Source organism: Leopardus geoffroyi, chromosome E1 (genome assembly GCF_018350155.1).
Source record: "Leopardus geoffroyi isolate Oge1 chromosome E1, O.geoffroyi_Oge1_pat1.0, whole genome shotgun sequence".
Taxonomy (NCBI): Eukaryota; Metazoa; Chordata; class Mammalia; order Carnivora; family Felidae; genus Leopardus; species Leopardus geoffroyi.
This window is the reverse complement of record NC_059330.1, coordinates 55,486,143-55,609,487: the sequence shown is the minus strand read 5'-3', so window position 1 is coordinate 55,609,487 and position 123,345 is coordinate 55,486,143. Positions and strand designations below refer to the sequence as shown.

Below are 123,345 nucleotides of genomic sequence, written 5' to 3'. Positions count from 1 at the left end.
TTTTTTTTTTTTTTTTTTTTTTTTTGCATTGCATCGTACATGGTTACAATATTTTTGCTGGCGAATCTGACCGCGAAATGATCAACTCTCTGTCTTGATTATCTCTTTCCATGGTAATGCAACTTTAGGAAACAGTTCCAAAGCTGTGGGTGGGTGGGTACACCTTAAACTTACACAATGTTATATGCCACTTAGATCTCAATTCTTTTAAGGGGGAAAAAGCAAGAATAGCCTAAGCAATTGGATGGGTTATCCAAACAGGGTCATGGTAGAGCGTGGGGCAGACTGGAACATGTGGGGTCACAGATGATTGCCAGATGGCATGCTCTTTGAAAGGGAATTTTCATGAGGAAAAAAGGGAATGGTCTGGAATTAGGCACAAAAGCAGGGAAAACGGGGCTGCTGTTTCCCAGCCCCGACGTACTTGGCTTTGGCAGAAGTGTTTCTTCTGATCAGGGACCGTGGGAAAAATGACCCTTTATTTTTTTTAATTTTTTGTTAACGTTTATTCATTTTTGAGAGACAGAGCATGAGTGGAGAAGAGAGAGGGAGATACAGAATCTGAAGCAGGCTCCAGGCTCCGAACCGTCAGCACAGAACCTGACACGGGGCTCGAACCCACGAACCGCGAGATCATGACCTGAGCCGAAGTCAGACGCTCAACCGACTGAGCCACCCAGGCGCCCCGAAAAATAACCCTTTAATTTAATGGGAAGGTCACTCCTTAGAGCAAGGAAGCAGATAGCAAGAGGGTCCTTTGAAGATCTCAAGGCTGGTGGAGATTTTCCTCACAAAAACACAAGGGCTTCCGACAGCACAGCAGGAAGGGATGGAAGGAGATAGCAGGGGAGGAAAAAGCCATGAGGAAATGGCTCAGAGGCTGAGAAAGGGGGCAGATGCCAGGGCCAGGCCTCTGGGGTGGTGACTGCGAACTGGAAATGGCCTGAATGTTGATTATACTTCTTCTTTTTTTAATGTTTATTTTGAGAGAGAGAGAGAGAAACAGAGTGTGAGCAGGGAAGGGACAGGGAGAGAGGGAGACAGAATGCGAAGCAGGCTCTGGGCCCCGAGCTGTCAGCACAGAAGCAGACGCAGGGATTGAACTTGTGAACCATGAGATCATGACCTGAGCCGAAGTCAGAGGCTTAACAGACTGAGACACTCAGGCACCTCTCTCTCTTTTATTTATTTATTTTTTTTTTTAATTTTTTTTTTTTCAACGTTTATTTATTTTTGGGACAGAGAGAGACAGAGCATGAACGGGGGAGGGGCAGAGAGAGAGGGAGACACAGAATCGGAAACAGGCTCCAGGCTCTGAGCCATCAGCCCAGAGCCCGACGCGGGGCTCGAACTCACGGACCGCGAGATCGTGACCTGGCTGAAGTCGGACGCTTAACCGACTGCGCCACCCAGGCGCCCCTCTTTTATTTTTTTTTAAGATTAAAAAAAATTATTATTTAAGTGGGCTGTATGCCCAGCATGGGGCTTGAACTCACAATCGTGAGATTAAGAGTCACGTGCTCTACTGACTGAGAGAGCCAGATGCCTCCAAAGACTTTTTGAAAATATTTATTTATTTTGGGGAGAGCACAAGCAGGGGAGGGGCAGAGAGAGGGGAACAGAGGATCTGAAGCAGGCTCTGCGCTGATAGGCTGACAGCAGTGAGCCCTATGTGGGGCTCAAACTCACGAAATCACGACCTGAGCCGAAGTCAGACACTCAACCGACTGAGCCACCCAGGTGCCCCTAAAGATTTTATTTTTAAGTAATCTCTACACTCAGTGTGGGGCTGAAACCCACAACCCCAAGATCAAGAGTCTCATGCTCTTCCGACTGAGCCAGCCAGATCTTGATCTCAGCTCAGGTCTTGATCTCAGGGTGGTGAATTTAAGCCCCATGTTGGACTCCACGCTGGGCACGGAGCCTACCTTAAAAAAAATCTGTGGGGGCGCCTGGGTGGCTCAGTCGGTTAAGCGTCCGACTTCAGCTCAGGTCACGATCTCGCGGTCCGCGAGTTCGAACCCCGTGTCGGGCTCTGGGCTGATGGCTCAGAGCCTGGAGCCTACTTCCGATTCTGTGTCTCCCTCTCTCTCTGCCCCTCCCCCATTCATGCTGTGTCTCTCTCTGTCTCAAAAATAAATAAACGTTAAAAAAAATTTTTTTTAAATAAAAAAAAATCTTTGTATTTTAGTGTATTTAAATTAATTCAATAAAAAAATACATTACCTCAATAAGGCATATATAAAGAGAGAGAGAGAGAAAGAGACAGAGAGAGAAATAAGAGACAAAGGTATATGTATATGTATATAAAACAATCTCCTCTCTCAACTGAGGCGATATTGCCCCTAGGGTTATTTAGCAATGTCTGGGGACACTTTTGGTTGTCACAACTGGGGACTGCTACTGACATCTAGTGCATAGAGGCCAGGAATGTTACTAAATGCCCTACAATGCACAGGACAGCCCCCACACCCAGGAATTATCTGGTTCACAATGTCCATGATGCCATTAGTGTATCACCTTACGCTGATCTTTGGGATTCAGTGTAGGAGGGGCCTCTATTTTCTTTGCTTTCCAGAAATAACTGAACAGCGTCTCACTGACATCCAGGTCTTCTGCATGCTGCAAAACAGCTATTTTTAATCTTCCAGAATAGAAGCCATATTTCACTGCTCATCGATAGGAATTGAGCCCAACCTAGCTTGCCTGTTGTGGTCAGAGAGCTTGGAGCATTTCGTGGAGGGACTGTTTTGGAAAGTCCTTCTAGAGGAGGTTGGAGCCGTTTTCTGAAGAGCCAGTATTAACTCTCTGAAGATAAAGGAAAACACCCTTTCCCCTGTCACTTTTATATATTTTAAAGTACACTTTTAAAAAAATGTTTATTTATTTTGAGAGAGTGAGAGAGAGCGTGCGCTTGTGTTGGGGAGGGGTGGAGAGGGAGAGAGAGAATCCCAAGCAGGCTCGGTGCTTCCAGTGAAAAGCCCAACGTAGGGCTCCATCTCAAGAATGGTGACATCATGACCTGAGCTGAAATTAAGAGTCGGACGCTTAACTGATTGAGCCACCTAGGCACCCCTCCCCAACACTTTTAAATAGAGAAGTTGATGCAGAAAAAGCATTTGACAAAATACTGCATCCTTTCTTAATAAAACCCCTCCAGGGGGCGCCTGCGTGGCTGCTCAGGTCATGATCTCGCGGTTTGTGGGTTGGAGCCCCGCTTTGGGCTCTGTACTGACAGCTCGGAGCCTGGAGCCCACTTCGGATTCTGTGTCTCCCCGTCTCTTGGCCCCTCGCCTGCTCATGCTCTGTCTCTCTCTGTCTCTCAGTAATAAATAAATGTTAAAAAAATTTTTAATAAAAACCCTCCAGAAAGTCGGGATAGAAGGAACATAACATCATAAAAGCCATATGTGAAAGGCGCACAACTAATATCATCCTCAATGGGGAAAAACTGACAGCTTTCCCCCTGAGATCAGGGACACGACAGGGATGTCCACTCTCACCGCTGTTGTTTAACATAGTGTTGGAAGTCCTAGCATCAGCAATCAGACAACAACATGAAATCAAAGGGGTCCATTTTGGCAAAGAAGTCAAACTTTCACTTTTCGCAGATGACATGATACTCTAGGTGGAAACCCGAAAGACTCTATCAAAAAACTGCTAGAACTGATACATGAATTCAGCAAAGTCTCAGGATATAAAATCAATGTACAGAAATCGGTTGCATTTCTGTGCACCAAAAATGAAGCAACAGAAAGAGATATCAAGGAATCTATTCCATTTACAACTGCACCAAGAACCATAAAATACCTAGGAATAAATCTAACCAAAGAGACAAAAAATCTATACACTGAAAACTATAGAAAGCTTATGAAAGAAATTGAAGAAGACACAAACAAATGGAAAAACATTCTATGCTCATGGATTCAAAGAACAAATATTGTTAAAATGTCAATACTACCCAAAGCAATCTACACATTCAATGCAATCCCAATCAAAATAGCACCAGCATTCTTCTCAGAGCTAGAACAGACGATCCTAAAATTTGTTTGGAACCACAAAAGACCTCGAATAGCCAAAGTAATGTTGAAAAAGAAAACCAAAGCCGGAGGCATCACAATCCGGACTTTAACCTCTACTACGAAGCTGTCCTCATCAAGACAGTATGGCACTGGCACAGAAACAGACACATAGACCAATGGAATAGAATAGAGAACCCAGAGTTGGACGCACAAATGTGTGGCCAACGAATCTTTGACAAAGCAGGAAAGAGTAGCCAACGGGGAAAAGACAGTCTCTTCAGCAAATAGTACTGGGAGAACTGGACAGAAACACGCAGAAGAATGAAACTGGACCACTTTCTTACACCATACACAAAAATAAATTCAAAATGGATGAAAGACCTAAGTTGGAGACAGGAAACCATCAAAATACTAGAGAAGAAAACAGGCAACAACCTCTTTGACCTCACCCGCAGCAATTTCTTACTTGACAGGTCTCCGAAGGCAAGGGAAATAAAAGCAAAATGAACTTATGGGACCTCATCAAGATAAAAACTTCTACACAGCAAAGGAAACAGTCAACAAACTAAAGGCAACCAATGGAATGGGAGAAGATATTTGCAAATGACATATCAGAGAAAGGGCTAGTATCGAAAGTCTATAAAGAACTTACCAAACTCAACATCCAAAAAACAAATAATACAGTGAAGAAATGGGCAGAAGACAAGAATAGACACTTTTCTAAAGAAGACATCCAGATGGCCAACAGACACATGGAAAGATGCTCAACATTGCTCATCATCAGGGAAATACAAATCAAAACCACATTGAGATACCACCTCACACAGGTCAGAGTGGCTAAAATTAACAACTCAGGAAACAACAGATGTTGATGAGGATGTGGAGAAAGGGTAACCCTCTTGCATTGTTGGTGGGAATGCAAACTGGTGCAGTCACTCCGGAAAACTGTGTGGAGGTTCCTAAAAAAACATAAAATAGAATTACCCTACAACCCAGCAATAGCACAACTAGGAATTTATCCAAAGGATACAGGACTGCTGATTCATAGGGGCACATGTACCCCAATGTTTATAGCAACACTATCAACAATAGCCAAATTATGGAAAGAGCCCAAATGTCCATCAAGTGATGAATGGATAAAGAAGATATGGTATATATATGCAATAGAATACTACTCGGAGATGAAAAAGAATAAAATCTTGCCATTTTCAACAACATGGATGGAACTACAGGCTATTATGCTAAGTAAAATAATATGTCAGAGAAAAACAGATATCATATGTTCTCACTCATATGTGGAATTTGAGAAACTTAACAGAAGACCAGAGGGGAAAGGAAGGAAAAATAAGTTACAAACAAAGAGAGAGACAAACCATAAAAGACTCTTAAATACAAAGAACAAACTGAGGGTTGATGGGGTGGGGGTTGGGGGGGCGGGGAAAATGGGAGATGGGCATTGGGGAGGGCACTTGTTGTGATGAGCCTTGGGAGTTGTATGTAAGCGATGAATCATGGGAATCTACTCCCAATGCCAAGACTACACTGTATACACTGTATGTTAGCTACATTGACAATAAATAATTAAAATACATACATACATACATACATACATACATACATACATAATGAAGGAGAATAGACAGTCAGGGGCACCTTGAGGGGCACCTTGCTGGCTTAGTCTTAGAGCATGGAACTCTTGAACTTGGGGGTCAAGAATTCAAGCTCCACGTTGGATGTGGAAAATACTTAAATAAAACTTAAAAGAAAAAAAAAAGATAGGCTTGGGAAGAAGAAAGATATATTAGTGGAAAATGAACTAGGAAGAGGACGGTGCACCTGGGTGGCTCAGTCAGTTGAACGTCCAACTCTTGATTTTGGCTCAGGTCATGATCCCAGGGTTGTGAGATCGAGCCCCTCGTCAGGCTCTACAATAAGCACAGATCCTGCTTAAGATTCTCTCTCTCCCCCTGGCCCTTCCCTGCACGCACTCATACACACACACTCTCTCTCAGAAAACAAAAACAAAAACAAAACCAAAAAGAAACTAGAAAGAGGAGCCCACGGAGACAGGGAGCCAGCCATCCTCACCTCCCACCCCAACTTCAGGAACCTTCTCCAGCACTTTATTTCCCAAACACCAGCTCCAGACTTCTCTGCCTGGCATTTGGGACTCATTTTTTTACACTGCTTCTTAGCACTTGGGTGTAAAGACAATTTCATTAACTACATTCACGCCCTCTGGGAGCACAGACAGTGCCCTTCTGCTTTTAGTTCCTCGCAGATATCAGAGTGGTTGTTTACATATACGTTTGTGTCCCAAGAGTAGCACAAAAAAATGATAGTGAGGACACTGTCTTTGCTTAGGAAAAGACTTGATATGTGTTTTAAGGAAAGACGAGGCCCCAAATGCCTAGGTCTGCAAGTGCCAAAGTGGTAAGAGAGTGCACCCAAATGTTCTACACTGAAAATCGAACCAAAAATCTGGAGCTGGACAAGAGAGGAAAGAGCAGAGAGGAAGGCTGAGCAATGTGGACGGGGGTTGGAGCCTGAACTGTGGAAACAGCAAGGGACTTTCAGGAAAAAAATGTCCCTGATAGGAATTTAAGGTTGTGTTTCTACAGTGTAAATCCCCACACCTCCCCAACCCTTCAGTGGAGACATCTACGTAGATAGATGCCTGTGTGAGGGGTTGGTTTGGAGAAAATTCAGGGGCAAGGGATGTTTCACATCTCCATCAGTGCCATTGGATGAGGCACCACTCCAGTGGGATTGTGGGAGAATCCCTGACGCAGTTCAGCCGGGACCAGAAGTGACCATGACCAGGCTACGTCAGTCGAACAGGATGCAGCGCATCAAGGAAACAGTCAAACCTCCTGCGGAGAAGCGCTCTTTGTCAGTGCGCCGTCACCACCCCTCCTTCGGGGTAACAGACAAGCTTCCTGAAACTTACACGGTACTCTGGGCCCACCCCTCACCCTCTTAGAAAGACTGCCTGGATGGTTCATTCGGTTAAGCCGCTAACTATTGATTTCGGGTCAGGTCATGATCTCACAGTCTGGGAGTTCGAGCCCCACATTGGGCACTGCGCTGACAGTGCGGAGCCTGCTTGGGATTCTCTCTCTCCCTCTCTCTCTGCCCCTCCCCCACTTGTGCTCATGCTCTCTCTCAAAATACATAAACTTTAAAAAGTTTTTTTTTTTTTTTTTTAAATAAGACTTTCCTTCTGCTTCTAGGTCACTGCCCTGTTCTGGTTCCTCTCCCACTCACTCCTCACCCCTCCCTAGTCCCCGTGCTGGCTCCCCTTCTGGATATTGGCATGAGGAGGGCCTCCACTCTTCTCTGCTCAGGTTTTTCTCTAAGCCCCTGGTCCTGAATGCTGGATATATTCTGAGGACTATCCACATTTATATCAGTCTTTTTTTTTTTTTAATGTTTATTTATTTTTGAGACAGAGAGCACAAGTGGGGAAGGGGCAGAGAGAAGGGGACAGAAGATCCAGAGTGGGCTCTGTGCTAACAACAACGAGCCCGATGTGGGGCTCAAACTCACGAACCCGTAAGATCATCACCTGAGCTGAAATCAGACCCTTAACCACTGAGCCACCCAGGTGCTCCTTGTATCAGTCTTAATCTCTCCCCTAAACTCCAGATTCAATTGGCAATTAGCCAATTGCTTACTTGACATCTCCCCCCGCCCCTGCCGGAGGTCTAAGAAGCATCTCAGACTTGGAACATCCAAAACATGCTCATGGCCTCTCCCTGGAACGGCTTCCTTCCCCCTCCTTGCAGTAAACAGCATGAGCAAACACTCACCTGCTCCAGCCGCAACCTGTCAGGTTTGAGTCCTGCCTTTTCCTCACTATCTGTATTCAACTACCAGCAAGTTCTGTGGACTCTAACTCCAAATTACAGCCCTAATCTTTTTTTAACGTTTTTTTTTTTTTTGAAGTTTTATTTAACTATTTTGAGGGAGACAGAGAGAGAGAAAATGAGTGGAGGAAGGGCAGAGAAACAGGGGAACAGAGAGGATCCAAAGTGAGCTCCGTGCTGACGGCAGAGAGCCCGACGTGGAGCTCAGACTAACGAACCGTGAGATCATGACCTGAGCTGAAGTCAGACGCTTAACCGACTGAACCACCCAGGCTCCCCTATTTATTTATTTTAAGAGGGGGCGATGAGAGACAGAGAGAGAGAATCCTAAGCAGACTCCACTCTCAGTGTGGAGCCCGACGTGGGGCTTGACCTCACCACCAAGAGATCACGACCTGAGCCCAGATCAAGAGTCAGACACTTAACCGACTAAGCCACCCAGGTGCCCCCAGCCCTCATCTGTCCACTTCTCTCACTCCCAACTCTACCACCGCAGTCCAGGCCACTGCTAGCACCTGCCGTCCGGTTGCCGTGACTCACTGCCCAACTCAGTTCCTGCTGCTTCTCCAGCTTCCCTCCACCCAGTCTGTGCCCAGTAGCCACAGGGACCTCCTCATGACAGAAGTGAGATCATGTCACTCCGCTGCTGGAACTCCTGGAATGGCCTTGTGAGCAGAAAATTGTATCTATTTTGATCATTACTATCTTCTCAACACTTAGAACAGTGCCCAGCCCGCATTCGATGACTTTGACTAATGAGTGCATAAGGGCCTTCCAAAGCCTGTGAAGTAACCCACAAGAATATCCACCGGCTTCTGACTTCGTGCTTTCTAAGCATTAAGGACCAAGTACTGAGTACTGACTACTAAGCATCCTTCCGATCCATTTTCCTGAATAGTTCTAAACCAGCTGGGTGATGCCCTGGGGGACACACGAGATCGATGATAGTGTCAGCAATAGTTGACCTTTATGCAGGGTTACTATGTACTCTGCATTCTTCTAAATGCTTCACGTAACTCATACTAACCCTATTAGGCTAGAAATACTATCATTTCCACTTCGGAGATGAGAAAAATGAGGCCCATAGGGTCCAAGTAACTTGCCGGCTTCCAACCAGGCAGTCTGGCTCTAGAGGCTAGGTTCTTTTCTTTCTTTCTTTCTTTAACAGCTTTACTGAAATATAATTCACATACCATACAATTCACCCATTTAAAGTATACTATTCAAAGGCACCTGGGTGGCTCAGTCGTTTCAGTGTCTGACTTCTTTTTTTTAAACGTGTATTCATTTTTGAGAGAGACAGAACGAAAGCAGGGGAGGGGCAGAGACAGAAGGAGACACAGAATCTGAAGCAGGCTCCAGGCTCTGAGCTGTCAGCATGGAGCCCAATACAGGTGTCGAACCAACAAACCATGAGATCAGGGCCTGAGCCTAAGTCGGACACTTAACCGACTGAGCCACCCAGGCGCCCCGAGCGTCTGACTCTTGATTTCAGCTCAGGTCATGATCCTAGGGTCGTGGGATCAAGACCCATGTCAGGCTCTGTGCCGAATGTGGAGCCTGCTTAAGATTCTCTCTCTCTCTCTCTCTCTCTCTCTCTCTCTCTCTCTCTCTCTCCCCCCCCCCCCCCGGGGCACCTGGGTGGCTCAGTCAGTTAAGCGTCCGACTTCGGCTCAGGTCATGATCTCGCGGTTTGTGAGTTCGAGCCCTGCATCAGGCTCTGTGCCGACAGCTGAGAGCCTGTAGCTTGCTTTGGATTCTGTGTCTCCCTCTCTCTCTGCCCCTCCCCCACTTGCGCTCTCTCTCTCTGCCTATCAAAAATAAATAAAATGTAAAAAAGTAAAAAAATTCAAAAAAAAAAGATCTCCTCTGCCCCCTCTGCCGCTTACACTCTCTCTCTGTCTCTCTCTCTGTCTCTCAAATAAAACAAAATAAAATAAAAATGAATAAAGTAGGGGTGCTCAGTCGGTTAAGTGTCCAACTTCGGTTCAGGTCATGATCTCACTTTCACGAGTTCTGTGCTGACAGCTCAGAGCCTGGAGCCTGCTATGGATTCTGTGTCTCCCTCTCTCTCTGCCCCTACCCTGCTTATACTCTGTTTTTCTCCCTCTCTCTCTCTCAAAAATGAATAAACATTAAAAATGAAGAAACTTATCATTCAGTGGCTTTTAGTATATTGATAGATATGTGCAACCATCCTAGCAAGTGACTATAGAACATTTTTAGAATCCGAAAAAGAAACCCTATCCTCCCTAGCAGTCATGTCCATTTTCCCTCCACCTCCTCCTCCAGCCTCAGGCAACCACTAATCTACTTCCTATCTTATGGACTGTCTATTCTGGACTTTTCATATAAGTGGATTCATAGAACACACGTGATCTTTAGTGACTGGCTTATTTCACTAAACACAATGTTTTCAGGATTCATGCACATTGTAACATGTATCAGTACCTCATTCCATTTATTTATTTATTTATTTATTTATTTATTTATTTATTTATTTATAAATGTTTATTTATTTATCTTTGAGAGAGAGAGAGAGAGTGGGGAGGGGTGTGCAGAGAGAGGGAGCGAGGGAGAATCCCAAGCAGGTTCTGCACTCCCAGTGCAGAACCCAATGCGGGGCTCCAACCTGTGAACCGTGAGTTCATGACCTGAACCAAAAGCAAGAGTCAGTAGCTTAACCAACTGACCCACCCAGGTGCCCCAGTACTTCATTCTTTTTAGTTGCCAGTAATATTCCGGGGCTCCTGGGTGGCTCAGTCGGTTAAGCATCTGACTTCTGCTCAGGTCATGATTTCATAGTTTGTGAGTTTCAGCCCTGCATCAGGCTCTGGGCTGAAAGCTTGCTTAGAGGCTGGAGCCTGCTTCGGATTCTGTATCTCCCTCTCTCTCTGCCCCTGACCCACTCGCGCTCTGTCTCTCTCAAAAATAAATAAAATTTAAAATAATAATAATAACTAGTAATATTCTAAGGATAGACTGCATTTTGTTTATCCATTCACTCATTGACGGACGTTTGAGTTGTTTCCACTTTCTTTGGCCATTATGAATAACGCTGCTGTGAACATTTGTGCGTAAGTTTTTGTGTGAACGTGTGTTTTCATTTCTCTTGGGTATTACCTAGGAGCAAAATTGCTGGGTCATGTGGGATACAGAGACAAGTTTGTCTCTTTTATTTTAATTTATTTTTTTTTATTTTTGAGAGAGAGAAAGAGAGCAAGCAGGGGAGGAGCACAGAGAGAGAGAGAGAGGGACAGAGGATCCAAAGCAGGCTCCACACTGACAGCAGAGAGCCTGATGTGGGGCTTGAACTTGCAAACCTCAAGATCATGACCTGAGCCGAGATTGGACTCTTAACTGACTCAGCCACTCAGGCGCCCCTAGAGACAAGTTTCTTAAATGCCTCTCTATTGAGCCTCCTGTAGTGAAGGATCCTATGAATCAAATGACCAGTTTGGTGTTAACATCAGTCTTGAGATTCTTTGCATAGTTGGCACCCGCCTGACTTTTTAGGTGACCTAAAACCCGAGCGGTGAGGGATTGCCTCTGAGAATGACAGAAAATGTCCCCAGAAGAAAAACCCTTGCCAGTTGCAGATTCCCCATGTCAGGTCGTTCCCCGACAAGGTTGATGTCACTTCCTTTTCTAAAGGGAGACATGAGTTTGTATCAGTTCACCTGCTCCCTTTCATCCATGGCCCTTTCTGTTCAAGGGCAGAAATTTGCAAGGGGACTGGTTAGTGTCTGGATGTGCTGTTAATACAGAGGAATAGAATATTCCTATGTTTAAAAATAGGTCATTTTGGGGCCCCTGGGTGGCTCAGTCGGTTAAGCATCTGACTTCGGTTCAAGTCATGATCTCACAGTTCGTGGGTTCAAGCCCTGCATCAGGCTCTGTGCTGACAGAGTGGAGTCTGCTTGGGATTCTCTCTCCCTCTCTCTCTGCCCCTCCCTGGCTCGCACTCACTCTCTCTCTCTCTCAAAATAAGTAGATAAACTTAAAAAAAAATGGTCACTTTAAGGGGACACCTGGGTGGCTCAGGTTGAGCGTCTGACTTCGGCTCAGGTCACCATCTCACAGTTTGTGAGTTCGAGCCCCGCATCCAGCTCACTGCTGTCAGTGCAGAACCTGCTTTGGATCCTCTGTCCCCCTCCCTCCCTGCCCCTCCCTCACTTGCGCTTTCTCAGAAATAAAAACAAACCTTTAAGAAATAATAATAATAATTGGTCAGTTTAGGTATCGAGTGTAACAGAAGTCTCATGAGTACTTTTCCCGGCCCTTCAGCTCATGCGTGCACCCCCTTTCCAGCCCCTCAGCACTGGAGGCTGTGTCCGCTCAGAGAGACGGGTCTTTCTCCCCCAGGGAACTTGTCTCAGGGCGTGCAGATGAATGGAAGTTAGCTGTGGAATCTGCGTGGCCAGCAAGCCCCACACAAAGAGCAGAAAGGTTTGAGGGCGGATTGCTTCGGGACTTGCCAGAGGACGGCACCTAAGATTCTTCTGGTTTCTCTGCTGAAGTCCCTTGCCGGGCTGGTGACGCCGATGACTCAGCTGTCCCCTCTCCTTCTACACTACCATCTTTCCCACCTCAGGGGGACAGCCTCAGGGGCCTGTGGGTGCAGTAATGGCTGTGTGATCAATGTCAGCTAATAAACACCAGAGGCCTCGCTGGGACAACGCTCTGCAGGTGTTCAGAAGCCAGCCCTGCAGCTGAGCAGTTCATCTTGAGTGAAAAGGCCAACCCATGTCGGTTGTTGCCTTGGTTGTGTTTAGATTTTATCCTGGGTGTGGTTAGTGTGTTACTCAGTGCCAAACAAACTTTCGTGCTCCCTGAACGTCTTTATTGGACTGAAGTTCAGAGCTGTTTGCTGTTCTCGTAATAAAGCCTTGAATTCACTCACTGCCTTTCCTTGGGGTCCTCTCACAGCTGCTTCCTGAGGTCCTACCTCCCTTCTGCCTAGGACATCCCCGTGAGATGGGCCGCAGTCTGCAAAATCGTATCCATATTCTCCAAGGCAAAATGGTAGGACAACCACGCTAAATGGTTTTGCGCAGGATCACACAATAAATGGGCTGTGGGTCGAGTCTGAAAATAAGGTCCTAAGCTTGTCATTCATCACACCCTTCCCTCAGCGGGTGAGCTTAAAGTGCCTCTCCACTGGCCTCTGAGTTTTCCAGGGGAGGGGCAGGTTCTATAGGGGGCAGATGCCTGCTGCACAGCCGCCTGGGAATCCCAGCCACTTGGAACGTGCCCTTCCAGCTTCTGGACTAGAAGGGAAAATCCAAGCTGAACTTGAAGGTACAGTATGTTTTCTTTATCCTTGATAAACAGCCAGGCCATGCCAGGCTATTCCAGGGTTGCAGAGTTACAATTTGGCCAATGCTGCTGATATGTAAGCTTCAGATTTGGAAACTGAAAAACTGATTAAGACCAAATTTACCTTGCGGGGGCGGGGAGGGAGGAGAAAGAAAGAAAGAAAAATTCAAACAAGAAAAAACATATAACAAACTTCATTTTCCATTCAGCATTAGAATACTAGTTGCTTGGTATAGCTCATAATTTTCTAGTTAAAAATAATGCTTGGTGGGGCGCCTGGGTGGCTTAGTCGGTTAAGCGTCTGACTTCGGCTCCGGTCATGATCTCGCGGTTTGTGGGTTCGAGCCCCGTCTTGGGCTCTGTGCTGACAGCTCGGAGCCTGGAGCCTGCTTCTTCGGATTCTGTGTCTCCCTCTCTCTCTGCCCCTGCCCTGCTTGCGCTCTGTCTCTGTCTCTCTCTCAAAAATAAAAAAAAAAACATTAAAAGAAGAACACTTTGTGATGAGCACTGGGTGTTGTACCTAAGTTATGAATCGCTGAATTCTACTCCTGAAACCGATATTTCACTGTATGTTAACTAACTAAAATTAAAATTCAAAAAAAAAAAAAAAGAAGAAGAAGAAGAAAGAATGCAGATATGGCCATCCAGGAAAAAAATATATCCCTAAAAGATAAACATTTGAATTTCCTCTATGAAATGCATTCTCTCCACAGGACTAATATTGCCCCTAAAGGGGAATAAAGAAAATTGGTTTTCAGAAGATGAAAAAAACTGTAGATATTCCAATTGTTGGTGAGCCTCCAAAGCTCATTTCTGCCCAACAAAATCTCATTTCTTGGTATTTAATTTCCCTCATTAAGGATTATTTGAATTCAATTTACTTTTTTTCTTTGGGGGGAAATAATGAAATCCTGAAAAGGTTTAAAACACCGCTTTATGGGAAGGTTTGCTCTCTCCTACAAACTCTCCGTCAGTCATGGACTACCATTAGCTCTTATCGTTTCTAGAAGTCTTAACTATCTATTTTTTTAAGTCTAGTACTTTTTTCTTTTTCTCTTTCTCTCTTTCTCTCTTTCTTTCTTTCTTTCTTTCTTCTTTCTTTTTAGAGAGAGAGAGAGAGAGAGAGAGAGTCCTAAGCTGACTCCAAGCTCAGTTACAGAGCCCGACTCAGGGCTCAATCCCACGACCCTGGGATCATGACCTGAGCCAAAATCAAGAGTCAGATACTCAACCGATTGACCACTCAGGCACCCCAAGAAGTCTTAACTATTAATTGGGAGCCAGACTCCCAGGGAGTCTGTTGGAATTTGTTGGGCAGAGAAGTGTGAGCACTGGGAAAGAACATGTCTCATGGCTCAGGCTTGTCTCTATCCCCTGTGCTTCTCAGCCACATGGCTCACTTGGGTGGTTGCTTGTACTTGGAAGTGATTAATTGCAAGAACGTCATAAGTGCAAACTTTGAAAAGGAAGGTGGGAGAAATCTCTCTTAAATTTTGTTCCAGTGCCAACGCTGAATCACCTCAAGCCACATTGTTTAAAATCAAGTATATGGCCCCGAGGGGCGCCTGGGTGGCTCAGTCCGTTAAGCGTCTGACTCCTGATCTCAGCTCAGGTCTTGATCTTAGGGTCGTGAGGTCAAGCCGCCATTGGGCTCTATGCTGGACGTGGAGCCTGCTTAAGATTCTCCTCCTTCTCCCCTTCTCGTGTGCTCTCTCTCTGTCTAAAAACAAAAACAAAAACAAGCAAACAAAAACCCCACAAATTAAAGTCAAGGATACAGCCCCAAACACTTGACCTTAGAACCTGTAGACCTAGAACCTCACCTGCTGCTGCTTCCCAAGGTCCGCTCTTTAAAGGCAGCATGCCAGGGGTGCCTGGCGGCTCAGTCGGTTAAGCGTCCGACTTCGGCTCAGGTCATGATCTCACAGTTTGTGAGTTCGAGCCCCACATCGGGCTCTGTGCTGACAGCTCAGAGCCTGGAGCCTGCTTCACATTCTATGTCTCCCTCTCTCTCTGCCCCTTCCTTGCTCATGCTGTGTCTCTATCTGTCTCAAAAATAAATAAACATTAAAAAAAATTTTTTTTTAAATAAAGGCAGCATGCTTAACGTGGTTGCTTGTTGGGGGCGGGTGTGAAGACAGAAGTTGGTGGACCCCAGGACTGGGGAGAATGAGGACCCTTGCCTGATCGCATGAGATACTGTATGTGAAGATGCTTTTGAACTGCCAAGTCTAAAGTATATCATAAGTCTTCCTTCTAACTACGTGAATAAGCTGCATGAAGGGAAGGCACGTTTATTTAAGGACGATGACCAGATCCTTGCCTTGATTTTTACCGCACAAACCTGAAATAATTGATGACTGTTTATAAAAGCCCTTTTCTTTCTTTTTTTTTTTTTTATAATGAAACCTTGCCATTTTCTTTTCTTTTTTTTTTTTCAACGTTTTATTTATTTTGGGGACAGAGAGAAACAGAGCATGAACGGGGGAGGGGCAGAGAGAGAGGGAGACACAGAATCGGAAACAGGCTCCAGGCTCTGAGCTGTCAGCACAGAGCCCGATGTGGGGCTCGAACTCACGGACCGCGAGATCGTGACCTGGCTGAAGTCGAACGCTTAACCGACTGCACCACCCAGGCGCCCCAATAAAAGCCCTTTTCTATCTTTGGGCGGCAGGGCCTTCATGAGAGCGTGTGATATATTATCAGCTGTTTTTCCACCTGGCCTTCTGCAGCCTTGTCTCAAATTGCTGGCTGCTTACTTATTTTTCATTGCAATCCTGTCCTTTCTTCTTGTGTCCATAGAAACTGCCAGTAAGGCAGGGACTTGTCCTTTCAAGGGGCCTCTGAGATTCTCACAGCTTTGCTCTGAACCCCAGAGCTTTCCCCACTTAAACCAGAAACAGAGCTGGTGTATCTATTGGTGGTGTCTTCTAACTCAGACCAAAAGTGTCCTCTTTCCCATCCGAATGCTGCTTATGACGTGTCCCGCTGAGAGGGCCCTCGCTCAGGGTTTAGCTGCGGGGGATCAGAGGCCTCATACTTCGATAAGCCGGCTTAGTCAGTTATCATGCAGCATGATGTGCCCCCAACATGAAAAGTCACAGGTACTGAAAAACCCAGCTTTGCTATCAGGGAAAAATGTGCATTAAATGCTTTTCATCACTTTTGTGCCTTTTAAGGGTTTGGCTGACAAAGGAATTTGTGAGAAAGTTCACAATATTTTTTAATATTTTTTAATTAATTAATTTATTTATTTTAATTGAATTATAGAGAGACAGAGAGAGAGCACATGTGCATGAGCAGGGGAGAGGTAGAGAGAGAGGGAGAGAGAGAATCACAAGTAGGTTCCATGCTGTCAGCGCAGAGCCTGATGCACGACTCCATTCTAAGAACCTTGAGATCGTGACCTGAGCCGAAATCGAACATTGGGATGCTCAACCAACTGAGCCACCCAGCGGCACCGCCCCCCCCCCCCAATATGTCTGATGTACTTTATACTTCCGTGTTCTAATTGCTACTGAGGCAGGATGTTTGGGGGTTATGTTGGGCCTAGCCAGATAAGCCCAGATTTGAATTCTACATGTGATACTTATGGGCTACGGGACCTCTCTAAGCCCCAGTTTCTTCATCCGTAGAAGCTGGAAAACCAGGGAACCTTCTCATTAGCTTGCTAAGCGACCTCACGAGGTAATGGTCAGGAGATACTGAGCACAGCACTCAGTATATAGTAAGTGGTTGGTACCAGGTGGATGTGGCTGTCGTGACCGTCAGTGAAATGGGGAGCTGAATAAGAAAGGGAAAAAAACCTGCTTTGGAAGAGAAGGAGCCAAATTAAATTCCACACAGAATTTTACAAACCTTATGTTTAAAAAATTATCACATTTATTTTGGAATAGGTAATACATGCAACTTAAGTCACTCAAAGGAAACAAAGAGGTATACAGTGAGAAACAGGTCCCTTTCCAGCCCTGTCCCTTCCTTCCAGGTCCCCTCTCCAGAGGCAGCTAATATACAAGTTTCCTGAGAATCCTCCCAGAAATTGTCATTATTGACAAAATTCCTTGTGAGGGACATTAGTTTTTATTTATCTATTTTTTTTAAGTTTTAGTATTTTTATTTGAGAGAGGGAGGGAGCAAGCAGGGGAGGCACAGACAGAGGGCGACAGAATCTCAAGCAGGCTCCACATGGCCAGCACAGAGCCCGATGTGAGGCTCGAACCCACAAACCACAAGGTCATGACCTGAGCTGAAGTCAAGAATTGGACACTTAACAGACTGAGCCACCCAGATGCCCCTTGTTCTTATTTTTTAAGATTTTTATTTATTTTTTATTTTTTTAATGTTTATTTATTTATTTGTGAGAGACAGAGAGAGACAGAGCATGAGCAGGGGAGGAGCAGACAGAGGGAGACACAGAATCCGAAGCAGGTTCCAGGCTCCAAGCTGTCTGCACAGAGCCTGATTCCAGGCTTGAACTCATGAACCGTGAAATCATGACCTGAGCTAAAGTCAGGCGCTCAAGCGACTGAGCCACCCAGGCACCCCTCATTTTTATTTTTATTTATTTATTTATTTATTTACTTATTCATTTATTTTTAATGTTTATTCATTTTTGGATAGACAGAGACAGAGTGTGAGTGGGGCAGGGGCAGAGAGAGCAGGAGACACAGAATCCGAAGCAGGCTCCAGGCTCTGAGCTGTCAGCACAGAGCCCGACGCGGGGCTCAAACTCACGAACCGTGAGATCATGACCTGAGCTCATGTTGAATGCTTAACTGACTGAGCCACCCAGGCACCCCTCGTTTTTATTTTTTAAGAGTTTTGTTTTTATTTTTTTAAAGCTTATTTCTTTAGAGAGAGAAAAATAAAAAAGAATCCAAAGCAGACTCCATGCTGTCAGCGAAGAGCCCATTGAGGGGCTCAATCCCATAAACTGTGAGATCATGACCTGAGCCAAAACCAAGAGCTGGATGCTTAACTGACTGAGCCACCCAGGCACCCCGGATTTTTTTTAAGATTTTAATTAAAAAAAAAAATTTTTTTTAACATTGATTTACTTTTGAGAGACATAGTGCGAATAGGGGAGGGACGGAGAGAGAGGGAGACACAGAATCCGAAGCAGGCTCCAGGCTCTGAGCTGTCAGCACAGAGCCCGATGTGGGGCTCAAACCCACGAACCGTGAGATCATGACCTGAGTCAAAGTCGGACAGTCAACTGACTGAGCCACCCAGGCGCCCCAAGATTTTAATTTTTTTGAAGTAACCTCGACACTCAGTGTGGGTCTTGAGCTCACAACCCTGAGATCGAACGTTACACGCTCCACTGACTGAGCCAGCCGTACACCCCAGTTGAGTGAAATTCGTTTTGATGAGCATTGCAATGGAATACCTTGCTAAACACCAGGCAGAACAGTTTGATAATAAAGACAGCTGTCTGTGTGGTCTTGTTGGATCCCAAGCTTAGGGAGTATTTTGACAGTATAGCTAGTTGTCTGCAGCCTGAGCCAGACAGGATAAAGTCTTTCTAGCTATAATAAGACACATGGGCTCAGAAAAGCAATATGATTCAGAAGCAGGATTCGTAGCTCCCAGAGCAGAGAGCCCCTCATCCGCGGTGGAGGACGTCAGGGCAGGGCAAAGCCACACTGTGGGATCTGAACTCTGCACTGTGGACTCATTCCCGACATTCCGCATTTGCCAAGCCCACATTGCTGACATTCCCCCAGGGCTTAGGGTCTCTGCCTTCCTCCTGGGCAGAGATACTTGAGGTAGCCTAGCTTTGCCCTCAGCTGCTGGGGGGTCTGAAGCACGAGTCAGAGAAGGCAATGGGCAGAGGCCGGGTGGAACGAGCAGGGATCCCTTCCTTCCTTCTCTCCCTGGCCTGCTGGAGTCCGGAGTCTCTTTTCGTAAAATCCTAAGATCTTATATTTTCCCATGGTCGACTTGGTGAATTTAAACCTGCCCAAGTCCTAAGATGCACCTGTTTATTGGATAAACAGGGCTATGTGTCGCCACACTGTTAGTAGGGTGAGTGTGTGTATATATAGAGCTAAGAGAGCTCACTCACTTGCCTTCAGTCTTCTGTCAAACAAACGAGTATTTAATCACCCCAATTGAAAGAGATTCTGTGACCTCGGCAACACATTCCAGCACTTAACTCTATGTCAGGAAGTTCCCACTTGGATCTAACCCCAGTTCGCTACAGCTGCAGTTCCTCTGGTAGCCAGTATTTAAGGAAAATAGTGGTGATCGTCTTCTGTGTGCTTGAAGACACTGGCTTTTGTCCCTTTAATTCAAAAATCTTGTAATCTTGATTATTTTGGGGACAGAGGGAGAGACAGACAGCCAGAGTGCAAGGGGTGGGGCAGAGACAGAAGGAGACACAGAATCTGAAGCAGGCTCCAGGCTCTGAGCTGTCAGCACAGAGCCCGACGCGGGCTTGAACCCACAAACCGCAAGATCCTGAGCTGAGCTGAAGTTGGATGCCTAACAGACTGAGCCACCCAGGCGTTCCTGTCCTTTTCATTCTAAGTGAAAGTCCATCCAAGTTCCTTCATCTTTCATTTACGTTCAATTTCTAACCCCTCAGTTACTCCTTCGGTTCAGGCCTGCGTGTTCTCTCCTTTTCAGGGCCTCCGAAACAGGCCAGGGACTCCTGAAGAACTTTCCCTCCACAGAACGTAGGGAAGGATCCTTGAGGTGGCATCTATCGGTCACTTCCTACAAGCATCCTCTTTCCCTGCATCCTACAAGCCTTTGGAGCCACTTGTCTGAATTCATCTTTGGCCTGTGTGTGTATAAGCACAGCTTCACAAAGCAAAAGATTTTCTGACTTTCCGAAATATCAGAGTGAGTGAATAAAGACGCTCCCTTCTGGTCTCTAGGCAGTTCTGGTATTTATAGTGATCTTAGCTCACGGTGATGCTTACGGAGATTTCATGTTCCTAAAGCCCAAATATTCGTGTTAACTTGGGAGAGGATGGAAATTTGTTTTCTTGAGCAGATCCAAAGACTCAGGAACGCAGCAGTTGACTCCTAGCCCCAGAAAGGCTGCCAGCAAGACTTTGAAATGAGTTGCTTTATTTCTTTGGGGCTCAGAGCAGGAGAACAGGATGGCATCAGTAAACTTCCCCTGTGTTTTGTGACAGGGTAAAGTCTCATAAAACCCTCAGCTAGACAGAGTTGAAGGAGGAGGAGTTGGAAGAGGAGGGGGGTGGAGGAGGGGGAGGAGGAGGAGGAGGAGGAGGAGGAGAAACCAGAAAAACAGAAAGCATTAGAATTACTTTACAAGCAATCCTCTTCCAAATGAAATGAGCCTAAAGAAAGCAAGAAAATGCACTTTATCGACTAGTGCTCATAACACCCCACGTTCTTAAGGCCAACGGCTCTAAAGCCGTCATAGATGAAATATCTATGCCATATAAGATAGCTTATCTCAGGGCGCCTGAGTGGCTCAGTCGGTTAAGCGTCTGACATCGGGTCAGGTCATGATCTCGTGGTTCGTGAGTTTGAGCCCCGCGTCGGGCTGTGTGCTGATAGCTCAGAGCCTGGAGCCTGCTTCGGATTCTGTGTCTCCCTCTCTGTCTGCCCCTCCCCTGCTCATAGCCTATCTCTCTCTGTCTCTCAATAATAAATAAATGTTAAAAAAATTTTTTTTTTAATTAAAAAAAATAAGATAGCTTATCTCATAGATAAAATGTGCCAAGCTCCTAAAACGTAGTTGGCGCTCAGTTCAAGTTGTGTCTCTTCCTGACTATATTGCTGATAACAAGAAAGGTTAGAGGAGCCATGGAGTTGACATTATTCGAGTTGCCACTTAAAACCCTTAGCTGTGTTGTCATGCAAAACACAGCCAGTAAACGGCATCTTGGTTGAACTGCTCAGGGAGAGTGGTTCCCGGTGACAATCTAGTTTGGGCTGTCTGGCCACCTTGGGAGTGGCTTTGCGGTGACAATGAATCCCTGCAACCAGTCTTGCTCCTCTCAGTCCCGACTATTATCTTAATGTCATGGTCCAGATGCCACGATAATAGTAATAACGGTAACAGTGAACATTTCTTAAGAGCTTACTGAGGGCCAAGCTCTGACTTAAACACACTACGTGCATTATTACGTCTAGGCTCCTGAGACAAAATGTTCAGACACCGAGGATCCTTGCCAGAAGGGAGGACACCACAAACCTTGCTGCGGAACCATGTCAATCTGAAAAAGTTTGAGAAGAGAGGATAAGTTCCGTAACGCTCTGCCCCTCAGGCCATAAAACCAAAAGAAGAATCTAGCGGAGACAGAAGGCATGTTTCACACAAAAAGGGAGGGGGATGCAGCTTTGGGGTTTATTAAATAAACGGGAAAATATTACTTCTATCCTTCGGTAACCACAAGGGGTTGAAACTTGTGGTTACAGATTTGGGGGTCAGGAAGAGTGAGAGGGGAGGGGAGTCTTGTTCATTCCTGATTTCTGTTTTGGCTCCGGGGAAGTAGGGTTTCCATTGCATAGGGTGCAACTGGATATTTCCTCCACGCTCCATCGCTGGGACCTGGCAGGCGACATTTCCTGGCATTCAAGAGCAGCTAGTCCCGGCAGCAGCGAGGTCAAATCCATTTTTGGAGCCAAACACCAACATTCCTTTACAGTTAGTGCTACAACCTCTGAGGAAGCTCTTGCCTGTCTAGATGGACCTCTACTGGCAACCAGAGGGAGTTGCCCAATTTTCCAGCCTATGCAAGAGATCCCCTTCGAAACGTTGGACTCCTCGTCACAACGGAAGCCTCTTGCTTCTTTCCCTTGCTAATTGCCCTGTGGTTGATGATGACAGGTAGGGTTGACAACATGAGCAAGTTGAAATTATCCCACTTGCTAATTAAAGCCGTGAAGTATGCTTTCCTGTAAAACATGAAACCACTGAATGTTTGGATGTGCCCAACCTCCTGGCCTTGGCAGTGATTGTCTTGAATTAGAATGAGACATGTGTCTATCGGGGGTACCACCTGGCCAGCTACAGGGTGGTGGTGAGATGTTTCCTTCTAGAAGAGCCTTAAGGCTTTTGTAGGAGAAACTGTGTACCAGTGCTCACTTATAAAAGAATGTCCTGGGGGGACCTGGGTGGCTCAGTCAGTTGAGCGTCGGACTCTTGATTTCGGCTCAGGTCATGATCTCAGGGTTCGTGTATTCCGGCCCTGCATTGGGCTCTCTACTGCAGAGCCCGCTTTAGATCCTCTGTCCCCCTCTCTCTGCCCTCCCCTGCTCTCTCTCTCAAAACAAACAAACAAACAAACAAATTAAAAAATAAAATAAAATAAAATAAAATAAAAGGTTATGACTAAGGAACATTTTGCAACAGATTAAGGAACATTTACAACAGATTATCTAATTTTGCTTCATTTCCATGACAGCTCTGTTTTGACTTGCATTCCCCATTTTTCCAGACAAGAAAATTAAGTCTCGAACAGGTCATAACCCCCGTCAGAGATCACACAGTCACTTAGCAGAAAAGCTAGCATGAGAACCACTTCTCCCATGCCAAATCCTGCTTGTACTTCCCTGTGTCTCCTGGGTCAGTCCTCCCGTCCTCGAGCTGGAAGCCCGGGAGTCACCCTTCCTTCCCGCTGTCACTCACCTCTCCCTTCCAATGCAGCAACGTGCAACCACACGTCTCCACGCTCCATCACTGAAAGCTGTGGTTTCTCCGGCAGTAAGGATCCCAAGCCCGCCCATCCCACAGCCCCTCTGGCCATCTGACTCACCAACCTAGTCCAAACTCACTAAAGTGGTTGCAACAAGCTTCTGAAATTGTGGTTTAAATGTTTATTTGTTGTTGTTGTTTTTAATGTTTTATTTATTTTTGAGACAGAGGCAGAGCATGAATGGGGGAAGGTCAGAGAGAGAGGGAGACACAGAATCTGAAGCAGGCTCCAGGCTCTGAGCTGTCAGGACAGAGCCTGACACGGGGCTCGAACTCACGGACCGTGAGATCATGACCTGAGCCGAAGTCGGACGCTCAACCGACTGAGCCACCCAGGCGCCCCTAAATATTTATTTGTTTACTGATGTGTCATCCACCTTTCCTCACCGGATCGTAAGCTCCACAAGAACAGGAATCCTGTCCTTTTAAATTCACCAGTGCCTAGGTCATAATGTGCCTTTAGTGTGTGTTCGTGGGACGAATGAGTGAAAACATGTTAATCCAACAATTCCACGGTATAGTAAAACACTCATGTCTAGGCCCCAATTCCTGGGATTTGACTTGATCTGGGACAGCACCAGGTATCAATACATTTTTTTCAATATTTGATATATTTTAAAAGCTTCTTAATGTGGTAACATATATATAATACCATTTTAACTGTTAACCACCAGGGCGTGCCTGGGTGGCTCGGTCGATTAAACATCCGACTTCGGCTCAGGTCATGATCTCACGGCTCGTCGGTTCGAGCCCCGCGGTGGGCTCTGTGCTGACAGCTCAGAGCCTGGAGCCTGCTTTGGATTCTGTGTCTCCCTCTCTCTCTGCCCCTCCCCCGCTTGCTCTCTTTCTCTGTCTCTCTCTCTCTCAAAAATAAGTCAATGTTCAAAAAATATACTTTTTTAAAAGTGTGCAGTTCAGGGGCACCTGGGTGGCTCAGACGGTTGAGTACCTGTCTCTCGATTTTGGCTCAGGTCATGATCTTATGGGTTTGTGAGTTCGAGCCCTGCATCTGGCTCTGTGCTGACAGCAAGGAATCTATTTGACATTCTCTCTCTCCCTCTCTGTCTGCCCCTCTCCCACTCACGTGAGCGCATGTGCATTCTCTCTCAAAACCAACATTGAAAAAAGAAAAGTATATAGTTCAGTGACATTAAGTACATTTATGTTATTGTGCAACCATCAACTACCACCCCCCTGCAGACCTTTTTCATCTTTCCTAACAGAAACTCTGTCCCCATCACACACACACACACACACACACACACACACACAGCACCCTTCTGTTCTGCTTGGCTTGGATTCCATGCCCCATCGAGACACCTGACCCCTTACATGCACCCTCCACACCCTGGCCCTGCACCTTTGGTGATATCAGCTTCACAAAATCCCAACCTGGCTAACTCAGACCCTTTGCCTGCACTGCGTCTACAACCAGGCAGCCAAATTTAACCGGTTAAAGGCAAGCAACCAGGCTGAGTGGCCTCTTTTGAAATTAAAACCACAAATCCAAGTGGAACCTCAGCACAACCTGTAATGTTTCCTGAGTCGATTTCATGCCCCACAGTCCAAAAGTTCAGTTTCATGCCTTCTGACCAAAGCAAACTTCCTGCGCTCTTCCCTCCTCCCCCACCCAGGTGTTGACCCCACTCATTTATTTATTTATTTTTAATGTTTACTTATTTTTGTGAGAGAGACAGAGCACGAGTGGGCGGGTAGTGGCAGAGAGAGGAAGACACAGAATCCGAAGCAGGCTCCAGGCTCTGAGCTGTCAGCACAGAGCCCAGTGTGGGGCTCGAACCCATGAACTATAGGATCACGACCTGAGCTGAAGTCAGACGCTTAACTGACTGAGCCACCCAGGCGCCCTGACCTTGAGACTAGAAGTTTACAGTGCAGAGAGATTGCATCTTCCCACGACCATTGCCATGCATGGACCTGTATCTATTCTCATCTGTGCCGCTCATTGTCCGTGAAAATGAGTGAGCCACAGGGACTTTGCTTCCTGATCCCTCTTCTCTCCTGCATCCCAAAGATTCCCTGTCTACTAGATAATTCCCTTGAGCATATAAAGCATGCCCTAACAGGTCCCGTATTTAAAATCCCTTCCTTGGCTCTTTAAATCCTGTTCTTTGCTCTGCTGTATAGAAAAACTCTTTTTTTAAAAAAGACTTTTTTTTTTTTTTTCCAATGTTTTTATTTATTTTTGGGACAGAGAGAGACAGAGCATGAACGGGGGAGGGGCAGAGAGAGAGGGAGACACAGAATCGGAAACAGGCTCCAGGCTCTGAGCCATCAGCCCAGAGCCTGACGCGGGGCTCGAACTCCTGGACCGCGAGATCGTGACCTGGCTGAAGTCGGACGCTTAACCAACTGCGCCACCCAGGCTCCCCAAAAGACTTTATTTTTTAAAGTAATCTCTACAACCAAAGAAGGGCTTGAAACCTCAACCCTGAGATCAAGAGCCCCGAGCTCTACGGACTGACCTAGCCAAGCACCCCTATCCCAAAACTCTTATATAAGAACTGCTTTTACTTGCTTGCACTTCCTTACTTACATAGTTTCTCTGTCCCCCAGTTCTTTATCCCCTCCAGTCAGACTCTCACCCCCCAGCTCCGCTGAGATTCTTCCTGTCCATTTCACCAGCAATCTCCAAATTCAATGATTGCCTGACTTCCTCTTGCCCATCCTCTCTGGTAACATTGGACATGGTTGACTACCCCCTCCATATGGAAACACTTACTTTCCCCATCAATAAAATGGGCATAGTCATAATATCCACTGTGTGTGGTTATTGTGGGGATTAATGAGATAATGTGCATAAAGCCTTCAGACTTTCACTGGCTTCAAATTAGTGCTCAATACCTGTGGGCTAGTCTTTAATATTTTCATCTTTCATGAAATAAGGGGTTTGTCCATGTAATGCTTGTCTAATTAATACTCAGTTTGTAAAAAAAAAAAAAAAATTAAGGGCATCTGGGTGGTTCAGTTGGTTAAGCATCGACAAGTTCAGGTCATGATCTCATGGTTCCTGAGTTTGAGCCCCACCTCGGGCTCTGTGTTGACAGCCCAGAGCCTGCTTTAGATCCTCTGTCTCCCTCTCTCTCTCTGCTCCTCCCCTGCTCACGCTCTCCTTCTCTCTCTCAAAAATAGATAAATATTAAAAAAATTTAGAAAGCAAAAGGTCATCAGAAGCTCCAATAAATTTTTAAAAATGAAAAATCTTAAGGGAGAAGAAAAGGGAGAGTCTCATATGCAGAATGTTTTATTACTTAAAAGAATATGATAAAACCAATATCCGAGGAAATTCCTAGTATTAAAATTGCTAATGTTTCTTTCTTGTAGGCGTAGGAACAGCGGGGAAATTTCCACCTTTTGGATACATCACTTGTATATTAGCTCATAGACAAAATGGAATTGACTTCATCTTCTGTGCTCTTTTTTTTTTTTTAAGTTTATTTATTTATGTTTAGAGAGAGAGAGCATGTGCAAGCGTGGGAAAGGGGCAGAAAGAGAGAGAGAGGGAGAGAGAATCCCAAGCAGGCTCCACACTGTCAGACCAGAGCCCAATGTGGGTCTCAATCTCATGAACCATGAGATCATGACCTGAGCCGAAATCAAGAGTCAGACACTTAACCAACTGAGCCACCCAGGCGCTCCCATCTTTTGTGTTCTCGTGAAAGAGAGATGTGGAAACTGAAACAGAAGGAATAGAGCTAGCCTGCTCTGAACTTGACTCTGGCATTGCTACAGAGAGCAGTCAAAACAGAGTCCATTTGCTTATCTGTGCTTTTATTTTTTTATTTATTTACACCGTGATGCCAAGTGCTACTCACCCAGATAATGGCCACACCAACGGCCTTTACTGGAATTTCTCAGCTTCGGGCAGCTTAAGATCCCAAGGGAGTACACAGGGGAATGAGTTCCCAATTTCTCTTGGCCCATAGCAATTCACATTTTGATTCCTGTAATCTAGGACCTCTTGGGAAGATTCCAGAATCCCCATGACTCATTTATTCAGTAAGCATTATCTTCTCAAAGTCTGGCCCAGAGAATAGCCTAAGAATTACCGGCAATGGGGCACCTGGGTGGCTCAGTCGGTTAAGCATCTGACTCTCAGTTTCGGCTCAGGTCATGATCTCACAGTTTTGTGAGTTCGAGCCCCTCATTGGGCTCTGTGCTGACAGTATGGAGCCCACTTGGGAGTCTCTCTTTGCCCCTCCCCCACTCATGCTGTCTATGTCTCTCTCAAAATAAATAAATAAACTTTAAAAATTATTTTAAAAAAAGAATTACCTGCAGCTGCTTATTTAAAATGTGTATTTCTAGCGTGCCCACTTAGCTCAGTTGGTAGGGCAGGAGGCTCCTGAAATGCATATTTCTGGGACTTTCCCAGACCTAATGAGCTACATATTTCTAGGGTACTGGAGTTTGCATTTTTTCAAGTTTATTTATTTTGGGGGGGGGGCAAAGAGAGGGGGAGAGGGAGAGAGGGAGAGAATCCCAAGCAGGCTCTACACCAGCAGGCGCAGAGCCCGATGTGGGGTTCAACTTCTCGCAACATGAGATCATGACCTGAGCAGAATCCAAGAAGAAACCTAACCGACTGAGCTACCCAGACGCCCCTGGAGTTTGCATTTTAAACAAATCCCCAGGGATTCTCTTGTGTATTAAAATGTAAGAACATTAGAAAAGAATTGCTGGCTCTTTTCTCCATTTTATAAACTTGCTCTTTTTTTTAATGTTTATTTATTTTTGAGAGAGAGAGAGAGACAGAGCATGAGTGGGTAAGGGGCAGAGTGAGAGGGAGACAGAGAATTCAAAGCAGGCTCCAGGCTGTCAGCACAGAGCCCAATGCCAGGCTTGAACCCATGAACCACGAGATCATGACCTGAGCTGAAGTCAGACGCTTAACCGACTGAGCCACCCAGATACCCCATAAACTTGCTCTTTGGTCCAGAAGGGCCTCTATGGTTCTACCTAATGGAATACTAGCTATTCTTCAAGACGACTGTTATCACCTCCTCCATGAAGCCTTCTTGGACTCTCTATCTCCAACTTATCTCTCTCTCCTGGACTCCCTTAACACTGAGTCTGTGTGCTTCTAGAGCACTTGTCATGCTGGATCACATTACTTAGAGTCAGGTTTTATTTGAGGAGCCAAGAAAAACAAGACATGGTATCTGTTCTTGAAACTTATCGTCTAAAGGGGAGCAGGACAGGTAAGTTGATGGCCAACATACGGTCTTGAGAAATTGTCAGCAATGCAGTATGCTGAGTGCTGTAAGAATGCGCTGGCAGGACCAGAGCATCATGGGAGGCTTCCTGGTGGAGGTGGCACCTAGATAGAATATTAAATGACAAGACAGGAGCCAGGAGATTCTGGGGAAGGCAGGGAGAGGAAGCACTCGAGCCCAAAAGAGCAGTATGTGCAAAAACATGGAGGTAAGAGAATTATAGAGTTTATTCGGGGAACTGCACGTCATTCAGAAGGGTGGAGACAACGAGGCTGGAATTGTTGGCAGGAGCCAGCCACAGAGGACCATATGGGGCATGCTAAGGCCTTTGAACCTTATCTATGCCCTCGATTCAATTTGTAGTTAGAGAGCCCACTCTGGTTGCCATGTAGATAATGATTTTGAAGGGGGCAGGATGATCAGTAAGCAGCCCAGGGCAACCCTGCAGAAACGATGGTGATGCGGACCAGGTTAGGTGATAGAAAGGGAGTCAGGGGGTAGAGGAAGGGAAGTCACAGGATTAGCTGCCGCACTGGCAGGCTCAGCATCAGAGGCCACGCTCGAAGCTTGAGAAGCCTACAAAGCCTTGGCTCACAGCTTGACCAAAGGAAATTCTAAGATGAGAACTTCCAAGATCAATTGAACAGGTGGGAGTAGACTTTCAATGACCAAGTTTCGGTTGTCACTGGTTGCCTGGCTCTTTCCCACTAAAGAGAAGTTCAGAAATGTGGGCTCCGAGGACCAGCCTGAGACAGGCTGGAGGCTGCTCCTAAGTTAGGGGGTCCACTGCTAGGTCAGTTTCCTTTGGGCTTTGAAGGCTCAGTAAACGCCAGGGTAATGTCCAGTTCTTACCGGCAGGCGGCAGCACCACAATTCACAAAATGCAAAGCGAGAAACCGTTTCTGACGACTAAAAATAATCGCAAACCCCAACCCAACCGAAAAGAGAGATTTTTTTTTGGTGATTAATTTATGCATTCTGAAGTGACTGATGTGGCCAGTTTGTAATCAGCACGTTTTGCTACAGTTACAACAGGTTTGCATACCAGGATGTGACTTTGACCTCACAACTTGACTCTTCACTCCAACCATCTTTTTGCTGCTTAACATCAGCCACATGCATGCCAAATGCTGTTGCCTCTAGTGCGGTTTATTTTCTCTACATGGAATGATTTTGGGCAACTGTTCTCTTAAGTTTCTGAGTCTGTGTCTGTTGAAAAGAATTTTTGTGGAAAAGACCACATAACAAATGTTGAAGGTTTCAGTGGGGTTTTTGTTTTGTTTTCGTGGGTTTGTGTGTGTGTGTGTGTGTGTGTATTGTTGTTGTTGTTTTTTAATAAGTCAACCAACATTGCTTCATTTCAAGACATTTGTTTTTATTTTTAAATGTTCTCTTCCAAATCTGGTCCGTACGCATATATATCTGCATAGATATACTGAGTCTTTTTTAAAAGGAAGTGCATACTTTTTTCCCCCTGTTGTCTTAGAAATTTATACTCCTTTGAGATCTCACCCACTTCCTTAGCTTCAAATATCACATCACACAGAAAAGCAGCCACATCTTTATCTCTAGTCAACTTCTGTTATTTATTTTCCATCCATCCATCCATTATTCCCTCCATACACTGTGCTGGAGCTGGGAATACAGATGTGAAAAGGGATGGTCCTGTTTCTCTGGGAGCTTGTAGAGCATTAGAAGGGAAGGAGGGTGGGGGAAGATTTTGAGCAAATAATGCTGCCATGAGATTGGAGGCACTGTGGGAATTGTGAGGAAGAAACCCTAAAACTGGCTTGAGGGCCTAAAAGGGGTGGGGTGGCTCCAACTGAGCAGAGGAAACTGCATGTGCCAAGATATGGACACTCAGAAGCTTATGGTACCTTCTGGAAACCTCCATGGTTTAGTTTGGGTGGAGCGTGTGTGTTGGCTGGAGACAGAGTGGGGCTGGCAGGCAGGAGCCAGATCCATAAAGGTCTTGCAAGGAACTTGAGATATTATTGTCTTGTGGATGATAAGTATCTTAGTTCTCATTGATTTTCACTCTGCAGGCAGAGTGATAAAGTAGTTTGAAGATGAAAATCTGACCGTGGCCCACACCTGCTTCAGCATCCTATAGGATCAAGTGCCTAGTTTTTAGCAGCACTGAAAAGGCCTTGCATGAGCCTCTCCAAATGCTTTATCCACGTCCCACATTCTTCATCACCCCAGTGAGATGGCTTCCGTGAGTCCTCTCTTACTGTCTGGGCTTTGTACATGCCGTCCTCTCTCCTAAAACGCTTTTTTCCTCTCAGGCTAATCAGAGTCTCAAACCTTCTTCCCCAGCCTTCTCTGGCCTTCCCTGGGCTAGGTCAGGTCCCCCGCTGTATGCTCCCAAAGGTGCTAAGGACTTTGGACTGCAAATGTCATACTCTCAATGGTATGTTCCCATTTAGGCTGCAAGCTCTGTGACAGGTCATTCTGCTCTCTACAAAGTAGTTGCTCGGTTAACGTTGTGGGGAGAACGAATGAATGCATTGAGGTTTTCAACAGCATACTGGACATTTCCACCTGCGTGTCTCCTAGAATGATGAACTCTCCATTTCCAAAACTGGACATCCTTATCTCCTTCCCTGCCCCTTCCATGCACAACTCCTCCCCTGCCCAGTTAGCTAGTCCCCTTGGCTGGCAAAGTTCTCTGTTGTTCTCCCTACTCAAAACAAAGAAATGCAACTCTTCCCTCGCTTCCTTCTCCTCTCTGCTCAGCAGCTAAGTCCTACCCTTTCATTTCTCTCTCTCTCTCTTTTTTTTTGGCCACCATTCTAGAATTACAAAGTAATTATAAAGTATCATAGATGGAAAAATATGGATTTTTGAAACAAGACAGGCCTAAGTTCAAGTCTTGGATCTATTACAATTGGGTTTCCTTGGGTAAGTTAAGAAGCCTAGTTTCTAAGCCTAGGCTGAGACTAAACTCTAAGCCTCAGTTTCTGAGTCTGTAAATGGGGATATTTTTATCCACCCTGTAGAAATGCTATGACTTTAGCATACTCCAGGTAGTAAATACATAGTCCTCTTATTATCTTCACTACATATCAGACACATCCAGCTCAAAAACCTTCAGAGGTTGGTAATCGCTTGACAACGAACCCTAAGCCATACGTCTTGGCCTTGCCTCTTATTACTTCCCCCCACCCCAAATACTAAACTCTGGGCAATCTGAAATATTGGCTAATTCTGTCACTGTTTCCTCCCTGCTTTCAGGTTGCAGTTCAAACACCAAGCCCTCCCTGATTACCTGAGCACCAAGTAACTGGCTCCCTCCTCTGAAGTCTTATATACGGTTCAATGGGAATTAAGTAAGGCCAGCTGTTTTGCCTTGCAGACTAGGCAACTCTCCTCTGGATTACAAACTGCTGAAAGCAGAGGCTTTGGAGGGTTCATCTATTCCCTCCCATAGTGCCTTGCATGAAGTTGATGCTCAATAATCACTTGGTGAAAGAAAAATTCATTTTCCTTATTTCGATGGCTTGTTTTCTCTATAGAATCAGATGTTTTGTCATTCTCCTCTCAGCACTATTTCGTTGGCTTCCAGGGAGAACATTACCATTTGATACGTTCTGTTCTCTTTAATTGGAAAGAGCTTTTGGAACTGAAAAATATGAATTACTTCTTCAAGCCTCATCTGTCGCTACCCTACTTATCTCCCTGGTATAGGAATTACTTAGCATTGAACAGAACACGACTCTGTCACGCCTCCGTTCCTTGTACATGCGTGCTGTTCCCTTCGCCAGGAATGCATCTATCTCCACTTCTCTGTCTGGTGAACTCCTACTGGTCTTCAGCTCAGACATCATCATCATTCACCTTTTCAGGGAAGGCTATTCTGAGATGAGAATAGCGGTCCTTCCTCGCATCTTTTTGGCTTACTCAGCATTCCCCAAAATAATTCTAACATTACATACGGCATTTTTTGTTTACTTTTAATCCCCTCTAGACCTTGAATTGCTTGAGGGCTAGGATTTCTGTTCATCGTTGTACCTTCTATACCTAGCACCTATACTCATACCTACGCTTAGCATATTTCAAGCACTTGATTAGATCAAGGAGCAAAGAATATATTCGCCTAACACTGCAGTTTGGACCGGATTCTCAAATATTTCAAAACCTGGTCCTCTATTTGGAGTGCTTCATGCTGGAGGGAGATTTCCGCACCCCATCACCACTCCCCGCCAACTGCCTCGGTTTGGTGGCAAGAAAAGGGAAGTGATTAGGGTGTGGTGAAGAGTCACCCCTTCAGGGCTGGGCTGTAATTTACCCGCCTCGGAACCGAAAGGGTTACAGCGACCCGGAGGCGGAGCCACGGCGGTGCCACCTGCTGCGGGGCGGTCTGGCGCAGGCGCCTAGGCTGCTAGATGGTGGCTACCTGCGCGACCCGGGCGGAGGAGGAGCGCTTGCGCTCTGCGCTTTTCCGCCGGGGGAAGTCTCGCGGGGGCGGGGCGGGGCGGGGCCGCGCGGAGAAGTTCTCGCGGGACCCCGACGAGGAGCGGAAGCCAGGCGGCTGTGCTGCTTCGGCGAGCGGGCGGCGGCGGCGACGGCGGTGTCGACGAAGATTGAAGCGGTGACGGCGACGGGCACAGGCGCTGCCCTAGGGGAGCAGCAGCGGGGTCGGTGGCCGCTCGCACCGCTGCGGAGGGGACGGCCGGGCGCGGAGCGGAGCAGCTGCGCCACGGTGAGTGCGGCCGGCGGCGGCGGCGGCGCTGCTCCGGTGCCTCTTTCCCCCCCGCTCCGCAGCGGTAGTTGGCCCGCGGGGACCGGGCCGGAGCCTACCGAGGGCTGCCGGGGCTCGGGTTCGGAGTGGCGAGGCCTGTGGCGGGGGACGGAGTCCCCGGGGCTCCGGGCACCGCGTTTCCCCTTTTGGAGCGCTTCCTTCCTGGGGCACCGTCCTCCCCCGGCCCTTCGCTCGGCTCACAGCCCCGGACCCTGGGGCAGGGGGCCGGGGGCTCCTAATTAAGTTCTACGCTTTCTTCGAGAGGGTTTGCGCAGAAGGGGCCCGGGAGAAGCCCAGGAGCCCTGGGTACTCATTCTGTGAGTCAGTCTGACTTGGCCCGGGAGGCGGGGGATTCGCAGCGGCTGCATATGTGGTGATTGATGCTCCTTCGACCTGCACGGCCACCACGTCACCATCTCCTGGTGTCTTTAGGCCGAATTTGGGGAGGGACCCCACCAACCCTATGAATACCATGAGTGAGAACCTTTTGCTCCTGGAGCCGGTTGAGATGCCTTTACCTCTGTCGCTTTTTTTTTTTTTTTTTTTTTTTTAATTTTTGAGACTATCCTCTGAAAAATTCTTGTAAAGAACAACAAGCAGCAGTTGGTTGAAATGTTCCGAGGAATGATTTCAATGCGAGAGGCTAGAAAAGCAGTGGTACTTTTCATTTGCTCTTTTAAACATAAGCCGTAGGAGTTGTAGCTTGTTTAGGGAGTTATTATGAAAGTCCGATTTGCAGAGGAGCGGAAGGGCACTCGGGGTCTATCTTTTGGCTCTGTTGCCTCAGAAACGAGTCTAAAAGACACATGAAAGAAGTTAGCATAGTCTCTTTGGCTTTCCCGTCTCACTTTTTCGCTTTGCACTTCTCCAGTAGTTGCCTTTCCTTTCTCCATTTCACTGAGTACACTAAATGCTTACTCGTGTAATGCAAGTCATTTGCTTCCTCCCTGCCCCCGTTTTTTTTTTTTTCTTTCTAATCTACTTCCCCTTCCTCCTTTTTGTCCCCCTCTTGGGCATAATTTTTCGAGGTTTCTGACCTTTGGTGCAATTCGTATTCTCCCTCATTTAAAGAGTCCGTTTTCTCTCTGGGGAAGATACCCTCTTTCCTCCTTCAGTCAGCCAGAAGAGTTGCCAGAGAACCTTGCCTAGACTTTTAAGTTCTCCCCCTGGGAACGGGGAGGCTCAAAGGATTGAATTCATCCGTAAGTAATCAATACCACCAGTAGGTCACAAGTGTAGCTGGCTTGTGTTATTTGTGTTTTAGTTGTTTTCATTTTAACATTGTACTGTGTGACTGCTTTCTTTTTTCTTTCTAGGTTTCTCATGTTAGTAAGGAAGATTGGGTCAATTTGGGGCTTGTATGACTTTTTTTTTTCTTTAACATTTATTTACTTTTGTGAGACAGAGAGCAGGGATGGGGCAGAGAGAGAGGGAGACACAGAATGGGAAGAAGGCTCCAGACTCTGAGCTGTCAGCACAGAAGCCCTACTTGGGAGCTCGAACTCATGAACCACGAGATCATGACCTGAGCTGAAGTCGGAGGCTTAACCGACTGAGCCACCCAGGGGCCCACTCATCATATGACTTCTTTTTGGCTTTTAGTGGGAAGTGGTTAATGTTGAAAAACAAAAACCAGGGGCGCCTGGGTGGCGCAGTCGGTTAAGCGTCCGACTTCAGCCAGGTCACGATCTCGCGGTCTGTGAGTTCGAGCCCCGCGTCGGGCTCTGGGCTGATGGCTCAGAGCCTGGAGCCTGTTTCCGATTCTGTGTCTCCCTCTCTCTCTGCCCCTCCCCCGTTCATGCTCTGTCTCTCTCTGTCCCAAAAATAAATAAACGTTGAAAAAAAAAAAAATTTGAAAAACAAAAACCAGTCATAGACCTATATATTACAATAGAATTAAGATAACGTGAAATATTTAAGGGATTGGAATTTATTTAGACCGCTGATGAATTAAAACCTGGCCATTGTGATAGTATGAATTCTTTACCAGGGTTCTTTTAATTACTCATCTTTGTTATTGTTGTTGAGGGGTTGTTTGTTGTTGTTTTTTTTTTTTTTTTGACAGAGAGGAATAACTTGTGTTCCATTGCTCCTTCCCTTGTTCAAAATTTTCTGAATTCCCAAGGTAAAAAGCGAAGTTAATTCTTATAATCGGCTTTTTCTGATACTAAGAGCAAGCATTTAAATGCTTGAGGGAGTTCACTTCGTTAGCAAGTGTATTCAGATCTGAGGGATTGCTAGGTTTTAAATACCACTAGTTGATGGCACTTAGCGATTTTTCTGAGAAAAATCTGTTATGTTGCCTGTTGGGCTGCAGCAGTTCTGACTGTTACCTATAACAGAAGAGTAATAGATTTTGGAGAAATTAATACGAAGTAGAGACTCACCGCGCTCTGCTGAGAGAAATTAATTAGTTACTTGCTTAATTCAGAAGAACTTTCCAGCACTACTGAATGGCTGTTGGGAGTCCTTGGTTTTATTTGTCAAAGTTGGCTTTTTCCTAGTTGAGCCGAGTGAACACGCATTATTTTCATTTTATGCAAAGACCTTGTAGTGCATTGTGTGGAATGCAAAGTTTAAAATCTGGTTAAGGCGCCCTTCTAGTACAACAGTGATTCTTCGAATTTAGTGTGCATGAGAATTACCGTGAGTCTTACTTTAAATCAGTCTCTGGGCCTAAGGCCCCTACCTTTTGCAGAACTCCAGAAGGCACCCCACAGTGAATCAGTCTCTGAATAGGGAGGTTCTGATGCTACTGGTCCAAGGACCAAGACTGTTGCTGCAGAATGCAGCTGTAAAATAACGAGGATGGAGTGGAATGCGGCTTTCAATTAGTCCATTTAAAATCACACCTTCTGTATATACAGAGTAAATATTTAAAAGCCAAACAGAGTAACTGATGATAGATGTGATTAGTCTTTATATGCGTAAGTATGTGAGCATTGTTAGGACTGTGATGTGGAGCAATTTAATTTTAAACTTTGTACTTAATAGGGCTGTTAATTTACCTACGAGAATGCTCTGCTAAGTTTGTACGCAGATGGAAGACGGACGATGTAAGAATATAGTGGCCTGGTATTTGAAAAGGTACGGTGATACTAGCCAGTTAACACTTCTTAGCACTTTGCGCCAGAGACTCTATGAAGGCCTTTACACATGGTATCTCTCTCTTTTTCAGATTTTTTTTTTCAACGTTTTTTTTTTTTTGTTTTTTTTTGTTTTTTTTTTTTTTTTTTGGGACAGAGAGAGACAGAGCATGAACGGGGGAGGGGCAGAGAGAGAGGGAGACACAGAATCGGAAACAGGCTCCAGGCTCTGAGCCATCAGCCCAAAGCCTGACGCGGGGCTCGAACTCACGGACCGCGAGATCGTGACCTGGCTGAAGTCAGACGCTCAACCGACTGCGCCACCCAGGCGCCCCATCTTTTTCAGATTTTTTAAAATTTATTTTTTTAAGATTTTTTTTTAAATTTTTTAATCTTTATTTATTTTTGAGAGAGCGACAGAGTGCGAGTAGGGGAGTAGCACAGAGAGAGGGAGACACAGAATCCAAAGCAGGCTCCAGGCCCTGAGCTGTCAGCACAGAGCCCAACGTGGGGCTCAGACCCAGGAACTGTGAGATCATGACCTGAGCTGAAGTCAGGCACTCAAACGACTGAGCCACCCTAGCGCCCCTTTTTTTTAAGATTTTTAATTTTTTTTTTTTTTAAGTATTTTTTACACCCAATGTGGGGCTCAAACTCACAACACTGAGATAAAGAGTAGCACTCTCTAAGCTCTACTGACAGAACCAGGCAGGTGCCCCATGGGCTATTTCTTTTAATCATCAAAATGCCCTTAAAAAGTAGATGCTGTTAGCCCCATTTTCCAGCTTAGGGAAACTAGGAATTAGAGACTATAAGTTATTTCTCTAGTGTTTCCCATCTAGTCAAGTGGTAAAGCGACAGTTGAATCCAGGTTTGACTCCAGAACACCAGTAAGATTTTGGTGTTTGTTTTTTCCTTCTTTCTTTTTTTTTTTTTAATGTTTATTTTATTTGGTTGGAGGGGAGAGCACGCCTGGACGTGCAGACAGGGGAGGGGCAGAAAGAGAGGGGGACAGAGGATCCGAAGTGGGCTCTGTGCAGACAGCAGAGAGCTCGATGCAGGGCTCGAACTCAGGAATCCAGGCGTCCCGGTGTTGGGTTTTTTCTAACTATAAAAGTAGTGATGAAAATATAACTGAGGTATATGGTGCAGAAAATGAAAATATTCTGTGACCTTGCTCCCGGAGATAACCATTGTTAACCCTTTGATTTTTTTTTTTTTTCTTTAGCACATGCTGATAAATAATGTTTTGCTTTACAGAAATGGAGTAAACGAATCTTTCTTCATTTTTGTTTTTAACTTGATAATATCTTTTAGTATTTATATAGAAATATATTTCATAGACATTCTCATGGATATTGATCAGGTATATATGTATTTTGCACATGGTGTTTGTCAGTGTTTCCGCAAGATAAATGTAGAAAATGGAATTGTGGGGCGCCTGGGTGGCGCAGTCGGTTAAGCGTCCGACTTCAGCCAGGTCACGATCTCGCGGTCCGTGAGTTCGAGCCCCGCATCAGGCTCGGGGCTAATGGCTCAGAGCCTGTAGCCTGTTTCCGATTCTGTGTCTCCCTCTCTCTCTGCCCCTCCCCCGTTCATGCTCTGTCTCCCTCTGTCCCAAAAATAAATAAACGTTGGAAAAAAAAAATTTAAAAAAAAGAAAATGGAATTGCTTGTTCAAGGGTGTGTATTTTTAAATTGTCAGTACATACTATAAAATTACTTTCCAAAAAGATTGAACTGATTAATTCCCTGCTCCTGTGCTCTGTGATGGTTTTATTATTACCAATACCAAGCACATTGTCAGGCATATAGTAGCAGCTCAAATTGTTAAGTGGATGAACATTGAATAAAGAGCCTGGGAGTCTGTTCAACCAGAGAATTGCAGAGGCTAAATATTATAAACCTTTAAAAAATTGGGCAACTAGTAGGTGAAAGAAATCTCGTTGTAATTTGCAGTTTCTGACTAGTGAAGTTGAACATCTTCTCTGTTTTAAGTAGAATCACATTTTAACTTATTTTGTTTTTTAATTTTTTTTTTAACGTTTTATTTATTTTTGAGACAGGGAGAGACAGAGCATGAACGGGGGAGGGACATTTTAACTTATTTTGAATGACTTAATGTCGGGCCCTGTCCAAAGCATTTCATGTATATTATCTATATTACCTAATTTAATGGTGAATGAATCTTATGAAGTAGGTGATACTATCCCCATTTTACAAATGAGAAATGGGGTTTGTTTAAAAGGCTTACCCCCCAGCAAAAAAAAAAGGGGGGGGCTTGCCCAAAATTATAGCCGGTAAGCACCAAGGTCATTAGTTCAACCCAGATCAACCTGCTTTTAGAGACCATGGGGCCTTAACACTAAGTGATATTGCCCAGTGAATGTTGTGTATTTTTATTTTCTGTAAATTTGGGGAAGAAGAGTTAAATGGAAGGAGGACAAATCCTACAGATACCTTTAGGAGACTGCATTTTAGGATTCAGTGCACATTGCTTGAAATGAACGATTCAAGCTGCACTTGCTTTAGAATTTGCTGTGTGTGATGGACCGAAGGGTGTATGCTGCAACAGTTTTAAGTATTCTCATTAGGGTTCAGTGTACGCTCCACCCATCTTCTCTGTTGAAATCATTATACATTGTGTCCACTTTCAGCTTTCTTCCTTTTAGTCATTAGTGTTGTGTATAAGATAGTTTTGTTTTTAATGAAACACACCCCGTTGAATAGCCTGTGTGCTCTTTTCTGTGGCTGGCCTGATAAGCTGACCCCTCCAGGTCTTCTCCGTGAGCTGCTAATTTTTATTTGGCACAGCCACAGAAGTATTGATTGTGCCTGGTTTTCATTTGTCTCAAACTGTATCTCACAAAGCAGTAGTTACTTGAAACATGATTTTCAAGAGTGTTATCTGTTTATGCTTTCTCTAGGAAACCTGTGGTAGATGAGTTAGGTAACAGGAAAACCAGTGTTGAAAACTGTCTTGGTTTTTATGCTGCTGCTGTTCGGTTGGTTACACTGCAGTTGTCTGAAATTCCGAATGAAATAGAAGTTTGCGCCCTGTTGCAACATAGCACCTTGACAATGACAATGCTTTGAGTTTCTGTCCGATTTTTCTGATTTCTCTTTTTCAAAAATGCAGCTCCTTATTTTTGTTAGATCTGCTCAGTTATTCTTAGGTTTCCCATCACTGATACATGGTTCCAACAGTCAACCCTGGAGACCAATTAAAATAAATAGTAGAAAACATTGACAGGCATATAGCAGAGATTTTGAAGCCTTTGCAAAAAAATAAAAATGGGTACACATATTGGAGAGTAGTCAAAGAAGGAAAAGCAGTTGTTAATGCCAGGAAAAAGTAAAGTATTATACTAGAAAGGAAGGTTGGTTGTAATATATTTAAATCAGCAGTGAAGAATATTTTGCAGTGTGAAACTGCTTAAACCGGAATATGTGGTATTACTGGGATGGGGCAAGGGGAAACTGTCGGGGGTGAACATCTTGCAAGCAATAGGTCATGGCTGGAATAAATTTAAAAACAACAGAAGCATATTATTTAGAAATACTGTAGGTGCAAAAAGAAAGCTAAAAACAGAATTGAGGGTGATTGCTTGTAGGTGTTGGGGTGGGGAACTGCCCTTTTTTTTTTAATAAGCCTTTCAAAATCTGTGACTTTCAAAATTATATACATGGGTTAGTTTGATTAAAAAAAGCAACTACAGAGAGAATAAATAAAGGGGGTTTAAGGACACACAGAAATAAATACTTTGAGCCCTGGCTGGCTGAGTTAGTAGATCATGTGACTCTTGATCGTGGGGTCATGAGTTCAAGCCCCATGTTGGGTGTCGAGATTACCTAAGAAAATTTTAAATAAATAAATACTGAGACTAATTGTATTTTTTTTTTTTTTTTTTTTTATATTTGCTAGAGCTCTCTTTTTACTTTCCTCTCTTAGAGCCAACCCCACATGGGATATCATGGCCTGATAGAATAAACATTGGTCTGGTTGATTAGTTTACCTGCAGTAGAATGTTTGGCTTTCAGAATTTGACTAAAGGACTTTTTATTACTAGGTGATTTCTGTCCTCTTTGGTAATGCTCATTTTCTTCTAATCTTAATATTCCCAGCTGATTTACTGCTTAGTCCTTTTGCAGCTATGCCTGATTAATGCCCCAATTGTTAACTTTAGAACAAAGGATGATAATCACCCATGCCCCTCAGATGAGCTCTCTGCTAGGTGGTAATTATCCGAGAACGGTGTCACTATAAATAATCTGTCCCCATTCTGCCAGTGTCCCGTGTTGTTTTCTGCTTTTATTTAGCCTGTATGAAAACAGTAACTGAAGACAGAAATGGGGCTTTATTTTCCTTTAGTTACACAAAGGTCTAGGTTGTGGCTGTATTGGTGCCTGGAGATTTTCTTTTTTTTTTTTTTTTTTTAACAACAGTGATTGTACTGCCCACAGTTCACCATCACCTAGTACACTACCTAAGGGTTATTACAGAATCTTTACCTGCAAAAATGCAACTTGGTTCATCTTAGTATTCCTTTGGTGCTGAGAGAAGCAGCTGTTCTCAGGTTGACTGAGAGATTTGTTAGACTTCCTGGCACCATCTCCCTGCACTTTCTTTCCCCCGGATAAGACATCTGGCAGCTCAGATTCGGAAAAGGGGATTCCTTTCAAGTGTAGTTAGGATTTAAGCTTTGCTCCTTAGGGTAGTGAGAAGTGATGTAGAAGCTTCTTCTGGAATTGCTGAACTTTGGACGTCTATTTCAAGGGCTCTTTGGAGTCCAAAGTCTTGGGGGTCTTCAGGGGAGAAGGAGCCTTAGGCAAGAGCAGGTCTTCAACAAAAGGCTGGAGCCTTTTCAAGCGTCAGAGCTGGATCTCCTCTATTTCTGGTTACCTGAGCTTGCCGATCAGTCTGGAAGCGATAGAGGGAGAGCTGCCTTGCTCAGAACAGCAAATTGAATTTTAAAAAGTAGTTCCTAGGTTCACTTTGACCTGCTTTCCTAGGAGCAGACCAAGGTTAGTTTCCGAGAACAGTTAAATAAAGCAGCTGAAGACCAAAGCCACAATTGCTTGCTTTTGACTGGATACGGGACCGAACATTTTCAGAACACCAGAAAGGTCGGCAGGGAGAAAGGAAGGAGATAGGCCTGTGTAACCGGGAAAGGCTGGGTGCCGTCCGCAGGGCGAGGCCTTTCTTTGGGTGGACTGCATTTCGGGCCGGAGGAGCTGAGAGCGCAAGGGGCGAGGGAGGAGAGGCGGAGACCGAGAGGGTCTTCAGCCGGCTCCTCCTGAACACCGCGCACACCCAGCGGGAAGGAAGAGGAAGTGTGTGCGGGAATAGCTCGAGCGCCTGCCGCCATTGGCCGGCGGGCCTGTCAGTCGCCTGGGGGCCGAGCCTGCGAAGAGGAAGGAGGCGATCGGGGCTCCAGCCTGCGAGGGAGGGAGGCGGGCCGAGCCAGGGGGCGTGGGGGCTGGGGCGGCAGGCAGATTGGCAGGGCGGGGCCGCCTTCGGTGCTGGCCACTTCTCTCAACCATCCCTCTTGTGATTCAGGGCGGCATTGTGTGTCCCGGAGTGCACGAGCCGGTCCCGAGAGAGCGGCGAGGCCGAGCCCAGGGCGCTGGGTGGCTTCAGCAGGGAAGACTCCCTTCCCCCGGCTTCAGGCTGCTGAGCACTGAGCGGCGCCCAGAATGGAAGCCATCGCCAAATATGACTTCAAAGCTACTGCTGACGACGAGCTGAGCTTCAAAAGGGGGGACATCCTCAAGGTAAGTGTGATGCCACGCAGATGCTGAGATGGCCTCCCCTTGTACTCCCCTACCTTCTTTTACCCTGATAACACACAAAGAAGCCGAGCTCCTCCTTTCTCAGTGCCCGCTTTGACCATTTACCATCGGGCGCGCTCTGGATAGCTGAGATAGATGCTGAGAGGAATATTAAATATGACTTAAGACGGTTGGTGTGATGTATGGTCTTTAACTGCCTTTGTGTGAATGCCTCCAGTATCTCTATTTGCTTGTTGTTTGCACGTAAAGTCAGAGCAGCGTGATTGTCACAAGGAAGTATCAGAGTAGCCTGATACATTTTGCAGTTTTATTAAGCATTAGGGGATTTTTTTTTTTTTTTAAGACTTAAACTTGAAGTATTTATGTAAAAGCACTCAGTCTTATCTTACACAGTCAAGGTTTTGCATTCTGGAACATGATGCTAGTTGGTTAGAAATTAATTTCCTCTAGTTTTGAGAGGCGGTTAGAAGTATATGCCAAAACTCATTAAAGAACCTCAGTGTATTTTTATTCTTTGTGAGAAAACTAGTGGAGTTCTAAATCCTGAGGTTTGTTGCGTTGTTGTACAAGTCACAGGGCGATTTTCTCAAAAGAAACTTGAGCAATTACCCTGTATTAAACTCTAATTGCACAAAAGAAACCTGCTGACAGTTTAAAAATCAGCTTCTTTACAGTTTGCAGCTCATTCTGAGCCCAAACTATTTACACGAGGATTCACTTTCCACCTGGCACATGGTAATTACGTTGTTTACCCAATTGACGGCAGCAGCTTGCCCTTTTGGGTATGTAATTTATTTTTACAAGGGTGGGTGTTATCGAATAATGTGTCAGCTCTGCATGAGGAGAACCTGAAGTTGAGTGTTTGCATGTTCACTGCGTCTCAACTTTCGACATTTTTTTCCTCTGAGCCTAGTCTGATGGTTGGGGGTTTGCCACCCATTTGTTTACTACCCCTGAATGAAAATTATGAGAATTTTACAAAGAGGAACAAAGTGGAGATGTAGAAATATCCTCTATAGAAGGACGGGTTTTTTTTTTTGTTTGTTTTTTGTTTTTCTTTTGAGTCCTTCAGACCTGTGGGTAGCTACTATTTTGCTCTCTTTGCCGGAGGCATAGAGTTCAACTCTGAAGTTACCTGCTCAGTAGTTTCTTGATGTTAGGTTGTATTTCATAGAAGGCAATATTGAAGAGCCCTTGAAAGAGAAGGAAAGTGTGTTCTTTTCAGAACTGTTTTTTGTGATGCCCAGCTTTCTCAGGGAATTCTCCAAGTCAGCACTGAATTGTCAGCAGACAGAACCAGCTATAGGTTTTAGGGTAATATATGTGTTCTGTTTCTGTTTTCTTAACTAGAAGTCAGAGCAAGGGACCAGACATAACTTGAACTATTAAATTACTCTTTCATTGGTGTACAGAGGAGTAATCTGATGTGTTCATAGGTGATTACTGTTTTCAACAGATAACCAGCTTGTGGTATCATCAGAAGATTGGCTACTCGAATATTGTCCTCCTGAAACCAGTATAACAGTGAACATTAACTATAGTGGAATTTAAACAGTTGGCTGTTCAACTACCCGTATCTGTTGCTTGTACGAAACCCTGTGGGGCCTTCCCTGCCGCCCCCCAATACAAACGTAGATTTCTCCATTAAGCTTACCCAAGAAACTTAAACCTAGAAGCCTGGTAGTTCATATTTTCCTCTACGTTTACCCTGTTACATATTTAGCACTAAAGCAACAAAACTAAGGATTTGAGGTCTATTTTTAAGAGTTTTTAGGCAAGAGCTTTTCCCTGAGTGTTAACACTGAAGTTTATCCTAGACCTAGACCATGAGGATCTTGTAAGTTCTCCAGCTTCAGTTGGTAAGCTCATGAACAAGTGTGAAACCCTTTTCTCCCATCCTATAATTAGAGAAGAGGGTACTGTTTAACATTCCCCCAGAAATTGTTCTGTTGGGAGAGAAAGTGAGTCAGAGTGCTCACATTTACTTTCAGATTTTCTTTGGGAAGAGAAAAATACATATATTTGCTTCTTTCCAATTTGGTAGATAACTGGCATATGAAGTCATAATGTCATTATTACTCTTGAATGGTGACCGTTAGCTGTTTGTTAGTAATCTTGTGGCTTTACTCCAAAAAGAAAAAAAAAAAGTGCTAATACAGTAGTTGCCCTTTGTCTCATGATTCTGTGGAACAGCTGAGTGAAGAGGAGGGACATTGCTTTGTCTTAAGAACTGTTATTTTAAAAAGCAGTGTTTTCTCCATTTGATTATTCAGGGAGTAACTGGTTTCATTTGAGTGGCTTTGATTTGATTTGATAGCTCTTAAGGATGTTAGTTGTGAGCCAAAGCATGTTTATAAGTGGCTGGAATAGCATTGACCACTTTGACATGATTGAAATAGGGTTATATTTGCCCTCTTTTGCTAAGGGAGGGTGTGTGTACATATGGGCATCGAATACATTTTATTTGAAGATAATGCCCTAGAAAAGGGCTTAGCCCTTTGCCTCCGAGTAGAGTTCAGAAAGATTACATCCTCTCACTGTCTTGGAGCGCCTGGTTAACTTTGGTTAATGTGGACCCCATCCTCCAGCAGACCGCTTCTTTACTTTCTTTCTACATGTTGACTCGTGCTGCTCTGAGAAAAGAGACAAAAATGAAAACATTTCACTGGAAACCTAAAATAGAACTAAATGCTTCAATATATCTCCTTTGTTACTGTCCCTTGTCTGTGTGTGTGTGGGGTTTTTTTTGTTTTTTGTTTTTTTTTTTTTTTTTTTTTTTGGAGGGGAGGAGAAGAAGGGCACTGGGGCATAGAAATGGAAGGAATTGGTCTGTTGCAATTTTCAGCCTTGTGTGGCTGAAATGAACCTAAATTTCCCTGCCGTTGTAGTGCAGGCTTCAGATAGTCCCAGGGGTTCTCCACCAGACAAGGCCCCTGAATCCTCTCCCCTATAGCGCATAACACATCTGAGCTTACCTCCGAGGTAGATCTGTCATTTAGGGGCTTATGTGCCTGTGCTTCAGGCAGTGCTGCGTACGAATTAAGAGACCATTTTGAGCTCTCAAACCTGTGCTCATTCCTTTCTAGAGTTGGTGGCTTTTCTTTGCTGTCAAGGCAGACCTTTGATTCTAGAAGAGAACCAGCAGTGGGTCGTCTAGATGTCTTCTGCTCATTTGGCACTAACTACCTTTATCAGTTTTCAAGACTGCTTTAGAAATTGGTCTTGAGGGGTGCCTGGCTGGCTCGGTGCACGTGACTCTTGATCTCTGGGATGTGAGTTCAAGCCCAGCGCTGGGTGTAGAGATTACTTAAAAATAAAAATCTTAAAGAAAGAAAGAAATAGGTCTTGGCTTCACACTCGGCTCTTTGAAGCATTCTATCTTGGTGCAGATGACCGTTTTAATGTCACATTTACTGAGCATCTTCTTTAGCCACACCCTGGGATAAGTTGCTTTGAAAGTTGGGGAAGAAATACAGGTTATACTTTCTCCCTTCAGGACCTCTAAAATCAAATATGAGAAGTGAAATTAATATGTGAAACAGGATATGGCAGTATACAAAATTAGAGGATTTTTAGAACAGGTGAGGACCTTTTAAAAGGTCTTAATTTAGATTTTATTTTTTAGATGAGGAAGTGGCCCACAGAGGTTAAATGATCCAAGATCACAACTCTTAGTAAGTACTTAGTAAGGAACTGGTTTTTTTTGTTTTTTAATTTTTTTAAATGTTTCTTTAGTTTTGAGAGAGACAGAGCATGGTGGGGGGGGGGGGGCAGACACAGAATCTGAAGCAGGCTCCAAGCTCTGAGCTGTCAGCACAGAGCCCGATGTGGGGCTCGAACTCACAGTCTGTGAGATCATGACCTGAGCTGAAATCAAGAGTCAGACTCCACCGACTGAACCATCCAGGAGTCCCAGTAAGGAACTGGTATTTATTTAATGGAATGCCGAGTTGTGTCACACACTGTGACTGCCAGAGTAATAATGTAGGAAGGGCAGAGATTGGTAAGAGCTGAAGTCTGAGAATGATGGTTGGAGGGTGTGTGACTTAAACCCAACCTCGTGAGATGGTGAGGGGGAGTGGGTGCTTGTGTTTGAGATAGGAATGCTAGAATGGGGTTGAAGACTGTGCCATAGTAGAAAAGAAGGTAGAATTGGAGCAAGATAAGAAAAAAGAGTAAGAATTTGATCTGTCTTTAAGCCTTTAAAGGCTTTTAGCTGATGAGGGAAGTGTTCTGTGATAGGAGGGAAGCCTGGAGCCCCAGCCTGGAAGGTTGCAGTTAGCCGCCTGGGAGGCAAGTGCCTGCATAGGTGTCAGAGGCTAGGAACAAAGGTCGGGGGTGGATGGCGTTGAGAGATGCTGGGGGAAAAATAATGGAATTTCTGCTGGGGACATTTGGAATAAATCCGTGTAGCTGAGAGAAGAATGCCCACTGAGCCTGTTCCTGAGAAGTCAGGAATCTGAACTGGGGTTGAATTGGTAATAGTTTTCACAGCCGCTAGAACTCCTGAATTTGGGTACAGGAGTCTCATTTCAGGTATTTGAATGATTAAACACAGGATGGGATTTAAAGTACTTAATAAGGAACTGTTTCAAATTCCTAGTATCAGTGTGCTTGGTGGAAGCATTTCTCTGCCTGTTGATAAGAATTCTTACTGATCTTGTTGACTAAAACCAGAATTTTGCATTTAATTTTTATGTATGAGGATGATTTGAATTCTCTTAGAACAAATGATTTGTTTGCCTTTGACTGTACGCATTTTTCCCCCGTCATCTGAATGGACTGTTTCCACGTAGATGCTAAGAATGAGATTTCGGTTCCCATACAGGGCTCCTTCTGGGGGCCTGGCTGAAGACCAGTCATCCCTGTTTAGAGGAAGAAATGAGTAAGGAAATACAGTGTTCCTTTGGGGTCTTTCGGTTTGAATAGCTCCCATTTATGGAGCATTTACTATGCCCCAAAGTCGTACGTGATTTCTAGTTTGGGTACTAAAAGGTTGGCCCTCGTTAGCCTCATCTTACACCTGCAGAAACAGGCTCACAAGAGAAGTAACTTGCTCAGGTTCACACAGTGCAGTAAGTTACAAAGCTGGGGCTTGGTCTCAGGTCTGGCTGCGATGCTCCCTCCGACAGCACGTTACTGCTCCTTTTAACTGTCAGGGGTGAGTAGCCCAGAAATGTGAGGCATCAGCAGACCTGCTTTGCTCACCTGCCAGGCCTGGACAGCCGGCTTGTGGCACTCTTCTACTGAGTGACTTACTGGACATCCTGTCTAAAGTAAATTGACTTCAATAGTGAAAGAAGTGGAGAAAATGAGGTCATTTTGCCTGTCAGATTAGCAAAGATGATAAAAATTGACCCCACCTTGTGTTGGCCAGCATGGCGGGCTCTGTCACCTTCTGCCAGTGGAGGTTTGTACCAATAATGCAGTTTTTCTTAAAAAAATTTTTTTATAATGTTTATTTCTTTTGAAAAAGACAGAGAGACAGAGCCAGAGCACAAGCACGGGAGGGGCAGAGAGAGAGAGAGAGGGAGACACAGAATGGGAAGCAGGCTCCAGGCTCTGAGCTGACGGCAGCAAGCCCGATGTAGGGCTTGAACTCATGAGGCATGAGATCATGACCTGAGTTGAAGTTGGACTCTCAACCGACTGAGCCACCCAGGTGCCCCAACAATACAATTTTTCTGAATGGTGTCCTGGTGACACGTAGCAGAACATGAAACGACCCAGCAAGTCTACTTTTAAAAATTTATTCTAAGAAAATTCTCAAACAAGTTTGTGTAAATGTAGACATAGGATATTTACTTCAATTAATATATGTACCACCTGGAAAATAAGTTTTTGCAGTTAAATTATGAAACATGATGCATTTCAGACGTGTTAAAATGTGTAAAAAGAGGCATCTTTAAATTGATGGAATTAATCATATTACAAAAAAAAAAAAACAAAAAAAAACACCAAAACCCCAAACCTAAGTAGCCCATCAGTAGGACGCTACGTAAGCAGGTTATCGTGCCGTGAGATGGAATGCTATGAAGGTGTTAATGTTGGTGTAAATCTATGTCAACACAGAATGTCTACACTTGGCACAGAGAAGTGTTTAAGTGGATCTTTTTTTAAAAAGTAGTAACGTAACTAGTACATCGAGTGCTCGGGATGTCCTTGCAGGAAGCTAAGTATTTTACTTCCATTCGCTTTTAGCCCTCCAAAGAATCTTAACAAAGATGCTGTTATTCCCATTTTACTGATGAGGGATGTGAGGGTTAGGTTCAGAAAGTGTCCCGAGTTCACCAGTTAGCATTCAGATTCTGACCGGTTTGGATCCAGATTCTGTGTTCTTAACTGCCACCCTGTAGGGCCTTTTCATTCCCAAATGAGGTCAAACTGGAGAGGGAGCTCCCATTAGGGGTATTTCTGTTTGCTTGCTAAATACGTGGACTTTCTGAATGGTCCTCTAAAAGGTAACAGTGGTAATCTCCAAGGGGCTTGATTTCAGGTGATTTTTTTTCCTTCTTCTTTTGTACTCTTTTGTCTTACTTTAACCAATTTATAGTTTTATGAAAACAATAAAGTTATGGGGCATCTGGGTGGCTCTGTCCCTTAAGCATCCAACTGCGGCTCAAGTCATGATCTCAAGGTTCGAGTGTTCTGGCCCCATGTTGGGCTCTGTGCTGACAGCTCAGAGCCTGGAGCCTGCTTCGGATTCTGTGCCTCTGTGTCTCTCTGCCCCTCCCCTGCTCACACTCTGTCTCTTTCTGTCTCTCAAAAATGGATAAATATTTTTAAAAAATTTAAAAAGTTATATTGAAATAGTAGTTACCATTTTGTATCCATTTTATTTGACGAATATTCCGGGAAGTTAAAGTGCTCTGGTCAGCATGTTTGTTTTGTTTTAATGTTTGTTTATTTTTGAGAGAGACAGAATGCGAGCAGGAGAGGGGTAGAGAGAGGGAGACACAGAAACCGAAGCAGGCTCCAGGCTCTGAGCTGTAGGCACAGAGCCTGACATGGGGCTCAAACCCACGAACCGTGAGATCATGACCTGAGCCGAGGTCGGACATTTAACCGACTGAGCCACCCAGGTGCCCCCAAGATTTATTTGTTTTTTAATGTTTATTTATTTATTATTTTTTTTTTTTTTGAGAGAGCTAGCTCGCATTTGTGCGAGCAGGGGAGGCGCAGAGAGAGAGAGGGAGAGGGCGGGAATCCCAAGGAGGCTTTTTGCATTGTCAGTGCAGAGCCAGACTTGGGGCTCGTTCTCACCAATTATGAGATCGTGACCTGAGGTCTAGATTTGGACTCTTAACCAACTGAGCCACCAGGTGCCCCAGTTGGGTTTTTTTTAATAGCTGAGACTTAACCTGCTTTTAAATCTTTAGGCTGAAATTCACTGTGTGTCAGTTTCCTAAAACTTAGAGACATTTTAAAAAGTGACTCAGGGGCGCCTGGGTGGCGCAGTCGATTAAGCGTCCGACTTCAGCCAGGTCACGATCTCGCGGTCCGGGAGTTCGAGCCCCGCGTCGGGCTCTGGGCTGATGGCTCAGAGCCTGGAGCCTGTTTCCGATTCTGTGTCTCCCTCTCTCTCTGCCCCTCCCCCGTTCATGCTCTGTCTCTCTCTGTCCCAAAAATAAATAAACGTTGAAAAAAAAAAAAAAATTTAAAAAGTGACTCAAAATGACTTCAAGGAAAATCTTTATCCTTTTGGCAAGTTTGGTGAAACTGGCCCCTCAGTTTCACCTCCTTGTGGATGTGGAATGAGAGACATCTGTAGTATTGTGATAAAGAACACGTACTCCAACACTCCAGGCTAGACCTAGCTGCTTTGAATCCCAGCTCAGCCGTGGGAGAGCTGGCATTTTGATGCTGGGCGATTTACTTTGTGCTTTGGTTCAACCATGTGTAAAATGGAATGAAGAACACCTACCTTCCTAGAGTCACAATGAAGATTTAAAAAGCTAATATGTTAGTGTACTTAATGCTGTGATTGGACTAAAGTAGACAACAAGGCTAGCTGCCATTAGTTTTGTTTTTTGATTAGTTTTTAAAAAGGTTTGTTTGTTTATTTAAGTAATCTTTACGCCAAAGGAGGGGCTTGAACTCAATGACTCCAAGATCAAGAGTCGCACCCTCCACCGACTGAGCCAGCCAGGTGCCCCTGCCATTAATTTTATTCATGTTATTCAGGTACACAGCTTTGATAAGATGTCAGTCCAACCGCTGGCTCAGGTTAAGTCACATGACTCTACCCATAAAACCAGCCAGGTTCTTGTCTTGACATTACCTCAAAGTCAGAACTGTTTAAACCTTGTTGTAGAGCTCAGCTAAAAGTATGGCATTGGTGGAGGGTTGTGTGGAAGACAAGTGGTTTCTCCATCCTTAAAGTCTTTGGTTTCTCTCAGGATTGAACCCAAAAGCAAGGAAATGGGCACCTGCCCAGCATTCTGCTGGGGGCCTTCCTTTTGTAGACTTCTTGGCTGAATGGAGCTTTAGTGTTGTGCTGTTGGCCAACATTGAGATAGGTGAGAAACAGCCTTGGGAAAGTTCATTATTTTATTTACTATAGGGGTATTAAGGAGTCTTTCACTGTTTGTAAGTGTCCTCGGCGAGAAAAGATTCTCTTCTGGTCTCAGTGCCAGAAATAGGCGGATATTCCCCCCAAACAACTTTCTAAAATCTTAGAGATGCTTAAATACGGCTTTAACATGTTTCCTTCTTTACCTTATAGGAAAGCTTAGAGCCTACTTGTGTCCCATTTCTAGCATCAGTTCTTATGTGTTCTGTCCGGATATTTTTACCCCAACAGGTGCTGAGGGTTGTGGGTAAAATATTGGAAGTATTTTCTCACTTTAACAATAGCTTGCTTGCTTTTTGTTTCTAATACCTCTTTAATGTCTATTTTTGTTGTTAATTTTTAACTAATTTATTCTTTAACAGCGGACTTTTAAAACCTAGGTTTAGCAAAATGACAAAAGCCTTCTGTAGAACTTTGCTTTTGAAAAATACAAAAAGCATCAAATTAGTTATAAAGTGAGGGGAAATTTTGAACCTTGAAACTGTAGGCTTTGCAGAGAAATAGAGGGGAGCATGTGTTATCAGTGAGAAAATAGGTTATTGCCTGTCGTCTTTGTGTTATTCTCGCATAGACCTTTATTTTCATAGAGAAGTATGGTTTATTTTTTATTTTTGAGAAGTATGGTTTAAAATGGATTGCTAGGGGAAAATATATTTATAGCATTTTATTAGCAATATTTCCACTTTAGTTTAACATTTAAAATTACGTTAATATACATTCATAGAAAAAAATAGGAAGCTCAAAATCCTGCATGTTCCCCTCCCCCTGTAATTTTATGATTTCAGATCTTTTCTAGGTTTTATTATATATACATTTTCGTAATGCTGTAACTGTAGTAGACTTAAAATACAACATATGTTACCATTTTCCCATATTGGTTTTACTGATTTTTTAAAAAATATTTATTGATTCTGAGAGTGAACATGAGCAGGGGAGGGGCAGAGAGGGAGACGGAGAATCTTAAGCAGGCTCTGAGCTGCCAGCAACTCAGGCCTTGATTTCTGGAACCATGAGATCCTGACCTGAGCTGAAATCAAGAGTCAGATGCTTAACCGACTGAGCCACCCAGGCATCCCAGTTTTACTGATTATTTGTAATGGTTTGATATTAAGTACTTTTAAAGTTAATGATCATAATAGACTTAACTATTTCCCTATTGCTGATATTTACCTTGTTTCTGATGATAATTTTGTTCATAATTTCAAAGGAGGTTCTTGGTGTATATGATCTACTTCCCAAAAGGGCTGAACAGATTACCTGCTTGACTTTGGTTAAATGACAATGGCCCATACTGCATAGCCAGAATACATAATAATAGCACAGCTAATGTCTGCTTCATGCTTCAGTCTCCTTTAACACAGAACATTATTTCAGTTTGACAGTGGAACCAGATGTGTGAAGCAAGGGAACCTCCACTCGGCATCTAAGATACTTGACAACAGCACATAGATTTTCTGAGGCACATTTTATTTTGTGCTATTCCTTCTGCTGATAATTTGCTTTTATTTATTTATTTTTAAGTTTATTTGTTTTGAGAGAGAGAGAGAGAGAGTGCCGTGTGTGTAGGGGGGGATGGGCAGATAGAGAGAGGGAGAGAAGGAGAGAATCCCAAGCAAGCTCTGCTCTGTCAGTCCTGGAGCCCAGGGCGGGACTTGAACTCCTAAACCGTGAGATCATGACCTGAGCCAGAATCAAGAGTCGGACACTTAACTGACTGAGCTACCCAGGTGCCCCTAATCTGCTTTTATAGCTGTGTCAGGTTAATAAGTAATTTTGATAGCTGAGAAGTTTGGTATGTATTCATAGATGTAGTTTTATTTTATTTTATTTTATTTTACTTTTAAGTTTATTTATTTACTTAAGTAATGGCTACACCCAACATGGGACTCAAACTGACAATGCTGAGATCAAGAATTGTGGGCTCTTTTGACTGAGCCAGCCAGGCGTCTCTTGTAGGTGTAGTTTTAATTCCGTTTTACTTTGCCTAAATGAAACCCTTCTAGAGGAAATCATCCATGGTAACTTATGTTTAGAAAAACACACCAGGTTTTGTTAGTTGATGCTGTAAATGTTGAGCTCTTTAGAGCCAGGACCTTCTGCTGAGAGCTTTTAACAAAAAGGTAGAATGACTTGCTGAAGCATCCTCACCTTACATGTACTGCAGTATGAAGAAAAAAAACTGTTGGTAACGGTTTTCTCTGGATATTTGAGATTATGGTGAATTTTCATTTTCTGTAGCATGTATTTCTATAATTGATGTTTTTGTAAACATTTGTTTCATAACCAGAAAAGCAGTAAAAAACAACACCACAATAATTTTTCAAATGTCAGTTTACAAATCAACAAACATTGGTAGGCCTGTTTTGCTTTCTTAACAAGAGGGAAAAAACACTGTACAGCTTCGTGGAGCAAATTTGTTTTATGTTTTATGTTCTATGTTTTTTGTTTTACTCCTCTTGGTTTGGAAGCCCAAGCATCCTCCACATCATCTAGGACTATTGCACAGGCTTTGTGTAGAATGTGTGGCCGTGAACTAGAAGCATGCTCAGCCCTTTTCCTTATGAATAGTTTGGCCCTGAAACTGGTCTTGCCACCCAGATCTAGTTATTTCCCACTCATCTTTTCCCGACAAGTGATATGAAAGTAATGTTATGTGCTTTCCTACATATTTAATGTTCACTTAAATCAGTTTTCCAACTGGATTAAAATTACTAATGCAGCCAAATTGCACTTCTCAGAGGTTTAATTATTCATTTCTCCTTTTGTCCATATTTAGATCTAGTCAAACTGACATTTTGTTATTTATCAACTTTAATAGAATGTGTAGCTTAGAAAAGTAAAATTAAGACAAAAAGGTTTGAAGTTATTAATGGTTTCTAGTTAATCTATTATGCATTAAAAATCAGGTGTCTTCATTTTATTCTTTTTTTAAATATTTTTTACTGTTTTATTTATTCTTGAGAGAGAGAGAGAGACAGCATGAGCGAGGGAGGGGCAGAGTGAGAAGGGGACACAGAATCCGAAGCAGACTCCAGGCTCTGAGCCGTCAGCACAGAGCCCGATGTGGGGCTCGAACCCACGAGCCATGAGATCGTGACCTGAGCCGAAGTCGGACACTCAACCGACTGAGCCACCCAGATGCCCCTCATTTTATTCTTTTTAAACACTTATTAGAATTATTTAATAGAAAAGTGTAAAAGAGAGTTGGGCCATACTCCTGTCACCCAGATAACTGTTTTTGTTTTGAAATTAAATAAATAAATGTTGCATTTATTGTTAGAAAATGTAAAAAAGGAAACTCCTTGGTCAGGTTTTCTGTCACCTTTCAGGAAAAAAAAAAATTAATGAATATAGCCACAGTTACTTTTTTAATGCTTTCCAGATACAGTGAGAAACACTTTGAAACCATACTCAAAATTTTAATGATGAAAATAAGCAGGTACTTCACCTTACGGAAGCAAGGACAGGGTTTCTGTTGAAGTGTATCTCTTTTGAAAATAGCAGTAGCTCAAAGGATTTCTATGCTAGGCTGTTAGAGAAGATTATAATGATTACTCCTTTCTCCAAGTGACATGATAAAGCTGAATCACAGTAGATCTTGAACCTGAAATTGGTGTCAGTTTTCTAAAACTGTGTTAATATTGTCCATATGAGATATCCAGGTGAATTTGTGACTAATGGCCACTTAGTGCTAGAAGTGGAAACTAGTATCCCTACGGGTCTTTTCTTGAGATTAATTGCATTATTGGTTTCCCCAATTTAGGTTACTGGTGTGGCAGAAAGAACAAATACCTATCCAGTTAGATAGTAAAGGCCTAGCAAAAAGGCCATGCTTCTCATCTCCATGTTCTCAAATAACCTGATGAGAAATTATTCTTGTATTACCTGCTTTGAGGTTTAGGTTTTGAATTTTATACATAAAATAATAGCAACCTCCATTTGGAGTGAACTATGGTATTTACAGCTATGAATTTCCCTCTAAATTTTGCCTTAGCTGCATCCCATAAATTTGGTATGCAGTTATTTTTTTTCATTCATCTCAAAGTATTTTCTAATTTTCCTTGTTTTTTTCTTTGACCCACTGGTTATTTAGAAGTGTGTTGTTTAATTTCCACATATTTGTGAATTTCCCAGAATTCCATCTGGTGTTGAATTCTGTTATAATTTCATTGTGCATGTAGAACATACTTTGAATTATTTCAGTCTTTTTAAGTTTATTGGTGCTTGTTTTGTTGCCTCACAAGTGATGCTGAAAAATGTTCTGCACATTCGAGATGAGTGTTTATTCTCTTGTTGTTGGGTAGAGTTCCGTAGATGTCTGGTAGGCGGGGCCTGGCTGGCTCAGATGGTACGACATGTGACTCTAGATCTCAGAGTCATGAGTTCAAGCCCCATGACAGACATAGAGATTAGGAAAGAAAAAAGGAAAGGAAAGAAAGAGATGTCTATTAGGTCTAGTTGGTGAATTATTTTTTCCTTGAGTGTGTCATGATAATTGTGGAATTTTGGTGAATTCTTACAACTGCTTATCCAGTATCTTGGTAAATCATGACAAATTACTGAGTATGTCCTACGTGAAGGGTACTATGCTTAGTGCAAAGGGTTCAAAATATACATAATATTTAGTAATACGCTGTTTTAAGAGCTGTGCCAGAGGTGTGCACTGGATATTCTGAATGAAACAGACTTAGTGAGACATGAGTATTGAAAATTTTTTCGACATAATTTAGAAATGCTCAGGACCAATTTGTCCATCCAGATATGCTTGATTTACTGAGAACTTCTGTTTCTAACATTAGTAGAGCTTGCTCTCAGCCCTGAAGAGATGTTGGGAGTTGTCCTAGAATACTTAAACTTGGATAGTTAATGGCCTTTCCTTGTATTTGGCAGTTATAAAAGTAGATGTGAGCCATATTGGTAATAGCGTGGCACGTGCAGGATCTTCAGAGTAATTATGACCCTTCTTTATTTAGGTAAGACCTTATCTAGGTAAGTGTCTTTAAACTCAAATTTTGTGTCTCTGACACCACAACCCCCTTGAAGGAACTATTTATTTTTAAGTTTACTTAGTGTGAGGAGGGGAGGGGCAGAGAGAAAGGGAGACACAGAATCCCAAGCAGGCTCCAGGCTCTGAGCTGTCAGCACAGAGCCCAACGCGGGGCTTGAACTTACGAACCGTGAGATCATGACCTGAGCTGAAGTCAGATGCTTAACCGACTGAACCACCTGGGTGCCCCAGAAAAAATATTTTTAATGTTTATTTATTTTAGAGAGAAAGACTGTGAGCAGGAGAGGGGCAGAGAGAGAGGGAGACACAGAATCCAAAGCAGGCTCCAGGCTCTGAGCTGTCAGTACAGAGCCTGATCTCATGAACTGTGAGATCATGACCTGAGCTGAAGTCAGATGCTTAACTGACTGAGCCACCCAGGCAACCTCAAAAACTTATTTATTTTTAAATATTTATTTTGAGAGAGTGTTAGCAGGGGAGGGACAGAAAGAAGGAGAGAGAGAATGTCAAGCAGGCTCCTTGCTGTCAACGCAGAGCCCAATCTGGTGTTCAAACTCATGAACCATGAGATGTTGACCCGGGCCAAAGTTGGACGCTTTACCAACTGAGCCACCCATACACCCCTATTTTATTTTTTAAGTTGTTTTTATTTAAGTAATCTCTACACCCACCATGGGGCTCAAACTCATAACCCCAGGATCAAGAGTCGCACATGTTCTTTCGACTGAGCTAGCCAGGAGCCCCTGTGCACACAGATTCTAAAAAGTACATATACATACACACACTGAAAGTTTAACATTCTCTTGAGTCCTTTGATAGTCCCTACTTAATGACAGTTTTCTAAAACTTAATAAATTTGTTTCTGTGGAAGGTGTTATTTCTCATGTAATACATGCTAATGACATTTTAAGGCTGGAACACAAAGTGTTGGGTCTCCATATGCCTGCTCTTTAGTGCTGCACTGTTCAGTACTGTGGCCACTAGCTATATATGACTATTAAAATTTATTAATTTAAGTTAGGGGCACCTGGGTGGCTCAGTCGATTAAGCATCTGACTCTTGGTTTTGGTTCAGGTCATGGGCTCATGGTTTGTGTGTTGAAGCCCCACGTCAGGCTCCGTGGGTTTTGGGCTCAAAAGAAGTAAACTTAAAAACAAACAAACAGGGGCGCCTGGGTGGCGCAGTCGGTTGAGCGTCCGACTTCAGCCAGGTCACGATCTCGCGGTCCGGGAGTTCGAGCCCCGCGTCGGGCTCTGGGCTGATGGCTCAGAGCCTGGAGCCTGTTTCCGATTCTGTGCCTCCCTCTCTCTCTGCCCCTCCCCCGTTCATGCTCTGTCTCTCTCTGTCCCAAAAATAAATAAACGTTGAAAAAAAAATTAAAAAAACAAAAAAACAAAAAAACAAAAAAATTGTGTCAAATAAAAAAAATTCCATCTTCACTTGCATTGGCTGTATTTCATCATCTCAACAGCTACATGTGGCTATACATGTGTGTATATACATGTGTGTATACATGTGGCTAGTGACTACTGTATTAGTGCAGACATAGGATATTTACATCGTTGCAGGAAGTGTTTTTGGACCAGCTCTGCTATACATTGTCCCTACCTAGATAACATTGTTAGTGTTCAAAGTATTTTGGGTTTTACCTTGGAACGCCAGGAATCCTATCTTCTCTCCTTGTAAAAGCGTCCAGGGTTACTCTGGTCCTTGGAGGTGAGGCCCTGGGGCAGACTTGGTGTGGGAGAGGGAAGGCAGAATACTGTTGTAGGCTGGGGGTAGAATTGGGGTGGGCTCTCTCTTAGGAGTTTTTCCCTGTCTGTACTCCTCCCTTTCCTTGTGAACTTTTGGTTTCTCAAGCCCCCTTCTTCATGGTCCTGCGCCCTCTCTACTTCCAGCCTGTGCAGAGGCAGATACTTGGAACTTGTTGCCACCTGGTATTGTCTTTTCTTTTGAAAATTGAGGGACCAGAAGAGTGCTCATAGACTAGCTCTGCTGGCATGACATATGAGGTTGTCCAGTCTAGTTCTCTCCCTTCTAATTTGGGTTCCTTGTGTCACTGGATGTGTAATGTGGTCTTGAGCTAAATGTGCAGACAGCAGCATCTGAGGTACATCTAGAGAGCAGAGGCAGCATTTCTTTGAATTCAAAAACCATAATTATTGTGCTTTTTTTTCCCAGAACTGTGTTATGTAAATAATCTTAGAGAAAGTCTTAGTTTTCTTGTAGAGTCATTTTGATTCTTTGTGTTAACTTGTTCTAAAATTTTGCACAATATCCTCATCCAAAAAGCTCTACAGTGTTCTGTTGATGAATACTTTTGCCATTAATGTCAAATAATGGGTCAGTTCATCTTTCTGCTATCTTTAAGCAAAGTTTGGTCAAGTTTCAGTTGGTTGCATAGTTTCCCTGAACACCGAGCTATTTTACATCTTCTGGTCTTTGGTCATGTCGTTCTTTTCGTCCAGTGTAATCTTGGCTATCTCCCATCCTTCCCTCATTACCTAGAGCAAACAGGTCCCTCTCCACTGCCCCTTGGCTCCATTGTATACATCTGGCCACAGCGTATTTCTATTCCCTATATCTCAGTAGGGTTCTGTGTCTCTGTCTTGACAGTGCCTAGCAATATGGTAGTTCAGTGGGTTGGAATGGAAGCATCGAAATCCACACCACTTTCATCCTGCTCGGTACAAATTAAGTCCATAGTTGATACTGTCTTTGTTATCACCAGCATTGCACTGTCAGAGGTCAGGCTTGGTTCTTATGTTGCCTCGGCTGTTTTTGCATTAATTTAGGTGATACAGACCAGAAATAAGAATTCTTGAATTTCTGTTGTATTTTCTATTCCCTTATTTTTTGCGATTGCCTTAGGTTTCTTAGTAGCTTTTTTGTGGAGTCTTTGTAAAGTTTAATTACATTTTTCTGTGCATATAATCTAAAGAATACTCAATCAGTTTTATTTTTAAGTTATTGTCCAAAAAACATTTCCAGTTTCCTCCAGTTTTTTGTTTTGGGGCATTTATTCCATCCATAGTCATTGTGGTATTTATTTCAGCAGATAGTCCCTAGGTATATAAGGAATATTGCTATAGGAGATTCTGAATACTTAGGCTTTCTCTCTTGAGTTTGTCCTTTGTTTTATTATTATTATTATTATTATTTTTAAAAAACGTGTCATTTTGAGAGAGAGTGAGCATGAGCGGGGGACAAGCAGAGAGAGAGAGAGAGGACGACAGAGGATCCGAAGCAGGCTCCATGCTGACAAGGAGCAAACCCAATGTGGGACTTGAACTCACGAACCACGAGACCATGACCCAAGCTGAAGTTGGACTCTCAATGGACTAAGCCACCCAAGCGCCCCTGTTCTTTATTATTTAAGTGTAAGAAGAAGAAAGAGGAAGAAGAAGAAAGAGGAGGGGTGCTTGGGTGATTCAGCTGGTTAAGTATTAGACTCTTTATATTGGCTCAGGTTATGATCTCACAGTTCTTTAGATCGAGCCCCGCTTTGGGCTCTGCACTACAGCACAGAGCCTGCTTGGGATTCATTCGTATTCCCTCTCTCTCTCTCTCTCATTCTCTCTCTCTATCCCTCCCTTCCTCCCTCCCTCCCTCTCTCTCTCTCCCTCCCCTTGACTGTCCCTCTTCTGCTTGTGTGTGCACCAAGGGGACTTCCGACACCATGACCCATGACACAGGGTGATAGGGACACAGGGAGGGGAAGGAGGAAATGGGGGTGGCCGCATTCAGAGAAGGGAGCCAAACGTGTGACAGAATTCAACTTGCACTGCCAGACCCTCTAGGGTGCTATAGATAGGTGGTAAATGACACATGCGTGCGGGCTCGCTCGCTCTCTCAAATAAATAAACTTAAGAAAGGATAAAACAGGAAAACATTTTCCAAGAAATAGTTTGATGTAACCCTGATGATTTGTTCTGATTTACATAATTTACACAAGTCATAGCCTTGAAGAATGTGCCAGAGAACAACTTCACAGAGCACTGGATTTCAGGAAGAGGAGTCTTTTCTTATCAGATGTTCTCTTGAATTTACTGCTAAAAAGTGAGGTGGGTTGAGGGGAAGTGGGAAGAATTTCTTGTTTTTGAAACTTTGCCAGAACACTTTGCTTCCAGACAATTGTTTGAACTCTTGTGTCCCTGTGCTTTCAGGGATGCTTTCTGACCTCCTATTAGCAACACACCTAGGAGTGGAGGCATGCTTTGTGATGCCAGGCATAGCTGTAGCCAACCTGGAACAGGCCCAAACCAAATGCGATCCTGAAGTCAGAATGAACAAATGGTATAAATAGTGTACTCTCCTAGTGGGACTCTGGAAAATCTTCATGGGAGAGTGATGCAGGCAGATCTGACAAGCTTCTGGTTTGTTCATAGACTGACATTTCAGTTCTTCTAGGCCCTGAGGAGTGGGTTTCAACCAACAAGGCACTAATACCTCCTTTTCAATTTACCCATAGAAGCCAGCTCTTGGAAATGTACACATACTGGTGATAAACTTGGAGCCGGAACAGTGACTGACCTGTGTTAACATTGTATCCTTGTGATATTCACAAAATAATTAATTTGCATCTGTACTGTGGCCTGGCTTTAGCCATTGAATCTATGAGTCAATCTAAGCTTCAACGTTAAGCATTAATTTTAACGGGGCACCTGGCTGGCTTAGTCCGCAGAACATGCAACTCTTAATCTCAGGATCTGGAGTTCAAGCCCCTCGCTGGGCATGGAGCCTATTTAAAACAAACAAAATGTTTAAAAAAATTCCAGGGGTGCTTGGGTGGCTCAAGTCGGTTAAGTGTCCAACTTTGGCTCAGGTCATGATCTCACAGTTTGTGAGTTCAAGCCCCACATTGGCTCTCAGCTGTCAGAACAGAGCCTGCTTTGGATCCTCTGTCCTGCTTCCTGCCACCCCTCTCCCTCAAAAATAAATAAACATTTAAAAAAAGTGTTGGGTGTCTGTGCCTCTTCATTAGTAATAGGATGACTTCTGTATTAATGGTATCCTTAAAGCAAAAGGACTACATATATTTTGCGTTTTTCTAGTAGTGGTAGGTGGATTAGAGAGTCCTTAAGTTAAGTACCATCTCTGTTATTACTGGTTCCATTCTTCAGTAGGCTGGTTGGCTCGAATCAGAAAGTCCACATTTTTACCAACCCAGCCCCTGTCAGCCCCCAGCCCTTGTCAGAGGAGTCATGTGAGGTGACTAAGCAGCTGAGCTCAGAAGAAGCAAAGGAATAAATGGGGGTTTTTTTCAGTATAAGGATGATCAGAGTCTTAAACTTGAGTATAGCAACATAAGATTTATATTTGCCTTCTTAAATATTTTACCTTTGGGTCCTGGCATTGTAGTGTGAGAAACCTCCAGTTTTGCTACAACTTTAAGCTACTACTCCTTGTTCTAACTTAAAATCATTGAAATAACTTATAGTTTTGATACATCCCCTTTTGAACTCAGGACTGTCTGGTGGTAAGTTGATATAAAATGAAGGAACTCATAATACATTCCTGAGATTTTTCTCTTCATACACTGTGTTTGGGTCAGTCTCCAAGCTTTTGTGTGTGTGTGTGTGTGCGCGCGCGCGCCAACTGTTTCGGTGTGCTTGGGACTCTGAGTTGGGCTGGTTGAGGCTCTGTGTCCCTGTGAATCAGTGTGTAAAGGAGACCATTCTCTGAAATGCATCTCCTGATAAGATGGTGATTTAGAGGATTTATAGTAACATAGACTCAGATGTAGTGATTGTGGACTGTAACTAAGTCATTTTGGACTCAGAAGTACTGCATGAAATGGTAGCTACCATCTGAGCAATCAGAACCTTCTGGGTAGGAGGAAACAGGAGTCCGGAGATGATGTGAACATGGAGATGCCTTTCTAAAGTAAAGCTTTGCTAGAGCAAGAAAATTAGCTCTTACTGAGCTCATGGTCTTGGGAGCCAGGCAGGCTTTGGACCAGGTACTTTGCTCCTTAATCTTCTCAACAGCTCAGTGAATGAGCATTTTCAAATGCCCTAATAGCAACTCAGAGAGGTTGAGTAACTTGTGCGAAATTGCATAGCTAATGAGTGGGAAGGTAGGCATTTGAGCATAATTTGATCAGATTTCGATTTGAACTGTGGGCTGATCAGAAGGCAGGCATTTATGTTGATTTAACAGTAGCATTTTCCAATAGGTCCTAGAACAGTGAGATTACCAAAGCTGTGTTTTGGAAAGATGACTTTGACTAGGGAAAGGTTAGAGGCAAGATAGGGCATAGGGGTGAAGAGCCAGGGCTGGAGCCAGAGAGTCTAGGTTTAAACTTCAGCTGTGCTATTTGCTGTGAGTGATGTTGGGCAAGTTTTTTAACTCCTTTGTGCCAAATTTCCTCATTGAAAAAATGGGGATACTGACAGTACTCACCCGATTTTTGTGAGGATTAGGTGAATTGAAATATGTAAGTAGGGGCTCCTGGGTGGCTCAGTCGGCTAAGTGTCCGACTTCGGCTCAGGTCACGATATCCTGGTTTGTGAGTTCAAGCCCCATGTCGAGCTCTGTGCTGGCAGCTTAGAGCCGGAGCCTGCTTTGGATTCTGTGTCTCCCTCTCTCTGCCCCTCCCCTGCTCGTGCTCTCTCTCTCTCAAAAATAAACAAACATTAAAAAAAATACATAAGTATTTAAAATTGCAACTATGTAGTTGTATCCCACCAGGGTGCTGATGGGGTAAGTCCTCAGGAGCAGAGGAGAGTCGCAGTCTAGAGGGCATTACAGGGGGAGAAACGCCTTCTTTGGGCAAGAGGTGCAGGTGGGCAGGAAGACTGGGAGGCTTTGAGGCTGGGACACCTTGGTACCGCTAACCAAGGTGGGAAAGTGAAGGATTAGCTAATTGGGGAAAACAGCTTTAATGCTAAACCATAGGAAGAGGTTTAACTAAAAATATTGTGGACAGTTTAGAATCTACCCACGGGTGAATTAAGTAAACGGTAACAGGACCCACCTCGTTGCTCACAAGGTAACTTCCTTCTGTATCTTCCATGGCAAGAAGCAGCCTTAACCTGGAGGAGCATGAATCACCCCTGTGACTTAACTGCTGTAGGCAATTCCTATTTCACTGTCTATCTTAAAATAGAGTGATGGATGGGATCGTGACCCTTTGTGGCAAATGCTAGAATCCATTGGAGTAGACTTTCTAAATTGGTTACAGTAGAATGTAATTTTTATTTATAGCTAATAGCATAGCCCTGTAAATGATAGATTCAAGCAAGAATTCCCATGTAAGACGCTCAAGTACTAAAGTCTTGTGTTAATTTTATACTTATCATTAGCCCAGTTATGCTTATTATGGTAGACCTAGGTAAAGCTTCCTGGCTTAGCTAAAATGATTTCTGGTTAAACAGAGCTAATTCGTATGAACAGAAGGTTGAAAACACAGGTACTTCTCCCTAAGTCCAGTGGAGAGGGACCGTTAACAGTGCTGTCAGTTGTCAAGGGGAAGTTGTTTGCCTCCATTTCATCAGAGTACTATCTCTGTGAGATTCCTAAAGCCTTGTAATATACCAAAATGGGACTTCTGCTGACTGGTGTCTATCACAGGCTATTTTCCCTGGGAATCTTTGGCTTCCTGGTGGTCTGTTTAGTTATTGATGTAACAACTGTTTGCTGAAACTCTGTCGCAGTACTTCTTAACCTGTTTTTGGAGGTCACACCTTTGAAAATCTGTTAAAAACGGTTTCCTGCCTTCCAAATGTATATAAAAAGACTCTGTATTAAGAACCTCTGCTTTATTTTAGAATATGCTAGGTGTTGAGGCAGTTCAACATAAATGTAAAACAATTCCTGTCCTCCAGGAATTTAGTATTTAGTTGAAAAGAAGTGACTAATACAGAAACAGTTATGTTTACGTGTAATAACATAAAGTTCCCAGGATGTAGCTGGTGTTATAGCAGATGTTCAATAAATGAGGTGGTTACAATAGTTGGCTGCTGTTAACTATTCAGAGAAGGCATCGAACATTCAGAGAAAGTAGCTGTTGGAGATTAAAGGTAAGAAGTAAGAGAAACACTGATCCTGAGTGGCTAAGATCTGGATAGGTAGAAAAAGGTGGTAGTATTCACAGAGGGTTGGAGTGTACATGGAATATGAGTTTCAAAAGGATCAGTATGGCAGTGTCTTTTTTTGCAATTAAATATGTGACGGTTCCTGATCACTGCCCAAATCTAGCCCAATCCACCCAGAAATAATCATTGTTTATATTTGCTTTGCTTCTCTAATGATCATTCTTCTAGACATTTTTAAAGTAGAGATCATACCATATGTGAAAGTGCCTCTTAAAAAATCGGTATTTTTCCATTGCATTAAGCTGCTGTTGTTTGTGTACAACAGAATATGCTACTCACTGGTCTAAATATAGGCTTATGTTATCAGAAAGATCAAAGGTTGGGTAGAGATCAGATATGGTTTGATCAGGGCCTCAGCTCAGTGTCTCCGTAATTTTTTGGTAGCTATGCCTTATTACACGTATTAGCTTTGTTCTGAGGCTGGTTTTCAGTGTGCCTATCACAGGGACCTTGACTAAAAGATATACTAATATTAGGGGGGAGAGAAGTGTGCCCTCCTCACCTCCAGCAAAAGTCCTGAAATTTGGCTTGGTTGGTTCGAGTAACCAAGGACTAAGCCAGTCACTGGGGGTTAGGGGAGAGTTGATTGGGGGTCCGATCCCACCCGAGCCTCGTGGGTACTACATAGAGGCAGACTAGAGTTTGAGGAGACCACTTAATGTCTTCTTCACCCATGCTATTATAAATATAAACTCTTGGAAGCAACATTTGTAACAGCTGCAGACTATCTCATTATATGACTGTGCCGTAATTTTTAACCATTCCACTATTGTTGGACATTTTAGAATGTTTCCTCTCCCTGTCCCACCATTTAATAATGCTGGGGTGAGTATCCTTATTAACGTAATATTATATTCAGAAGTGTTTTAAAGGAAAAATAAGACTTGGTACCTGAGTAGATGTGAATATGAAAGAAAGGGAAAAGAAGTCATGGTGAAAGTGGGTGGTATTACCATAGAGTTGCCAGTGGGATAGTAGGGAGGCTTGGAGGTTGGACAGTTGGTTTTGGTGTCCACAGACTGAATGAGAGCCATTCCTCCGATGGTTCTAGTCATCTTTTTGGCGTTCCTGAGCAACCCCTGAGTACCCATTGGTTATTAATTGTTCCCAATTATTTTCATCCATTCAACTTTTAAAGACACTAATTGTACTGATGGTGCTTTTATCTTTTACTCATTATTTCTGTCCCCCACAGTCCCATTATCCTTCGATTTGAACCTTTCACCTTGATGAAAATGGTACCAGATGTTCCTTTTCTTTCTTTTTTTAAATTTTTTAAATGTTTATTTATTTTTGAGAGAGACAGAGAGAGAGAGCACAAGCTGGGGAGGGGCAGAGAGAGGGAGACACAGAACCCGAAACAGGCTCCAGGCTCTGAGCTGTCAGCACGGAGCCCGACACCAGGCTCGAACTCTCTGACTGCGAGATTATGAGTTGAGCTGAAGTCGGACGCTTAACTGACTGAGCCAGCCAGGCGCCCCTGGATGTTCCTTTTCAAGTCAGACCAGTCAGTCATTACTACCACAGTTGTAAAGGCAACTTCTGGCCAGAATCGCCTGTCCCTGCCGTCTCTTTCTTAGTTTTACTGTTTCACTTCTATTAAAAATGTATAACTGATTTATTCTGAGAAAAAGGACAGCTTAATTTTCTGTACCATTATTTACAACAAAAGTAGAATTCATTAAAGTAGGATTGAGAATTTCTTTGATAAAAGGTTCTATCTGGGAAGATTTAAATAATCCTAACTTAGAGGATTTTTGGTTTTGTTTTGTTTTGAGATCGCTAAAAGTAGGAGATCTGGTTTAAGATGAGCCATTAGCTCCTACTCCCTTCATGGACTTTTTCCCAGTTTAAATGTAAGCATCTGGGTGAGCAGCAGATGGTAGGATTGGTATTAGACACCTGCCAGCTTACATATTCTCAGTGTAGCAATCATTTGATACTAGAACTGCCAGAGAATGTCCTAAAAATAAAGATGGCTGGGAGCAGAGGAGAGGCTTTTACTAGATTAGTTTGCTCTTTGTCTTCATGGTCTGCCATCAGAAGTTTGGTTGTGAGACTCAAAACTGCCAAATGAAAAGATTTGTTTTTATATTTTCAGACTGCCCTGCCTTCCAGAAATTGAGAGGAGTTACTCCTTTTGAAGACTGAACTAAGTAAATAAGTGGTTAGATTTTTTCTTCTTCTTCCTCTTCTCCTCTTCCTCCTCCTCCTCCTTTCTCTCCTCCTCCTCCTCCTCCTCCTCCTCCTTCCTATGTGGACCTCAAAAAGCTACCTTTGCAGGTGGCTGGGTTTTTCTGTTTGGTTACAATGGAAAGATTAGATTGGGTACCAGATACTTGCATGCAAGGCCATTTATAGTAATCCTATTATTCTGAGCTCATTGTCCATAGCATTCTTAAGCTGAAATAAATCTATTCCCTAAGATACAGAAAGTATAAGACCCTAATAGAAACCTAACTAGATAATTCTGTGAAGTACTGGTCAAAAAATAGCATGGATGGTGGCACCTGGATGGCTCAGTTGAGCGCCTGACTTCGGCTCAGGTCACGATCTCACAGTTCATGAGTTCAAGAGCCCCGCATCGGGCTCTATGCTGACAGCACAGAGCCCGGAGCCTGCTTCGGATTCTGTGTCTCCCTCTCTGCTCCTCCTCTGCATGCACGCGCTCTCTCTCTTTCTCTCTCAAAAATAAACATTTAAAACAAATAAATAAAAAGCAGGATAGGACTTTTGGGGATGTCTGTTAAAGAAAGTGGAAAACAACACATGATGGGAAATATACATAATGGCTACAAGCATGGACTCTGGAATTGGTCAGACCTGAGTTCCAGTCCTTTCTTTTCCATTTACAAGCTTTGTCTCCTTGGGCAAGTTTTCTGGCCTCTTTGAGTGGACCTTAGCTTCTTCACTTTTAAAATAGAATAATACCTACCCATCTTACAGAGTTGTTAGGAGGATGAAATGGCCCAGTATATCTTGAATTCTGGCATATAATAATTGCTTAATAACAGTAAGCTGTGTTATTTCAGTTATTCATTAAAGGAGGGATTAACTCTTCCCACTAACAGGTGTTGAGTGTCTCCTGTATACAGGAATGTGATGAAACCAAAGACTGGACTCTGCAGGACGTAGGAGTATATGCTCTGTGGTAGTGTAGTATAGTTAGTTTCATTTCATTAGTGGAGATGTGTACAAGGCACACACCTAGAAAGGAGAGTGGCCCTGATAGATTTTACAGATGGACCATTCAGCTACATTTTGAAGATTGAGAGTAGATTAGGTAAATAAATATGGAGGTAAGGGCATTTCAGGCAGAGAGCAGAGACATGAAAAACCATGGAAGGTTGGGGAACCGCAGGTGATTCTGCTGTTGTCAAAATGCAGCAGGGTCAGGGTGCCTGTGTGGCTCAGTCGGTTAAAACACATCTGACTCTTGGTTTTGCTCAGGTCTTGATTTCATGGTTTGTGAGTTCAAGCGCCATGTTGGGCTCTGTGCTGACAGCTTGCAGCCTGCTTGGGATTCTCTGTTGTCCACCCCCCCCCCCGCCCCTCCCCTGCTCGCTCCCTCTCTCTCTCTCAAAATAAATAAACTTAAAAAAAAAAAAAATGCAACAGGGTCTTTGTGGGGAAATGGCAGGGGTAGTTGGAGAAGTGGGCAGAAACTATATAATTAGGGAGTTCATGTTGAACTTGATTCTTTAAGAGCAGGAAGTAATTGGAGGATGTTAAGCATGGAAATAACATCAGAGTTTCATTTTAAGAAAGAAGTTGTAGCTGAGTGGTAAAGGGAAATCAGTGAGGACATTCCACTGTGTAGAGATGGTGGGTGTTTCTGTTGAGGAGGATGCCTATTTAGATGATAGAAGTAGACTGAGGGGCGGGTCAGGAAGAAGTCTGATTAAAGCAGCTTGGTGCCTGGGTGCTATTCATTGGGAAAGGTAATATGGGAGATAGAATATTTTTTGGAACATCCTGAGCTCCATTTGGTTATGATTAAGGGGCTTGTGAGACATCCAAGAAAAGAGATTTATTGGACAGTTAAATAGGTTGGTCTGGGCTAAAGAGATTTGTGCATATCCAAGTAGAATGGAGGCACTAATGAGAGTTTGTGCAGAGGTGAGCTTTTTCTAAAGTGAAACTGTAAGGTTAGAATAGTACCAAGAAGAGAAGCTGGAGGAGTGTTAGACATCTGAAGGGGAGTTGGCACAAGCGCGGGGGGGAAGCACTCCTGCCGCCTGAAACCGAAAGAGGCCGTTGTAAAACTGTACTGGCAACATCTTAGGTGGATTTTCGGTGTGCGGTCAGTATGTTGACTTTCTGGTATACACCACGTCAGCTCTCCGTTCTTTAGCTGATTCGCTCTTAGGGCAAGCTTAACAAATTCAGAGTTGTGATTTCTCTTTCTTTCTTTCTTTCTTTCTTCCTTCCTTCCTTCCTTCCTTCCTTCCTTCCTTCCTTCCTTCCTTCCTTCCTTCCTTCCTTCCTTTTTCTTTCATTCCTTAATATTATTTTGGGGGGTGAGAATGCAAGTGGGGGGTGCAGAGGATCCGAAGGCGGCTCGGCTCTGACAGGCTGACAGCAGCAAGCCTGATGTGGGGCTCGAACTCCACGAACCGTGAGATCATGATCTGAGCCAAAGTCGGACGCTTAACCGACTGAGCCACCCAAGTGCCCCCAGAGTTGTGATTTCTTAAGAATGAGACTCTGTGTAGAGCATTTTACAGATACAGCATTCTTTGTGTCCACTGAACTTTTGGATTCCGGAGATAAATGATCAAACAAAATATCACTGTCTCCTTCTACACAAGCCACATAGTTTTCCAAAGTGGAAAAGATCCTCCATAGAGAAAGCTTAGAAGCCGAAGGTGCTACCCAGAGTGGAAATGAGAGTAGCCTACCCCCTGGAGCTGATTTTAGAGGTTCGCAAAGTGGAAGATCTGGCAGGTACTTAGTAGTGGGTGGGTGTTGGGACACAGGTTGACCAAAGAAGATAATTTAGGTATTCAGACCCTTTAAGAGAGTTTGTCTTGATTCTTGATGTTAGAAACCAGGAGACCTTTATGATAGAAAATAATCTTTCCCCCCAAAACAAATAGGACATACATACTTCGTGACAGGAGTAGATTACAAAGTATGGTGTCCGGAGCAAGCCCTCAGCTGGGCACCTCTGTTTTCATTTGTTCCTTCCTTCTTCAAATGACCCAACTCGAACGATTCTCTTTTTTTTTTTCTTTCCCCCTGTCTATCCTTTAGACTTACTATTCTTCCTTCTTTTTTTTTTTTCCAAAAATTTTTAATGTTTATTTATTTGTGAGACAGACAGACAGGGCATGAATGGGGGAGGGGCAGAGAGAAAAGGAGACACAGAATCCAAAGCAGGCTGCAGGCTCTGAGCTGCCAGCACAGAGCCCAACGCAGGGCTCGAACCCGTGAACCGTGAGATCATGACCTGAGCCGAAGTCAGACACTCAACTGACTGAGCCACCCAGGCGCCCCACTCTTCTTCCTTCTTATACTCAAAGATGAGGAAGCCTTTAGCTTTTAACTGTAGTGCTTTATTTGGCTGTCTGTATCTGTCACATTAGTAATTGGGTGATCTTGGCTGGAGGTGGGGGGCTGTTCTGCCCTTTTTAAGGTTGGCCCACACACCATTGTGCTCAGATGCCCACACAGGAGCAGAGGCAGGCTGGCTGGATTTTGAATGCAAAAGCATGATACTGTGAGTGGGAGCATGTATAGTTTTAGAATTTTTAAAGGCAAGACAAAGCCCCATGCACCTAATGGGGCCAGAGGATAAACTTTACAACAGACAGAACTTTTATTTCTGTTTTTCTTCATCCAGCAATTTAAAATACTAGGAACAGAAATAAAGTGAAAATTATTCAGTACCTGTATTGTATTGCTTATTGCTTAAAAACATCAACGTATTAAAAAATATCTGCTGGCTCCCAAATTGTTAATGCTTACTGACGTGTATGCATTCTGAGTAATTTAAGTGGAGGAAATGAGCTGGATCCTGCATTCTCATCAGGGATGACTTCTTCCCTCGGGGTGAAATTTGGTGGTTGGAGGATGAAAAAAATCTTACTCTTTTTATGCATATATTACATAAATAGATACATAGTATATTTTTGGTAACAAAAGTTTCATGGGGGGGTGATTTTTTTTTTTTTTTTTTTTTTTTTTAAGGCTGTGGGTCACTGGGCTACCCCATTCCAGTGCCTGTCATGCTCTGAGTCCCTGTGTCTGTCTGTGAGGGTGTTAATGCACCTTCTTTATTTTTCTCATCTCTAAAACTGGTCTGAGGTGGTAAACTCTGAATAATCTGAAGTGTTTCCAGAATGCCTATGGGTGTTCTGAGGACTTATGTGATTCTAACACTGTATATGTAAGGATTCAAAAAAGTTGATTTGTATAGTTCACTTACATCAAGGAACTTTGAGGTTGGTTTAAACGTGAGAAAATCAGAAAAAAATACCAAGAGTGGGAAAACATGAGTCCTAAAATATTTCCAACATTATAATTTACGATACTAATGATCTGTATGAGTGGAATTGTTCAGTTAGCAACAGACGTTTAATTGGCATAATACATTTTGCTCATAGCATCATAATGCTTTCAGGGATGGTAAAAACTACTAAATTGGGAATTTTTTGTGTTCCAATTTGGTGAGGAGTTTCTTGTTCTGCACTCTCTCCCTGCCCTCCTCCAACTATGATATTGAGGATGGTTCCTCGCCGTGTTTGAGGTATTAACCTCTACCTTCATTCAGGAGGTAGTATTTTGCAGGTAGATCTGTGAGACTAGTAAGATGGTATTTTCTAATAAGTGAAGCGACTGATAAATAATATATTTATAATGACATTTTATTTATTTTATTTATTTTTTTTTAATTTTTTTTTTCAACGTTTTTTTTTTTATTTATTTTTGGGACAGAGAGAGACAGAGCATGAACGGGGGAGGGGCAGAGAGAGAGGGAGACACAGAATCCGAAACAGGCTCCAGGCTCTGAGCCATCAGCCCAGAGCCTGACGCGGGGCTCGAACTCACGGACTGCGAGATCGTGACCTGGCTGAAGTCGGACACTTAACCGACTGCGCCACCCAGGCACCCCTATAATGACATTTTAAAAGAGCCAAGTGTTTCGGCCCATTTTTCTTCTATTTCCCTATCCCTTCCCATGGCATAGTACACTGTCCTGACCTATTTTTCTGCCCTTACACTGCCTGAAGGAAAACACTTATTTGTGTCTTTGCCACTGTGTAGTTTTGGGTTTCCCCCCCCTTTTCCAGGAGACAGATGAGCAAAATGTATTGTAGAACAAGAGAGACGTAAACTTGAGTGGCAGTTTCATTGTTTATTAACTGTGTTTGTGGTCCGCGAACCTCTTTGAGCCCTGCTTTGTTCATCTATAAAATAAAAATACCCTCTCTGGGAAGAGTTGTTTTTCATATACATAGAAAGGTTATGTAACAGACACACAATATACTGTTAAAAAGTTTAAAAAAAAAAAAAAAAAAAAAAAAGCAGTGACTGCTAGCATTGTGCAGCTCCAGTCCAGCACTCTTATTTTATGAGGGATTTGTGTGAGGCCCAGACGAGTCAAGGGACTGGAGCAAGGTTAGAGGGAGGGACAGCATGGATGCCACTGGCTCTGGTTCTTCCGGCTCTGCTGCACCTTTCTTTTCTGTAACACCATTCCTTACTGGGTGGACACACGTGGTAATGGTGAGGGCTGTGTGTGAGCTAATGCTGATTGAGACCTACATTGCATTGGCAGTGATTACATTTGTGTGGATTCCTAAGGATAGTTCTGTGGAAGCCTCCTAAAATAGGATAATTACTTTGTCCATATTTGTGACTTCATTTACTAGGCTTTATAATAGGAAAATGGATTGGAAGATCTCCTAAAAGCCCATCTGGTCCTTTGATTTTTATGTGTGAAGGGCTTACAATTACCAGGAATTATTCCAAACACATAGAAAACCAGTCCCTGTTGTCCAGAATTGTCTTTTTAAGATGTGGGTGGGTGGAAGATGGGGGTGGGGGAAGAGTGCGCATGAACGAGGTGGGGGAGAGAGACAGAGACACATGCACACGCTAAATGCCTGCAATCTGTTGAAACCATATTTTTGAGACTTAAGCTATTGAAGCATTTGCTTATTATGAGTAAAAAGAAAACCAGCCATAAAAATTCATTATGCAATAATCACATTTTCTCATTTACATTTGGGAGATAGTTTGTCATTTCTTTTAAGAGAGAAAGAACTAGAATATTTCTGTAGCACACTGTTTCTCCAACAAAGGTTTTAGGTTTTTCCTTGTAAGACAAACCATCAAACCATCACTGAGTGTCCTTGAGGGATACCAAGATTTATAGTTGAGGGACCTGCCCACAAGTAGCACAGTCTAGTAGAGAAGACAGATCGTTAAAATACATTGAGACTGTATGATGGATGGTAGAGCTGAGATAATGCAAAGATCAGCGGTAGCAAAGAGGAAGTGATTCTGAAGTTGAGCCTTGAGCCTTGAGTTTGCCATTTTAAGTAGAGGAAACAGCATATACCACGTCTGAAAATCATAAAACATCCTGGCAGTTGGGAAGCACTTGCAGTAGCTTTAGTATTTGTTGGAACTTGGAGCTCAAGGCAGGAAGTAACAGCCGCCAAGACTGGAGAGCCAGGCAGGGGCCTGATAGGGAGGAGCTGTGCCCTTGATAGCAGTCTGGAAGCACTGGGAGCTTGTACCAAATGATTGGTAGTGTTTGCTATGCCAGTTAAAGGCCAGCTCCCTGAACTTGATCCCCAGCTTTTCACTTGACTTATCAGATTCCCTGCCTATAGCTTTTTATAAGTAAGTAAATATTTAAACTAAGAAGGTGGTCATAGGCCTGTTAAGATGAATGATTCCAAATTAGATTTTACCTACATTGGTAGGGGAAAAGTCCTTACATTCAACATTTTGATGAGAATTTTGAAGCTCTAATATATTTGACCAAGTGTCTCCTACATTGCTGTGTTGCTGGTTTTTAATCCCAATTTAAGCTGTGTGGTAGCCCTTCTTCCTTGTTCATCTGTGGACACACTCATTCCCCGTTCCCTTTCAGTGCTTGTTGAGTGTTCAGTAGAAAATACAAAGAACAGTGAACAGGATCTGTAATTTAAAGGGAGGTCACAATGTGATGAGAGGATTTATCAGCAAAGGTAGAACTGTCATTGAGAAAAACAGACAATGCCGCTTTTGCTAAATTGTCTCCAAAAACTCTTGTACATTGGAAATGGTACTCAGCCAGTCTTCCTAACGAAGAGTCCTAGCTACACCCCTGCTCACTCCTTCTGAAGCAAAGGCTTATGTTGTCCAGCCTCACCCACTTCCAGAGGAGGCTTTTGTATTGTCTCAGCTTAAGATGTGAACACACAGCTAGGGAGAACCAGACCTTAGAGGAATGGGAAACCACTGAAGTATCTTAAACAGAATGACAGTCTAGCTTAAAAAAAAAAAAAAAAAAAAAAAAAAACTATTTTCAGCACGTTTTAGATTTACTAAAAAGTTGTACAAAAGCTCAAGTACACCTTACACCAAATCTCCTCTAGAACTAATATCTTACGGTAGTATGGTGTATTTTTTTTTTCTACAATTAGTGAACGAATATTGTCACATTATTAACTGAAGTCCACACTTCATTTAGATTTCCTTAGTTTTTTTTTTTTTTTTTTCCTAATGTCCTTTTTGTGTCCCAGAGCCCCTTCCAGGTCCACATTACCCTTAGTTGTCATGTTTGCCTGGATTCCTCCACTGACTGAGCTGGTTTACATTTTACCAATGTTACTCTGGTTTGCAGAATTGACAACATTCTGAAAGGGGGCAGAACAAAAGTCAACAGGACCGGTTAAGAAGTCACTGTAATAACCAAGCAGAGGTAATGCCAGTTGGAATGATAGAGTGATAGCAGTAGAAGTGAAGAGAACATTCTGATTTGGGATATGTAAAAGCCATGAGACAGGATGAGAAAATTAAGGCAGTGAGTGCAGATAGAGCAGAAAGTAGGTTAGGGATGGCTATAACATTTAAAAGTTAATGAAAAGGAAAAAAAGCTAGCAAAAGAGATTGAACCAGAGTGGCCAGTTGGATAGAAAGAGAACCTAGCAAGTGTCACGTCCTGAAGGCCAAGGAAGTATCTCAAGGTAAAGGAAGTGGTCACCCCAGTTATGTGCTGCTCATAACCCAGGTCAGATAGGGATGGGGAACTGACCTTTGGATTCAGCAATAGGAGATCATCAGTGACCTCTCTGGATAGTTAGAGTGGAGTAGTGAGAGCAAATGTAGGCTTGGAGTGGGTTCAGAGAGAAGGGTGGGCCCGGGGAAAGGGGCATGAGGAAACTTGCTAGGGAGTGGCAGTGATTATGTAAACTTTACACCAAAAGAAAACACTGCGAACTGGTACTTAAATGTAGTCAGTAATTGTGTGCGGACTTATTTAGGAGAAAGTGTACTGATGTCTGTCTGCAACTTTGAAATATATCAGAAAACAGGATAGATAGTGGAAGAATGTATTGATGGATCAATATGTGATAAAGCACATATTGTTTTTAATTTTTTTAACATTTATTCATTTTTGAGAGACAGAGAGATGGAGTGCAGGTGGGGGAGAGGCACAGAGAGTGCGAGACAGAATGTGAAGCAGGACCCAGGCTCTGAGCTGTCAGCAGAGCCTGACGCAGGGCTAGAATCACGAACCGTGAGATCATGACTTGAGATGAAGTTGGATGCTTAACTGAGCCACCCAGGCGCCCCGTAAAACACATATTGTTAATGATATAAATTAGGTGGGTAGGTAAATGTGTGTTCTTTGTAAAATTATTTTAACTTTGTTCTACATTTGAAAACTTTAATAGGGACGCCTGGGTGGCTCATTCAGTTAACTGTACGACTCTTGATCTCACCTTAGGTCATGATCCTACAGTTTGTGGGATCAAGCCCCATGCCCCGCACGTGGCTCTGGCTCTGCGTCTGGCTCTGCACTGATAGTGCGGCACAGCCTGCTTGGGATTCTAGCTCTCCCCCTCTCTCTCTTTGCCTCTCCTCCGCCCTCTCAAGATAAATAAGTGATTTTTTTTTAAGAGGGGGTGGGGATAGGAAAAATGGGCGATGAGCTTTAAGGAGGGCACTTGATGGGATGAGCACTGGGTGCTATACATTAAATGATGAATCACTGGATTCTACTCCTGAAGCCAAGACTACACTGTATGTTAACTAACTTGAGAATTAAGGAAAAAAAAGAAAACTTTGAAAATCTAACACTGGGGGTGGGGGAGGGAACAGGAGAAAAGAAATTGGGAATAGAGACAACTATTCCGGGGAGTTTTGATGTAAAGGGAAGGAAAGATAGGAGGTAGTCGAATCAAAAGAAATCTGTTTTTTACCCCAGTCCCAAAGAGGGGAGAAATAACGGCATTTTTATTTACTGATAGCAGAGATCCAGTAGAGACAGAAAAAAATTGGTGGTACAGAAAGAAACGAATATTGCTGGATGAGCGTCCCGGAGGAGGGTCAGAAGGGACGAGATGTGGCACAGAAGTACTAGCACGGGCAAGAATAATAGGAGGCAGAGGATAAGACTATAATGTTTGTTTATTTTTGAGACAATGTGAGAGAGTGTAAGCAGCGGAGGGGCAGACAGGGAGACACAGAATCTGAAGCAGGCTCCAGGCTCCGAGCTGTTAGCCCAGAGCCCGACACGGGGCTCGAACTCACGAACCACCAGATCCTGAAGTCGGACGCTTAACTGACTGAGCCAACCAAGTGCCCCAGGATAAGACTATAGATACAGATAATTGTATAGGTGTGGCAGGAGCTTATTAAGGTGTCTTCTTTTAGCTTCTGTTTTGTCAGTGAAGTAGGAAGGAAGGTCATCTGCTGGGAAGGATGGTGGACTCACTGTTGAGACCTAGGAGGTGAGAGTCCTCTGGGAAAGGGTGAATGTGATGAGAGCCCCCTTGTGGGTTTTCGTAAGGTCTGATAACTGACACACAGTTAAAGATTCAGAAGGAGAATGGTGCAAATGGAAGGAAAGACATGATCAAATTTTTAAAAAAAGAAGGAACTTCTCATAGCTGATAGATGTGAATTTTCAGATGGAAGGGCCTACCCACCAAGCACCCAGCATGCTGAAAAAAACCAGATCCACACTCGGATACATTGTTGTGAAATTTCAAAGTGGCAGTGAAAAAGAAAAAGTTCCAAGAGCATCTAGAAGAAACAAGTCTGTATAAAGAACTGATAATCAGACTGCCAGTAAATAAACTCCGCACGAACAGCTCCAAATACCGAAAAACAGTGTCCTTCACGTTCTGAGGGGAAGTGCTGTTCAGCCGAGAATTCTGTGGAGTTCTGTGCCTAGTCGGACAGGGCTTCAGGTAGAAGCATAGAATCAAGGCATTTTCAGGCATGCTAGGACTCAAAAGGTTTACTTCCCAAGCACCCTTTCTTGTAAGAGTACTTAGAGCGCACTACAGTTAAAACCAAGAATGGTGCAGTCGGTTAAGCGTCTGACTTCAGCCAGGTCACGATCTCACGGTCCGTGAGTTCGAGCCCCGCGTCAGGCTCTGGGCTGATGGCTCAGAGCCTGGAGCCTGTTTCGGATTCTGTGTCTCCCTCTCTCTCTGCCCCTCCCCCGTTCATGCTCTGTCTCTCTCTGTCCCAAAAATAAATAAACATTGAAAAAAAAAATTTAAAAAACCAAGAATGGGGAAGACATGAAATCTAGAAATCGATACATCCAGCTGAGAAAGGTATTGGAGGAAAACCTCAGAATGATAGGCCTGTTGAAGAGGGGAGTGGGTATCCCAGATATTTTATAGCATTCTTGAAAAGTTGTAATAACTTAAAAGTGAAATGAAGCCAGAAAAAAAAATTGTTTTAAGGCCCACTTGAACTCTAGGAAAAGCAGAAGGCCACCCAGTAAAGGAACTGTAATTTTTTTTTTTTTTTAACTAGCTTAACTTTTTCTCCCAGGGGTGCAAACTATGACCTTGACAATGAAAATTCAACTGTAGAACATAGCATTTTGGTTCTAGTCAGTTCAGATTTGACAGCTTAATCGCTACAGGTCTGTTGTGTGCAACCAGTTGTGACATTAAAACCCTTTTACTGCATGGAGTGGCCGGGGTGGGGGGGGGGGTGGTTATAAAGGCCTAACCATAGCATCCTGCAGCTGCAAACAGGAGTCATACCTGAGTTGATGGCAATATGTCAGGTCATTTGGGGGGAAACTACTTGTTATTGTTGACAAGGGAAGGGATCCTGTATGGCTGCTTCCCTCTTGCATTTCCAGGCAGCACGGATTAGTTCTGCCCTCAGTTGGTTCTGTGTCTAGGCCAGAATCGGGAGGGTTGGGGGCACACAAGTTTCCCGCTTTAAATGCCACGTACAAGCAGGAAGTTGTTCTTGTAGTCTGGAATTGAGGGTCTGACAAAGCCATCGTTCGCATTAATACATCCTATTATTTAGTCCTCAGTCCCTGTATTCTCTGCAGGTTGTGACATTTCCGTGGGACGAAAATGATGATTTTCCACACAGAACAGTGTGTAGGTGCTTAGAGAAAGAAAACTAACAGGAGAGCAAGGCTGGGCTTGTCATCTCTGATGGTCCCCAGCAGCAGCTTGGTCGTTCCCCAGTGGCACCGCCCCCCAGCCCTCCCTGCCAGCCTGCTCTTTCTGGCGGTGCAGGTGCCTGAAAGAGGCCACAGAGCTAGTTAATTACTAGAGAGGGAGGCCTGTGCTCCATCAGCAAAAGGAGGGGTAGTCAGTTTAGCCTGTCTGTTAACGGCGGCCATTTGTCTTCAGTTGCATTAGAGGTGCTTAGAGAAAGTTGTCCCATCCTGGGCTCTCGTGTCCGTTTTCTTCATGAAAGTGTCCAATTTGAGGTCTTTTAAGATTTGTAATGTCACTTCTGGAAGTTAGAGAAAGCTTAGTAAGTAAGTGACTAAGCGTGGGTCAGGGTGTACTCGTTAAAATGGAGTATTTTCATAGATTCTAAAGTTTGTCTTCACATTATACCTGTTTGAATTGGTTGTCTGAAAAAGTAATGTCAGTTTTGTCTATTTTTAATTGTATAGCAATTAAAATATGACCAATGTTCTCAAAGAACTGAGGGATTATCCCTTTTACTGTTTTATAGATTTTCTTTTTTTTTTTTTTTAACTTATGGTGGAAAATACTTTAGCTTTTAAATTAGGTCACCCTGAGAAGCCCATGATAGGACGCCAAGTTTTCTATCACACCTTATACTGTACTATGTTCCCTATCCCTGCAAATGGGGATTTTGCGTGTGGAGGAGTACATTCTTAAAATAATGTGTATGGACTTTCAAATATTTAGAGCTTTTCAAAACCGTCAAAATCCCCCTACCCTACTCTAAATTTCCATCTCCTCCTGCCTGGCTTGCTGCAGTAGCTTCTTCCTGCTGCCAGTTTTGTCCCCACAAAAGCCAGAGTCGTTCTCTCTGAAGGCCTGCCCAGGTCTCTCTCCGTGACCTCCAGCACCTCTGCTTTGGACATCCTCCCTGGGATTCAGTGTCTGAATTCTAGGCTAACCCCCAGGAACCTCCACTCATACTCTTCCCTCTGCTTAGAATATCTCTTCCTCACTCTTCCCTGTGTCTTCACCCCACCCCCAGCCTAGCTAAGACCTCCTCATGCTTAGGTTTCGGTTGAAGTGTTACTGCCCACAGGAGCTTTCCTTGACACTCATCTCTGCGCAGGATTAGATCATTTCTCCCTGTGATGTGCTCTCCTACAAAGTGCCCTAAACTTTTCATCATATAATTTATCCTACCTGAAGTTATGATTCCCTTGCCTTCCCCACTGTCTGTTCCTTGCAAGTAAGCATCAGTTCTTTGTTGTGTCCCTGGCCCAGCGTCTGACTCAAAGTGGGCACTCGCTGCATACTTGTCTGCTCCCTGATTATTTTATTAAGATAGGACCCTAAGAATGGTATTACTGGGTTACTAGGTATGAAAATTCAGATCTTTGATACGTATGGCCAGGTTCCTTTTCATAAAACCATAACACCTTTTTTCCTACTCCAACCGGTAACTTTTTCATCTTTGCCAACATGATCATCCACAGGGAGGGGAGATAAAGGGTGGTCTGTCAAATGAGTGACAGAAACAGAAGACTTGGTGTGAGCCACTTGATGTGGTTATCCCAGGCACGCCTGCATGAAATCCTTGAAGTCCTTGAAGATTTCTGGGCTTTAGGACTCTTTGGCCCTTTCGCCAAGTGGAGGCAGCAGCGGAGAGGACAGCTCGACTTGCCTGTTAGGCAGTAGTTTCCCTGCAGTGGAGTAGCGCACTGCCAGAGTGGTTACCTGTAAGAGGTGACTCTGCCTGATGGAGCCACATCCAGCTATCCGGTGTCTGTAATTACCGTTTGTCATTTAGACACGTGACCACTTCATCACCGGAGGATAACTCGTAACCTGGCAGAGGGTCACAGGCAAAATGTGATAAGATAACAGTAGCCCCTTCTTCTAAATATAAGAGGGGAGATTCGTTTGTTTACCATATCCTCTGACATACTGAGTTGCTGTACCTTTAGGTTCTTGCTCTATTCCTGGACTCTTTGAAGTTGTCCTTTTTATAGTTCCCAGACAGGAACTGAATTTTATACATCAGCCATGCGACTGATTTGGAAACCGATAGCTGTGGGTTCCATATTCAATTCAAACTCAGCAATTTCCCTTGTCCCACATTTTACTTACTCCCTCATTATTTACATATACAGCTCCCTTAGTTCATAATTGCTTCTGAGGGCAAGGACCATGTCTGTCTTTTTTTTTTTTCCTTTTTAATTCCCATTTTAGCTTCCTAGCATAATGCTTTCAGTGTAATTAGGACACATAAACATTCACTAAAGTGCAATTCAAAGTGGACAGCTACTGTCAATTATTATGACCATCTAGTAATGACCAGGTAACAGGCTCTGGATTTTCATACCTTCACCCTCTTTCTCAAAAGTTCCCAAGAACTGTTTGAATAGTAAATAGAACAATCATTTGGCTGCTTAAGAATAAGGTCCTCATAAAGCAAGGCTCTTTTATAATTATCTACTCCCAGGTTGGTAGAAATTGGATACTTGTATTCTCATTGCCACACAACAAATATCACTCTGTATAACAAAATATCTTTTTAATGAGTTCCAAAAGATACATACAACTGATCTTGAGAGTAATTTCAATCACAATCCTGGGAGGAAACACATGATGCCCTTAATCCAGCTAATTGGAGGAGACTTCATTTATTATTAATTTTTTAATTTTAGTTCACAAGCAGGGAGAGAGGCAGAGTGAGAGAGAGAAAATCCCAAGCAGGCTCCACACTCAGCACAGAGCCCGACGTGGGGGCTCGGTCCCACAACCCTGGGATCATGACATGAGCCAAAATCGAGTTGGACACTCAGCCGAGCCACCCAGGCGCCTCTTGAGGAGACTTTAATAATGAGACTGTTTACAAGGTGTAGACAGGGCTTCTCTGGGAACCACAGGGGATGGTGCCATGTCAGAGCAAGGAACCGGGTTGCCATCAGAGGCCTGCAGAGAGTGGGGCAAAGGAAGTGAGGGAAGTTACCAGTTACCTGGGGGAGAAAAAGATTGTGTCAGAGGGGCTGAGACCACAGTTAAGGGTTCAAGATTGTCCACAGAAACCCCCAAATTGCAAGAGACCACTGAGAGCGTGAGAGCCTGTCGAGGAGCCTGTTGATGGGGTCCACACAGGTCCAGGGACGAAAAGACAAAGAAGGGTGTCAGCTGGATCTGGAGAGGCAGGTGGAAGGTACCAGTACAGGGGTACCATCTACCTTTTAAAATTATTCTTGGGCACCTGGGTGCTCAGTCAGTTAAGCGTCTGACTCTTGATCTTGGCTCAGGTCATGATCTTAAAGTTAATGAGTTCGAGCCCCGCATCGGGCTCTTGAAAACAGTGCTGAGCCTGTTTGAGATTCTCCCCTTCTCTCTGCCCCTCCCCGACTTGCACTTTCTCTGTCTCTCAAAATAAATAAATAAAAACTTAAAGAGAAAATAAAATTATTATTTTTACTCATGGTGTCTTTAAAAGAAATTTGCCCAGCAGTTCCACATAGGTGTTTTTCTAAAATGCTTTTCAGAAAAAAATCAGTGGCCGAGACACCACTGAACCACATCTAAATACCAAGGCTTTTGGGGAACCTGAGTGGCTCAGTCAGTTAAGCGGCCAACTTCAGTTCAGGTCGTGATCTCACAATTTGTGAGTTGGATCCCTGTGTCGGGCTCTGTGCTGACAGCTCAGAGCCTGGAGCCTGCTTAGGATTCTGTCTTCCTTTCTCTCTGCTCCTCCCCTGCTCGTTCATGTTCTCTCCCCCCTCCTTTTCCTCCTTGCCTCCCTCTCTCCTCCCTCCCCCCTCCCTCCCTCCCTCCCTCCCTCTCTCTCTCTTAAAAATAAACATTAAAAAGAAAAGTTTCGTTACCAAGCCCTTTTGATTCCACCTCCAAAATATGTATTGAATATGACTTCTTCCCTCTACTGCGCTGCCCCTGCCTGTGTCATGGGTCCCCACAACTATAGTGTTATCACCTGTCTTGCCACCTGCCTTCCCTGCACAATGCAGCCAGCAAAGTGTCACTTCTCAGTACCTTATTGTCATCCCTAGCTACCACTTCTCATTCCCTGATTTGCACACAGTAGCTCTCTGCCCACAGCATCTGCAGAAAGACCCTTTGGCTCTCCCCCCAAATGCCACTCTGATCACCTCCCCTAATGGCAGACTAGATAGTTCCTGTGTTTGTTTCCTCCCTCAGATTATACTTAGCAGTAATCCACATTTTCACCTTAGTATTGTAATTACCTGCCTGACTTCCTACACTCACCTCCACCATGGGAGTAGGGAGTAGGGACTCACCACTCTATCCAGTACCTCTGTGTCTGTCTTGTGTTACACACTGGTCTGATTTAGAGCCAGATTCACTGCTTTGGAAGTGGAAATGCATTTGCAACTGGCTTTTTTAGCTCAGAATGTTAACATGCTAGGTGTAAGGACCCCTGGCCTTGAGTTTTTAAGAGACCTAGATCCTTATGTGGCTGTCGGTAAGTAGCTCAGTGACTATTGGTTTTGGTGTTTTTGTGTTTTGTTTTGTTTTTCTTTCAGTTACATTTTCTGAGGTAGCTCTCAGGTAACAATGTAAATCAATAGATCTTAGTTCACATCTTGAATCAGTTAAGCCTTAATTGAAATTTAATAAACTCTATTGTCATTAGTTTTTTGGAGGCAGGGGAATTTCTTGGTAGCGCCTGTCCCTGTTGTGTTTATGACACTGAAGCAGTGAGGAGCGAGTACGTCTTAGACACTGGAATTGGTGAATGGGCGCAGGTTTGCTCATCCTCAGAAAACAGTAACTCCAGTTAACTCCTGCTGCTCTGGCTTGGCTGGCTTTGTTTTTTATTTTGTTTGGTTCTTTGAGGGGAGGGTTGTAGAAATTGACCTAAAATTGAAAACGTTCTGTTGTTAGTAAACAATATGGAAAAGACAGTATCTTTCTTGTTGTTGTTATTGTTATTTATTTGGGGGAGGGGGGTGCATGTGCACTGGGGAGGGGTGGAGAGAGAGAGAGGGCTCTGCTCTCGGCACAGCTCATCACATGAGATCATGACCTGAGCCAAAGTCAAGAGCCGGATGCTTAACCGACTGAGCCACCCAGGTGACCCAAGACAGTATCTTTTACAAATATATTATTGTTAAATAATTAGCTATAGTTAGAGATTATTTTGGTTATTTCCGGTTGGGAAGTTCTGGTACGGCTAGTAAGGTTTTACTTTCAACTTAAGGAAACTTAACCTGTCATTTTTAGTTAATGGCAGCCAAGTGTGGCCAAGAGAATAATCCATCCCCCATTTGTTTGACAGCAAGTTGGGAAGTGTGTTCCTTCCACTCACAGTTCTGCATGGGCTGAGGAGAACTAAAGATGCAGACAGTATAACCTAGTTCACACTCGATCCAGGAAGTTTTCCTGTGTCTTCTAAACTGGACTTGGGTCTTTCTCTTCAGTGTTGGGAACTCATATTTTCTGTTGAGTTGGTCCTTGCTGTAGGTAGTACCCCTTACTACCTCCTCTCCCAGCGTCTGTCTCCCCGTGTTGCACTAGCAGTTACCAAACTCTGAGCTCCTGGGGAGGAGTATGCACTGTCTCCTTCACTCCCCTAGCTCATGGCCTGGCACTCCTGTGCATTGTACCTGCCTAGAGCAGACCATCATTGCTGAACTTTTCAAATGCGCAAAGTTTTCTCTCTTGAAACTCTCTGGTATCTATCGCTGTCCTTCTCCCTCCCCCATCTCTCCCAACACCCTGCCATTGAAATTCTGACGTTCTGAGAGCATTTTACTTTTCTGTTGAGCAGTCAGCTACACCAATGTAATACAACTTCCATGAATCACAGAACACAAAAGACAATTATTTTGAGTGGAAACTCTTGGTACCCTTTTGGTAGAAAGAGTTTATTTTGGGGTATTGCCTGTGCACTTAGGTTTCACTGCCTCCAGGTTTATCTGGGTGGAGTAATAGCACGTAAAGTGTGAACGACCTTCCTGTTTTGTTGAAATGTCACAAGCAGCTTTTAATGACAAGTGAACCTTAAGGGGTTGAAGAAAGTGTCTGATTTGTTTTTTGAGTACTTAACTGTTGCTCAGAGAAAGAGAAATATAATTTGGTTAGCCTTCTTGATTGTTCATTTTCTTATATATATAAACATCATTTCTTATATATATAAACATAAAGGAAGTCTTAACGTTTAAAAAAAAATGCATGAACTCTTAATATAATCAGTGTGTGTGTGTGTGTGTGTGTGTGTGTGTGTGTGTGTGTGTCTAATCATTTTTCTCTCCACATCAACCTAGCTACCATTCAGCGGAAGAATAGTTAAGTCCGAGGTCTTCTGGACTGTCTTGTGTAAAAATTTTTCTGGAAGGGTTGTAGCTATAAAACAATACCCTGCAAAAGTCTGTCACAAGTCAGACATGCAGACTGAAGCAGGCATGTCAGCATTTCAGGAAGTGCTCCCTTGCTGAAAGGTATTAGTCTGGACAGTGTAGCAGCTACACTTCCTCTATCCCTGTTCCATCCAGTCATCATTCCTTTTCTCCATTCCATACTGAAATTTCTCCTCCCTACCCACCCATTCCCATATACCTGCCTTATATCTTTTTATCTTGGGGAAAGTAACAGCAGATAGCCCTGTGGAAAGGGTTTAGCATACCCCCTTTGAGATCTTCACATGGAAGTCTTTGGGCAGTGGTGCCCAAGTAGGACGGCAAGACTGACTGCCTGATGATTCTATTACTTGCTTTACTTTGCCTCTCCCTCCTTGGGGAAACAAACTTGTGATGGTCAGACTTCTTACTAGGGTCTGTTTAAGAGGCTGTTGTTTTTCATCAAGGAATTTGACGGTGGTGTATCATCTGTGCTGCTCCTTAGACCAGCTAGCTCTGGGTTATGGTATACGTTACTTATAACACAGCCCCCGTATACAAGTCAGTTCCTCAAAATATGCTAGACACCATTCTAAGCACTATGAGGACCACAGATGGAGAATTGGGCACAGAGCCAGCTTCAGGATATTTGCAGTTTATTTTAGGAGAGGGCCAAAGCACACCCGTACACAGTACAAAGTATAGGGGTAGATAAGATGTTATAAGCGATTATGTTACTGTTGAGCATGATCCTCCATTGACTACTATAAAAGTAAAACAGAGAAAAGTTGACCAAGGTGGTTGTAAGCCCTGAACTGAATCTTTAGAGCTTATCAAATAGATAAGGAAGAGAACAGTCTAACCAAAGGGAAGTACGGTGTGTTTAGAGGTTGATGAGTTGACTTGCTTGACTGAACTGAAGGGTTCATTTAGAGAACTAAGTGGGTAGGAAGGCAGTTAAGTGGGTGATGGCCAAGTTAATGAAAACTGGAATGCCAAACTAAGGATAACTTGAATCTGTGGAAGGCTACTCAGTACTTTTTAAAGAGAAAAACAGTGGTGTTTCAACTGATTTGGAGCATTCAGTACATTGAGGTCAAACTAAGGCAGCTTTAATGCTTGGGCATTTGGTACGCCTCAGCCTCCTGATTCACCACTGTTCCCCTTTCAAACTGATCTCCGTTGGTAGCAGCTGTTTAGAGAGGGTACAGAAATTGAGCTTGAGCAACAGGGAAGAAGATACTATTTCTGGGGTACAACTGGTTCATATTCAAATGGCAGTGTAAAAGCGATGAATGATTTTTACCAGTGGAAAATTTGGGAGTTTGAGTGTTTTTTTCCTCCTTCCCTCCCTTCCTTTTTCTCTCTCAATTGTTTAAAGGGCAAAACGGAACCCCTTTCACCATGTTTCCCTAGTGGTCAGACGGTAGGCTCAAGTAACAAATGCCCATTGGATTTCTTTACTTTGATAAATGCAATCCTCTCTTAAAAGAAAATAACATAAAAAAGTCAAAGATTTCAGACTCCTGGATCCCCAAAGAAATGAATCTTCTAGAAATATCCTTCTCAAAGAGAACTAAAAAAAGCTTTTCTTGGCACAAATGTTATACTTTTGCTGAGAGAGGTCCTCACCATAAGGTAAAATACCTCTTCTCTTGGTATCTTTATGTGAATACTTTTTTTAATGAATAGGCCTTTTTTTTAATGTTTATTTTTGAGAGAGAGAGAGAGAGAGAGAGAGAGAGAGAGAGCGCGCACACACACTAGAGTCGGAGGGGGGCAGAGAGAAAGGGGAATAGAGGATTCGAAGCAGGCTCTGCACTGACAGCAGCAAGCCCGACACTGGGCTCGAACTCACAAAATGTGAGATCATGACCTGACCCGGCGGACGTCAGATGCTTCACTGAGACACCCAGGCGCCCCTGAATAGGCATTCTTTAAACCATTTATTTATTTATTTTTAAGTAAGCTCTACGCCCCATGTAGGGCTTGAACTCATGACCCTGAGATCCAGACTCTGCTGACTGAGGCAGACAGGGACCCCTCTTTCAACCATTTAATAAATAAAACGGTATAGTTTGATGTTTACACACAAAACTTCATAAATGCATTTCGTTTTTCTCAACTTTCTGGTCTCTAAAGGCCGACTGCCTGTCAAGTGTCTTGACTGGGCCATAGGTTCCCCGGCAAGTGTTGAAGGAGCTGTAGTCCTTCAGCCTGGAGACTGACCTGGTGGCTGAACTTGGAGAACTGTTGCTCTCCGTGTGCTTGGGTAAACAATTGAAGGTTTCTGTGGGACCAGGAACCTTAATTATTAAACTGCCTTTAAGTTGGTCATCTCATCATTAAAAGCTGAATAGCTTATCTACAGTGTGGGTGTTTTTCGTGATTTGGCACACAGGAGAGCAGCCAGCCTGAGATGTTTTTCACATTGACAAAACCCGTAACAGACGGAGCGGTGATTGCAAAGCACTTATCTCAAGTGTTAGCAGTGAATCAGTGCAAGTCTGAGACCGAATCCGTAATCCATGCAAAGGGAGTCTAAAGTTGAAGAGCATTCTAGGAGTTTCCAATAAAATACTCAACAGACAGCTGAAGACAACTGATTTAAAAACAAAATTCTTTTTTAACGTTTATTTTCGAGAAAGAGCACAAGCGGGGGAGGGGCAGAGAGAGCCAGAGACAGAACCTGAAGCAGGGTGCAGGCTCTGAGCTGTCAGCACAGAGCCCCACACCGGGCTCAAGCCCATGAACCATGAGATCGTGACCTGAGCCAAAGTTGGACACTTAACCGACTGAGCCACCCAGGAGCCCCTGAACACAACTGATTTTTTTTTTTTTTTTAATTTTTTTTTCAACGTTTATTTATTTTTGGGGGGACAGAGAGAGAGAGAGCATGAACGGGGGAGGGGCAGAGAGAGAGGGAGACACAGAATCGGAAACAGGCTCCAGGCTCCGAGCCATCAGCCCAGAGCCCGACGCGGGGCTTGAACTCACGGACCGCGAGATCATGACCTGGCTGAAGTCGGACGCTTAACCGACTGCGCCACCCAGGCGCCCCAACACAACTGATTTTTAAGCGGCTGTCCAAATGCAGTTACCCTAGCCAGGACCCTGTCAAATTTTTTAGGGGTTCAAGCCTTTTAAAAGCGTGTATGTGCATCGTGCGTGTGTGTGTTCTCCGTTTTCTAAGAACTTCAGGTTAATATGATGACCAGATTCTTGAAATCTGTCTTCACATCATGGCAGTTTTTTAGTATTGTTCCTGTAGCATTGATTGACCTTTGAAGAGCAGAGGAAACTCACTGGCTTTTGTTGAATTTCCATGATGCAAGGATCATATAGAAGTGGTATTTTGGGGGCCTTATGTATAAGAGCCTAAATATGCAATTGTTCCTATTGTTCATGCACAAGTGCTCTTACACAAGTTGCTCTGTGAATTGATACAACTCTGGATTGGCCTACTGTTCCATAACTGCACTACATACCTATTTTTTAAAAATCATGTTTTTTGTTGTTTATTTACAAAAAACTGAATACGTTCAGGCAGGAGAATAGCCCCATATTTCAAATTACAATCTAAACTAGCAGTCTATAAACAAAATACTTATCTATCATTTTCCTAAAAGATACCTTTTTCCATAATTTGTATAGAAAGTTGAGTACAGTTCTTGTCTTCCAATATTGGTATAGAAGAGATGGGGGAAAAGAATTAGCTGTTATTGTAACCCTTGAACTCCGCATTTAAAATCTTTTTTGAAGTAAGCCCAGAGTCTTGTATTTGTGTGTTTTCAGAATAAAACAAGAATCCCTGCGCTCTGTTAATATGTGTCCTGCTGGTGCCCACGAACAGCATTACATGAAATTTAGTAGAGATAAAATTCAGTCCCCCCAGGATTGCCACATTTTCTATGATCCGATGCTGCTCATGTGTAAGGCAGAGTTAACTGTTGTGAAATTTGTCCACTAAGACAGCTGAAATGTAGCTCTGTACTGATTGCTACACTGTTTATCACATTTTCTCATGAATCACCTCAGTAACCCCAGGAGGTGTAGGTATTACCACCACTTTATAGGTGGGGAAACCAAAATTAGAGAACAGGTCGTTTGCCCAAGACCACATAGTTCACTGGTGAGACTGGAATTTGAACTCATGTGTTCAGCCCCTTGAATCCAGATCAGGTGGATCCTAAGAGGCCTGAGACTGAAATTTTTGACCTGACCTCCCTTTCCCTTTGCCCTCCCTCCCCATCCCTCCACCTCCTCCTTCCACTTGGAAAGCTTTGACTTGGTATAAATGGAAATTTGCATTGCTTTAAGAATGGTGTCCGATTGGGGGTGAGGGCAGCAATGAATAGTATCAAAATCACATAATGGAGAAACGTAGAACCACATGGTGAAGAAAGCTGTATTTCTGAGAAAGTTTTTTTCATAGAGTAGTGATAGTAAGCTACGATTGTGGGAGTTTCTGGAGTCTCGCTGTGTTGTTTTCTGATTCCCTGTGTATTTTGGGGGTGAGAAGTTTGTGGCCAAAGTGTATGAGGAAGCCCTGGTGTGATTTTCTGATGTGCGAATTGGACCAGAATAGGACTCTGCTCTCTTGACTGAAAGATTTCTAACTATTTTTTCTTAATTAAGTGAACTCTACCCGCCACATGGGGCTCAATCCGATGACCCCAGTGTCAAGAGTCTCCCATGCTGTACTGAGTGAGCCAGTCAGACACCGAGTATTTCTTTTAGTTGAAGTATGATATGCATATAGAAAAGTTCATGTATCCTAAGTACCCAGTTGAGTGAATTCTCACAAACCAAACATACCCAGGCAGCCAGCATACAGTCAGGAAACAGAACATTAGTGACACCTCGAAAGCCCCTGTTATGTCCCCTTCCATGGACTGGAATGGTTTTAGGTGTCCTGTATAAACCTCACATCATTCCTCATCTTTTAGGAGTCTTTCTGATTTGGTTCTGACATTATTTTCAGTCTTTTTGCCAAAAAAAAAGAAGAAAAAGAAGAAGAAAAGTCACTGAAACTTGTCACTTCCTCCTTTCGTAATCTCCTCTCTTGATCAGTTTGCTTCTGTTAAACTAGAGTGTTTTGTGTGGCTACAGAGTCATAATCTGAGGGATTATGAGAGTTAATATAAGAACCTGCAGCTGTGAGGTAAAAGCTGAAAATATTCCTTGGAATGTTCAAGACTGATTGAAGATTTGGTTGTTGAACTCCACCATATATTTTCTTTAAGAGGGGACGAGTGAATGCGCTTGCCTTCCATCGTGGCGAATGGTGAGAGGGGCGCTTCCTCATTCTCAGAACTCTGATCGGGCTTTTTAAATTGCTAGTGAAGGATGTGAGTGTTCGTGTAAATCCTTAGGAAGTTAAACCCAGTCTTTACAGGTGCAGACTCCTCCCCATATGGTTCTGGTCCCCTTGTCTGCTCCACTGTGGACTCACTTCAGTTATTTTGTGTCCTTTGCTGTTTTAAGCATTTAGATGTGTGAATAAAACTTAATTTGTAAATATGTGTTCCATCATCCCAGCTGCAGGCTTGCGTGTCGTGCTGAGGTACCAGTGAAGCCGCTGGGTGGGAAGACCTGGTCCGTGCCTCCCAGGATGGCCCAGGCTGGCAGATACACTGTTTCTCCTGAGCTGTGCCTCCAGCGAAACCAGTCTTCTAAGTTCTAGAGTAGAGAAGTTTAGAGGCATGCACAGCAACATTTTGACTTTCTGGTAAAGTGATATTCAAGGTGATAGAATGTTCCAAAAAACCAAAAATTTTAACTATTCACATACATTAAAAATAATCTAAGTGCATCAATTCCATATTTCCCTGCCTTCCTGGGGAGAAAATCATACTAAACACCAAGTAATAATTTTGTTTTGCAGAAAAAATCGTAGTTCTAAATTGCTGCCAAGTCTGAGAGTTGTCCCATAAATTCTTTTGTTAGGGGGGAGCATTCTTCAGGGGGGTTGCCCTTAGTAAAGGTGATAAGAATGTGCAGCTATATGAACTGGTGTGTAACATAGTTATCCTCTTCTGCGAGGTTATTGGTCACAAATTAAAACTGGTCCTTTTCTGGCAGATTACCTTATTCTGTTTTGATGCCCAAATGGGCCAGAGCCCCCTCCTTGTCAGCCTGATTCTCCTCTTTTTCCAAGAAATCTTTAAGGTGGAGAATGCATCATTTCAGGAATTTTAAAGACATTTTGAAAAACTCTTATTCATAGGCCTACAGGTTTATTACTGATGTTATTGTTATTATTAATTAGGTAATTACTGGGCCACATTTTTCTATAAGCTCTTCTTTTTGGTAGGTAACAGAATACTGCCTTTTTTTTTTTTTTTTTTTTTTTTTTTTTTAGTGTTTATTTTGAGTAAGAGAGAGTGCACATGTGAGCAGGTAAGGGCAGAGAGGGCAGGAGAGAGAGAATCCCAGGCAGGCTCCACGCTGTCAGTGCAGAACCCCATATGGGGCTCGATCTCATGAACTGTGAGATCATGACTTGAGCTGAAATCAAGAGTCAGTTGGACGTTTAACCCACTGAGGCACCCAGACGCTCCCTTAAGCAACTTCTGAAATCACTCCTTCACCCTCATGCTGTTGAATCTTCTGTGACACCGGCACGTTATGGGCTTCCACCCGAGGTCACCGCATCTTGGGTGACACTGGTAGAGTGACCTCACTGTTCAGGGATGCCAGCGCTATCATGGCAGGGAGCACCTTGGGAACACTTATCCTCAGTATGGGCTGTGTGACGGTCTAGCAACAGAATAACTGCTGGCTGCTGCCACAGTTCATTGTCTTTAAAATGCTGATTTCAAAATTATGAATGTATTTTACATGTATTGGTTTGTAACGTTGCAGTATTTAATAAAACTTAATGATTGGTTTAAAAGGGAAAACAGTAATCAAAAGTTTTCATCGCTGAAACTGCTGGGATTTACCACTAGCTGGTTTTTTAGAGCTATTCACATTCATTAACTCTTGCGGGATTTGCCCTCTTAGCCTGCCCGCTGAAACTATCTGACACCTAGGGCCAGAGGCTGGCGAGCGTCACAGATCAGCACCAGGACTGTAGAACGTCTCAGGTTGTAACTTCTGTTCAGGAATGAATTTGCTTAGAGCTGTTGCTGATGCAGCTTGGCTGTTTGTTGGGTAGCTGACCTGTTACTTTGGAATGTCAGTCCTGTCTTCCTCAACTTACAACTATCACAAATCAAAAATGCCTTTAATATACCCCTCACCTACGAAAACATCATAGCTTCATCCAGACTACTTTCATTGTGCTCGAAACACTAACCTCTACTTGGGCAAAATCATGTAACACAAAGCCTATTTCCATAATAAAGTGCAGATCGTTTCACATCATTTATTGCAAACTGTACTGAAAGTGAGAAACAATGGCTGGGTGTGTCTGGCTGGCTCATTCAGAAGGACGTGCTACTCTTGATCTCAGGGTTGTTGAGTTCGAGTCACACGTGGGGTGTAGAGATTACTTAAATAAAAACAAAAACAAAACTTGAAAACCAGAGTGGCCGAATGGGTACAGAATGGCTGTCAGTGCATTAATTAGTGACCCTCAGGATTGCATGGCTGACTGGGAGCTTCAGCTGCTGCACATCACAAAAGAGAATAGGACCATGTGTTGCGAGCCCAAGAAACTATCACAATTCAAAATTTGAAGTACAGTTTTTTCCTGAATGTGTCACTTTCACACCATCATAATGCCAAAAATTTATAAGTCGAACCGTTATAGGTCAGGGACCATCTGTACCTACACATCATGCACTCTGAGCAGTCTAAGTTCTAATTTGATAATGAGTACAGCATCGTTCAGCATCTTGAATAAATCATTTGGTGTTTTGGTTGTGGTTTTTATTTTTTAGAGAGAGCATGCACGAGCAGGGGAGGGGGCAGAGAGAGAATCTTTTTTTTTTTTTTTTAAGATTTATTTTATTTTTAGAGAAGGAGTGCGAGAGAGCAGCAGAGGGAGTGAGAGAGGAGACAGAGGGAATAAGAATGAGAATATCTTAAAGCAGGCTCCGTGTTCAGCACAGAGCCTTAACACGGGGTTCAGTCCTACAACCCTGGGATCATGACCTGAGCTGAAATCAAGAGTCGGACGTTCAACCGACTGAGCCACCCAGGCACCCCTTGAATAAATCATTTTGTAAAGAATTTTACCAGCTTTCTTGGGGCGCCTGGGTGGCTCAGTCGGTTGGGCGGCCGACTTCAGCTCAGATCATGATCTCACGGTCTGTGAGTTCGAGCCCCACATCGGGCTCTGTGCTGACAGCTGAGAGCCTGGAGCCTGTTTCAGATTCTGTGTCTCCCTCTCTCTCTGACCCTCCCCCGTTCATGCTCTGTCTCTCTCTGTCTCAAAAATAAATGTTAAAAAAAATTTTTTTTTTTAAAGAGCACGTGACTTTTGATCTTGCAGTTACGAGTTAAAACCCCACATTGGATGTAGAGATCACTTAAGGAAAAATAAACTTTAAAAAACATTTTTAAAAATTTTTTTAATTAAAAAAAATTTCTTTACAGAACTTTGTTGTATAGTATAGACTAACTGCCACTCTGCTGGTCCATCTACCTTTTCTTGTGTTCAGCATTTTGGAGTTGGGTTCATGTTTCTATTTTCTCTTTTAAGTCATTAAAATGCCTTCTGCTCTTTACCTTTTGTTAGAAATCTAGAATTCAGAGGTGGCTTTTATACTCTATCTGTTCTCTTCTGCTGCTTATACTGTCATGCAGTATCATGGTCCAGCCTATCCATGTAAACTCTCAAGGAACAGTTTGGGATCTGAAAATCAATGTGTGATTCACTAGCTCATAACCTTGGGTAGTCATGTCACATTTGTAGAGGATGTTTTCAGTCTAGAGAATGCCGTGTTTCGGTTTTATGGGCTCTGGATCTTCCCCCTGAATTGGGCTGGGTGGTGTGCTTCCAGCATTTTCTAACTCAAACGCATTGTGGCCTTAAGGGTGAGTGAAGTAGGATTTGCTGTGTTTTTTCATTAAAAAACGATTCATGTATGAGGACACAAGGATGTACGTACATGACACACCTGTTTGGTGGCTGACCTGGGATTGGATCTGTGATTCTGGAGATCGGTTCTAGAGAAGTCTTGAAGTTCTTTGCTGCTGCTTCTCCATTCTACTGTTCTGCCTGCTTTCCTAGAGAGCATCCCTGTAGGGCTCCCTTCATTCTCCAGCATCAATGCCTGCTGTTGTCCAGAATCTCCTTTCCCAAACTGGTACTTTCCCCTGTCATTCTCCCATCTGCATCTAGGGGTTAATGCTAGATGTTTGGGGGCCCCAGACTCTCATTTTCAGAGACCGTTTCTTTTTCTTTTTAACTAGAATATATAAGAGGTGGCAATAACGTTGGTTTTCTGAATTTATGTGAAGTTTTACATCCATGTAACTGATCATACTTCAAATAACACCTTATACAAACAAACCTAAATGGCAACATTCGTTGTCTTAGTGGCTGCCTTTTTAAGAATGATAAGGAGGGAAAAAAAAAAAAAGAAAAGGAAATGATTGATTTTTTTTTCCCCCTTGTTTTCTTTCTTTTCAGGTTTTAAATGAAGAATGTGATCAGAACTGGTACAAGGCAGAGCTCAACGGGAAAGATGGCTTCATTCCCAAGAATTACATAGAAATGAAACCACATCCGTAAGTTGGGCTCTGCTAGTCTTCCAAGGGTCAGACCCATCTGCTTATTTCAAAGAGTGTTTTTAAAATTGAGATCCTAGAGATAATAGTCGTATTTTTTATCTTCCCAGAAAATTAACAAAGCATGTTGATTTTGCATGTTAATAGTATGTAATGATAATACTCAATAGTAGTATGTTTTAGACTGATAATAGTTGCTGGTTATCTTTAATGAAGCAATTGTTTCATTTTTGAAACAGTAGTTTATATACTATTACATAATAATAGTACACGTTTTGGATTGATACTGTCTGTGATCTTCAAATAATAAAACAACAGTAATGCCACTCCAGGATTCTTTTTCACAAAACCCCTGGGGCCAGAAGTGTTTCATAATTCTACATGTTTTGAGTTTTAGAAAGGGTACTTACCACAGGGTCTTGTTGATACATTTGATTACCCTATAGGACTTTATCTTAATAATCTTTGTATCCCCAGAGCACAATGCTTGGCAGTATAATAGGTTTTCAGAAAATGCTTATTTTAATCACTACCCTTGCCTACCACTTAGTGTTCCCGCGTTAGAGAAAACAAAATAATCTCCCTACTCCAGGCTCTTGAGAGCAGTGAATTTTTTTCTCTTTTTCTCCCTAGGAACCTCCCCTCCCCCACCCAGTTTATACTGGTAGGTGACATGGTGGGACCCTGGGAGCCCATATAGACCACAGCCTTCCCACCCTCACCCACCATCTCCTTCACTGGCCCTGCTCCTCCCTCAGAAGCAGTCTCTTCCATTCCTTGTACATTGGTGGGAATTGAGGCTTCGTGCTCAGACTAGCGTGCCATTGAGACACGAGGGAGGAGTCAGTTGTGTCTACTTCAGTTAACACAAAACGATAAGAAGCCCTTTAGATGACTTGACCCACCTTGAATAGCAGCCCAGCTGTCCCTCTCCTTCACTGTCACTGCTCTCATGGGTGGCCGTCATTTCTTTCCTCTCCCAAGCACTAGAGCGAAGATCTTAACCCCATCTAATCACACACCCGGCTCGGTGTCACAGAGCCCGAAGGGGCCCTTAAGATCATCTAGTTCATTTCTCTTTATCCTAGAAATTAGGGAAGCTATTTTTATTTCACTGCTATAATTTCAGTAACTTATGAATTTAGTTCTCATTATAAAAGACATTGTAGGAAACTGTAGAGCAGTACATGAGTTTCTCTCTACACACATACCCCTTTCAGAGGTGACCACCACTGGCAGTCAAGTACAAGCCAAATGCTGGGCGCCTGGGTGGCTCAGTCTTTAAGCATCTGACTTTGGCTCAGGTCATGATCTCACAGTTGGTGAGTTTGAGTCCCACATCGGGTGAGCTTGTGCCCTGCTCTGGGTAAAAACACAAGCCCCCTTGGGGCGCCTGGGTGGCGCAGTCGGTTAGGCGTCCGACTTCAGCCAGGTCACGATCTCGCGGTCCGTGAGTTCGAGCCCCGCGTCGGGCTCTGGGCTGATGGCTCGGAGCCTGGAGCCTGTTTCCGATTCTGTGTCTCCCTCTCTCTCTGCCCCTCCCCGGTTCATGCTCTGTCTCTCTCTGTCCCAAAAATAAATAAACGTTGAAAAAAAAATTAAAAAAAAAAAAAAAAAACACAAGCCCCAGGTGAACCTCACTTCTCTCTCTCTCCCTCTCTGGCCCTTCCACATGTGCACTTCCTCTCTCTGTCTCTGTCTCAAATAAATAAGAGCTAAATGCTATCTCTTTTTTTTTTTTTTTTTTTTTTTGAGTAGGCATTAAAAAAAAAATACTTCCAAAGGTGTCTGTGGAAGAGATTCCTGGACCCCTGTCAGTGGATTGCTAATACTCCTTATTTGAAGTCCCCATAATATTAGATCAGGGGTTTACGAACAGCCATGCCCGGGTCACTAAAACATAGGCACAAATGGTAACGACCAAAAAACTCCAGACGATGAACACAAGACTAGTACAGATGTCCTGGAAAGTATACTAAGGACAGCTTTGCATCCTTGTAACCATTTAGTGTCAGTATTTGCTTTGGGGGCTGTGTGAACTTTCCATGGACAGCATCATGGGATGCACTCCATGGGGAAAAGCAGTTGGGTAGTGGTTACTGGGAGTGGGGGGGACTCCTTAGATCACACAGTGGGAGTTCCCTCGGTCCGTATAAGCCAGGTAGTCTGTACACATCTGTTCTTTCAGTTATCCTCAAAATAGATCAAAGGTTGGCTAAACTCTGTGTAAAGGACCAGATGATAAATATTGTAGACTTTGAGAACTGTTTGCGATATCTGCCATGTCACATATTTCGAATTTTTTTTAAATAACCCTTTAAAAATTTGTCAAAGTCTTAGATTGTGGGCCATATAAAAACTGGGCATATTTGGGCCGAGGGCCATCATTTTAATTTGCTGGCTCCTGCACTCAATCCAGTCATAACAAAGTAAACTTCAGTTCCTTTTCATTTCCATATTTCCGTGCTGAAAGGGAATTCAGCAGAATATCATACTGCAACTTTTATATTAAATAAAATGCCAGTGGCTCTAACTCCTTGTTTTTCTTCAAATTGTTGGAGGTAATGTAGGCGTTTCGAATCCCAACTGTTGGGAAAACACAAGAAAGGCCTCCTTCCTCAGAAAGTACAAGTTACTGCCCCATTGCGCAGTTGATGGTTTAGCCCTCGAGGAAGAGTCCCTATCCTGCCTTGTCCTCTTTCAAGGGCCCTAAAGAACTCTGGAATAATAATCTATCGGGAAGCATCCAGGACAGCCTCCGTGGTGGTGGTCTTTGCAGCCTCTGGCTGAAATGCGGGCAGTGCTTCTCCACTGCAGGCTCAGAACAAGGAAACCATATTGCTGAACAGACTGTGGCCATGGGTCTTTGCAGCAGTTGGCCTCATGGACACGTATTCTGTTCCAGGACTGCTCTGACTGGTCATCCATAGGTACAGGGTCCACGTCGCTCCCATAGCTGTGGGAGAGCACAGGGGATTAAGCCCCCCTTCCCTCTCCCCTCCCTTCTTCCTGTCCCCCTACCTTTAGTTTTTGTTAGGAGGAGGGAAGTTTCAAATGGAGTACGGCCTAACACAGCATTCAGATTAACAAATTAAACAGACTACCAAGTGATTGGTGGCAGAAGTGTTGCACCACGGGTTGTACATACTGGGGGTGGATCCAGATCTATGCTTTTCACACTGAGTGCATGTGGATGGGAGCCTGTGGGGTATAGTAAAGAATTAAATTGGACATGAGCCACCTCCTCTCGTTAGCTTTCTCCTTTGCTATTTGTGTCAGAGTATAAACCCAACTTTGAAAGATTTAAAAGATTGTGACCGTAGTCATGTTGTTACATATACGTGTCACTATTTAAATGTTGTAACTGGGAGCGATTGCTTATGTTGTACGAATACCCCTTATGTTCCGGGACATCCATGAGAGGGAGAGAGGGAGAGAGAGAGAGAGAGAGAGAGAGAGAAGAGAGAGAGAGATTAGTAAAAATGGAAGCAGATACAAAAGAAGTATAAAATGGTCTCCAGCTAATTTTCTGTTTTTCCATCTGGGTGCTTATAATGTGTGTGTTTACTTTGTAAAAATCCCAATACAGGGTACTTTATTTCACTATAGTTTATCTTTTTTTTTTAATTATTTTTTTTTAACGTTTATTTTTATTTTTATTTAACGTTTATTTGTTTTTGAGAGAGAGAGAGAGAGCATGAACAGGGGAGGGGCAGAGAGAGAGGGAGACACAGAATTGGAAGCAGGCTCCAGGCTCCGAGCCATCAGCCCAGAGCCCGACGCGGGGTTCGAACTCACGGACCGCGAGATCGTGACCTGAGCTAAAGTCGGACGCTTAACCAACTGAGCCATCCAGGCGCCCCCGTTTATTTATTTTTGAGACAGAGACAGAGCATGAATGGGGGAGGGTCAGAGAGAGAAGGAGACACAGAATCTGAAACAGGCTCCAGGCTATGAGCTGTCAGCACAGAGCCTGATGCGGGGCTCGAACTCGTCAGCTACGAGATCATGACCTGAGCCGAAGTCAGACGCTCAACCGACTGAGCCACCCAGGCGCCCCAAGTTTATCTTTTTTAACTGAAAACAAAACTGAGTTAGTTTTAAGCTGGGGCAGGAAAACACTGGCCAGATCTACGAATTTGTGCGTCAGAAGCAAGGGTCTAAAATCGACCCCCCATAACTACTGACAGTTGCTGCTGTGGGGACTTTGAGGGAAATCTTGCTTTTTATTTTTACTCGACGAATATCTATGCTATTTTAAAATTCATATTATTTATACTTTAAAACGGGAGGAGAAGCGACAATACCTGCTTGGTGGGAAGATGTGGGGGGTTAGGAGGAAAAGAGAGCGGCTGTTGAGTGACTCCCCCCCCCCCCACCCCGCCCCAACCCCGAGTCAGATGCTTACTGCCTGCAAGTGCATCCCACATTTGAAAGCACTAGAGATTAAAATAGAAAATGTGTTAATGGTCTCAGTACAGTCAGCTGTCCTTTCGTAGTTGGAGATCATTCTGTTGTATTAATATGTGACATCTCTCGTGCGGCCTGACTTCCAGGCCTGGAGGACTTACCCTTGAGTTACTTGTAGGAGCCAGAAGCTAGCTCGTAGCAGCTCCTCAGCAACCTGGCATTATAGTACTCAACATGAGGAAGACACAAGAAGGTAGGTTTAGGAGTGTTTAAAGGTGAATCCAGCTAATAGCAGCTTCTGAACATATCTTCCCTAGCAGCTCACTCCGTTTGAATGTCAGTATAGTATGTTACTTTAGAGGGGCGCCTGGGTGGCTCAGTCGGTTAAGCGTCTGACTTCAGCTCGGGTCATGTTCTCACAGTCCGTGAGTTTGAGCCCCGCGTCGGGCTCTGTGCTGACAGCTCAGAGCCTGGAGCCTGCTTCAGATTCTGTGTCTTCCTCTCTCTCTGCCCCTCCCCTGCTCATGCTCTGTCCCTCTCTGTCTCAAAAATAATAAAAACATTAAAAAAATTTTTTTAGTGTGTTACTTTAGAGATTCCGTACTTGTATGGTAGAAGTTAGATTTATTTAACAGACTTTCTGGTACCTTTGTTATTACAGCTTGTATATATAAACAGACTTGCAAAGTACCATGTAAAGAGTCTGATGAAGCAGATAGATCTTTATTAGCTCTAAGTAATACCATTGCTTTTTATTTTTTTAAATGTGTGTTTGTTTATTTTGAGAGAGAAAGCGAGTCAGGGAGGGGCAGAGAGAGAATCCCAAGCAGGCTCCACACCTCCACACCGTCAGCATGGCGCTCGATCTCCCAAACTGTGAGATCCGTGACCTTAGCCGGAATCAGGAGTTGGATGCTTAACTGATTGAGCCACCCAGGCACCCCTATCATTGCTTTTTTTTTTTTTTTTTTTTTTTAATTTTTTTTTCAACGTCTATTTATTTTTTTGGGGACAGAGAGAGACAGAGCATGAACGGGGGAGGGGCAGAGAGAGAGGGAGACACAGAACCGGAAACAGGCTCCAGGCTCTGAGCCATCAGCCCAGAGCCTGACGCGGGGCTCGAACTCACGGACCGCGAGATCGTGACCTGGTTGAAGTCGGACGCTTAACCGACTGCGCCACCCAGGGGCCCCTATCATTGCTTTTTAAAATAATAACACATTAAAGACAAATTTGAAAAGAGAGTATTGTTTTCACAGTTCACTCATCCTAATTAGTAATGGTTTTCGTGTGAAATAGTCAGCTATGACTTTAAGCTCTTTTCACCGGTGGTGATCCTCCTCCTCCTCCTCCTCCTCCTCCACAGGCCAGATACTCCCATAGTTTTGCATGAATTCACCCACTTTTTCTTGTGGCCAAGGTTAATTAGCATTGAGAGCAGAAGAATCTGTAACCTCCAAATGAAAAGCTGAATTTTGCCACTAGCTGCCTCTGCATGGGATAAATTATAATGTTCCTGATGGTTCCTAGAAGCCGACTCTGAGCAGTGATGGCAGAGAGCGGAGCCTCGAGAGGAGTGCCAGCCTTTGTGATAGCAGAGGCTGCTCTCTCAGAGCCTGACCCTCTTTGCCTTGGGCCGTTACAAGAAGCAGCCCTGTCTCGAGTTTCTGGGCCTTCCGGTTTCCTACCTCCATTTCCCTTAATCCCACTGTAGCAAAACCGTGACCTTGGCAAATGGCTGCAAGTAGAGGCCTGTCTCTCCTTATGTGGTTCTTCCGGTGCTTCATATTGACAGACCCGGGCTTTCCCCAGTGCCCTGCCGATGAGTCAGTAGGGAGCCCAGTGGGCTTTGGCCCGGGAGGCCCATCTTTAAGTGTCTTCCTCTATAGGAAGAGTGGCCCACGATCATGCCTTATGAGTCACTTTCTGGAGAGTAGGGTAGGGAACAGTCATTTGAAGGGAGATGGTCCATCTCTCAAGGGAGAAGCTGACTTGAATGGCTTTGTGGGGCATGTTGACACTAGAGGGTAAAGAGGGAGGCCCCTTCCTTTGGCAAGGAGTGTTCTGTTACTCACATTTCGGAGGCTGGATATCCCGTTTCTTTGTGGGGAAGCAGATGTTGACTGGCTTGTCTTCCTTCCTTAGGTGGTTTTTTGGCAAAATCCCCAGAGCCAAAGCAGAAGAAATGCTTAGCAAACAGCGGCATGATGGGGCCTTTCTTATCCGAGAGAGTGAGAGTGCCCCTGGGGACTTCTCCCTCTCCGTCAAGTAAGTACTTCCCGCTCTGGTCTCCTGGAGTCCTCTCTCTGATGATCTGAATTGTGAAGCCACAGGCCGGGTGTCTGGCTACACACACCAAAGGTTAGCGACTGGTAAAGGATTGGCCTAAACTGTGTTTTACCAAATCAGAAAGTTTTACATTAAAATAGTAATTTCTGGCTCCTCTTAAAAATTAGTTCTACCAGCACTGAGTTTAGAGCCCCGTGACTCCAGCGTTCAGTTGGTGATGCCTAGCTTGAATCTACACCGTCCTGGGCCTCTCACTTTACCTTTAAAAGGTTAACACAAGGGTTTGGGGTGTTTTGCTTTCCCCTGTGGTAGATATAAATGTGAAGGGGAACTGGAAAGCAGGGAACGAATGGGGAAGGTGGGAATTTTACCGCCCAAGGAATCATGGAGGCTAGAAGTTGGAACCTTGAGGATTCAGAGCAAATCGCTTCTCATCTGTGAAATAAGGATTTTTAATCAGTGTCATTTCCATATGTGTTTTGACTCCATCTTTTTCCATTTAATGTATTATCATAGGCACCCCTGCCCTGGGAATCTTACACATCACTTATACATCATTTGTACGACAGTGTGATTAGGTTACATACAGACCCAGATCACTGGGTGTTGTATGTAAGTGATGAGTCATTAAATTCTCCTGAAACTAATATTACACTATATGTTAACTAACTAGAATTTAAATAAAAACTTGAGAGGTTAATTAATTTTTTTAATGTGTATTTATTTTTGAGAGAGAGAGAGACAGAGCATGAACAAGGTAGGGGTAGACAGGGAGGGAGACACAGAATCCTAAGCCTTCAGGCTCCAGGCTATTAGCTGTCAGCACAGAGCCCGACATGGGACTTGAATTCACAAACCATGAGGTAATGACCTGAACTTAAGTCAGATGCTTAACCAACTGAGCCACCCAGGCACCCCTACATTGATTAGTTTTAAGCGAAGCCCATAAGACGATTTATTTGCCATTTGCACAGAATGTAGATATTTCAGTTTCCAGAATCAACTGAATATCTTGTTTCATTTTAGGAACCAGTACAGTTTTTGGAAATGTAGATTTAAACTGAATTTTTGTGTTCCTTTCCTCACTGAAGGTATGGGAGGCAGTTTTTTGTGATACAGTACTTCACAGATCAGTGTCCTATAGAGTGAGTTTTTTTAGGCCCAACATGAAAAAGTCAAACCGGGTCTAATTATTATCATCAGAATTTTCCTCTTCTACCAATGCCTTTTTTTTTTTTTTTTTAAGTTTCATTTATTTGAGAGAGAGAGGCAGAGAAAATCCCAAGCAGGCTCCGGCTGTCAGCTCAGAGCTACCAATGTGGGGCTGCATCCCACGACCCTGGGATCATGACCTGAGCTGAAATCAAGAGTCGGATGCTTAACCCACTGAGCCACCCAGGTGCCCCCTAGGTGTTTGTGTTGTTGAAAGTAGTAATAACATCTGTTTCAAATTTTATTTTTGAAACAGTAAATGCATGGGCTCTTTAAAGTTTTTTTGTTTTTTTTTTTTTAATTTTTTTAACGTTTATTTTTGAGACAGAGACAGAGCATGAACGGGGGAGGGGCAGAGAGAGAGGGAGACACAGAATCGGAAGCAGGCTCCAGGCTCTGAGCCATCAGCCCAGAGCCGGACGCGGGGCTCGGACTCACGGACCGTGAGATAGTGACCTGAGCCAAAGTCGGACACTTAACCGACTGAGCCAGCCAGGCGCCCCTAAAGTTTTATTTGATAAAACGGAATGGTTTCAGGAGATTGCCAGTGGCTACTGCGTGAGCATGCACAGTACTTACTGGTAATCAAGGCCTCCAACCTCATACCACCTGCCATGGTGGTGGCCGTCACTCAGAACTAACCCACGAGTAACTGCTTGTCCTCCTCGTTTGGTAGTGTTTGATTTCTACTCAGATCAGCATAAAACGTAAGGAAACAGATGATGAAACACAGGATAACAAGAAACATCAAGGTAGTAATCGCACCTGAAGATACTCAGGGCCATGGTCTCACGGTTCGTAGGATCAAGCCCCACATTGGGCTCTGTGCTGCAAGTGCAGAGCCTGCTTGAGATTCTCTCTCTCCATCTGTCTCTGCCCCTCCCTCTCTCTCTCTCAGAGTAAATAAATAAACACTGAGGAAAAAAAAAAAAAAACCTTCTCAAAGGAGATTCAAGAATCCACAGTCTCTGAGATGTTTCTCTGTTGTCAAGATGTGAGTCAGTGATGGAAAACACTGTGGTAGGTAACAGCTCACTGTCTGGGCCCCAGTACACCTTTTAGAAACCGTCTGCCTCACACCGGTGGGGGTTAGGCTTCTGTGGCTTCTGTGGAGTCAGAAGTGTCTCTTGAATGTGGCCTCCTTCCTCCCGGCACACAGGGATTCCCATGAAATAGCAACACGGTTTCTGAACTCATGGAATCCCCTGCTTGAGGCCCAGTGCTGCCACCTACTGGGTGGTTTTTAAGAAGTTTTTCCATTTCTTTCCCCCTTTAAGACTGAAGGAGAGAAGAGACGCTGTCCTTCATTTACAGATGTTCATCAAGTGCCTGGTGAGGGCTGAGCACTGGTGCCCCTGCTGAGGACCCAGCAGTGAGCAGGACAGGCAGAGCCTTGCTGAGCTGCTGCTCCAGCCATGTAGCACTGTGGTCAGGGGCGGTCAGCACCCAGTCGCGGCCCCACTCCTGTGGGCTGATGGAAGAGGGTGATAGGCAAGCCTCTTGGACTTACTGTTCTGCTACGTTCTTTTGTTCTGATACTTTTCTCCCATGAGTAGAACTAAAATCCCTACGCAGGAATCATGACTCTAAACTGTCCCAGTTCCAGGAAAGTTGTTGAAAGTATGTAAGTCACATTCTTTGCCTTGAATGAGGTTCTGTTTGATGTGGTACAGTGCAGGGCACGCAGAGGCATGCCATAGGTTAGGCCATTCTCTTCTGTTTTACAAACATCTTCAGAATTGACCTGATGGACAGGGTTTCCCTATCTGGCCAGGGTACTTCCTGTCATCACTGGTGAGCATCAGTCCCCTAGAGGCTTCTCAGGAGCACTTGGTGTCCTGACTCTCCAGCGAGGGAGTCTTCTTGTGCCTCAGCCTGTGAGGAGTGTTGCCAGAATACTAGTCCTCACAAGACCCCTCCTTGATCTGATGGGCCGGTGACCCCCAGGGAGCCAGGACAGAGCCCTCTGACCTGTTCTCTGCGCCCCCAGGTTTGGGAATGACGTGCAGCACTTCAAGGTGCTCCGAGATGGAGCTGGGAAGTACTTCCTCTGGGTGGTGAAGTTCAACTCTTTGAATGAGCTGGTAGATTATCACAGATCTACATCCGTGTCCAGAAACCAGCAGATATTCCTCCGGGACATAGAACAGGTGCCGCAGGTAAGCCTCATCAGAGAGACTGGGATCGCTCGTAGCGATTCAGAGTAGCTCCTCGGGCAGGCCAGTGCCTTCTCAGAGGATTACCGCCAGGGCTTCTGTGCTCATTGTTCAAAATACTACCTTTAGCTCATGTTAAAGGTTTGTGGTTGAAACAAAATAGTTTTGCCTTTTCCAGAGGCTCCCTCGGCTGAGGCAGTGCGTTGCTGGTTACCACCTATGTCTCTCTAGGGAAACGGTCTTTAACGCTGTCCAATATTGTATCGCCGGAAGCAAGTTAGGAGGAAAACCTCGCTTGTTGAGGGAGTGGAGTCCACGCTCATTCCTGTATTCCTATGTTACGGGAGCTCCACTTTTGTTTGTTTAAAACAAATTTTTTTTAACGTTTTTATTTATTTTTGAGACAGAGCATGAGCAGGGGAGGGGCAGGGAGAGAGGGAGACACAGAATCCGAAGCAGGCTCCAGGCACCAAGCTGTCAGCACAGAGCCCGACACCGGGCTCGAACTCACGAATCGTGAGATCATGACCTGAGCTGAAGTCAGACGCTTAACTGACTGAGCCACCCAGGCGCCCCTGTTTGTTTTATTTATTTATTTAAAGTTTTTATTCTGAAGAGCGTGAGTGGGGGGGAGGGGCAGAGAGAGAATGCCAGGCAGGCTGTGCACGGACCGCACAGAGCCCAATGTGGAGCTCGAACTGACCTAAGCAGAAATTAGGAGTCGGACACTTAACCGACTGAGCCACCCAGGTGGCCCTCCACCTTACTTTATTTAAGCTATTGACTCTGTAAAACCTTAAGGACTTTATAAGCAATAAAGTGATGGGAAGTAAAGCCTTTTCAAAGCCCGACTGCTGTTTCCCAAGTTCCTTCCCTGAGAAAGCAGTACTTGCTTCGATGGTGTGGTGCCCTGGCCGCCGTGGCGGAATAGACTCCAGCGTGTTCTAGCGTGTTGTGGGCTTTGGTGAAAGTACTCTGTACCCACGAGAGTAGACGTAGGACCTGTAAGGATAAATGGAGGGGGAGGAGAAATGGGAGGTCATCTCAGGAGACGTAAAGAGTCGCACACATCTGTTGCGCCCTTGTGACCAGCCCCACCTAGCAGGGGGCTGGCTGTGAGCAGAGACCCAGCATATGCTCTTTTCCTGCCCCTCTTCTGCAGCAACCAACATACGTCCAGGCCCTCTTTGACTTTGATCCCCAGGAGGATGGAGAGCTGGGATTCCGTCGGGGAGACTTTATCCACGTCATGGATAACTCAGATCCCAACTGGTGGAAAGGGGCCTGCCACGGGCAGACCGGCATGTTTCCCCGCAATTACGTCACCCCTGTGAACCGGAACGTCTAAGAGTCAAGAAGAGATTATTTAAAGAAAGTGAAAAATTTAAAACACATACAAAAGATTTAAACCCACGAGCTGCCTTAACAGCAGCCCGTGAGGGAGCTCAGAACACCTGGCTGGGTCACCTGGTGACCCTCTCACTTTGGTTGGAACTTTGGGGGGGGCGGGAGGGGGTGTTGGATATAAAAATGCCAAAACTTACCTATAAATTAAGAAAAGAGTTTTTATTACAAATTTTCACCGCTGCTCCTTTCTCCTCTTTTTCATCCTTTTCCTCTTCTGTCCATCAGTGCATGACGTCTAATACCACATATAGTCCTAGCTGATGCCAATAATAAAAGAAAAGAAACAAAGCAGGCTGGTATTTTCTCTATGCAAACTGTCTGTCGTAGTCGGAATGACAGAAGAAAGAACAGCCGTCGTTGTGCTCCTCGATGCGCAGAGGAGAGGACAGTGGGTGGCAGCCCCTCCTGGTCACCTTCTGCCAGAGGGGCGGCCCCCAGCCCCAGCATCTTGTGACACAGTTGGAAATGGAGCAGGGCAAAAGGAAGGACTGTTGGCCCCTCACGGCTTCCCGAGAAAAGTCAACCTGAAAACCTTTGTCTCTTTTCTATGTTGTTTTCTCTCCACGTGGTATCATTAAGCACGTTGATTTTTCATAGTGCCTTTTTCCTTATTTCAAGAGTTGCTTATGAGTGGTGTTTTTTTTTGTTTTGTTTTTTTTTGTTTTAAAATAAGTTAAAGACAGTCCAGAGCTTTTCAGCCAATTTGTCTCCTACTCTGTGTACATCATCCTCCCTGGGTAGGGGGAGGGAGAGAGGGAGTGGGGTAGAGGAGAGGAGGCCAGCGCAGGTGGAGGGTGTGGGCATTTCCGCCTGTCCACAGCCACGAGCCTGGAAGGTTCAGCTTTAATATTTGTCAGCCCTCTGGGGTCTGCAGTCGCGCCTGCTGCCGGGGAAGGAGGAGAGGTTACAGCTTCTCCCACATCAGACTGGATCTAACCTAGGGAGGAGGGGGGGGTCAGAGTCCTTGACCTTGCGATCTAGGCTGTTGTCTGCCCCTCCTCAACTCCAGAGCGCCCACCGTCCTTCCCCCCACCCCCTCCAGACACAAAACCCTGGAGCCAGCAAGTTCCAAACAGGAAAGCCCAAGGAAATTAAAACGTCCCTCTGTGACTGTCCCAGGTTGTACTGTGTTCCAGCACTGGGGTGGAAAATGAGAGCTTCCATTTTTCTTGCTCTGAGACAGAGGTGTCTGTTCGTGGCTTTCTTCATTTGTGCTGACTCCCTAACCTGCCCAGGCGAGCACTGGGGCAGCGTTGATGAAGTGGCTGGGTTTTCGTGTCTCTGTTCCCAGGGGGCTGTGTTTATAGCTGCTTCCCCCCCCCCCAGCCCCCCACAAGGAAGTGTCTCCGTGAGGCAGGGACTGTTTGGGGAAGGACAAGTGGGAAATGTAGGAAGGCCGTGTCCATGGCAGAGCTCTCTCTGCACGCCTTGTCAGCTGCTTGCCCCTCATAGTGATGTGCCTGTGAACTTTCTCCACCTGATCCCATTCCTGCAACAAAAAATGGGGCTGCCCAGAGTTGGTGACGGCCTTTGGATTCTGAAGTCTCCAATTGGTTGGAGGTTGGAGTCTCCCCTGGACTTTGGTTATGGAGCGGGACTCGGCCCGGAGTACTCAGAGGCCCCGGAGGCGGCTGCTCTTCTGGACGGAGCATCTGCCACCTCACGCCCTTTCTGGTAGCTTCTCCTTTCCTTGGTGATGATAAGAGGAATCTCTGGCATTCTACACCTGGACCATTTGATTGTTTTATTTTGGAATTGGTGTATATCATGAAGCCTTGCTAAACTAAGTTTTGTGTGTATATATTTAAAAAAAATCAGTGTTTAAATAAAAAGACTTATGTACTTAATCCTTTAACTCTGCGGATAGCATTTGGTAGGTAGTGATTAACTGTGAATAATAAACATACAATGAATTCTTCACTCTGTATCTTTTCTCTTTTTTTCCCCCTTTCGTCTTAAAGTAAAAACCTAAAAGCTATGTCAGATGTCAGGACTCCTTATGTCCTGTTTTCTGACTCACCTAGCCCCTTGGGGAGCATGTGGGTCTTGCTGGGCCCCTGAATTAGGGATGCCCACACTCAGCTGGTCATCAGCGTCCCTGGGGGGCTTGTTCACAATGTGGATGCCCAGACCCCAGCCTTGGGTGCTCCGAGATGCTTGAGGGCACAGCCAGGCATGCCTGGTGTTTTGGGTTTTTTTTTTTTTTAACGTTTATGTTTGAGAGCGCGTGAGCAGGGGAAGGGGCAGAGAGATTAGGGAGAACAGAGGATCTGAAGCAGGCTCCTTGCTGACAGCAGAGAGCCCCATGTGGGGCTTGAGCCTGCGAACTGTGAGATCATGACCTGAGCCCAAGTCAGACACTTAACCAAAAGAGCATGGCTTCTTTGGTTCTTATCCCCTCTCCCCCTCCCTTAAATAAAGGACAGAGGCACAGAATGCTGTGTGTTGAAGCAGTCTCCATGTGCTAAGTAGCTAAAAAAAAGCGTCTGCTCAGCTGGCTGTTGCAGGGTGAGACCAGGAGTGTCTGACCACATCATGCTGGCTGTCCTAGACCAAACAAGTGTTGTTTGAGGAGAGCCTGATGGAAATTGAACCCAAGGAATTTCTTGGTCTGTGTTGTGTGTGTTTTATGTTTGTTGTTGTTGTGTTTTGTTTTTGAGAGCAAGAGATTGGGAGACTGTGCCAGTGGGGGAGAGGAAGAAGGAGGGAGACAGAATCTTTTTTTTTTTTGTTTAAGTTATTTATTTTGAGAGTGAGAGAGTGCGGGAGGGGCAGAGGGGGAGAGAGAATCCCAAGCAGGCTCCACACTGTCCATGCAGAGCCCCGTGCCGCGTTCAAACTCATGTACCGTGAGATCATGACCTAAGCCAAAACCAAGAGTAGGACGCTTAACCGACTCAGCCACCCAGGGGCCCCGTGTTTGTGGTCTAGTTCTTAAATACAGTTCAGCATGCTACCTCATTTGTGGTTGCCCTACTTGTGCAGTAGTTTTCGATTTGCATTTCTTCGATGACCTCAGTGGATACCGTCCTGCTGGACTCTGCTGGTCTCCTGGACCACCTGTGCTAGCTACTCCGAAGCTGAGCAGTTGTTTCCAAAGTGGGGCCATTTTAGTGAAAACTTAAGGCCTTGCCCATCAGCCTCCTTGTGGCTTTTTGCTCTGTTTGACTCATTGCGTCAGAACAGCATTGGAATTAATGGGAACGGTGATGGTTTTGCAGAGTTTGGTCACAGGTTTCTTGGTGTTTGGATCCCCTTCCACCATGAATGTGTAATTCCTGGGGAGGCATGCCCCATGGACAGCTCAGCTGCGTTTGATGCCTACGAGTTAGGCGGACGAGTGGCCTTGAGACTTCCTTGTACTGCGCTCACTGTGGTGGCCCTGCAGCGGCAGGAGGTCCGGTACGCCCGGCTCACTGGTAACAGGCTCATTTTCAAACACGATTGCAGAGGGAGCAGTGCTGACAGCTCCCATCGAGGGCTTCAAGGCAGTCTCTGCAGCACCAGACCCCACCTTCAGGTACTCCAAGATGGTGCTTGAGGGCACAGACACCGACGTCATGGAAAGAGATAAGGCCAGGGGCACAGGAAGTCTGCCTTTCCTTGTCTTGCCCCCTTGACCTGCTTACAGTCGGCGATGTGTGGATGGAGCTCTGCTTTACCAGAGCGCCTGGATAACTGGGAAGAATGAACATGGAATGGTATCTGGTGCCTTAGAAATGCTTTCATTCCCCAAGACACCATGTTTCCACGAAATGCACATTCTCCAGGCCTGAGCCCTGTTTTACACTAAAGAACAGGGAGACGCTGTATATGCTCTTGAAGCGTGTGTTCATTTGGTGGTTTTGTTTTTAGTTTATTTTGAGAGAGAGTGGGAGCATGAGTGGCGGAGGGGCAGGGGGCTAGGGAGAGAGCGAACTGTCAGTGCAGAACCTAACTCAGAGCTTGAACTCACAAACTGTGAGATGAGAAATGTGAAAGGAGAAGATGACAGCCAGCCTCTGCCGCAGATGGACAGAGAGGAGAAACCTGTATTGAGCAAATACCCTATTTCTGGTATCGTGCTTGACATCTTATGTATTACTCACTTCTCCCAAAACCCTAGGAGGCAGACTTTGTATTCCATCATATTGATGAGGAAATAAGGTCCGAGGCGTTGGGTAACTCGCCCAAGGTTACACAACTCGTAGGATCCAGAGCTAGGACTACGAACTTTGCCATGGACTGAATGTGGGTGTCCCCTCCCCCCCCATCCAAATATTGAAGCCCTAACCCCCAGTGTGATGGTATGAGGAGGCAGGCCCTTTGGGAGAGAATTAGATTAGGTGAGGTCATGGGGGTGGGGTCCTCATGTTGGGTTAGAGCCTTTATAACCAGAGCTTTCTCTCTCCACCTTGTGAGACAACAGCGAGGCCGCAGCGTCTCAAGCCTGGAAGAGAGCCCTCACCAAGAACCGAATCTGCCAGCACCGTGATCTCAGCTCGCCAGTCTCTGGTATTTTGCTATAGCAGCCTGAGCTGATGGAGACAGACTTCAAAGCTTTCCCCCACCACATCCAGCTGCTTTAGGAGTCTTCAAGGGTAGAAGGTTGGGGGGAAGTCCAGCCATCTTTTTCTGAAGTTCAGACCTGCCTGCCAGGCCAGAAAAGGCAGCAAGGATTTGGAGGAAAACCAATTAGTAATGTTTTTTAAATGCATCTGCCCCTTGTTTTCACCTCTTAGGGTAAGGGGTGCAGCTGGAGAGTAGGAAGACCGGGTTCTCTCTGGTCTGTACCTACTAGCACTGAAACAGGATGACTCCACAAGGAAGTGAGGCTCTAAGGGCTTGGACAAGACCCTCATTACTGCCTCTGGGCGTCTGATCCCTGGCCCATCCTATCAAAGGAGGAGGATGGGCTAGAGCCAGTCTCATCCTGCAGTAGAATCCTCCGGGAGCTTTGCAAAGAATTTTTTTCCCTTAAATGTGTATTTCCTACTCCCCCTCTTCCATGAGCTTCCAGAACCAGCTATTTTAGCCAACAATGTTTTTCTTTTTTTATTGTGATAAGAAAACTTAGCACAAGATCTCCCCTCTTAAATTTTCTTTTTTCTTAATGTTTATTATTTTTGAGAGAGAGAGCACAAGTCGGGGAGAGAGGAATGAGAGGGAGACCTAGAATCCAAAGCAGGCTCCAGGCTCTGAGCTGTCAGCACACAGCCCGACGCAGGGCTCAAACCCACAAACTGCAGGATCGTGACCTGAGCCAAAGTCAGGACGCTCAACCGACTGAGCCACCCAGGGCGCCGCTCCCCTCTTAAATGTTCATGTGTACAATACGTTACCATTGACCGATAGGTACCGTGTTGTATAGCAGATCTCTAGAACTTACTCCTCTTGCTTAACTGAAACCTAATGCCTGCTGATTAACCATTTTAGTCTTTGATTCTATGAATTTGATATTTTCGACTCATGTAAGTGGAAGCATCCAATATTTGTCCTCCCATGACTGGCTTGTTTCACTTAGCACAGTGTCCTCAGTGTTCATCCCTGTTGTCCCATATTGCAGAATTTCCTTCTATTAAGGATGAGTCGTATTCCATCGTGTGTGCGTGTGACATGTTCTTTATCCACTCATCTGTTGATGGACATTTAGGTTGTTTCTAAGTCTTGGCTACTGTGACTAGCCTTGCAATGAACACGGGAGTGCTGATACCTCTTTGAGATCCTGAGTTCAATTATTTTGGATAAATACCCAGAAGTAGGATTGCTGAATCATTAGGTAGGCCTATTTGTAATGTTTTGGGGAAACTCCATACTGTTTTCTGCAGTGGCTGCACCAATTTACATTCCCACCATCAGGACACGGGGCTTCCTATTTCTCCACATCCTTGCCAACATGTGTTGCTTTGCCGTTTTTAAATTAATTTAATTTTTTGCCTGACAATAGTCATCCTGACAGATCTGGCATTTTGTTCGGAAAAAGGTAATCTCTCCTCACAGGTTACTTCACTCAGGCTACAAAAGTGATTGAAATTTTATGGGCAGAAAGCATTTGTAAAAGAACTTGTTTCCCTTAGAACAAAATGTTTTGAATAAAAAAAAAAAAAGAGGGGCACCTGGGTGACTCAGTCGGTTAAGCATCTGACTTCAGCTCAGGTCATGATCCAGCAGTTCATGAGTTCGAGCCCCGCGTCGGGCTCTGTGCTGACAGCTGAGAGCCTGGGATCTGCTTTGGATTCTGTGTCTCCCTCTCTCTCCGCCCCTCCTCCACACATGCTCTGTGTGTCTCTCTCTCAAAAATAAATATTTAAAAAAAGAATTTTGTGCAAATAAGATGTTGGCACAGACTTAAGGTGATTTCATGACAAGGAGTCATCAAGCATCCCATTTAAGCCCCCCATCTCTCAGTCTGTCATTTGCTCATTAAACTCATTCTGTGGGATCCGGTGCAGGGAGATCTAGAAGCAGTGGAAGAGCCTTCTTAGAGCTCACCTAGTTGTGGGGTTTAAACTTGAGATTTAAAAACAATTTTATCTGTATGACACCAACTGCCAGACCACTTCAAACAGTCCAGGAATTCAGGAGGAAAGTGAGATAAAAACCTGTGTGAAGAAATCGATACCTTCCTACATGTAAACACCCACCAGTGAGATGGCGTGTTGGAAGAGAAGGTCTGATCTCCAATGTCAACAAAACAGATAAAATATCTGGAAATAAACATCACAAGAAACGTGCAAAACCTCCCCGAGGAAAACTCTGAGACATTCCCAAAGGACATGAGATTGAAAAGGCAGAGCTGTGTTCTTGGCGAGGAAAAAACCCAACGTCATAAAGATGTCAATTCTTCCAAAGGTAGTTTATAAATTGAACACGATCCAAATAAAAACACCCAGAGGCTTTTTTCCTGGAACTATCTGCAGTTTACATTGAAAACATGAACAAGCAGAAGAGCCAGGAGAACTTGAGAGGGGAGAGCAGTGGGAGAGGGGTGGCGCATCGGACACCCCCACCTCCTGGGAAGACTCAGGAATGAGCCTGGCGGCCATGCCCAGCAGGGCCACTAACAGCAACGGAACGGAAAGCCCAGAAACAGGACCCCAGCATATGGAAACTCAGAGTGTAAAATGCATCCTCTCAAATCTCAGAGCTGAAAAGGGACCTTTCTTGTTTTTTTTAATGTTCATTTGGTGGGGGGGGGGGGGGGGGGGGGGGGAGAACCCCAAGCAGGCTCTGCCCTGTCAGCAGAGCCTGAAGTGGGGCTTGAACTCACGAATCATGAGATCCTCTCCTGAACCAAAATCAAGAGTCAGACGCTCATCTGACTGAGTCACCCAGGCACCCCAACAATGGACCTTTTAATAAATATAATCTGGACAACGGGTACCCTTCTGAAAAAAGACAGCTGGGTCAAACCTCACAACAATCACCAGGGTAGCCTTCAAATGGGTCAAAGGTTGAAACATAAAAGAGGGAAACTATGGATGAATTCCTTTGCCCTCAACAAGAACAGAAGCCGTGGGTGGGCACAGGGCTGACCGGAAGTGGGCTGGCATGCATGCATGGATTACCAGGTGTGGGAGCTGGCATCGAGGAGCCCACAGTATCCTGGGCGACCCTCACATAGCTTTTCAAACTTTCTTGAGGCTGAGAAAGGTAGCTTGTACAAGGTCACCTCCTGGTTACTCCCAAAGCATAGGAGGCAAACTGTCCAAGGTCACCCAGAGTCTGGGTCCTAACCACTGCTCTGCGGCTCCTGACTGCAGATGAGCCCTGCCAGCAGGTGGCTATTGAAACGGGGTGCTGGGCTTGGTGGTGGTGGCCAGAGGGCAGGGCCACAGGCAGGTCAAGGAGGGGTCCTGGCTTCAGGGAACAGCTCCTCAGTTGGACGAAGAGACCAGCGACATCAATTGGAGGGAAGGCAGGCGTGTGGGGTTTTGAGGCTGTGGCAGAGCTCACAGGAAGCTGGTCAGGAAAGGCTCCTTGGGGCGGGGGGGGGGGGGGGGAGGGGCGTGGGTCAGTTGTGGCATCAGGCTGAGGATAAGTAGACAAGCAGGAAGAGAGCCCTTGGCCCAGATCAGAGAGAAAAGTGGATGCTGGCTACAGCCAGGGACACTCAGAAGGAACTTAGGGGGCCAAAGAGTTGAGGAATTGGCCCAGAGAACCAGGCTCAGACTGTAAAAGGCCTTGAAAGCCAAGATCATAATCAGTACCGGTTCCATTGCACTTCATGGTTTGAAAACACCAGGGTGTCTGGGGGGCTCCGTCGGTTAAGCATCCAGCTCGTGGTTTCGGCTCAGCTCATGATCTCACGGTTCAGGGGGTTCAAGCCCTGCATCGGGTTCAGTGCTGATAGCGTGGAGCCTGCTTGGGATTCTCTCTCTTGCTCTCTTTCTGTCCCTCCCCTGCTCATGGTCTCTCTCTTTCTCAAAATAAATAAATAAGCTTTAAAAATTAAAAAAAAAAAAAAGTTTGAAAACACCTACACACAATCATGGATCCTCAGGCCAACCTGGCGACATTGGCTTTTTTTTTTTTTTTTTTTTTTTTTTTTTAACAGATGGACAAGGGAATTGGAGTTTAAGGCCCTGCCCAAGGTCATACAGCCTGGAATAAAGCCCTGGGCCTCCCCGCTTCCCTGAGGGTCAGGAGTCTGCACTTGGTCCTGGAAGCTGGGAAGGTTTCTCAGCAGAGGAGGGAAAGTGTGGCAGGGCAGGGGGGCCACAGTCTGGGTGGGGTGGAGGCTGAGGGGCTGGCTAAGGATAGCCTCGGGGAGGGTCCTCACAGCACATACGGGCTGCCTGAGCACCTCCAGCGCTGGTTTGCCTCCTGCCCCTTCTGCCGCCGCCTCTGTTGCTTCCTCCTCTCCCCTTGTCCAGCCTTCAGGGCCTGGCCTTCCTCAGGCTCAGCAGAATTCGGCCCTGTTTCCTCACCAAGAGTGGCAAGTGTGGGGTCTCAGCCGGGGCTATGGCTTCAGGGCCGCCTTCATGCCCACAACCTCTCTTCCTGGGTCCCCTGCTCAGATTTATGTCCTGAGCTACAGGAGAGGAGGCCATGCTGCTCCTAGACATTTGCCCACAAGCACCTCAACTTCCACGAGCCCAACATCCTCCCCGCCCCCCCTCCGCTCCCCTGCTCTCCCTACCCCAGGGTTACCCAACTCAATCAGCAGCAGCCTAAGGGTCCTAAGGGTCCTTGTAAGCCCCAACAAGTTTCCTCTCTTGTAATGCAAGTGCCTGACTTAAGATTTGCTTGCTGATCTGCTTCCCAGGGCTATCTGGAATAGCACAGCTCTAGTCCCAGGGCCAAGGAGAGATGGAAAGCCTGCTGCTTCCCAGCACTGAGGCTCCTTTGAATTTTTTTTTTTTTTTTTTTTTTTACCGTTTATTTATTTTGGGGGAGAGGGGCAGAGAGAGACAGAGAGAGAGAGAGAGGATCTGAAGCAGGCTCTGTGCTGACAGCAGAGAGCCCGATGCGGGGCTCGAACTCACAAACCGCAAGATCATGACCTGAGCGGAGGTCAGACACTTAACCAACTGAGCCACCCAGGCGCCCCTGAGGCTCTTTTGTTTTAAAGATGTTGGGGCACCTGGGTGGCTCAGTTGGTTAATCTTCTGGCTTCGGCTCAGGTCATGATCTCTCAGTTTGTGGGTTTGAGCCCTGTGTCAGGCCCTGTGCTGACAGCTCGGAACCTGGAGCCTGCTTTGGATTCTGTGTCTCCCTCTCTCTCTGCCCCTCCCCTGCTCACACTCTGTCTCTTTCTCAAAAATAAATAAACATTAAAAAAAAAAAAAGAAAGAAAGAGACCCGGGAGCTATACAGAAAAACAGTGCTGTCAGGAAGAGAAAGTGCTGGAATCGAGGGGATTACGATTTGTATTTCGGGAGGGCTTCTCTGAGAGAGGACTCCTATTTGAGCAGAGGCCTGAACGAACCACGGGACAATCTCCACAAACATGCGCCCAGTGACTGACCAAGGGCACAAGAGGTAGGGTCAGAACAATTAAGAGAGAACCGGCCAGCTGTGCCCTCCTGAGCCGCGAGCCTGGGGAGGAGGGCGAGGCCCCAGGGGACTGGCAGAGGCGACTGGAGGACTGCAAGGTGCTGGTCTCGGGGCAGCGTCGCTCTCTTGCTGCTCATTCAGCTCGTCGCCCCCGACCTCAGTGGTAGAGCATGTCAAGCGCATCCAGCCAGCGGCGGGGAGGAGAGAACGCGGGGGGCCTCAGGGGCCAGCCGAGCGTAGAAGTGGCGCATATCACGTTCCAGCACAACGTTACATGGCCACACAGAACCGGAACGCACACAGTCCAGCTGACTGTGAAGGCATGAGACTGACCAGGAGGCATGAGAACCCGGCTGGGCTGTGCCGTAACTCTTCATGCCCTTGAACTGCCCTGGCCCCACCAGCCCCTTCCAGGTGATCCTGATTTGTTCTGGGCACCGGTGCTTGTCCCTCCCCAGACTCACGCTGCCTCATGCCACTCATCTACAAGACCGACGGGACCCTCGGCGTCTGCCGCGAGGTGGCTGTTGCTCCGTCTGTGTTAGAGGCCGGGAAGACCCACCGGGAGTGTCTCCGCCTTGCAGGAGGCTGTCCGGGTTCCTCTCTAGCAGCGTCCCAGCCCCCACCTCTCCTAACACTGCACCTCCTGCTGCTTCGGGGAGGGCCCACTTGTCCCGGGGGGGGCCCGAGACAGCCTCCTGCAGGAGCTGGCCCACGTCCCATCTGCCCCCCACCGCCCACCACGCACAGACCGTGAAATTCACGCGCTGGCTTGCATATCAACAGGGGAGTCACTATGGAGATCGCACCGGTGTCACACACAGACGCCCCGAAGTGGGGTAGTTTCCAGGTTTGGGCTGACCGAGAGCAGAGCGGAAAGGAGCAGCGGATGGTCTAGGGGAGGGGTGTAAATGGGCTCCCCTCAGCCTCTAGCTAGAGCGACAGGTGCCGCCAGTTCCAGAGTCAGAAGGCCACACACCCCAGGAACCAGGTCGACCACGGAAATCGCTGCCAGGAGTGCTCAACGGGCCCGAACGGGAGCGAACGGAAGAGGGGGCACCCGGTGCCCTTCGATTCCCAAGCGCAGGACAGGACCAGGGGAGGAGTGAGGGCAAGGGCCAGGTTTGCACCCATTAGGCTTCGGGGCACTTACGTGAGCTCAGGGCGAACACACCAGTTGTCATTCGGGAGGCCTATCAGACTCAGGAGAGCTACGGTGACCTGCTTTCCCAGCCCGAGTTCTGGATCCAGCTGACAAGGGGGTGGGATATTTAAAAATAAGAAAATAAGACTGTCCATGGGGCGCCCGGGTGGCTCAGTCGTTAATCTGACTTCGGCTCAGGTCATGATCTCGTGGTTTGAGCCACGGGCTGTCATTTCCTCCCCCCCTCCTTCCCTCCTCTTCTAGAGTAGTGGAACACTCAACTTGTAGCCTGTACATGACTTTTTTTTTAAAAAAATTTTTAACACTTATTTAATTTTTTTTAATGTTTATTTTTGAGAAAGAAACAGAGTGGGAATGAGGGAGGGGCAGAGAGAGAGGGAGACACAGAATCCGAAGCAGGCCCCAGGCTCTGAGCTGTCAGCACAGAGCCGGATGTGGGGCTTGAAGTCACCAGTCGCAAGATCATGACCTGAGCTGAAGTCAGACGCTCAACCGACTGAGCCACCCAGGTGCCCCTCAGCCACTCCAGCTTTTAGGTGTGGCCCTGTGACTGAATTCTCACCAATAGGATTCAAGTGAAAGTCTCATGTGGGAGCTCCAGGTAGCCCTCCCAGAACCCCTTTCTCCTCCGAATCCTTCCTCCATCCTGTTGCTAGAATTCCAGCTGCTGCCTGGGGTCAGTGAGAGCCACACCTGGGATGGTGGCATGATGAGCTAGGCCTCTGTGCCCGTGGGACATTCGTGAAGACAGTGGCCTAACCAGCCCTGGACAGTGTCCCCTGCCCTTTGATGGATTTAACCGCTGTTACTGTAGGGCCCCGTCACTGTCATGGCTGAATCTAATCCTGAAACCCTACCATTCATGCATGTCTATCAAGCGTTCATCCTCCACATTCTCTGACACCTCTTTTTCTCCAGAGCTCAAGGGGCCTCAGAAGCAGGTGTATCCCCACCCCAAAGGTGAGCAAAAAAAGACATCCAAAGAGGCCCCACAGTCTTTCTCCATTCAACTCTCCTCCATGTAGAAAGCTCCTCCGTAGCTTTACCGACTGAGCCATCCGGGTGCCCCAAGTGTTGAGCATTTTGAACATGGATCTGTGGTAGGTGCTGGAGACAGAAGAGTGCGAAGGTTGGCAAACGCCAACCGTCAGGGAGCTCAAAACGTAGGGAGGAAGCTGACCAGTGATCTGTCTCAGGACAGGGATAGGGTATGGGGGAAGCGGGGGGTGAAACAGACTCAGATGGGGTCAGGAAGGGCTTCAGAGAGACGCTGGGGGAAAGAAGAGAAAATCGTGTATGCAAAAGCACGTGGCATCAGACAAATAGAAAAGACGTATTAACAAGCATGTGGAGACGTTGGAACCCTCATACATTGCTGGTGCGGATGTGAAATTGCTGTGGAAACCAGTTTGGTGATTCCTAAAAACAAACAAACAAACAAACTAAACTAAACATAGAATTACGATATAACTCAACAATTCCACCTCTAGGCATGGACCCGATGAAAGAATTGAAAATAAGGATTCAGATACTTGCAAGCCAGTGTTTGTTGCAGGATTGTCCACAATTGCCAAACTATTCAAATACCCATCAAAAGACGAATGCATGAACAAAATGAGGTGTATGCGTGCAAATGGAATATTTTTCAGCCACATAGAAAAATGAAGTTCTGGGGTACCTGGGTGGCTCAGTTCATTAAGCACCTGACTCTTGATTTCAGCTCAGGTCATGATCTCGTGGTTCGTGTGTTCAAGCCTCTCATCTGGCTCCACACTGACGGTGCAGAACCTGCTTGGGATTCTTTCTCTCTCCTTCTCTCTCTGCCCCTTCCCCCTCCCAAAATGAATAAATAAACGTAAAAGAAAAAAGAATGAAATTCTGATTCGTGCTACAATGTAGATGAACCTTGAAAACATTATGCTAAATGAAAGAAACCAGACACAAAAGGACAAATATTGTATGGTTCCGGGGCGCCTGGGTGGCGCAGTCGGTTGAGCGTCCGACTTCAGCCAGGTCACGATCTCGCGGTCCGTGAGTTCGAGCCCCGCGTCGGGCTCTGGGCTGATGGCTCAGAGCCTGGAGCCTGTTTCCGATTCTGTGTCTCCCTCTCTCTCTGCCCCTCCCCCGTTCATGCTCTGTTTCTCTCTCTGTCCCAAAAATAAATAAAACGTTGAAAAAAAAAAATTTAATAAAAAAAAAAAAATATTGTATGGTTCCACTTACATGCAATATCTAAAAGAGGTAAATCCATAGACCTGGAAAGTAGATTAAAGATTCCCATGGGAATGCAAGCTGGTGCAGCCACTCTGGAAAACAGTATGGAGGTTCCTCAAAAAACTAAAAATAGAACTACCCTACGACCCAGCAATCGCACTACTCTGCATTTATCCATGGGATACAGGTGTGCTGTTTCAAAGGGATGCATGCACCCCCATGTTTATAGCAGCCCTATCAACAATAGCCAAAGTATGGAAAGAGCCCAAATGTCCATCGATGGATGAATGGATAAAGATGTGGTATATATATATATATATATATATATATATATATATACATACACACACAATGGAGTATTACTCGGCGATCAAAAAGAATGAAATCTTGCCATTGGCAACTACGTGGATGGAACTGGAGGCTATTATGCTAAGTGAAATTAGAGAAAGACAAATATCATATGACTTCACTCATATGAGGACTTTAAGAGACAAAACAGGGGCGCCTGGGTGGCTCAGCCAGTTAAGCGTCCAACTTCAGCTCAGGTCATGATCTCATGGTTCATGGGTTTGAGCCCCGCATCGGGCTCTGTGCTGACAGCTCAGAGGCTGGAGCCTGCTTCGGATTCTGGGTCTCCCTCTCTCTCTCTGCCTCTCCCCTGCTCATGCTCTCTCAATAATAAAAACATTTAAAAATTAAAAAAAAAATTAAGAGACAAAACAGATGAACATAAGGGAAGGGAAACAAAAATAATATAAAAACAGGGACGGGGACCAAACAGAAGAGACTCGTAAATATGGAGAACAAACTGAGGGTTACGGGAAGGGTGGTGGGAGGGGGATGGGCTAAATGGGTAAGGGGCACTAAGGAATCTACTCCTGAAATCATTGTTGCACGATATGCTAACTAATTTGGGTGTAAATTTTAAAAAATAATAAAAATAATAAAAAAAAAGATTCCCAGGGGCCAGGAAAGGAGGGGAATGGGGAATTATTGTGTCATGGATACAGGGTTTCTGTTTGGAGTGAGAAAAACATTTTAGAAAGTGTGGTGATGGTTGCACAACATTGCAAATGGAGTGAATGCCACAAAATTGGACACTTAAAAATGGTTGAGGGACGCCTGGGTGGCTCAGTTGGTTAAGTGTTCATCTCTTGATTTTGGTTTGGGTCATGATCTCGCAGTTTATGAGTTAGAGCCCTGCATCAGGCTCTGCACTGACAGCACAGAGCCTGCTTCAGATCCTCTCTCTCTCTCTCTCTCTCTCTCTCTCTCAAAAAGAAATAAACATTTAAAAAATAGTTGAAAATGGGGTGCCTGGCTGGCTCAGTTGGTGGAGCACAGGACTCTTGATCTCAGGGTTTTGGATTTGAACCCCATGTTAGGGGTAGAGATCACTTAAAAATCATCTCCGGGCGGGAGTTCCGGTTGCCCCACAGCTTTGCTAACGTTTGGTGTCATCCGTCTTTTACAACTTTAGCCACTGCGGTGGATGTGCCGTGGTGCCTTATTGCCATTTCAAATTTGCACTTGCTTTGGGCTTATGCTGTCGGGTGCTTTTGTGCTTTGCTTATTACCCATTTGTATCTTTCTTTGTGAAATGTCTGTTCAGCTCTCTTGCCTAATTTGTGTATCGGGTCGTTCATCTTTTTTACTGTCAACTTTACGTCCAAGTTTGAGGTTCCCAGAAGTAGTCACTCTTGAGTCTGGTGAGATCAGAAGTCGTGGAGGAAGGAGACGTGGTCTGCAGTTGATCTGGGGCACAGCAGCCTTTCGTCTGTGATGGAAATGCACCCACTCTTCCTCTGCGCGTTACGCGGTGACTGATGACGGGCTTCCCACAGACACAGCAGGAAACACCTTCTCAGGGAAGCTCAGAAATGAGTAATGGGTGAGGTGTTGTCACCCACGAAGGCGGATGATCTTGTCAGAGAGAACCAAATGCTGGAAACCACAGAAAGCTGGAAGCCCAGAGACCCCTCCAGCAGACTTGGAAAGCTTTCTCCTGGGGCTGACATTGACATTCCTGATAGCTTCTTGATGTTTGGCTCTGCTGACAAGAGCAGAAGAAAGTTGAAATGCATAAGAAATCAGCTCTTGAAAGCTACTGGACGGTGAATCCTCTTTCTTTCGTGTGTGTGAGTGTGTGTGTGTGTGTGTGTGTGTGTGTGTGTGTGTGTTTTCCCGCCGTTTGGTTAGTACGCTGGTGTTTGAATCATTTACTGAATCTGAAAGGACAGAAAAGGGAACTTGGTCAAACATGCCCCTATCTTTGGCCCCTTGCAAGCTGCCCCAGCTTCCTCCAGAACCCTCCTACAGTTGTTGGTCTTTGATGATTTTCTCAAACTTACAGCCCCAAAGTTTAAAAAATAAGTAAATGACAATGATGGAAAGTTACATGCACACAAAAACCTACACCCAGATGTTTACAGAAGCTTTATTCATAATCACTAAAACGTGGAAGCAGGGCACCTGGGTGGCTCAGTCGATTGAGCGTCCACCTCTTGGTTTCAGCTCAGGTCATGATCTCATGGTTCGTGAGTTCGAGCCCCACATTGAGCTCTGCAGCTGGTGGTAAAGAGCCTGCTTGGGATTCACTCTCTCTCCCTCTCTCTCTGCCCTCTCCCGCCCATGCTCTCTCTGTCTTTCTCAAAAATAAATAAATAAACTTTAAAAAGGTAAATAAAATGTGGAAGCAACCAAGATGTGCTTCAGTATGTGAATGTGTGATGCATCCAGACAGTGAACTATTGGTTCTAAAAAGAAGTAAGCTATCGCACCACAGAGAGATATGGAGGAAACTCAGGTACGTATTACTAAGTGAAAGAAAGCTCCAGAAGGGAAGAAATTCTGATTTGCTCATTGCTATATCTCCAGCATCTAAAAACCGTGTCTGGGGGCACCTGGGTGGCTCAGTCCATTGGGCGTCCCAACTTCGACTTCAGCTCAGGTCATGATCTCATGGTTCGTGGGTTCGAGCCCCGCGTCAGGCTCTGTGCTGACAGCTCAGAACCTTGAACCTGCTTCAGATTCTCTGTCTCCCCCTCTCTCTGTCCCTCCCCCACTCACACTCTGTCTCTCTCCCTCTCTCTCCAAAATAAACAAACATTAAAAAAATTTTTTTTAACAGTGTCTGGCTAGGCAGACCCTCAATAAATATTTGATGGAAAAAAATGATGGGGAATAGAGGCCCTTCATCTCACCCAGAGTCATAAGAAAGGAGAAAGAAATAAGGAGAGCCTGGGATGATCCACTAAGATGTGTACCCCTTAATTCAATCTTCCTCCAAACATGGGCCACCAACCAAAACGCTTATTCCTGGGCCACATGCTAGACCTGCTTGATCAGAATGAGTATCCCTAAGGAGGGGTACCCACATGTTTAAATAAGCACCCCAGATGATTCTGGCATCAGCTGAAGTTGAGAACCCTTGGGATGCTTACTAAAAATGCAGATATTTTTATACCTTTGGAAGCACAGAGGCAGCAAAGCTTGGACACCCTGTAGTCCAACACTTCCATCTCTCCTTTTTTTAATGTTTATTTATTTATTTATTTATTTTTTCAACGTTTATTTATTTTTGGGACAGAGAGAGACAGAGCATGAACGGGGGAGGGGCAGAGAGAGAGAGGGAGACACAGAATCGGAAACAGGCTCCAGGCTCTGAGCCATCAGCCCAGAGCCTGACGCGGGGCTCGAACTCCCGGACCGCGAGATCGTGACCTGGCTGAAGTCGGACGCTTAACTGACTGCGCCACCCAGGCGCCCCAATGTTTATTTATTTTTGAGAGAGAGAGAGAAAGCGCATGCAGGGGAGGATGGGGGGGGGGGTGGACAGAGGATCTGAAGCAGGCTCTGAGCTGACAGCAGAGCCCGACGCGGGGCTCGAACCCTTGAACAGCGAGATCATAACCTGTGCGAAGTCCGACACTTCACCGACTGAGCCACCCAGGTGCCCCTAACACTTCCATCTTCATAGGTAGAGAAACTGTGGCCCAAAGGAAGGCGTGCCTGGCTACAGAGCCACAGCAAATTACCTCCTGGCTCTCAGGACTCTTCTTGGTGGCACAGCTGACTGCTCGGGCAGTAAGAGATTCTTTTGCCTGTGATTGGACAGATCATTGGTGGAGGAGTTGATAAATACCAACCCTATGTGGTCAAGGCCAAGGAGGTATTTACTTCCTCTGAGAAGGCAGGGGAAATCCAAAGAAGCTTTTAATAGGTCTCTTTAGGGTAAATTTTGATGAGGTCACAGAAGGATTCACTTCCCCAAGCTGACGGGAACCGCTTTTCTCCGGTTTCTCTTTCCGCACGATAGGATATACTTAGTATATTTAACTTAAAATGAGATGACCAGATTTTAAATATGCAAAAGCCGGAGCCAAGGTGTGAGCCCAGGAAGGCTGGCACCTGCCAGTGATCTCATTTCCGCTGGGCCACGAATTTGCCATCTGCCTTTGAAGGACCTTGGGCACACCGCCTAGCCCCTCTGGGCCCTGGCTGGACTACGTGATTTCCATGAGTCTTTCCAGTTCTTGCGATCTGTAGTTCCCTGAGTCTAACTCACCCTACAACTAGCCAGTAGCCAAAGTCCTGCTGCCTTACCTATTGAGTGACCGTGGGGGGACCTGTTCTAAAATGTGGGCTTGTTCTAGTCCAGAACAAAATAGAACCAAAGATCTCCATAGCTGAAGAGATTATGTGGGAGAGGTAGCCAGTCAGTCCACAAAACCGATGAAAACAGAGATATAACAGAGGCTGGGCTTTCATGGCAAAATAAGGCAATCTAAGCAAAGAGACAGAGGAGGTGAGTGAGGACCGGGGGTGGGGGTGAGGGGGTGCCCTGAAGGGCAAAGTGGAGACCATTTTCATGAAGGACAAAATGTCAAATTTCTGTACCTGGTTCTGCCCACTGTGGGCCACCATAACATTTATAACCATCCACTTCCCATATGGACAATGCTTGTCAAAGGAAAGCAGAAGTCAAAATTCTGTATATATATGAACAACTGATGTTTTAAAATATTTATTTGTGAAAGACAGAGAGCATGTGCAGGGGAGGGGCAGAGAGAGAGGGGAACAGAGGATCCGAAGCAGGCCCTGCACTGACAGCAGCGAATCCGATGCGGGGCTCAAACTCACGAACAGTGCGATCATGACCTGAGCCAAGGTCAGACGCTCAACCTGAGCCACCCAGGCCCCCCAGAGCAACTGAGTTTCAACCAAGTTACAAAAGGTAATTCAATGGGAAAAGAATAGACTTTTCGACGACAACAACGACAACAACAACAAAAACCACAGTGATTTCCAGTGCTGAAACAATGAAATATCCAAATAAAAAAAAAAAAAAAAAAAAAAAAAAGGAGGAAGAACTTCTGTCCATATCTCATGTCATACACAAAAATG

The 123,345-nt window shown here is 44.7% G+C and overlaps 1 protein-coding gene across 1 annotated transcript; it reads left to right on the top strand.

Moving 5' to 3' along the window:
• Positions 1-32,618: 32,618 nt before the first annotated feature.
• GRB2 (growth factor receptor bound protein 2) lies at positions 32,619-106,502 on the top strand. The gene is made up of 6 exons (XM_045490882.1): positions 32,619-32,831; positions 41,517-41,731; positions 93,011-93,108; positions 99,664-99,786; positions 103,010-103,178; positions 104,338-106,502. Exons 2-6 carry the CDS (start codon positions 41,654-41,656, stop codon positions 104,521-104,523), a joined length of 654 nt encoding a protein of 217 aa, XP_045346838.1. The 5' UTR covers positions 32,619-32,831; positions 41,517-41,653; the 3' UTR covers positions 104,524-106,502.
• Positions 106,503-123,345: the final 16,843 nt, after the last annotated feature.

Excerpts from the sequence above, each read along its gene's own strand:
- GRB2 (XM_045490882.1), top strand. The coding sequence starts at position 41,654 with ATGGAAGCCATCGCCAAATATGACTTCAAAGCTACTGCTGACGACGAG. Across the intron at positions 41,732-93,010 it reads AAAGGGGGGACATCCTCAAG|GTTTTAAATGAAGAATGTGA; the intron begins GTAAGTGTGATG and ends CTTTCTTTTCAG. Across the intron at positions 99,787-103,009 it reads GACTTCTCCCTCTCCGTCAA|GTTTGGGAATGACGTGCAGC; the intron begins GTAAGTACTTCC and ends CTGCGCCCCCAG.